The following is a 142,092-nucleotide window of genomic DNA, read 5'->3' as shown; positions in this document are numbered from 1 at the left end:
ATCAGGGAAGCTAGCTCAGTAAATACTTTTAAAAGAAAGCTCAAAACATCAAATGGCTTTACTTTAGCCTTTAACTAGTTACTCTTGACGCTCTCTTGCACTTGCTCGCACCTGAACTACCGCGCTTTTAAAATGCACATTGCTAACAGTCTATGGTTGAAATCTGTAGGCAACTAGACAACAGCGGAGGTACCTTCCTGTCACTCAAAGCAGCCCCTTTAAGCCCTATTACAATTCAAACAGGTAAGTTATATAAAAATTCACCCCTCATCCAGTTAATCATGAATCGTAAAATTAGCTATAAGAGACCAAAACTGTTTTCTGTACCAAGCTGTTAACACTTTTATTTCTGCTTTAAAGTTAGGAGTTTTAACATCGGGGTCTATAGGCAATGAACTTTAAGTGGCTACTCGAAGAACTCATGGTTTTGACACCTCCACATTGGCTTCATCTTTCAGCCCCAGAGGTTTCTTCTTGATCCAAACAAAATCTGCAATGAATCATGTGCTATAGTAAAGATTAAAAGTTAATTCTTCACTTTGGAAACAAGCATTTGACAAAGAAAGTCTATTAAATCTGCTGAGCAAGATCTTCTGATACATTCAAAAGCTCCAAAAGCAGCTGCTGAGAGTTATTAAGATTATTTTGCCAACTGCAGTTTTGAATGTCAAGAAATCACAGTCAATCTCTACTTTTAAGACAACCTGGATAAGAAGTCAGTATTAAACCAGGAAAAAGGGAATTCTAGATATGCAAGCCAAGTATGAAGACAGTGTGGCATGACTGAAAGCTCCAGAACAGCTTATTGTAATGTGTCTGTTTATCAGCAAGTTTCAAATCATTTCCATAGTGAGTTTCTTCTCCCAGAAATGCCTGGCCTCCACCAGAACAGTAGCTCAGTTCCCTCCAAGACCTCTCAGGGACTGTTACTGCATCTCTCTTTGACATTAATAATAGATTTAGATGTCTACTGTTGCTGTCTAGTCTCTATATTCAAAGATTTTGGTGCTAAGGCTGTAATTTTGTTTACTTGTGGATTGGGCTTCAATAGGGTCCAACACTAAAACTTCAAATCTTGCGCTGACATTTGTCTCATACCCATGAATTAAGATCTCATCTTTGGATTCGGAAACATGTTTTTACATGATCCAAACGGACCTTCTATACTGATACTGTCACCTTTCTAAATTTTAGGACTTGTAGGTGGTGTTGAAATAATAATGTGTATCTCTCTACACTGCATACATTTTAGCTCCAACCACAGCTGACTGTCATACAGTTGAACTTAGGTTGAAGTGAACTCCAGGTGCGGGTCTGCCTTGCTTTGGGGGTTACAGCAGGCTGTTTTCTTTGCCTCGTAATATTTCTATGCAAGCGCCTTCATCTCTTCCATTCACATTTTTTACATCATCTTAAGCAATTAATTCGAAAACTTTAAATCAGAGCAAAGGATCCAAAAAATATTTTTAAAGAATATACTGCACTCTCTTTGAGATGAATAAGCTCAGTCATGACCTGTACACCCCACGATGTGAAAAGGGTATTCATAACATGAATTAAATCACAATAATAAGCGAAATTAATAATCCATATATAACTGCTAACCTCTTTAATAAATGGCTCAGTGATGTACAAGCAATTTAAAATGGTTTAATGGTGCATATCAAAGTTTGTGCTGTATCTTATGGTCAAGTCCATTGCCAAGTCTTTTACTGATATACGAATACACTGGCGATTTTATATAAAGTTGTTATAGTGTATTTATGTTCTTTGGTACAGAGCCATTTTTAAACTTGCTACAGTACACTACGTCCAGTCACACGCCCCTCCCTCGTCTTGTCTTTCTCTGTCTTAAAGCTGGAATAGCATCTCATATTTAAGAAGAGAGATATTGCTGCCCACCTTGTTGGTTTTCTTTTGATTCACTACTGAGAGACTAAAATCAGTGAAGCATCACTCACTAAATCATACTGATGACTTACAACAAGTTAGCAGAGGTGTGGGGAAAAAAAACAATTTACAGAGGGAGGAAGATGATGCAGATAGTTGCTCCCCTCTGAAATATAAAGTTCGGGGAGGCTGTCGAGATCATCACAGAGAGGGAAAAGACAAGATTGAATACCCAGTGCAGCAGAAAGATTGGACACTTTCTATCCACCAACCTGGAGACTCGAAACACAGACTCCCTGAGGAGGAGCAACGGGATAAGAGGATGGTGGAGCCGTGCTTGGGTATCAAGCGGTGAGACTTGGACTTGCGGGTGGGTTGTACTTAAGCACAACAGATTGTGTTAAGTGTCAAATGTTGAAAAACAGATGAACCAGGAAACTCAGTAAGCCTGGCTCCTGGGTCAAGAGAACCATGCCAAGGAGGAGAGAGAATGCTTCCCCAAGAAATCTGTGAGGGGAAAACTATTTTAGATCAATGCGTGTGTTACTGAACTTCAGGCTGTCGCAAGATGTTTCTAATTTTGCAAGTACTGATTCCAACATTTAACACAATTCAAGAATCTGTGCAAGCATTACCGGGAAAGTGGCATGTTTCGACAGTCTCTCTGACATTCTCACTTGAACCGTCACATTTAAAATTGAGTATTACTATAAGCCAAACCCTCATCCAAAACCAAGCTTTCACGAACTCATTTGGTTTCACCCCTGCAATGTCAAGCATGATCAGGATTAATTAAGCCAGCAAAAAGTCTCACGTTGTCAGGTCTACCCATAACATTTGCATTGAGCCTCCTGTTAGCCTATGTCAAGCAGACATGTTCTTTTGCACAACTAAATTTGTAATTGCATGCAAATAAGAATGACCCGGGTTCAAGATGAGAGGCAACAAATCCTGCTCATCATCACAAGGCTCAACATGAGAACGAAATGAAGCATAACAATGCACTTCACAGAGAGCACTCTAATGAAATGCTTCGTGTTCGTGGAAACTCGTTGAAACTACTAGAAAGACTTCTGCGTGTCGGGACACTCCAAACTGTCATTAAAGTTAGATGATTCATGTTTGGAGTCAATCCTGCAATCCTTCCTCTCGTCGCCCATTTCTCATCCTGACTTCCAAAAACTCTCTTCTTCCAATCCTTCAATCCTGAGTCAGGTCTGATCTGTTGCTCTCCTCTATTCCCTTACCTCCCTCAGCCATCTGTCACATTGGGGTCTTTGCTGCCAAGCATCTCCTTTGAAAAGATTTTAAAGCTTATACTGTTTCACTCTCCACCCTTTCCCGGTTAAACTATTTCTCAGTCAGTTCCTCCACTTTTGTCGATCACGATAATAAATCAACCCACACACTAATTCTCAGTCAGAGTCATTCTAACACCATTTGACAGCAGTTTTTTTTTTATGTTGTATTCTTTTACATTTGTGGCAGCATTGGCAACATCCCCCCCCCCCCTCCATAAATTTGCATGCTGTTAACTATGTAGTTTCAGTTCAGTTAGGGTCCCCCAACATATCCGTGTAAATTTACCTGTAATCCAAGTGGAGAATCCAGTGAGTCCAAATCCACAGAGGCTCCTCTGCTCCTCCAAAGGCAGCATTAGCAGTGGCCATCATCGTCCTGCCTCCCGCTTGCTCAAAATCCTCAGTCTTCCTTTCCCGGAAATCGACTTCATGAGAAAACAACCTGCATATTGTAAAGTTTGAATTTCAATTCATGTCAATTAAAAAAAATATGCAAATTGATTGCAGTTATTTTATGGTCATTTATCAGTCTCATTCATGATTAAGTTCACAAAACCAAAACACAAAAAGTCAGCGAGTGGTAAAATAAAATGGCACAAGACAAACGTTTCTGAAGCAATAAATCTTCACATTTAAATCTCTTCAACATAGTTACGTCTACAGCGCTGTGTTTCTACTACATGTTGTGTGTCTCTGCAGTTGTGTTTTTGGCCATGAAAATAGTCCAGTTTTAAGGCTAGTACAGAAAATAAATACATTCACCAAAGAATAACTATCAAAACATATCAAATTCTGCCCCCCCCCCCCTCCCCGTAACCTTCTTGAATACAACAGAATACGAAAAACAACTTTATCTTCGTTTTTGTAAAATTGCCCATGTTTGAAAAATGTTTAAAAACAAATCTTCTGAAGGTTGTGTATCTCCAGACTCTTTTAACCCGTTCCCAAGTTGAGACTGGACACCAACTTGGTTTAGTTGTTACCTTTGAATAAGTAAATCTATTTAGGCTAGTTCATCATTTTGTTCCCCTTGCAAATTATTGAAAGGCTGCACGCAGTATCTGTACGCTAGTTAGCGTATGATGGTTCTGTGTCAGTAATTCATGGTGTAAAGAAATCCGCCGAAAGAGGAATATATGAAAGGGAACGATGTGTTACAAATTTTCCCCGCCCATTTGAAAACCCTTTCTTCACTACTTCACTGCTCCTGTCCTCCGCTTTTAGGGCAGAGTACACTGTGTGTTTTTTCTACATGATGTATATCTCTCCTACGTCCAAAAGGAGACGATGCAGAAGGATGAATGTGTTGTTTGATAAGTCATTTATTTTAGTCAACATTATATTACAAGTTTGAAAAGACAAACCATTTTACATGCAGAGGCTGGAATTTGTGACCTTCTGATTCAGTCGCTTGAATACTTCCTGCATTCACACTGGGATTCCAGTTTTACTGCTCGTAGCCATTACAATAGAACTGGAACTATTAACTCATGGCTTATTCAGCTGTGAATATGAGTGCTTTGGGGCTTGTTATCTGAATTATGTATCGATTTCTGCTGCACTTTCACACCTCAGCTCTGTGTTTTCTGTCACATCTTGTGAGGACTGAAAAATGACTATCATATGTAAAGTGGAAACACATTCACATGGAAATGAACAATTCTAATGTTAATTCATAATATAGACATCAGCAGTTTTGAAATAATATTTTTGTGCCATGACTAGGTTTTAATCATTCTTCTACACACGATAGCTCAGAGTTATAGTCAAAAAGAGAAGGGAAAAAAAAAAAAGTGTTTTGAAGGAAGGAGGAAGCGGCCATTTAGGAGCAAAACACAATAATGCCCTGTCTGTGATATATCCATATCAGAATATGCAGCCGCAAGTTTAGTTTTTATTTTGCATGTCGTGTGCATTCAGATAGCTTTTTATGTTCGGCTGGCAGCCCACAGTGCCCTGGATTCTGGGACAAATACGCCATGTTTTTGTCTGTGATTATTACAGCCCTGTGAAAACAGACACTAAAAAGCACACTGCTCGGGGGCGAATAGTTTGGAGAAATCCTCCTTGACTTTTGCCAAAATGCTTTAAGGTAGGCCTTTAAAAGCTTTGAAATGTTATTATCCCAGAGATACAAACTTGTGCTTGATTAAATATTCTGTTTACATTCCCCTGTGTTATCATGAATGAACCCCTACTCCTTATCACCTCATGCCAGTCCCCTCCATAAATATTTACCCCAGAAAGTTGTGCCTGCAGAAGAATACCAATTCTGTGTCAGCAGACCTTCATGCTGAGGGGAAGGAGTGTGTGGCATGCCACTGACTATTGGATTAACAGCAAGTAAATTAATACAGCATCTGTTCTTCCTCTCATTCACTTGGCTTAATATGTTTATATTCACTCTGTATATGTGTTCCAACTGTATTACCATCTGTGCCTCTACATACCATCGTTTGAGCTTTTGGGCTGAGGCCATTGTGAGATAGACACGGTCACCAACATCAGAAATATTTTACAATATCCAGATTAAATCCATTATGGACTGCGCCTGTTGTTCTCATATCTGAAGTATAAAATGAGTTGTTGGGGTGGGGTTTCATCAAAAGAAATAGACATGCCAAAACCACAAACTGCCAGATTGACTCTGAGTATCTGAAAATAAACAGCCATTCCAACAACTTGAAACTTCTTTTCCAGAAAAAGATTAGATTTAAATATCAGGAATAATTCAAGTCAAAACAGCAGAATATGATAAGATTGAATAGCTATTCTCACAGACGAGAAGTAAAACTGATCTTGTTATTAGTCGTTTGACCCTTTAAAGAGATTAAAATCATTAAAGATCCACTAAAAAGCTTCCTCGGTGTTGTTATTTTTTTTGTCCTTTTATAGTGGGTTATGTTATTTAGCGTTGTTGGAAACACTTTGAAGGAGCTTCACCACTCATGTACACGTTGCTGGATGGTGGTGCAAGGATACTGAATATTAGTGTATATTAATATGAGTATTTCAGACTTCACAACAGCTCAGTACAATGGAGTTCACAACACAGCTGATAATACTGCTAAACTGTGCTGACAGCTTTTGTAGTTAAATTTCTGGCTTAGTGTGTTGTTTGACACAGGTTGTGCTTGTTTGCTTGAGACTTGTTTGCTAAAGACTCCTAAAGACATTGTAAATATTTTTTCTTTTTCTCAAGACAATTCTTAAAACATCTATTTAGTAGTTTGCATTGGAAATATTTTACATTAAGCATTTATCGCATTTGATTACTTACTTACAACTAAATGTATGATTATTATATTTCTCTCCATTTGGGGGATTACAAAAAACTTCTTGTGGAAAGATGTAAATATTAGCTATTCCAAACTCTGAGCTGCATTAGCTCAAACTCGTTTTTGCCAAGTTTCATTTCACAACAGCAAGTTTACTTATCTGATGCTCCTGTGTAAGTTCTTGAGCCAGCTGTCAACAGGAGCAGAGAGATGACTCACAAGTGCTTTGTGGGTGTGTGCTTCATTAAACCACAAGGAGTTGCTCTTCACATAGCTTAAAATACCTTGTGGTTCTTTCGTGGGCACATTCTTATAGAGGACTCTTGAGCTTCCACTAAAAATGCAAACCGGAGTTATCTTCAAAGCAGGAATTTATTTGATGTGAGCAAATTATCTGTCTTTCACAGAATCTACAGCTGATTTAAGTGCTGAAATAAATTCTACATCGCAGCATAACTAATTTTGAATTTGATTGCAAATGCAATGCAGCCAGAATTCATGCATGTTTGTTTTTCACAGCCATAATAAAAAGATATAAATATATATGTTGGTATATTTTTCCACTTATCTAACTGGCAATTAGCCCCTTAGAAATACAAGCTTCTGAAATGATGGTCATGTCTATATAAAATAATAATGACCTTAAATCACTAATGTTCCTGATTGCATAATGTAATCTCAAAGTCAAGCACAAAATCAAGACTGACACAGATTATATGGAAAACATGTTGAATGCACATCCTGCTCCATCCTCTACTCCCACAGAACTAGTGCTCAGGTTAATTAGGATGAGAAGGAGGTTCTCCACCTCTCCCCCAGCATCTCTAAAACCTCTCTCAAACCAAGTGTAAGTACTGCTCTCACACAATGGAGAGGTTGAGAGAAAACCTTAATCAGAAACAGTGTGACAGTCCCAGAGTTTTTATCAGCCCTGCCCCTCCTCTCTGTGATTTAGTTACTGTGCCAGTGGTGTCAGGCCGAGCGCCATCTATCAGCCTCTGTCGATTCGCAGAGCTGGGAGCTCCAAACTGCAGCGATTGCCTCCAACCATTCCTTGTTTTCCCTCAGACACTTCTATTTAGATTTTGTCAAGATACACACATCACATTATATGCATTGTTTCAGAGTGATGGGCATGGAAGTTCTCTTCTTATATATATATATATATATCGTCAGAGTCTTTTTGTTAATACTCCCAACTCGCTTTCTAAACAGATAAGAAAATGGATGTGAAACATGAACACAGGGATTTGGATGTTTAAATGACTGTGAGTCAAATAACAAAGGCAGGACTTTTTTTTCTTTTTTTTTTTTACAAGGCTTGATTTCAGAAACCAATATGGATCTGTGTAAAATAATATCAATATGTGTATAACACCACCTGTGGCTCCAAAATGTCTTCTTGCTGACTGACAGCACTATGTGTACCCGTTTACCTGTTGTACTAATTAAGCTGTTAAAACAAGACAAGTGAAGTATTTTCTTTATCTCAGTGATACAGAGAAAATATAAAGAGATAAAAATGCAGATAAAACATCTGAACTAAAACTCTGCAGCTGGTATTCAAATACCCTAAATTGCAGTAATATGCACATTTAACCAGAACAGATCATTATGGTAGCTGCACACCTGTTCTGCACCTGCGCAGATCAAAACCTGTCAACACTACTTACCAGAACAATGGAAATATAGAGTCATCATTCCTACAGGATCACGACATGAGCAAAATACTATGTAATATGGTGGCAAATAAAACTCCCAAGCCCGGACGGTAAACATCTTCAGCTGACACACTGCTACAGTTTACCTGTGCACTCAGTTAAGATAACTTTGGGAAGCCAAAAATATTGTAATTCAGTTAATATAAACCTTTTTGAGATACAATCATCACAGTAAGAACAGCAAACAGCTTTTTCAGACCGCCATCCAGCAAACAAATGACTACGGTATTGAGGTAACTCACCAATTAAATATCATGGTCCAGCAAAGATCTTTAAAAGTCAAGACAAAAAGGGTCCATTAAATCCAGAAAATGTCTAGTAAATCCAATCCAGTGAATGATTTAGTCCACAACACATTATTATATAAATTGAGACGACCCGCTGTTACATCATTTGAAATTCCGCAGCTGGCGTTCATAATTTTCCACTTATGTTAGATCATTAACTGGAGTTAGCAGTACATAACAGCTTTCTTCCGGATTCGACAGTGTCTGCACTTTGCAAGTTTGATTGACACCTCATGAAGCTTCCACGTCCGGTCACCATCCTACAATAGCCAATTGGAGTCCGTATTAAACAGAGGTGGATGTCCCTTCTTTGTTGTTTACAGGGCTAGCCAGTCGGAAGTGCAATTGCTGATGATTGACGCTTTGTATAGCCAATGAGGTTCTGAAAATTAGGTTATGGGGCTTTGGTGGACGGGTTTATGCGTGAAGAGAACTGCCGAGGCAGTATGGGTTTGGTTCGATAGTTTTTGAGAGTTTAATCGTGAAAACAATGCCTGATGGACATTTATAAACGTCATGGTGTTTATCTGTGTTATTGTAAATAGTGTGATGTGTTCTCTTTTATATAAATGCTTGTTTGTTTGTTGTTGGTTTATTTTAAACTGCTGGACATACCCTCAGAAAATCATGTGTGAAATATTGATTTTCAGTGGCATTGTTATAAAATGTTTGTCTGGAATAGGTCATACACTGTAGTCCCCTAATAAAATGAATCAGGCAAAAATAAAAAATCTTCTATTTCAGTGTGTTCAAACTTCTGTAACTCAGTGCCAGTAGCACTTGCAGTAATTCTTACAGTTGGGTATCAAATGTTAGTGTTACCTTTTCAGAAAGGTTGGCTATAATGACACTGGTCAGGGTAAGAATATCAGGGTCAGAGCTAATCAGAGACAGGGGCAAGTGTCCCTAATGCTACTCCCTAGACAGACTTACTCTTTGCACTACCTCACCTGAATGTGTCCTTTACTCCTGTCAAGGACTAGAGGTTAAAATAATTGTGAACTTCTGGCCCAGCAGCAGGTGAAGTTTTTCCACTCTGAAGTATATAAGTATTGGAGTGATGACAACTGACAATAGTTGTTTACTAGACTGATAACATCCAAAGCAGGTGTTCTATGAACAGTGGTACTGAGCCAAAACAATAAAGATGAATGGCATAAAACCCAAACAATAATTTGAAAGATATTAAAACACTCCATAGATCTGACACAGAACTCTATTCTGTGTGGCTGGTGAGTCATTTGATCCATTGCTACTATAAAACTTCAAACGTGAACAATTGATGAAAGCAGCTTTAAAATAATTGTGTCTCACTACTTAAAAAGTAGCTTGACAGTCCAATGAATTTAAGAGGACAACCTCAACAAGAAAGTAGATGTGTGGTGTGTTAAAGAGTCAAAGTTTAATCAGGATTCTGCCATTTTTCTGATATTGCCTCGGGCTGTAGTTATAGACATTTTAATATTTTAAAGCTTATAGTATGGTGTTTAGTTTATTTATAATTGTCACTTCTTTTTTTTAATCAGTTTTGCAACAACAATTACTAATAGTGTTTTTTGCAATGCTGTGACAGACTTTCCTCTCGTGTATATTTGTGGCACAACTTTTCACACAAAATCAGTCAACTGTTGCTGAATAAGCCAGTTTAGACTGTAAAACAAGGGGGATCAGAGAGGGTTGCCAGTTTAAAACGGTTCTCAGGTCTTCTGGTCTTTGAAGAAGAGCAAGTCTATTCAGCAACACTGAGGTACAGCACCATTTCCCTTTATCGTCTCCGTACCTCCCAACATTCAATTTAACAATTTCTGTGCTAATCCTCAGTGTGGATGTAATCCCTGAAAAAGTCACAGCAATATAACTGAGCCCGTCCAATTGCATAATCCAAGAATTACATTCAGAGTTTTTAACTGAAAACAGATGCTTCAAGCATCCACCATGTGACCATTGTTCTGTCTTGCTTAAGACTTGCATCATTCACTGAAAGAAGAAAGGTTATGTAATCCAGCTCATCATAAAACAACTCTTCATCACTGATTTCCAGAAAAAAGATACTAACAGTAGTGAACTCAGCAGAAGGAAACTCAAAAAGAGTATTCATACATTTCCATCTGAAAACTAAAACCAATGCTGCAGGTGCGTGGGTAATTGAATAGTGTGTATCAAGGAACATAGGTCAGCAAAGGAAGTATGCAGATGGGGCTAAAAAAAAAAAAAAAAAAAAAAAAAAAATAGCATCCCGAGCCATCTGGAGTCTTTTGAGAAAACATACTGTGGCAGAGAAGGAGGAAGAGGAGGAGGAGGGGACTCTTCACCAGGTGATTGATTTTCAGAGCATACAACATATAGACTCTTTGGTGAGAGGAGGAGAGAAGACATTTGGTTCTGCAAAAATCCATTAATGCTGTATTTTATTCAATATTGAATAAAGAAAACCCTTTGGCCCAATTCCAATAAACACTCTGCCAGTTAGCTTAGCACAAACACTGCAACGAGGGGGAATGAGCAAAACTCTTTTCAAATGTAACAAAATCTAGAGATTATACAGTAACTGGGACACAGCAAAGGCACTGCAAATGTTACAGCCAAAGCCAGATGACAAAGAAATCGAAAGGTTTAAGTTACAGTAAAGAAATTGAACTGCAAAAGCATAAAGCGTAGTCTGTCACGCCTGAACTGAACTCTGTGCAAAAGGTTATTCAAACAATAACACTCACAAAACAAGTCTGTCTACTCCCTCTGCTGAACTAGCGCAAGCCTGCTGTGAGAAAAACACAAGGTCCAGGCTTCTTAAAGTTTCCCACTTTCTGGTTATCTGGGTATAATGTGCTGGGAGTCTGTAACCCTGCTGTACACAGAGAGGTTAAAGGGCACGAGGAGGGAATTCATTATCCTTGAGCGGCTGCGGGCTTTGGCAAGAGAGAGACCTTCAGATAGGACACACGTGCTTCTTCCTCACCTCTGCCAGCATGCAGTATCTCCTCAACTAGCTCATGATGAATAGGCCCGATCAGTGGGCGAGCTGATTGGTGAAGCAAGCAGCATCAAGGCAACTGCAAAGATGAAGAGGAGGTAAGGAGTGTCTCTTTTGGAACAGACTGAATCTATTAAGTTAGTATTAAATTCTGACAGGGCTGTGGAGGAAGCACTACAATATATATCAAAGTTACCAAGGACAATGCACTGTTTGTGAGATTATGAAAACAGAGGCTGATTTTCTCATGCTATTTTGCTTTAGTTTTAGCATTAAACATTACAATGTCTTTTACAAAGTCAGTGTCATTCATACTTTGTAAATATAAATGGATCATCAGTCTCACAGTTGCTTTCATAGTTTGCTTTGTCTACCCCGTTATCTATATTTTATGCTTCTGATTCTTTTAGCCTTTCTCTGTCTACTGCAGTCTGCTTCACAATACACAGTATGATGATGAGGAACACTGCTCCAGTTGTTCAATGCGATTCTGAATGCAATGGCATTCAACACAGGGCAAAAAGCATTATAAAAGAGCAAGTCCCAATGTAGTTTGAACACAAGTAGGAAATCTAAAATTACAAAAGGCCAGATAATTGTTTCAGCATAATCAAAATGTTTTGTTTTGTCTCTTAAAGGTGCAAAACTGTATAACATTAATGTGACTGGGGTGTCTAACAGTTGAAGCACTTATTCAGCTACGATGTCCACGATTCAATTCTCCGCCATGGACCCTTTGTTGCATGTCATAAACTTCTGTCTCTGCTCTTGTTTTCTTGTTTCACATGTATTTCTCTAGATGGGCAACTGTCAAAATAAGGCGAAAGACATAAAGGGAAATGTGCTTATTTGCTTTCTTGCTGCGTGTTAGGACTGGATGGGAATATCAGTACTGCTGTCATGTCTGTCTATTACATGTGAAGTTGGAGTCAAGAGACAGTTAATTCATCTTAGCTTTGGGCAAAGGCCAGGAATGGGGGAAACAGCTAGCCCGGCTCTGTCTGAAGGTAAAGTAAAACTCACCCACCAGAAATCCATGTCGTGTTTAGTTTGTACAAAAAAAAAATAATTTCCAGGGGGTTCTATGTTTCGCTTTCAGCATATCGTAGAACTCGCAAACCTGATTAAATCTATAAGATGGGCTGCAAGGCTTTACCTGTGGGTTTTAGAGGTGATCTTAAGGGGATTTCGTAACCATCAGAAAAACCACTCTGGCTGTTTCCCCTTCTTTTCAGTCTTCAGGTTCAGCTAAGGTCTGATTCCTCCAGCTTCATATTTGCCAGACAGGCATGGTATCGATCTTCTCATCTAACTCTCAGGAAGAAAGCAAATGAGCACTGCTCTTCAAACTAATAATTCAAATCTCAACAAAAAGAGCGAGAAGGGCACTCAGAGAATGCATATCTTAGCCAAGGCCGATAGTCCACTCTTCTATGATATGCAAATGTGCCACGACCTCCGCTCTATAGTGTACACCTGGAAATATCTCTAAAACTATGAGAATAATGTCAAAATCCACTGTCTGACATCTCTTGTTGTACCAGTTCTGGTACATGAAACCATCATCCCCCAATGCTCCATACTGACAGCTTGCTGTATTACGCTTGAGTAGGTACATGCGTCTACCAGAGAATTACTGGTACCCGTGAACATGGATCGTGTTATGGAGTTGTTGTATATCTAGACTAGCCTATATTTTGTCACTGTTGAAGTTTACTACCATCTACTGGATTTTTCAGTTAAATAAAATTTTACCTAAATAGCGCCAAATCATAACACAAGTCATCTCAGGGCACTTTATTTTGTAATGTCAACACCTTACAAATTTAAAGAGAGAAACCCAACAATTCCAACATGAGCAGCATTTGGTGACAGGGCAGAGAATAAACCATCTCCCACTACCGGTTACCGTGGGCTTCTGTTTTGGGCGATACTTCCTTCGTACTGTCGCCCAGCCAGCCTGGCTTCTCGGCTGCTCAGGACCTACTGACAGACAATAAACAGGGACAATGTTGGGTCGGCTCACAGCGCCTTATGGGGCCTGATTAGCTACCGCAGCGAATGGTTTATTTTCCATGTTGCGGAGCCGCGCTTCCAATTCAATAAGGCTCGCCAAAAAATGCTGTGAAAAGACTATATTCATTACAAATACCATTATCACTAAAGGAGAAAAACTAAACAGGAAAGAGCAGGTGAAGAAGAGAGAAGTCATTGCTAACTGCTGAAATAGCACATCAGATATAGAATAATGCTTCACCATCCCACCAAGTTTCATGAAAATCAGGCTGTTAGTTTTTCTGTAATCCTGTTGACAAACAAGCTAACAAACAAACCTTCCTTGGCAAGAGTACAGATTTTTCAAATTCCTGTTTAATTTTAGTAAAACCGAGTCTATAGACAGCTGAACACTTAATGTGATTTGGCTTTTGTTCAGTGTACGACGTAAGCAATTTAGACCAACTAAACATTTCAGTCTTTTAAAAACACTTTTCTTACTTGATCATTGATTATACTGAAATGACAATTAAATCTCCCTGAAAATGAGATTTCAGGGAGAACTATTTGATAGTCCTGCTGTGTCGTGTTTAACATGCAGTGACACGCTACAAATATTAGTTATGAGTACATTAGAGGGATTGGAGGAGAGGTATTACACTTTTCAATTTTGACTCATTTCTAATTTACAGTCTTATAATCCATTGTTGCATTCTTCATATGATTACATCCCTCATAACATAGCAATTTTCCAAAAGCTTTTCTCCAAGCAATAACAAAAGCAAGAGACCAAATAAAATGCCACAATAACAAAGGATGTGGGAACAAAATACCTGGCAGCACAGAGGAGGTTCAACAAAAAAAAGAGAGATGGAAAAAGAAGTTGGCTGTCTGTCACCTGGCAAAAAGAGAATACGATTTAATAACTCTGAACAAAGCTGTTCCCTCTAGCAAGTCAAAGCTTTAATTACAAAACACAATATGAGACCAAGGCCACCCAATATTACCTCGGTAACCTTGATACAAATCATACAAAGCAAATGAAGTGTTTAAAAAGGAAAAGGAGCAATAGTTTTTGCAGAGCAACTCGCAGACAGAGGAACCAGAAGAGAGTGAGTGGAGGCGAGTGAAGCCAGGAGGAGAGGGATGGTGATCTGCTCCAGAGGCAGGCGTATGAAAATTGATGGAGTCTGGGGAAGCAATTGATAGTTAGAGGACAGGAAGCAGGCTGTAAGGCAATTATCACTATCTCTGCCATTTGATTTAGGACCGTCGGAGGGTGTAATACTATGAATTAATCACATCCAAGGTGGATATATCAAGAGCCCATTTCTGCTTTAAATTTCAATGATTCTTTTCCATCACTGGAAAATGTATATGGAGATGTTCTAATTAGCACAGAATATGAATTTCCACTCACTCACGATATGAACGTTATGTATGTGTGTATGTAGGCAGGAGAAAGACAGAAGGATATAGTCGATGAGACATTCGCCTCATGTGAAAGCACAGTGTAAGCCATCTTAATCATCATAAGCAAAGCTCCTGACAAATATCAACAAAAGACACAATGCTCTGTAAACCCACACAAACTTTAAATTTTTTGAAATAAACCAGAGAAATATAGACATATGTAAACAAAAGCCAGTGTTGACACCTGAGCCACCTCATTCACACATTCAAAGCATGCATGCATCTGCATACAGTATATACCACATGTGCCTCCCACAGAACTGCAGTGCGAGGAAGATGCTGCTCCAACTATTGTTCCCAGATGATCATTTGCATGGAAACCATTAGATTTAATCATGCAATATTATTCTTTGAGTCTATTAAGCAAATGTTTGCGGCAATAATTACATTTTAATTGTTTTCATTGAAGATTTAATTCAGCAATGGAAATAACGTGCGGTATGTTGTTTAGTAATCCAGGCTGGAGATGGCTTTTAATTAATATTGTGATTTGTTGTAACAGCAGTGCATCACTATCAATAAAAAAAAGGAATTTTAAAAAACGGTCTTGATTAACCTGCAAGTTCATGTTAAAGTGTTGTGATACATCAGTATTATATGGATATTTGAGGAAAATATACAGATCATTTGCGCCCCCTAATGGAAAGCTTTATTCTTCGGTTTTCTTCTTCTATCCAGAAGAACTCCAAAGGATGATTTATTTATTTTTTACCCTAGCTAGCTAGATACCATTTACAAGATGAAAATAACTGTGTGCTAATCTATAATTTACTAATGTACCCATACTGTACAGTTAAATTAAACCATCTTCTTTTCATTTTGCCATATTTAACGCAATAAGATCAGAAACAAACTATTCATTAAGAGGCAAAAAAAAAGAAGCACGTCCACAATGTCATAATGGTTTTCATCATCCTATTTTGATTAATAGGTTATTTATCAGCTGTCTAATTTGAAGTTCAATAATCAAACAGACTGGTTTTTTTATGTTCAATAATCAATATCAGAAGACTTCACAATGATACCTTTATGTTGTCCACTTCAGGTGTTTTTATAAGCAGCCCTTTATGATGATGCAAAACCCCTCAGAAAACATGACATATACAAAATGTTCTTTCATACAATACATTTTTATCTCAAAATACCTCCAGAGTCACCTTTACCCGAAGATGAGACAATCCTTTCAGTATGCTGCGATTAAACTGTGACTGTCTTACCAAACAACAAGGCTGCCCTCTAGTGGTGTTGGAGCAACGACTAATAATACAACCTCGGGGCACTGAGTGTATTAGAAACGACTAGATTTCAGAGCAGGCATGTCTTTATTGCCAATTATTTACATCTACCATCTCATAAATGTACTCCAGGTCCATTACTTTTACCATTATCAGAACTGGGTGTGTGAATAAAATTAACTATCTGCTGTACATTTCAGTGACCATATAACATTATTGATGAGGTTATGGGTTAAAAACAATCTGTGTTCAGGAGTCCTGCATCTTGACTTCTTTAGTGTGTCAGGAAATTAAAATAAGGTTTGATGAAAAAGATCTGCAATGACACTGTAGCTTTCACACGATTTTAAAGTCATTTGTAATTTCAGTCTTCTTTCTGATGTTGTGTAGACCTAAATGCACAAATATGACATACAATCAGCATTAAGCTCGAATGATTTCAAGCATAAGCCTACTAATGTTGTGATCTGTGCCTGCAAAGAAAAGACCTTAATCATTTTTACTTTACATACAAAACTTAATTTCTCAAACTGAAATACCACTGAAATATCTTTTAAAGTAACCCTTTGAACTGTGTGAATGCAAGTGGTTTGAAGTTCTCTGTTTCATTTCAGGTTTTGCAATTAAAAAGCACTTGTTTTTCTTCTCAGCTTTTCAAATGTAGAGATGTTGAAACTCCAGTCACAGATGTTATGTTTCAGCAGTATATAAATTAAATTAAATTGAATTGAATCGAATCAAATTGATCGTTAGACAGAAAATAACTAAACAACTCGTTCAGGCCAGTTATGTTTGGTAGCTGTGTGCATGTACGTGTGTTTACTTGTATTACTAATGTTGTGTGGGCATAAATTTGTTTACAGAGTAACATTATGGGGACTCACCTCCCTTTTGGGGACCAAAAGCAAGCCGTCATAAGTTTAGGCTAAGGTAAGGAAAGTGGATTTGGGGTTCGTGGAACCAGCACTCGGTGTGGTTTCGGGAGGCAGACACCTTCTCTACATTATTTAAACTATTATTTGATAGATTTGTTTCCTTGCTGTGTTATTTTGTGGTTAAAGTGTTCTGGGCCCATGCTATAGTGATTTCCTCTCAAAATAAAAAATAAAAATCTGTGTTATGTATGTCTTCTGAGGTGATGGAAACACAACTCTGCATGTGTGTGTGTGTGTGTGTGTGTGTGTGTGTGTGTGTGTGTGTGTGTGTGTGTGGTCTAAAATTGAAATTAGTTTAAGCAACTTTTTTTCTTTTTTTTAGTCAACTTCATTTCCTTGAACAAAAACTGACAACATGAATTTAAAAAAAAAATTCTTCACATAAATTATGTGAACTCTGAACTGAAATATTTAAAATCAACTTGGAATGACATAAACATTTCTAAGAGAAGATTTCAAATACATTATTTTATACAGATGGTTTGCAAAGTAAAGTCTCTGAATGCTATCGATCAATCAATTTAAACTCCAACATTAGATTCCAGGTTTGAACTATCATGGTATTTCTTTCACTTCCATATAATCCCTTACCTGTAAAAAATAAATAGGAGAATTTGTGAAGTTACGGTAACACTTTATTTTCTTAAATACCACAGAATATTAGTACAGTCAGATACACATATTTTTTTTAGAGGCAAATGACATTCTGGTCCCTCTCACCCTCCGTTTATGAAAGGGATAAAGGGAAACCTTGGGTGGTATCAGAGGCTACATTTACACACACATGCGCGCGCACGCACACGCACACGCACACACACACACACTCACACACACACTCACACACACATTCACATGGAGTGCTGGCCATATTCCAGTTAAGATCTTAGTCAGGTTTACACTGCATGCAATTATGCCCATAATCTGTGACCCAGTGTCCATGTTGCAACAAACAATCTATTTAGCAAAAAATACTGGTCACTTTCCAACTGCTCCCTCCTATTTAAAATCATGCTGGCTTCTCTCATAACAAGGGAGAAAGGAATCATCATCATCTCAGCCGTGATGATTTTGGTCCTTTTAATGGTCAGAACAACAAACTTTGGTTACAGGTGGGGCAGATGAAATACTTACAGATATCATTTACCAGCTGGAAATCATTAGCCTATAATGAACCTTTTCAGTAAAGCATAAGACTACATTCGTCTTGTGCGCGAGAGCTTCAGTTTTGTTGCCCACCAATCTATACCTGCACAACAAGGGAGGTTTCTCTGAAATGGAGGTTTACCCAGGTTATTTTGAATTATGACATTCCCACGGACCAACACAAATCCAGAATAACCACACATTAACAGCCTCCATGCATGTAAACATAGCCAGTTTTAACAGCTACAGTATATACAGTGTTGATTCAGGCAGTGCATGATGGGAACAGGTAGGAAATGCCAAAAGTCAAAAGTTAGAAGGTTCTTATTTCAGGGCGTTATGGTTAAATCTCACTAGGAACGTGTTTGTAGTCAGGCCAAGAGAACATTTTAATTTCTGACATACTGTCTCTGGATTCATCATTCAATAGTACCATCACTGAAGCAACAACAGATTCATTGGCACATTAAACACCGTCATGAACAGAGAGTACAGTCATCAACAAAGATCACTTCTGACGTTTGAGATTTTGTGAGATATAAAATCTAAGCAACATTATCAGTGAAGCCATTTCTGTGTGATATTTGTTTTTATCAGAAAAGTTATCAACCAAAGAGAGAAAATAAAAGGTCTCTTCAGAGTAACAGTGCAGCAGTATGAAATGATGTATTCATACCCATTGAAGTCTGATAGGCAGGAGGACACCGAACACAAAACGGGCTTTGAAAGGATGCAGAAAAATAGAAGTGGAATCCCACCAGAAAAAAAGATTTGCATTCATTTCTGAATGACATTATGTGGAGAATAATGGGATGCAAACAACTCGAGAGAGAAATACAGCTTATTTACAGGGTAAGAAAGAAGTGCAAAGCTAAGCTTTCATAGACATTCACACACTTAATATCCACAGTATATACCAAAAGACATGCGTAGAGGCACATACATATTCATCATACAAAAACAAAATGTACTAAAAGCAGAACACCAGCCAGACACGGCTTTTGTGACTCAAATCTGATCAACCAACTATGAAAACAATGCACGCAAAGCATTGACATCATGGGATGTGAAAAGGCAAAAGCTGAAGTTCCAGCCCTTTGAATAAAAAAGATTAACATTGTCACAGCAACAAAGAGACATCAGTAATCTTCCGTCCATCTCTTAACCAACGCAGAGTGCCAGCCTCATTTTCAACAGAATGTTATCACCCAAAGAAAAATATCTCCTGTTTTATTAGGAGGAGGTACAATATTTGGTTTTCAAATTGGGTTCTTGACAGAGTTCAAACATTTGTGTGGCACACTGTTAGTGCCTTGATAAATAATTTAAAAAGAAAAACTCCTGCTTTGAAATTTACAGAAAGGGGCAAAATCTGAAGGAAAAATGATCAAATGCCAGAAAGGTACATCAAGAGGAAGACCAATTTAACACTGAATTAGAATTAGCATCACACTCTGTTGTACAAAGTGTCAGTGGGCCTGTAAATCATACACCTGTAAAAATAAATGCTTGCATGTTTTAAAATGCTTCAATTTGAATAAGACGGTCAGATTATTCAGTTTCTAATTAAAAAGGCATCAAAAGAAACCAGCCTCTTAATTGTACGGTGAAGTAAAACATTCTTTTTAACTATGACTAAAAACAACCTCCACACCAATAAAAGAGAGGACCAAAGATGCAAGGACTTTTTCCAGTGTTTGAGTACTACTTGCATTGCTACAGACAAATTACAAGATTCCCTTTTCCCTGTTGTAAGTCACAAAAACACACCCTCAATCACTTTTTAGTTCACTGTAGTTTGGCAGATCACATCGAGAAGAAATAATCATAAGTCACTGTCACAAACTGTTAACTTTCATCGACAAAAACATTTGGATTATTTTAAAACGTTCACCACAGATAAATAAGACTTCTTTTTTTTTTTTTTTTTTTTTTTTAATCATCTCAATTGTTACTCCTCCTTCTCGTAGAGAGTGGCACGTACACGCTTGCGCATATAAAAAGCAGTAAGAGCACTGCAGCAGGCCGTGAAGATGAAGAGTGCAACGGCATCGTGTGCGAGATCTCCGTGAAGACGCTCGTAGAAGGGGCGGCGCTCTGTGAAGTCTGTTCGCAGCGCTTCGATCTGCATCAAGGTGCACACCACCACGAACACATGGAAGATCTGGTGGCCCTGCCCAATGAAGTCACACTTCCCAGGAAACAAACTCTCTGGGTGGGGGCAGCAAAAGAAATAGGCGCTGATTAGGAAAAAGAGCACATGGTAGGCGTGGTACTCCACAATAGGGTCGGAGCAGCCCCCCTGGTAACAGCGGTAAATGCGATGAACCACAGGGCTTATGTCTAAACAATAAGCCAAGGCCGAGGGCACCACTTGGAAGAGCTTGAGGACAAACTTGGGCAGCTCAGGACTGGCATATTTGCCGTAGCAGCAGCCGAAGCAAGTAAGCCAAGCCAAGAAAGCTGCAGCAGGTAGAAAGAACCCCTGCACTTTAGTGTGCAACTCTTTCTCTATGGCGTAGTAGTAGTGTGCCAGAGCACTCCCATACTGGTAGACAGCTACCCCCACATAGTCGAGGAAGTAGAAGGTGTAGTAGGAGACCTCTGACTTGGCAGAGAGGAGGTGAGCGAGAGCACTGAAAGAGAGGTAGGTGAAGGCTGACAGGAGCACAATGAAGAGGGGCTGAGCATGAGGGTCTCGCAAAAAATCCACTGTCTCTGAGATCTCCTGCCACTTCACCAAGATGATGAGGGCCGCCAGCAGATGGGTCCACACATTGAGGGTCTCGTTGTGCCTTTGAAAGAGGGTGAGGAAGTAGTAACGCCAGCTTTGGTCCGGCTGCCTGTAGCCGGTGAGGATGTGACGCTCGCGGAACACCCAGGGCACATCAGCCACCTTCACGGTGCAAGGCAGCGTTGGGAAGGCCGACTCCAGCAGCTGAGGGATCTGTCGCAGCTGCTGCGCATTGATGAACAGGCGACCGATCTGCTCCATCACCACCGTTGCCATGGCAAACTGGAGACTACAGAGGAGGGTGGAGAGAATGAACCAACGGTCAGTGAGTCAATATCTGTCTGGTTTTAAAGCACATTTGTTTCCAGGTCTGTCTGCATGTATAGAATGTACTGTCTACTATGTGCACTGCTACTGAGGTTTTTTTTTTAATTATAATGTTAAATGGCTGGATTTCACTCAAACTCTCTGTGATAGAGCAAATGGAGCTGCTGTGAAGCAGGAAAAATTGTCTGAAAGTAAAGTATCATCATCATCATCATCAAAGCAAAGAAGTAGTTAAGAAGTCTTTTGGTCAATGAAGAGAGAAATTAGAAAAATAAATTAAAATCTACAGTATGCATCATTCAAATCAATTAAAGAGCAAAACTTTGAAGGGTCTCAGTTTACATATTTCTAAGTTTTCTGTTTTACATGACTGTAAACTGACTATCTTTTGTTTTGTACAGTTGGTTGAACTAAACATTGAAGATGTCACATATGGGTACTCGGATATTGGTTGTTTTTCAATGTATTTCTCATACTAACGCATAAAGTAATCCCCGGATTGACTGATCAGATCATACAATTCATTTTTAGTTGCAATTCTAAATTGGGGTAAATGAATACATCTGGTTAACTGACAAGTAAGTATTAAAATAAACATGAAATGTTTACCTAAGCAGCAGTAATCTTTTCTTTTCTTTTTTTGGCCACTGGGGGCAGTGAAACAACATAGGCTTTTTATTATGTTATTAAAAAGAAGAAATATGACATTTTAATGGCTCAATGCTCCACTTTGTTGACCAGCTATTCACTAAGTGTGTGTTTCCACTGTTTGGTGCAGGGCTGCTGGTGTTCAGTGGGTTTATTTGAGAGTTTTGTCTGCCTGCTGAGGCTTCATCTTCAATTGATGAGAATGTGATTTTAGGCCTGAAAAACAAAGCAATCACCCACAGACTGGCAAAGTAAAAAACTCCGTGGACATAACTGCAATGTTGATCTTTCATGACTTTTTAAACAGGCTCTTGAATCAATTGTTAGTAACAAAAATAAGGATTAGTGTAGTTTTCATTAGGAGAGCTGAATAATCCCGATGTTTCCTGAGGTTTTTGTTTGTTTTGCTGACCATCCGATTGGTGCCTCTGTCTGTGTTCTCAAGCCTTTAAACTTTTCTACACCATTATGCATCACTTTGTTTGCACACCATAGGACCGCAGGTCCAATAAAGCTCTGACCTTCACTGCCCTTATATTCATAAATCTTGCCAGTGAGGCCTTCTCCGTATCGATGATTGGAAACAGGGAATTACTTCCTGAAAAGTGCAGAACTTGACAACGTCTGTTTAAGACATGCAGGAAAATGATTTTTTTTTTATACAAAAGACAGTGGCAGCTGTCAAAAATGTGATGCTGTAAAAATAGACGATACAGAAACCTGACAGGAGCATCTGTGTTTGACTAATCCAGCAACCACAGCCACAAGTACAGCCAGACATGTTAAAGGGTTAGGTCAATATAAATAGTAGAAGACAAATGATAAAAAGCCTGAGTTCCGCCTTCAAAGAAATTTCTACTCAAAAAGAGGCCAAAACAATCACATCAGTAATAAGTAGGAAGTAGGCTATGCACCTATTTGATAAAGTGGTAATCTACTTGCTTGGTTCTTCCAAGAACACAACCATAGGTAAATATAGCTGTGGAATGTAATTAAGTGCATTTACACAAGTACTGTATTTATGCACAAATGTGAGGTATTTGTACTTTACTTGAATATACATCTTAAACAAGGCTATAATTCTACACCACTAAATCTAAGAGACAAATATTCTACTTTTTACTCCAGTACATTTGTCTTTAAGCTTGAATTACTTTTAGGATCACAGTTTTATATCCTTTCCGTACATCAAAAAAACACATATCTTCAAATGTGGGGATTTTGAATTTGACTTTTTCTGAAAAACAGAGGGGTTACGTGTTCTTTTATACGCTAAGAAAAATTGTTTAAAAACCCTCTTGGATTCACTGGAAAATGCATTGTGTTTCTGAGCTTTTGACCTTTTTTTTTTACAGATGCATGGTTCTTATAGAACAGAAACGATACAAACATATGATAATCTAATGGAATATGATGCATTATTGTAGATTAAACTAACCAACAATACATAACGTGGTTAAAATAAGCAGAACCTTAAATATACAGATTTGCAGATTGCACATCCAAATTAATGCAACAGTAATATTAACCCCAAAAAATGATATAACAGTAAAATATAAACAGGGAGCATTTACTGCATAGCGGGTGTACTTTTAATTGTCATACTTCAATCAGGCTACATTTGACTGATAATACACTTTACCTAGATAACGATTTAATGAAGGACTTTTACTCGTTCGTGAGTATGTTCATGGTTCTTGGTATTAGTAACTTTTTTTTCTTATGTAAAGGACTTGAAGAAATCTTTCGCCGCTATAACTAAAATTTAAGGAAAAATATGACTAGCAGTTCTTTGTGTCAATATACATTTGATGTGTCAATATACATTTTGTTTTCTAGTTGCAACACCAAGAATTGAAATGAAATTTGGTAAACTATGCTTTGATTTATTTTTTTCTACATAGAGGGTTGACCAGGGTTAAATCAGCCTTTGATTTGATGTGTTCACTCCAGATCTCTCCGAGTTTCTTCACTTGCTGAGTGAGAGAATGAGAGAACTGAGGCGGCAGCCTCGGAGAGATCAGGCTGTGTGGGATGAACATGGGCCGAGGATAAGGAGGAAAGGCGTGGAGTGATGAATGGGAGATTACGTAACATAGCCCCATCCGATGTCCACACCCTCGGCTTCCAACACGGGCAGCAAACCTTGAAATATTGATGGTTGAGGAAAAATGGTCGCCTGAGTGAAAAGTAGCTTAAACTCAGGCCTATATGGGCCTGTTGCAATAAATTCCCAGCAGCAGATCTGCGCCTGATCGGCACGTCTGCTTACATTTGACATCCAGTGTCCGAGATAAATTTGCATGCACGTTTTCACCAAACCTCGGCTTGCTTCAATACCTTACGGACATCACAAACCTCTGCTGTGTAGAATGAAGATAGGATTTGCCGCTGCACGCTGATAAAAGCTGGCAAGGTTTTGCGTTCGAGGCGCATCTCACGGAATGCCAGCGTTTATCGACCAAATACCATAAATATTCTAGATAATTAATGGCCAAGCACTAATAAAAGAGGACTTACCTGTCGATGGTATAATCAATCAAAAGCCTTAGATATAGCAGTCGATGAATGAATTAGAGCCGTGCAGGACGTGGATAACATTGTTTAAACGGAGAGAGGATGACCGTGATGGGAGCAGCCCTAGCGGCTCTCACAGCGCAGCTGCTGGGAGGGGACGAGCCAGTTTGACGGTCGGCTCTTCTGGCCAATCAGCAGACACGGTGCTGCTTTTTCCTGCGGTCGCGCACACAGTTTTGACCAATAACAGCTGCCGCTCAGTCCATCAGCCCACCCACTCTCCATAGAAATTCTTCCAACAGCCATATCAGATAAGGTTTTATAGGTGCCCAACCTGACTTATAGCTGACCTCATAACTAGTTTACTGGCTATAGCCTGGTTTAACATATCATAGAAGTCATGTAAAGTTAATAGTCAAATTCAACTGATATGTTTTACTATTCATTAATCCTTATTTACCTGGGTGTAACTCTTAACATTTTTACATATCAGTATTCCTGCTCTCATTTGCACATAATATCTTCTGGAAGTACCTTACAGTTTGTCTATTAGGCTGCTATGGGGGGGGGGGGATGCAGGATTTGGGTTCAATAAATGTGAAATAGAATTTTTTTACATGCTATTTCTTTCAATATGCATCATTTTATCCCATAATCACGAGAACAAGCAGGCCTATCACCACCCTGTGGATTGTGAATTGCACAGTGGCCACACAATTTTGAAGTTACACTCAAATAAGGTTTAGATTGCATCTTGTCCTTGATATTAGGACAACGCCAATATGTCTACATGTCTACATTCATACATTGGACACGTGTGGATCTAGTTTGGTAATCAAAACAAGCAAATTTCCCTGTTTGGTTGCTGCGGTCAAATCGCTTCTATGGCCTGTATCCTTCCCTTTGGCGTTCTTAACAACGTTTCCTTTGTTAGTCTCAGTGTTACTGAAAGATCTGCATTGTGTCTTCATTCAATCCATCCTACTCAGTGTATATTCCTTACAGAGATGGATTCAGGGAGTGCCTACGATAACAATGAGTATGTGTTGGCCCCCTGGTTATTTAACCATCCTTGGATGGCCTGTGTCTTAACCTAAAAAACTTACTTTGTGAGAACATGAGCTGAAAATCGATGCCACGTGTATCAGCAGTATCAGTATATAGCAGCCAGGAAACGTCATTCCACAATAACGGGTGAGAAAAGGTTCTTGAAGTCGTGCCAACTTTAGTCTGCTGTGTGGTCTGACACACGAGGAACACTGCACGACGGGACATCGTTCTGGGCGGATGACTCCAGCCGTTTCTTACAAACACATGACAAAGATGGGATTGTGCAGCACTGTGTGTGTGAAAACAGTCTCCACTCTTGTGAACACAGTTCTAAATTGCTGTGAACACAAACTTTTAAATTGCTAAAAAAAAACTTAAAAACCACCCAGAACATTTGTGAAAGGGATAATGATATGTAATTACATGTAGGATGGGTCCGTTTCAGGTCATAATTTTCAAAAGAGCAACATTTCTATTGTTGTTGTTTGTTGGAATTGAGCATAAGAAGATTTTTTTGGGGGGGGGGTTTAATTTCTTATTGATGTAAAATGAGAAAAATGGTTTATCCACGAGTCCCGCTATGTGTGAGATCTATGTATAAATCATTTCTAGGTTTACAGTGTGCTTAATTGTTCATTTATACATTTTTTTTAAAACTTTTATCTCTGGAGTTAAACCGCTTCAAATCATCCAAATGACAGATGCCTTACTGACACTATGAATTATTTCACTGAATAAGATATAATTTGCTTGAATACACAGACAATGGCACTTTAATGCTTCTTTGAATGCATCAGTAAGAGAAAAACAACTCCTGATATTCAATTCAAGACATTTAAAAAAAAAAAAACGTATCAAATTCTACAACTGTAAAATGTAAATGTTGGAGAACTGGAGTCATCAAACAAGTCAAGCAGCCTTTAAAAAAAATCTCTGTGACCATACACAACTTTTATGAACTCGGCAATAAACAGATACCACCTGGCACCGAGTGACATTTTCAGTTTGAGTGACCGGGTGCTGAGTGCAAACCTGTGCAAGATGCAAGGAAGTCTAAACAAACCCAGAAATGCTGACAAGAATTCTGACTATTTACTCACAACAGCAGGTCACGTAGCATGCAGGGATCACTTCAAATCTGTCTGAGGCGGTCCGAGGTCCATGTGCAAACACTGCTTTAGGAAAAGAATATTTTCAAAATGACATCAAATACAAACACCACAAAGACTCAAGTAGTTTCTGTACTCAACACATGCAACAAGTTGACAGAAATTTGACACTTTCCCAACTCATGTTGGATACAAGAATGAGACAATGTCTTTGTTTGTGAATGATAGCAACCAAATAATTATCCATATTTTTACATAACTTAAAGATACAAAAAAATTCAGTAGTTCAAAAGGGAAAACAGATGAACACCTGCAAAAGCAAGCATAATATTGTATTTCCCCCCTGATTCTCCAGTGACTCATGATATTGAAAGAAAACTATTTTAGCATTACTATTTTATTATAGTTTTGTTAGCTTCTGCTACACCAGTTTCTCAGCCTGAAAGTACAGAAAATACATCTTCATACAAAATGGCTGGACTATAAAATCAAGTGGGCCAAAAGAATTTCACTTTTCCTCCTCGTGAAAAACTTTTGCCATGTGGAGACTGCCTAGTTAATATGAAGTACTGTTAACTTCACTTTACAATAGGAAATATGTCAAACGACTTCTCTGATTCAAAAAGCAGACTGAGCTGTGTGTGACCAACACGACATCATTGCACTCAAGCAACAACCTGTCAGGTGCAAAGCAATCTTAAATTTTTTTAATTGTTTGTCAAGTTTCGTGGCTAAAGGTGACTTTGTGTAATGTAAACACGTGCAATTGTAAAACTACACATAAGTGTTTCTGTGTGTTGGGTGTGGTCACACAAACAAGGTCAAATGAAGCCAAGCCAAGCAGAAAACAAATCATTTTGGATTTCAAAATGGATGTTACAAAAATTTAATTTTTGTAACCATTAATTTGTTACAAAAAATCCATTCAAAATGGATTTTACAAAAAATCAAAAGGATTTTTATTGGACTTAAGAAACATAAACAGTTAATAAAAAAAATTTAAAAAGTAAATAATTCTATAACACGTCTTTTTCCTGTCTTCTTTTATCTGTGGGCCTGTCAGATGTATTTTGGGACCACCTTTGGAAATCAATGCTTTAGAACTGCCACCAGGTGTCAGCGGTGTGTAACTATAAACCTGCAACAGTGTGTGTCACGTGATGATATTTTAACATGCTTATTTCCAACATTTCATATCAAATTACTGAAAGGTAAATACAATAAACAATCCAGGACAAAAACATATTAAATGGAGGATACAAATTTTAATGGTGAAACCATGACACTGTATCCTACAGTAAATTGAAACTTACATTATCAACAGGTTACAACTATATATGATGTATGTCAACAAAGAAACATGGAGACCAACTTAATACAAGCGAATGCTCCAAAAAAAGATAGAGTGTACTCAGCTGCCAAAAAGGAATCTACATGAATAGAAAAAACAGTCTCTATAACACCAAATCTAACCAGTGTAACCAACTTTGATTAAACAGCACAGTCAAGACTAACACCATGAAGAAGAATTTAGTCATAAAAATATATCTTGTCTTTGGAAATGTAAAGATTGTTTTCCAGATCAGAAACAAATTAATTCTCCATTTCTTTCATTGCCTCCTTGTTCTTCCTCACTTCTTCAAGCTTCTTGTCCTGTTGGTGTTTAAAAATAAGAAAATAAATCACAACACTAGTTTTAAAAACAGCAATAAGCCAACATGAGATGACGGTACAGAAGTAGGAGCTTACCTTCTCCTTGAACTTCTCATTGAGAGCGGCCATCCGGGCGGTGCGGTTCTCCTTGTTCGCCTCCATCTTCTTCTCGAGCTTCTCTTGTGCTGACTTGCTAAAGTTGCAGCTTTCCTCAAAGGCCTTCTGGAGGACCTCCTTCTCATGCTCCCGTTTCTCAGCAAGGTGTTTCAGCACTTCAGCCTCGTGGCTCTGACGAAAAGATAAACACGCAGTAAGTTAACAGAACATGAATCCTTAACTCATGTGCTACACGTGTTAGAAAATGGTGCTGTTTGTCCAGATACCCTGCGTCTTTCTTCTGCAGCTTCCAGTCTCTTCTTAATCCCGTCCAGTGAAGTTTCCTTTTTCTTTGCGGGGGACAATGGGAATTCCACCTTCGCATCTGGAGTTGAGGGCCTCAGGATGACCTCAAACGCCTGACCTGATGCACGCTTGTTCAGCTCCTTTACTTGGATGTCTATAAAACAAGACATTTGTTAGTGCCGACTGGGAAAATGACGCTAAAGTTATGGCAGATCTGTGATGATGCGAGTTAAAAGGACAACTTTGTAATGTTTGAATTAAATTCCAATATTAGCCGTAGTTTTCTATTCATGTGATGAGAATTACTTGGTATATAAACTGTATTCAGTTTATGTGGTTAACTAAACCAGTTAAACTGGTTAATTGATTAATTATATCAGCACTCGACTGCCAGTCTAAGATAGTGCCTCCAATCAGATTCGTTGTCTGCCTGAGGATCATTAAAGTAGGTTAAGCCTCCTATCTTTTCAGGGTTCACTGCCTTGTGAGAGAGGTCAGACAAAGACCACTAATCCCTGCTGGCAGAATTTAGCATTTTACAAAGAAGAAATGAAAACAACATGTGACAAAACAAGGACAGTTTTTAACTGCTGCTTTTGCAACTTGCAACACAAACCACATCAAAGGACTCCAGCTACTGATATATGTCTAAACAACATGTTTGAGTCTCGCATATAGTTTCAGAGGTCTGGAGGACAACTTTGTGTTGTACTATTCTTCTGGTGGGAAGATTTCCTGGTTGAGCAATTATACACTATTGGGTCAGTTTTTTTTTTTTTTTTTACTATGTATACCTATGCTCAATTAAGTTTTTTATTGAACGTTTCCGGTATTGTTGCATCCCAAAAGCCTGGTTGTTCTCGTACATTCATTATTTGCACCTACCTTCAAAGTTAGCCATTTTAGCAGAGGTTTTGACTTTAATACCACTGTAGAAGAAAAAAGGAAATTAATATCAAGCAAAGCTGGTGTACACATTGGAAAAGTATGAATTTTACTTAAAGGTTGCAGTACTTTTGAAGTCCATCCGTAAGAAATGGAACTGATGTTAACAGCTCACGTTTTGACAGATAATCGCTCAAGCATGCGAGCGTGTCTTTAAAATAACAGTGAGCTTTTTCTAACCTCAGAGTCAAACCACAGTTTGTTTAAGTCTTCATTAAACACCATTCAGACTTCGACTAAATGTTAGTTTTCGTGTTGATTGTTTGTTTAATACTTGTCACGGCATTCATTTGAATCACACAGGAGGTATTGTGCTGTAGGACATGGTACAGTTGTAAAGTTACATAATCTGGTAAATTACCAGTCACAACATGACACGCCAGGCAAAACAAGTTCTGCACCTCTCTGATGCCCCTGCAAAATATGATCACACAAGGGAACGGTCACTGTGAATAGATGCGAGTCAGTTTGAGGGGTAAAAGGTGAAAACCTGCAGGTTGCACGTACATTTCTGCAACATGCTCTTAGAAAAATGGTGGGGGAGGGGCACTACAAGAGCCTCCTCAAACACACACAAAACAATGAAACCAAAGGTGTAAAAAACGTCATTTGGAAAAACTAATGGAAAACATTACATTCATAAACAAGGACAAGAAAAATGAAGCACCTGACGAAACCGCTAAAGTTTAGAAACTAAACAAAACGTGGATTAATGTAACGTAACAAGGACTCAAAACAAAACAGAAATAAGACAAACTTGATGTAAATTAACTCGCTGTCTTATCATATGTGGATAGATATTAAAAGACAACTTTAAAAAAAAAACAAATTTAAAAACTATTTTCAAAAATTAATTTTGGAAAATGTCAGTGAAGTAAACACGTTTGCTTGAACAGCGGCCATAACAATAAACTCCGTCAATAACTTCGACTGACTTTATTGATGCTGAACTGAATCCTTAAAAATCCTGCAAAAGGTGTGCAAATCAGGCTTTAACTGTGCCAACACTTCGTCTGGACGGTCTGAAAGCGAGGACACACATTTGCATTGAGGGCATTGTTCTCACCGTCAAATGCTTCAGCTTGAAGAGCAGCAGACCTCAGCCACCTTCTTCTTCTTCTTCTCCTCTATTCAAACCGCCAACATCTGCACCTTCGCGCAAAAACCCACTAACCCTGTAAACGTCACCGGGAAGGTTTGCAGTCATTGGGCCAAATCCACCAATCACAGCAAGTGTTGAAGCCGCACGCGCGAGGAAGAGTAGGCCAAAAAAAAAAAAAAAACAGTCACAAAGCTGGCAGCTTAGACATATACACTGGCAGCATGGCACATCTTTACGGAAATAAATCATCCACATTAGCCAAATATGTGATGTTAAACACACAACCCAGTAAATGCTGCATTGAAAAGGACCAGCTCTTAAGTATTACCTCAAGTGGTCCAGCAAAGTAGGTTTCCCTATGAAATTCACAATTCACTCGTGTGTTTGTTGTTATTGTAGTCATTTCCGGGTTTGAGGGTCTCAGAAGTAGTCACATCCTCAACTTAAGTAAAAGTACAAGGTCCCACTAGAACAGTGTAAAGATACTCAGTTACAAATCCTACATGTACAATCTTTCTTAAGTAAAAGCGTATTAGAAAGAAGATGTAGTTAAAAGTATTAGTATGGTTTGGTCCCTGTGACTGACATATGATTGATATCTGATTATTAATAGTGAAGCAGTATGTTTGCAGCATGTTACTGTTGTAGCTGCTAGGTGGAGCTTGTTTGAACTACTTCATATACAGTTTAATATCAAAGGACAGCAGATAAATCTGAGGGGTAATGAGATCATTACTGAAAGGAAAGAAGAAAATACAAACTTCTGATTAAAAAAAAAACTAAAGCTGTCAAATTAATAAGGTGGAATAGATGATGATGATGATGATGGACATTACTTGTGTTTGGGATCAGTTTGACAACAGAAATGTCAACTCCTGCATTAAATCCTGAAATATTAAGGTGATACGTAAAATGTTAAATATAATTGAAATGTAATAACTGATATACAGGGCCAGATAATGTACAGTATGATGTTTTTATAAGGCACTCTGTGTCACTGTTTATGTCATCACTTAGACAAAATAACAAAAACTCATGATAAATTAAATCAAAGTATTGTTGTTCTTCTTAGAAAGGACTTTGGTCCTTTTGAGCCTTTCCTTTTTAAGAATCACACCTTTTTTTTTCCACTGTCTGAATATGGTTTCTGAAAAGAAATGGACACTTTCATTACAGCCCAAAAGAATAGTAAAGTTCCAGGATCATTAAACTGGCAACGGACTCGTTCATGAAATACACCTGCAGCCAGGTGTTTCCAGACAACCCCTAAACCTGCAAACTCATTTCTCTTCTAATCTGTGGTGATTTTATAGGACAACAAATTATAGATTTAGGCCAGGTGTAAACCATTCTCTGAATTTATTGTTGCACACGTTTGCATTTCACCTTTCACACATCCAACAACAGTATTTAAAAAGCTAAATCAACCTTTTTGTTTTTAATTTTTTTTATTCCTTCATGTTTCTTTTATTGCAGCTCTTGCTCAAAGGGAAAACTACAAGAAAGGCTTTGGAGTGAGTGATGAACGAGTAGTGATGGATGAGAGGGAAGTTATAATCCTGGCAGCTGCATACAAACAATAAAAAAGAAAAGCAGACATCAGCTGCCAACTGCAGCCAGCCAAGTGAGCCCGCCGGTGCCCGAACAAAGAGGTGATTGTAGAAGATTCACAGGGGTGAGCAGCCGTGCCCAATGACTAACAGAGATTGGTCCGACAGTCTTTAAAAAAAGTACCTGATCACCTGAATTTCACAAATACAAACTGACTCCTGAGGATAACTAGTTTCCAGAGGGCAGCCAATTGCTTCATGTTAAAAAGGAGACTACAGTACATTTGCCTAGAAATTGATTCATCTCAATATTGATGGACTAAATATCCAGTATATTACAGTTACCTTTAGTTAAGAATGTCTTTTAAACAAAACCCCACAGGTGTTAAATAAAAACAGAATTACACAAAAATACCATAAAACTGACAACTCTGATGCGTTATTTTGTCAGCTTGTGGTCACAAATAAAAGCGTATCAAATTGTATAGGCTAATAGTAAGCAGTCTTTTTTAGCAGCTTTTGTGTTACTTTAAAAAAAAATATTTTTTTTTACAATAATTAGGGCCCGAGCACCGACGGTGCGAAAGCCCTATTGTTCTTCAAGGAATTATTATTCCGTGTTATTATGATTCTCCGTAAACAACTGCATTTTTGGAGGCTTTATCATATTCAAAAACTCATGAAAGTTGGTACACGCGTCTCTCCCGGGAAAAAAGGTTTTATTTTAGTGGAGTCGCAAGTGGGCGTGGCCAAATGGCTCGCTAGCGCCCCCTAAACAGATGGCATGTCGGCTCCATTTACCTACATGCACGAAATTCGGTGGACAGGTGTATCACACTGAGATGTACAAAAAAGTTCCAATGCGCCATTACGTCAACTCAACAGAAAGTCCGCCATTTTGAATTTAGTCACCATTTTTGGCGATTCACACGTACTTTAACGAACACCTCCTACATATTTTGTCAGACCGACTTGAAATTTAGTCTGGGCACTCTTAACATGTTTGGAATTAAAAGTTATCAAAAGAATTTGATTTGGTCGATCGGTGTGCAGCGTGGCGGTCAAAACGTGACCCAAAAGTTATACTATAGTCATGTCGTCTTAAATGTCACCCAAAATTGATTTTTGCGTCACTTTTTGCTGTAGTATGACTTTTTTTTAAAATAATTTGGACAACATGCTATAGTATGATTTTTTTTTTAAATTTTTTTAAAGTTATGACAAAAGGGGGTAGGGGGGCTGTAAACGTTGCCTCACGTTAAGCTGTAGAGCTCAAATTGTGTGTCATGGCTATGTGCCTTAACCATGCAACTTAATTACATACATGTATTATTTTTCCTTTCAGTTTTTGGTGAATTGAGAGATTTCACATTAGTTAATATTACTAAGCTTACCAATTCTCAATGCACCTACTTGCAAGAGAATTCATTGAGTATTCACTGATTCCTTGTTCTAGGTTAGATATCACAGGGACTATTAATAACCCAGTCACTGTTGACTCCCCACTGTGCTGGTGAACTACCAACAGCAGATACTTTGAAGAGGCTTGTGTAAGCACCTGACAGGCTCTCTCTTGCTATTCGTGTAGTTTTAAACAACAGGCACTGAATCTCCTGGGATCCTGAGAGAAAGGACAGATGGTAGATTTCAAAGCATTTACTGTCTTCCTGTCCATTCTGCTTCGCAAAATGTTTTTGGATCGATGGAAATGAACAGTGCCAAAATACAGCCCATTAACCACACATAGATGTGCTATCATTCCTCAACTGCATCATAATGTTATAAGTGGAAATTGTTTAGGTGAAAGCAATTTTCAATTTTCTTCACACTAAACATTTCCAAGCGGGCTGAGCATACTGCATTTAAGATGACATTATTTCATACCAGGACGAGGTGTAAAGCATGAAGGGGGGGGGGGGATGAAGGAAAGATTTAATAAATTCAAAATCTTTTGTCTGATTCACACTCCGGAGCAGTAGGTGGCAGTAAAATACCAACAACATGGATGACAACCTCCGCAAAAGAAGAAGAACTGCGAAGAGTTTTATTTTGAAAATCTAACACGATTTCTGACACTATATCCTGTTAGTAGGAGTTCACGGGATTGAGGAACAGCAGGCTCTGAGGAACAAGGAAGGCGTCGGTACTCAACCATACATTTCAGCATTTTCATTTTAACATGGGGGCTTGCCTGGCCTTGTGCTCTTTAGCCAGCTGTGTAAGTATCTCATATCAATATTATCGTCGACATTTACGGAAAGCTTTTCTTTGCCCTCGCCCTGTCGTTAGGCTGAACTATCGGCTGGACGTTAAGTGTCAGATAAACGTTAATTACATGACAGCTAACGTGAATGCCTTTTATGATAACTAACCAGTTAAAGTACGTTAACATCCTATTCTAGCTGCACTGTACACAAACACCGCTGTGGCGACATGTCCGGGAAGTCGGCGGCATGAATAAATAGTGAGGAAGTGTCAACAGAGCGGAGCAGGCCGTTTGGGTGACGTCATAACGCGTTGGCTGCGCAGGATAGTTATTGACAGTAAATGAAAGGTGTTAAACTGTGTTAAACTGTGTTAAACTGTGTTAAACTGTGTTAAACTGTGGCACCGGCTTGGAGAATTTAAACAGGGCAGCCAAGTCATTATTGAACAAAAAGCTTTTCCTCTGTGGAGACTAACCTTTTACAAAAGCCACGCCACAGTTATGCTCTAAATTTGATTGACAAATATAGATATAGATGTATATACTGTGCATTTTATATTTAATATTTTTTTTACTGTTATTTTATTGCTTTTTATTATTTGATTTGATTTGATATTTTATTATTATTTTATTGCTTTCCTGTATGCTGCTGTAGCGAGAAAAAAAAGTCCCCTTGGGGATTAATGAAGTAACTACCTAACCTATAACGACAGGACTGGGGGTAGTAGATTGAATTGTGAAATTGGTATGTCAGTCCGAGACGTGGGTCATCTCCCATAGATGTATTACTGGAAATTCCTTATCATGTTTAATAATTTACCAACCCAGTGTTTTCAGTGTTGTTTACTGATTATTTAAGTTTGTGTCATGTCCAAAGCTTTAACTCTGTCTTTTTTTGTTGTTGTTGTTGTTCGTTGCCCTCCTCTCCATCACTCGCAGGCCTCCTGCCTGTGTGGCTCGGCACCATGTCTTTTGTGCGGCTGCTGTCCCTCCTCCAATAACTCCACCATCACACGGTTGGTTTTCTCCTTTTTTTTGCTGCTGGGGACCATGGTGTCCGTCATCATGATCCTTCCTGGGATGGAAACACAGCTGCGCAAAGTGAGATCAGTGTTCTTAATGCCATCACATTATAATATGCACGGATGATATGCATTTTGAGGATTATTTCAGATTTGTAGAACTACAGTATTACTGTGCTATACTATTTTTTCTTGTATGCTATAAGGGCATATTTTGACTAATATCTGATTGGAAGCTGGAGGTGTTTGTGATGACGTATCTAATCATATGTTACATGTAATATTTGTACAAAAATGTCTGTTATTTTCCTCCACGTATTGTCACATATTTTCTATAGTAGATACTTTCTGTACAGGTTAAATTGCAAGCTTTTACCTGGCTTTCTTTTGTTTCATAGATCCCAGGATTTTGCCAGGGAGGAACGTCTATACCTGGTATTGAAAACCAGGTCAACTGTGATGTTATCGTGGGCTACAAGTCTGTGTTTCGCATGTGCTTTGCCATGACCTGCTTCTTCTTTCTGTTCTCTGCCATCATGATTCGTGTCCATAGCAGCAAAGACCCACGTGCAGCTATTCAAAATGGGTAAGAGCATAATTTGGCTTATATTGGTTCAGGGGTGGAGGAAGATTTGAAAACTACTTCTGTCCTTCGTCTGGACTGATGGCGCGCTTGTGAATGTTCATATTTTAGGTTCTGGTTCTTTAAATTTCTGATCCTGATTGGGATTACAGTGGGAGCTTTTTTCATCCCGGATGGAGCATTTGATTCTGGTAACAACATCTCTTTGTCAAATTACAATATATATACTGTATATCCCCTTTAAACGGCTTCAGAAAACTATATCCTGTTTGTGTTTCACAGTGTGGTTTTACTTTGGACTGGTGGGATCCTTCATCTTCATTCTAATCCAACTCATCCTTCTCATCGACTTTGCCCACTCCTGGAACAAGGCCTGGGTAGAAAATGCTGAAAATAGGGACAACAAGTGCTGGTTTGCAGGTACATTTACTTAAAAACAGTGATAAGCTACACATCTGAAGATGGTTTGACTTGGTAGACTAGCCTGTCACAAGTATCGACACTTTGATACCAGGTCAGTGCCTAAAAATGAAAATTCAACAGTACTTGTCAAGAAAGTACTGAATGTTGTTGTTATTGTCCAGTATCTCCAGTAGATGGCGTAGCTACTGGAGATACTGAAAACTGATCAAAGCACCTAATAGACAGGAATTCAGATCTGTACACAGAATTCACATTGAGTCTCAGTTGTTAACTTTATATTAACAAACATGTCGTTACAATTTTCACATCCTAAAATGTTACAGTTATTGTTTATTGTGCATTCACACACAACATTCACAAAGGCTAACTTTAGCTTGCATAGACCACTGTAATACCTGAGCTGAGTGCTGCTCATAATGTTATCTGTGTGTGTGTGTGTGTGTGTGTGTGTGCGCGTGCGTGTTTATAAAATACTTTTATTATATTGTCACTCAAGCGTCTGCATTTTCATGTAAATTCCAGGCCTGCTGTCCTTCACTGCTCTCCATTATGCACTGGCTATCACCGCTGTGGTGCTCTTCTATGTTTACTACACACAACCGGATGACTGCACAGAGCACAAAGTCTTCATCAGCCTCAACCTTATCTTCTGCGTCATCATCTCCATTGTGTCCATCTTACCAAAGATACAGGTACAATGTGGGGATGAGTTTCTAGGTAGCAGCAACGATAAGAGATCAAGCATGTCGCCTCCAATTGTCCTTGTGATAAGTCAATATTGACAGTGATGCAATGCAGGTGATGTCACTAATATGTATTTTTCTTGGTGCTGTAATATTACTTGAGCACACAGTGTTGTTTTGACTTTTTAGTGTTGAGCGTGATCCCTGAGAACACACTTGAACCGTATTCAGAGGAAAACAGAATTTTCATATTTATTTTTCACAGTGTGGACAAAGTCTTGTTTTAGCTTCAATTTTAAACTGCAGTATCTGCTGTTTCTGATTAGTATCATATCGTTTTTTCACACTTAATAAAGCTTTTACAATACCCAACCCGACACAGTTTAAAAATACAACCTTTGTTTCAACGCTGCTTACCATTAGTTTACATTTTGCCATTGTTACATTACAGCCAGTTAAATTCCTGTATATTTATTCTGCTGATTGCAGGAAGCTCAGCCACACTCCGGTCTGCTCCAGGCTTCGATCATCTCCCTCTACACCATGTATGTCACCTGGTCTGCAATGACTAACAATCCAAGTGAGTCTCCTGATGTCTTTATTTATACATTTTTCTTATATTATATTCATTTTTTGTGTTCATTGCTCTTATTTTTTTCTAAAATAATTCTTTTTGATCTATCTTTTTTGTATGTATACGTGTCTGTACATTTTTCTCATGTTGTGTGCACCTTCTTTGTGTCTCTATGCTGCTGTGACGACTAGATTTCCCCACTGTGGGATTAATGAAGTCTAAATCTAAATTCCACACCCTTCTTTAACTTTTGGTTGCATGCTCGGTTGTGATTATTCTCACAGTTTCCATTATATACTTACTGTTTATCTGCTGCAGTGTTTTGATCAGGTGAGTTTTGCCTGGCGCGTTATAGAAACAAAGAGCTGGTTTTTTTGCTAATAGTTAGCACACCTTCTGTGCCTCATTTTATGTGAACTGTCTTTCCCAAGTAAATAGCAAAAATGGGCAAAAGTGCTGTGTTACCTGTAGTTTAATCAAAACATTTAGGGATCTTAGATCCATGTACAACATGACACTAAAAATGAATTACTTGCATAGGGTTGGGTTTCACTTCCTTGGAAAGATGCACATCATGCCAAGTTTTTTTGTTTTTGTATCACTGCAGGCTCTTTTTACATTTTCCTAGAAGTTATAGACAACAGCTGCTTATTTTCTAATGCAGAGCAGGCCAACAAAAACATTGGTTATTAGGCATCAGCAACATGCAGTAGTATAAAAATGTTCTGATTGTTTTAAAATTTCAGTTTTGAAATTTAAGACGACCGTTTAAAAAGCAAAAACATTTTCACATTTAGTTAATTGTAAAAAAAAAAAAAAAAAAAAAAGATGAATGTATTTATTTTCATTGATTTTGATTTCTAATGTGTTGGTTATGGCGTCTTCAGTGCCATAATTGACCCAAAAATTAAAGCATTTTATTGCCATTGCAGCCGAGACGAAATTGAAAGGCTTTTATATTCACGTTCTTGTCGGGTGCAAACTGGCTCACTGTAGAATAATGTATCTTTTAATAACCCTTTATAACGAGTGTAACATTTCTTAACAGTGTATCTTGTTTGTTTATATTCGATGTCCTAGATCGTAAGTGTAACCCCAGCCTGTTGACTCTCGTGTCAAATGTCAGCACCTCTGAATTATCCGGTGACAGTAACGCGGGGCAGGTGCAGTGGTGGGACGCTCAGGGCGTCGTTGGTTTGGTCATCTTCCTCTTCTGCACTCTGTATGCCAGGTAAGTCTTGCAGTACCAAAGCCACCAACATTGTGCTCTCAGTTCTGTTTAGTATTGTTTTTACTTTTCTTCAACTCACTCTGTCCGTCTCTCCCCTAGTATCCGCTCATCCAGCAACGCCCAGGTAAACAGGCTGATGCAGACAGAGGAGGGTGGAGGGTCGGGGGGAGAGGGTACGGTGGGTGAGGACGGCAAACGCCGAGCCGTCGACAATGAGGAGGAGGGAGTCACCTACAGCTACTCCTTTTTCCACTTCCACCTCTGTCTGGCGTCCCTGTACATCATGATGACTCTCACCAACTGGTACCAGTAAGTATCTTTCGCCAGCAGACTGACAGATGTGCAAGAAGGGGTCAGAATGTTATACAACTCGACATGTGACGAGGTTGTCACAATCATGAAGTTTGAGATCACGATTAATTGTTATACAAAGATATATGACAAGAACTTGTCTTTTTCTGTTCATTTTACTTGGACCGCTTCCGTTTTGCTGCAAATCCGACAATTGCCTCCGTATTGGGCTCAACTATTTTATTTGGCTTAAAACCAAAATACGAAAGTACGACATTTGCCCCCCATGAATTACCCACCATTCATCTGCACGTAAGCAAGGCACAATTAAACTTGAGCTCCTCAGTGACCAACTAATAAAATGGTGGTTGAATTGCACAACTTCTTGTTGTGATGATCAGAGATATTTCCCTCTGAAAAAGCCAAATAAACAAAAAGCAAAGAATTACACACGTCTGTTTGATGCTGATGTCAAAAGGTCCGAGATCTGCAGTTTTCGGTCACTGTTGCTCAGTCGCTGTAGGGCCGCAGTACAGCCACCAGAGGGATCACTACTTCACCTTAAAGTTCTTCATCCTCGGAGCACAGACTGTCGGTTCATAAAATCACCCCAGTTTAGAAGAAACTCACCCTCAGTCCTTTTTCCTGAATATTCTTTGACCTTAGATGAAGTATAGATTTCATTGCAGGTTTAGTTGGTGTTAACTACATTGCACTTTTCCCTGCGTGTTCTCCCTCAGACCAGACACCAACACCCAGGCCATGCGGAGCACGATGCCAGCCGTGTGGGTGAAGATGAGCTCCAGCTGGCTCGGCCTCGGCCTCTACCTCTGGACCCTCGTCGCCCCTTTCATGTTCCCTGACAGGGATTTCAACTGAACACGCCACGTCTTTTGGTTGTACTTTTGTTTTCTTGCCTAGTGTACAATGAAGTTTGAAGGATGCTACAAAAGGAATTACAAAGGATGCTTAAGAGAAAGTTAATTTCTTTTTAGTCATGTTTTCAATAATTGCCTCTGTTACTTTTGTGTTTGTGCTGTTTTATTCCTTTCAGCTGGTTTATTGAGTGTAATAATCATTACAGATGTATGAAAGATCAAGCTGTTTTTTTTTTTTTTTGGTGAGTGTAGTTGATGAAGAAGTTATTTTATTTGCCAATGACTCAGTGATAGGCCACCCCGTACCTTCTGTGGTGTGATTGTATAACTCCATTATCTTTGTGCTGAGTCATAGTTACTGGAGTATCATAAAGACTAAGCAACATGGCACTTTCTCAATACCTCAGATGTTTCAGTTTCAGATTCCCTTTTAAAGGCCTTTCAGATGACATCACTCGGATTGGCCCGGTCTGGAATACCCCTGATTAGCTGGACTCCTTTACTGAAGGAGCCCCAGACTGATGCGAGTGTGAGTGCTAGATAGGACTAGTATGGCACGCCCTATAGATCATAACCGGGCTTCCCTGTTGCTGCTCGGCTGTTTTCATGTCCACGTCATTGCACCATGAGCCAGAGAATCCTCACAGACAGCTAGACTAATCTCAGCACTTCCTTGTCTACTCCAACCCAAGGTAATTTATCTCTGGTGCTAAGCTTTTCTATGTCTGACTGTGTTTGGCCTTGGACAGCCACGGGCAACAATCTGTAGCAGTCTGCTTGCAGCAGGGTGACATGTATTGATCCATAGCAGTCAGCTTCATGCAATTTGCAGTGGTACGGTTCAGTAGGTGAGAGGATGAACTCTACACCACCTGTGTTCTTACAAATGCCATTATTCCCAGAGGGTTGCAGAGTGAGGTATTGAGTTAAAAGGGATTTTTAAATTCTGTAATGTACAAAACAAAATGATGCATTTCAGAAATGATGACTTGCTGTTAAATGGTATTGACTTTCATAGTGATTTGATGGTTGTAATGGTGGTACAGTACTTATGCATTATATGGTGGTTACCTCAATTTCAATATAACTGGAATGAGTGTTTTTTTTGGTACAATCCTGAGAAGATTTTCTGTTAACTCTTTTCTCAAATTTCAATGGGCACACATGAATCGGACATCCTGTTTCTGTGGCTGCTTCTGAATATTGTGAAGGATGTTTTTCAAAGTATTGTGATAAATTTAAATCTTTTTTCTTTTTTTAAACATTGTTTGTACAATTAATCCCACTAAGGAGATTATTTGCTGGTCTTAGATCATCATGTCATATTTCATAACACTAACAAGTGCCTTTTTGTAGTCTTGCATTTCAAAACAAATGTATCACTAATGCTGATGTGGTTATTACACCTCGCCTTATATTGTGGTGAGTCAGTCATTGCATGCCGTAAGGCACTGGTCTATGCTATGAATTAATATTGTAATTAATAAATAAACTCAGTTTTTAATAAAGTTGGAAACTCTCTCTCACTCTTTGTTTTGGTGGAGCCTCAATGGAAGCGCTGCAGTTGTGTCCTCTAAAATGAACGAATCACAACTATTAACTTTGAGTGAAAAAAAAAAAGAAACATTTTAGGGGTGGTACATCTGATGATTTTTTTTTTTTACCGTTGATTTACTGAGGTACAATAATAATTCATATGGAAACACTTAGGGAATCCTGTGAATGTTGTTTGTACAAAAGATATCCTTATCTCTAATGGGTGACCAGGGTGAAGGTGGTCTGATAGCACTTTCTTTTCTGTACATCACTTCATAGATTGAAGTAGTGAGGCACCGGAGTTGGGGGCTGAGGCGGAGCTCGTAGAAACAGGACAGGATGTTCTGTACTCTGGGTGAAGCATCACGTATAGAGGAAACTCAAACACAAGCAAATTGTATGGTTGACATTGTTTTTTTCTGTCCAGCAGTTGTGTGACTGGTGACACACGTGAGCCATTGATGTCTTGACCCTTTCTTGATTGATTAGTTACCTTCCTGAAGTAGGTCCAAAGCTAAACTAAAAGTGCCCGACTTTATATAAAAGATTGTGTAGCGCTGACCGTGTTTTCCTTCCAGTAAAGCACTAAACGTGAGTGAGCCGTCCTCTCTGCTGGTTCAGAGACGGAGCAGTGAGTGCGGTCGCGCGCAGCCTCTGCTGTGTTATTTCCTACTTGCCCGGCTGGTAGGCAGGATATGTTGGTTTTGGCTGCTACTGTCACTCATTCCATTTGGCGCTGTGTGGAAATGCTCAGGACACACTACCTCCTGTGGACTTCCACCCTTTAACAACACCACCGTTATCAGCGTTATCCATTACAATCCTGAGGTGATGACTTCTGTCACAGTCTAGTTGTGGGACTGAAATTTAAGGTCTTACAAATTAAATAGAGTAAAGAAACACTGTTGGGCAGACAAACATAAAAAAAAAAATTAAAAAAAATATTAGAGTGAAGGAAAAAAAACTGATCTATAAACTCTGTAATTAGGAACGCACATCAAATTTACAATATAAGCAAAACAACAAAACACCTCGCATCACATAACTGCTGCATCAAGGACAGCTGATCCAGCATGAGTTTGTGTGCTGCAGACAAAAGTACACTCCTATGTGGTTCTTCTTCACCGTCGGAAAATAATATTAAAATGATACTGTTTAAATATCCTGTTTGAACTCACACTTAACACTTAAGCACTAATGCAAACTGAGTAAAAACTAGATCCATGGACACAACATGAATAAATGCTCTGTTTTCCTGCACTTGACTTGTAGTGTAATGCTGATGTGCATGAATGTTTTGCAGAGTAGCAGTCCTCTTGCTTTTTGCAGTGGTGTGTGGCACACTAGCCTGACACATAACTTCACTTCATGGAACAGACACACAGAAGAGGATGCCTGCTGAGTCTTGTGCAACAGGACATTTTGTAGTAAACTCAAACCGATAGATGTGATGTCATTTCTCTTACAGGAGCAGATATGCAGCATCTCAAAAACTGCCCTGACTCCTATAAACTTTATATTTCTTTATGTTTCAAGTATTTATAGTTGAAAAAAAGCCTACCAGGTGGAGTTTCATGAAACCAAAGCACTTTTTACTCTCTACTTTTCTCCAACTGCTCCCATCCGAAATTTAACAGCTTCTGAACACAGTCAACAGCATCTGAGAACAAAATGATCTAAGCATTATACATTGCACTTTTATTTCCCCTGTTATCATCAGATGTACAAATGTGAACTAGTTTTTTTTTCTTTCCCCAGGATAGATTGAAGACATTCTCCATCTTTGGCCATTGGCCCCAGTGTCATAAATCACACCTTAATTTCCATCATGTTATCATCATGCAATTTGTTGCTGTAATAAGAGATCAGAGGCTGTAATGTGGTGATTATGAGCCACTTAGTGCAGCTCTGCAGCCATGCTTGGTGAGCCATCCTGGGATTTTTAATTGCAGATTGACTGAGACAATGGTTATCACTTGCAGTGTTAGCCCTGACCTTAATCTCCATTTCCACTTTCCCACATTAGTTTGGAAATGTCAGCGTTTAGCTGCATTTTGCATTCACTTGTCAAGAATAAGGTCATCCTCTGCAGTAAAACACAGATCATCACAATATTCCAGCTCTGCTTCAGAGTTCATTATTACAACAAATGAGCTGTGAATAGTACAACGCTGCTGATGCTGACCACCTCTTTTGACACAGTGACTGGAAATGCCTGTCTGAGGTGGAATTGGGTTTTAAGGGTGGAATCCAGGCCCATTAAATTATGTGTTGCATGCAGGGGAGCTAATTGAGGCCCTGCTGGCATACTGCATGTGCACTGGAAACATTTACCCAACATTAAACCCCAATTAGGCTTTTCAAGATGGGAAACTTGTTGCTGGATGATGGGAAGTGAAAATTCTGAAGCCTGACAGATTCACGGTGTAGTTTCTCTCCAGTAATGGGATAGATCTTCTTGTTTCTAATAAACGGATGAACTTCTTCTGAACTTCTACATTGTCAGAGTACCCAGGCTGCGGTGCAATGCCTTCACTCTGTCCTAAACTACCAGTCTGAAAGTCTGATTGTGTTTGTGTGTGTGTGTTGAGCTCTCCTGTGCGCATGCTCCCCCCCAGCTCAGAGGAGCAGCTAATGCAGTTATATAACAGTCAGTGCAGCCGGCGTCTGCTGTGAGCCAAATGCCAGGCCAGTCTGGTTACATAAGCCTGTCAGAGTCATATTGTAGCAGTACGGAGCGCTCACACCACAGCATGTCCCTGCACTTCTCTCACCATCTCCTGCTCTGTCTCTCACTTCCTCCCACTGTCTTTCTTTGCTCTTTATTCCTCTCCTCTTTTTCAACACCTCTCCTCACCACCCTCCCCTCCCACTTTTGCTTTCCCTTCGTTTCCTTCCTTTTCCTCTCTGCTGCAGCGCTGCTCTCAACACAGAGAACAAAGAGTTAGCGTACTGTATGCAGATGCACAGACAGCTCTGAAAATATGAAACACAAAAGAGTTCCCTGTGCTCAAATGCAGAAGACATGATATGTGACTTATTCTACGTCAGTTTCTCCTCTACTACGCATCACATGACAAGTGTACCTCAGTTATTGGATCTTATGATATCTGGGAGCAGCTTTATTCGTTCATGGGCTACTTGTACACCAGGACAGTGATGCTGGGTTTAAAGAGAAGGTGTACTGCCAGCCACCACCACCTGTGCGCACTGATGGTCAGCTGGCCTTTAGAGCTCCATTTGATCTACAAGGGACACCAAAGCGTGTTACAGTCAGATCTGTGTCTGTCAGTGACCTTTACTGTAGCCGATCCTCTTCACTCTCCCACTCGGGGTTCCTCAGGTGTGAGGAGGTCAGACAGACAGGGTCACGAGATCAGCAGGAAATGCACTCAGAGCAGAAGTGTGCCAAATGACTGCAAAAGCGCCACTGGCCCTTTAAGAGTTCACACTGTCATACAGGATAAGTTAATTGATTTGTGGCCTCATATAATGACATTCATAACATCTTTATTCAGTCTATGGGGTGATGACAGCACTACTTCAGGTAGACTATTAATTTGTGTGGTGTAGGAGGGACGTGTGTGTGTGTGTGTGTGTGTATGTGTGAGGTGGAAATGAAATAGGCTGTTGCTGAATCAATAAGAAATCGGAAGACGCACAGATCGGGAGCGCACGCCTGACACAATCAGTCACCAAAACTCATATTGTCATTGCAGGAGGCTGTCTGGCTAATTAGAATGAATAGCATTAACCAGGGGGCTGCCCCTTTCGACCAATGGCATTCTCCGCCACCTCATGATTATTGACGCGGCGGGCCCGGCGCGCCAGCCCACTGGTGGAGGCTGACAGGAGGGCGACGCCCACTGGACCTGCCGTGCGGGGTGGTGCGGAGCCGCGGAGTGTGGTTTGCGTAGGGCGAGATGTTGTTTTGTTGTGGCGATCAGCTGAATGTGGCATCGCTGTCCGGTCTGACACAGCAGTGGGAAGCACAACGAACCCCTCCGGCTCTCCCGCCACAGAAACGCGGGCATAGCGCAGCTGTATCCAGCGCATCGCAATCCAGGAAATGCGGACTTCTGGCCCTTTCGCTACGGGATAAATGGCTGCAGCGCCCGCACTGTAGCAAGCTGGTAAATATTAACCGAAATCTTATTGCCTGTTTGTTACTTAGTTTCGCTTGTGTTGCGGTGGTTGTCAGAGGGAGGAGTGATAGCCTACGGTGGGAAGTTGAGAGTAGATCCCACCCGTATTTCCACAGCCTTGAAGTTGAGTTGCCTGGATTTAGGCTACGTGTTGTAATGCTGAATGATTAAAGACGTGTTGCATGCAGTGGACCTCGGCAGCAGTCAGGTCAGGGGGATTTTGGGCACGCCAAACTACAGTGCGCGCAGCACTTTGAGCTGAAGTAGCGGCGGGGGCGCTGTACATCCAGCTGACAGCATACAGTACATGATTCGTCACGTACCTTCCTTACTTCACCCCGTTTATCCTTATTAACAAACCAGGTCAGGCGAGCAACAGCGGTGACTGACACACGCACGAATAAGAGATTCACGATCAAGACCGTGAAGTTATTTGTAATGGGCTGCACCAACACTTGCCAGATTTCTACAGGATGACATCATGCTTTTGTACTCTCTTGATTCGCTGTGATATGATAGATGAGTTGACCAAAAACAGGTTTATTTTCGCAGCTGTTCCCTGTGTTTCAAATTAAGTCCTTCTATTATTTAGTTTTATTGTTCCCACATAGGGTTCACCTTTACACTGCAAGGTACACTGCATACTGAAACAGTGAGCGACTGTGCCACTGTTGTCTCACTTGTTTACTATGCAAAATAGTCTTTTACATATGAACCCAGGAAGTAACAGTCATCTTGAGTATTCAACAGTCATGTTTTATCTATCTATCTATCTATCTATCTATCTATCTATCTATCTATCTATCTATCTATCTATCTATCTATCTATCTATCTATCTATCTATCTATCTATCTATCTATAATTAGAAGTTTTACATGAGGCAGTCTTTTGCATCTCTTCTCAGGAAGTCAGGTTTGGATAGCACTTGAAATGACTGACTCAGTCTGTTGATGAAGACCACAGGTTATGCATGCTGGAAGCTCTTAAACCAGGTGCTGCACATTTTTATAGAAGAGGAAATTCCTCATCAATGGAACCAGAGGAATGTGGATGTTAACAAAAAAAAACAATAGCACTACTAAAGCTGCAGTGTCCTTCTTGGTCCTTACAACACAAAAACCCAGTAAGGTGTCGGTCCATGGCGGTGAAGTTGGATATATGGAGAGGGGCCAATATGCAATTATTTCTTATTGAATCAGCACAAAGTGGCAGTGCTCCACTCCTGCCTGGATCAAGACCACTTGTGGTGCTGGCTGAAGAAAAGGCGCTAGCTCAGCAGGCACCGAAGGAGAGCACTGCTCCATTTCCTTCCAGTTCTAAGATTGTTTGACATCGTGAAGCTTTTATTTGAAAAATACCTGTGCCTAGAGATTACTGACACTTTTTTTTTTTAAAACCTGGAAGGGGATAACAGCTGCGAGTCAAGCTCACTCTTATGTTTTTATATTGCTGTAACTTGGCTGAAATGTCAGAGGGTGGCTTGTTAAGAATAATTACTGTGTTTTAAAGCTGGAAGTGAATGTGCTCTTATCCGTATAACTGCTTTTATACCTACCATTCAACATTTTACTGGTGCCAATTCATTACAAAAAGCTCTGGTATTCAGTATCGTAACTGCAGATTTGTGCAATGAGTTTGCTCTGGTACAATAAAAGGGCAACATAACTCTGTCAGCAGTAACACTGATCACTGAAGACCTCAGTCAGTTAGTTAGACAGGTTTGTGTGTGGCTATATCTCTCCCTGGCACAAATAAAGCTGGAGATGGAAACAGGCCATGTTTTTTTTTTGCCAATTAACACAGAAGCACTCAACACCTCATATACTGCATCTCTGCTTTCACACGCACACACAGACCCACACTCACCTGGCATACGCTCTCTGCTTCTCCAGCTCTCACCCACTGAGTCAGCCTTGCAGGTGGCGACATGTTGATTTAAATGCATGAAATGCCATCGGCACCAAGGGGGTCATGCGGAGCTCCTGCTCAGATCTTCAGACACAACTCCTACAGATAACAAGGTTTGATAACCACGGCAATGCTGGAGCAAAGGATCAGGGGATCAGCTGTTTTTTTTCTACTGCAAGACTGACAGTTTAGTCTGAACCCTTGATACGAAATGTTTAGGTGTTACGTGGACGTGGGATACCGAACTATACAAGCGGATTAGTTCGCAGTCTGTTCGGCTTCATGCTCCACTGTTAGCTTTACAGATTACGCAAAGTATTAAATTGCATGTATGAGCATGTTTAAGTTTTGTTTTCTTTGGGAGAGGGTTAGTTCTAGTTAGTTAGCTCTTATCATGCAAAACAAAAATTAATTAACACACCGACACACCCAGGCTGTAAAATCTTTGTGGCTGGTGGACACAACCTTTTCACGTCCCTGCTGCTGGGCATTAATCCTGTTCTCTGAAGCACCAGAGAAGAATAGAGCCACTGTAGTGCTGGGAGACCGGAGTGAACCAGGAACAAGACCTTGGATACACGCTCGTGCAAGCACACAGTGCAAAATGGAGGCCAGGACTGCCAGTCTGGCAACATCACAAATGCTCCACTAGCCTAATAATTTTATTGCAGGCATTCAGTTGTATTATAATGTAGCACATTCTGAACAGACCTTTTATCTTATTATTATCGTTATACAATCTTGTGGCTTCATCTCAGTGGCTCTGCTTTTGTATCTTTTGGGTCACTGCGTGTGTATGTGTATGTGTTTTGTAGATACAGTTGTCTATCAGTATCTGGCCTCCACTCGGCCTCTTGCCCAGGCCAGTGTGTTGGCTGCCCCTTCAAATGCAGATAGAGTTTCCTTCTGCTTGCCAGGGAGCAGAGTCTCTTCTGTAGATGTGTGTTAGTGTGGCTCCCGTGCATGTTCGCCCAGGTTATGTAATGTGGCCGATGATGTGCACGTACAGCCAGGCAGGCAGCGCAGGTTCCGCTGGAACAGAGGGGTAACTCATTCAAACAGTCCCCTCATAAGAATTAATCATTACCTACTTTGGCGCAGTTATATAGCCAAGTGGAATGTTAAAGGGTTTGCTGTTTGTAATGGCAATGCTCCCTCAAAAATAGGCCGCAACTTTATTACATCACAACAACTCCCAACTTTCTGTCGGGTCATATGCTATGCCATCCTCACTAGATTTATATTTTCTATTGTTCTCTTCTGTATATATTGTAATCTATCTGTTTTCTGCTTTTATCAACAATGAGGGCATTTTTGTGCACTTTTCCACAGTGGCCTGCATTGTGCAATAGTTATTGTTGTAGTGTGATTGTAAGCTTCTGTGCTGCACACCACAGGTATGTCTGGGAAGGGGTTGACCCGGATGTCACTGGTAGGGTGGGGAGAGGCTGATAACTGAAAGAAAAAAACACACACACACACACACACACACACACACACACACACACACACACACACACACACACACACACACACACACACACACACACACACACACACACACGCAGTGCAGTTATAGCTTTTCAATTAGCGAATATCCACATTTAGAGTTAAATGTCACTTCTTTTCAGGCATAGTCCTGTAAGGTCTTGTGTTGCGATGCGAGCCTCGTGTGTGTATAGATCAATGATGCAGGCGAGGTATTACATTTCACGACCAGATATCTCTTCCAAATCTTTCGCTTTCTCTGACTGAGTCCCAAGACACCCCGCTGACCACACCCCTCAACCCACAATGCATCTGCACAGATCACAATCTCCAAACGTCTGTTCACCACACTTATCTGTGTTCATTAAATAACACCTGCAAAGATAACTGGTGCCAGTCTTGTGACAGTACAGAGTCTACAGATATGCATATATACTGTGTGTGTGAAGGAGGAGAGGAAGAGACAGTACAGGAACTTTCCTAATGATATATCTCCTCTCCTCTCCTCTCCTCTCCTCTCCTCTCCTCTCCTCTCCTCTCCTCTCCTCTCCTCTCCTCTCCTCTCCTCCTTTGCCTCACTGTGTAAGTCATCCCTGCAGTAACAGCTAATGGGGATTCGAGGGGATTTCTGCTTTGCGGGTGGGTAAGAGGGCTTTGGTGGTGGTGGTGGTGGTGGTGGTGGTGGAGGGGGGGGGGGGGACCCTTCCAACCCTTCCGTGAATCTGCCGAGCAAATCAAGGCAGCAGGCAATGCTCCAGCACAATCCTCCCCAGCCATGTCACTGTCACTGAAGCAGAGAGGTTGAACTAACCCCCCGACTCTTTCCTTTAGCTGTCTTTAAAAGCCCTGTGAAATCTGTAGAGCCGCCTTCAGTAGGATCCAGATTTGTTTTGTCTGTCTCATGGTGCTGTCAGCTTGCTATGTACCATGTTCAGCCTTGAGGAACACTCTCTTACCTGGCGTGCCTTCATGCTATGAAGTGTGTTGGCTTGTGGGGAGCTCCGGGGTATCCTCCTCTTTATGTTTTGGGTCCATACGCTGCAGTGTTATCCTATAAATATAAATAATTGAATCGCAAAATGGTTTATACATGTTCTGAGTGTTGCACACATGCATGTGTATTTGTTATTTACCACAGAGTCTTTGTGGGCAAGCTGTTCCTTGGCATTGTCAGGTAAGGTCATATAAAGAACACCTCATTTTAGATGCTGTTAATTATGCGGGAGTGTGGTCGACTGCCATCAGTTGGGAAGGTCATTTGCTCCTCACCCCAAGAAAGGGCACAAAACTACAGATTTTGGTCTGTGTGTGTTTTGTGTTAGCAGGAGAGAACTGTTCATTTTTTTTGTGGATTTGCGATGCGTACTAATGCTGCGCTCTCATACTGTTTTGAGGTTAAAACTACCTTTAAAAGAGTTCGAGTTTTTGCAGTTGTCTTCCGTTTGATGTCAGTTCACCCTGCAAATGAGGCTGTATTTACACAAGATGTGTTTTTGTACACTCTCTGCATGTTTATATATATTCTGTAACTGTTTATCTGTAGCCTACAATGTTTTTGCTGATGCCTCCATATTGCAGCCTCTAAGCGAGGGCGTCTGTTTCACCTAATTGAAGGTCAATATTTGCATGAGCATTCCTACAGATAACTTTCCTGGCTTGATCTAGACAGAAAACTGGCTGCCACTGTACTTCCATAAAATCAGAGTGCCTGTCATCTTGGTCTAGCGCCACCAGACCTGTCTCTCTACACTGTATTTGTACTGTGCCTAAGCAAGAAAACAGTCTTTCATTGCAATTATTGCAACAGTTAGTAAAAAAAAAAAAAAAAGATTCCTCCAGGTTGTTTGATTTTGTGAAATCAGTCTGAATTATCTGGGGAGGGCCTAAACTTTGCAAAGCTCACCAGTTGTCTTGCTAAATATTTCTGGGGAATGAGTCTGAGAAACATTTTGCACATGGCTAATTAAATTCAGCAAACATGTGGAAATGTCCCTGTTTGATAGTACATTTTCAAATTGTATTACCAAGACAAGGACTTGGAAAGCAGCAAATATGACTGGAAGAGAGAAAAGACAAAAAGCAGAGTGAAATACTCGGGCTAATTCCAGTAGTCCACATCTTTTAGTCAGTCTAGTCGGAGTGACTGACCTGCGTCTAGAGCTGAAACAACTAGTCGAATAATCAAAAAGTAAATGGTAACTACTCTGGTTGTTGATTAATCATCTCATTTATCAAGCAAACTGTTTCGCAAACTACGCTTCCCCGTTTTAGAATTGTGTGTTTATTTTTTCTACTATAGGTATAAACTGATGTCCATCCATCTGTGTACAATGTGACACACCAGTATAACTTTGACAACATGCTCGTGTTTATAAGTCATCATTGTAAATATCCAGTCTGCAATTTGTGTAATTTGGTACTTAATTTCGGTTTCGGTCAGATAAGAACAGACACCAGTGGTGTATTGTAAAATATAAAACTTGAAAGTAGTCAGTAAAAGTGTAAAGTACATTATGTTTTGTTAAAGGAATTATATGTTTTCTTACAATTTTGTTTCATTTTTGTAGCCTTGATCGTTGATTCTATCAAATACATCAACATTAAATATCAAAGTCAGGTGAAGCTCTGAAGTAAGCCCACATGGGCAACAAACCCATGTTTTTCCAAATTTATTTGAAGAGGAAAACAAAGGCAAAAATAGTAAACATTCCCCACACTGTTCTTTGGAAACATTTATCACAGTTTCACAGAAGAATTATTCGTGACATTACAGGTGTTCTCCCTTTTGGTTGTGCCTCCAAATAAAGTGGCAGCTTGTCAGGCACATCGATCGGCTTGTTAACAACCTGATTGTCGGTTGTAAACTCGGCTCTTGTTTGTCACCTTATTTTTAGGAACAGAATGCTGCAGAGTTGCTGTTGGTTTGGTCCTTGAAACTAAGGTGACAAAGTGACAAAAAAAACAAAAAAACTGTCTGACTCCTACTGTATTACTGGTTTTAATATTAGTTTATCATTATGTTTTCCTGTGTCTGGATTTAAGATGGAACCTGTGTTTATTTTGGTGCCTGTCCAAATAGTCAAATAATCTTCCAGCCTCACACGCAAACAAAAGACACAGCTGTAGGTGAATCATCTCCACAATGCACTGCATTGAGTGTGTGTACTGTGAGTGTGCTGCTCAGCATGAATCCGTCTGTTAGAGAAGGTATGGATGACATTCTGTCACACTGTAGCTTCAACATCTCTTTCTTTTTACAATGCAGCGCTTATCTCCATGATCACATGGTATTTTTGAACAACATCGTCTGTGCCACGCTTTCTCGAGAAACTTGTGCACCCCATGAAGGGATCCCACCTTCCCACCCTCCCGCTTCTCGCCAGAGCAAAACCCCAGAGCTGCTGACACAGACTAATTGAGAAAGTAAACAGATGAGGAAAAAAACAACCTTGTGCCGCTCATGATAGGGCTACATGTTTATCTTCTGCTGCTGGATGTTAGAGCCAAGGTTTTCATCACCTTTCGGGGAGCCAAGATGGATGAGATGGGGAGGGTTGTGGTTGAAGTTGAGGAAAAAAGCAGAGTGAAGGTAAATAGTTGAGGCCAACACGTGAAACGCTGCATCCATCTTCCTATCCATCCATCTAACCGTTCCGTACCGTCCTGTCCTGTGCTGGGTTAAATGATCTGGAGCATGCCGTAGCACATATTCAGTTAGAGGCACATAATATAAAAATGTAATTACCTGTGTATTGTAAATCATGTTATAATTTAGGATTTGCAGCCCGAACAAAAAGGACTGTAACAGACATGGGAGCATTTGTTTTGGGTAAAAAAGATGGCGAATGCTGCAGGAAGCTCTTCCTCAGTCTGAGGTGTTACAGTAGTTTTTTATTATGTAATCCGAGCGTCCTCAACAACCTCAAACAGTCAGCAGTCCCAGTGTTTGCACCCAGGTGGACCCCCACCTCCTCCCTTTTCTCCCTCCAGATTTGCACTGTCAGCACAATGCTCGGGAGCAACCCCAGCTTTGTCACTGCAGACTTTGATTTTTTTTTTTTTTTATCAACACTCTGCAACTCTAATAGCTTAATGGCACTGCTCTCGTCCTCTGAGGACCCGCGTCTTGATCTACGGTGTCAGCTGATTGACAGGTTTCTGAGCCAGTGAATATAGGCTATTGGAGGGGGGCGAAGGAGGAAGTGTGGCAGGAGGGACACGTTGTGCTCCTGTTGCATCCCTGGCTCAGGGCTGGATGCCATTTTTCACTCTGACACCTGCACCCATAGGGAGACCAGGGGCTGCATGGCTGGTAGCATGTGACCAGCTGAAGAGACAGAGGGCTCAGCTCCCCTGACGTCTTTTCTCCTTGTTCTCCAGGACCCTCTGTCTTTCGTTCTCTGTCTCATGAGCCCCCAAGTAGTAGCATGTGCTATCTGAGAGGCAGATTAGAATTCTTTGTGCGTACAGTTTTTGGAGTGGCGGGGCTGGATTCCCACTCACTGCCCCTGAGTAGGGTGTCCATTACAGTGGGAGTGCCTAAATTACACAGAAGAGGGAGATCAGGAGAAACCCCAGCGAGAGTTTTGGAGAGAGGGAGGACAGGGGGTTGGAGGGTGTAGAGCAGAGAAATCAATTTGTCTTTGAGCAAAAGAGAGTGACACACACACACACACACACACACACACACACACACACACACACACACACACACACACACACACACACACACACAGACACAATCTTCTGTGTGAGGGGATGATTTCCAATTGGCTTTATAACAAGCAGTGTACTAAGATTGTAGCTCTTGAGTTAACATCCTGAGCTAGATTCAATGTTAGATATTTTTTTTGTCAGGGTGAAAGTATAATGTTTCTTTGTCAGCCTGGTACACACACACACACACACACACACACACACACACACACACACACACACACACACACACACACACACACACACACACACACACACACACACACACACACACACACACACACACACACACACACACACACACACACACACACACACACACACACACACACACACACACACACACACACACACACACACACACACACACACACACACACACACACACACACACACACACACACAGATGTATGATCTGTCATGGTCTTGTGAGAGCGAGCTGTCCCCGTTGCTTGGCCAGCAACAGTCTTTCTTTCATTGGTCATAGTGTGTTTTTCATTCCATATGGAGAGAAGTTAGACTGAAAATGGTCACAAATGTGTATTAGATGATCTACACATGAAAAATAGGATTTAACATTTTGTCTGTTTTGGTCCACTCACACATACAGCACCAAGCAATTGTTATGACTATGCAAATGTATGCACAAATGATTGTACACATTTGAAAATTATTTGTCACTTGTAAATCATGTGAAAAGCATTTGTGTCAATTTTGAGTCTAATTTGTCATGTTATCAGCGTTACAGATAGACAAGTCATAGCTTAGTTTTCATTGTATTGACTGGGTTGAAATGTTGTTTTTCTTAAATTTTTTGTTTGAACATTTTCTTTAGTTGCTCAAGAAGTGCAACCACAGAACTCCGTTTGCTTTGTAGAGAGTATGTGTTTCATCCCATCAATCCATGTAATTCACTGTTTATTGCTTTTCTCTGTAGCTACAGTGTTATCAGATTATCCTCAGTTCAGTTTTTCACGGTGAATAGCATCTTACATTGTATTATGCCTCTTATTTGCCAAGTCTTTACAACTTTTGTCTGTGTGTCATCAAACAAGCCTGTACAAAGATGTTATCCTGAAAAAGCCGAGGAAGTCCTGTAGCCTCTATGCGCTATGTAATGGCAGTAAATTTTAGCCACGTTAGGGAGTGGCTCAGTGGACGGCAGTGTGATCCTCTCAGTTGGCTGCTCAGTCACTTTAGTCCAGATTTAAGTATATCTATTTGATGAAAGACCAAGTGCCGCCATATGCGATTGATATTTTTGCTTTGGAGTAAAATATGTTAACATCCATTGGGTGGATAGCAAAGGAATTCTTCACATATATTCATGTCCCCTTTGGATAGGTTGTCATAACATTGGTGATCCCCAAATAACTTGAAGTTTGCTAACATGGTTGTAGTAGACTGTTACTGTTAAAATACTTCTTCAGTTACTCATTAAATTTGTTTTTCACAAAATAAATGTATCCACAAGGTTCATTAACTTTGTCTGTTTGAAAAATAACACCTTCTATAGTAGCAGCTCAACACTGGTGATGGTCCAGTATTTTTCCAATATTATATAAGCAGAGCTAATCAAATTCAACAAACCCTTGTTTTACACTAATTTAACCCTCAAACAGAAGAGAAGTTTATGCTGGTTAATCATTTACTTTGTAGAGCTTTGAAATGACGTTTCTTTCAACCAAACACCTATTAAGACTTACCTGACCATGATGAGTAAAATTAAAACTGTGGGCTGGCAACATCAGGTCTGCCCAGGCTTAACTAATGTGACTTTGTTTGTGTATGTGTCACTTTGTGTTTTGGGCATGTGAATATATGCATCTGCATTGTACAGCATAGAGTATGTGTGTCTGACCAGAAAATCCGGGAAGTGTTATCATTAAATCTGAATCAGTCCTGTTCCTTTTCTCCATTTTCTAAAATCACAAACTGCAGCTGTGGAGCTCATTCTTTCCCTCCTTCACTTTGTTGCATTTGTTCAGATACTGTTTAACTTTGACGGTATGCACAGTTTGAGTTTTTTGTAGTCAGCCTGCTTCAGTTAATGAAAGTTATCCTACTTGCGGGTCGGCAGATTCGATTTTCTTGGTTTGTAGATTAGATTTTCCCTCTCAGCTTAGCTGCTAACTGGAGGGCACATCTTGCAATTTGTTTAGATTTTGTGGGTTCAGGCTTATGACTTCCTCATCAGCTTTTTACATGGTCTCTAAACAAGTTTTTATCCTTCTAGAAAATTCAGTTTGCAGTCCATTTGTTGTAGAGTTTGCTGAAGTACTTGGGCTGCTGTAGCTGTTTCATTTCTTCACCTCTTCACTGAGGACACTTGTATTGGAAGTGACATGCTTGATGACCAAATGTGTTTAGTGTGACGGGTCCAGATACCATCAATGACATGGTCTTAAACAGGAAAATTGGATTGCACAGTGTTTTACTGTTTTTTGTAGTTATTTCCCCAATCTTAGCTTGATGCAAAGCACCACCCAGCTTTTAGTGATGTCAAAAACAATAACCTTCTACCATTTCATCAACCCTCGTTGTGGGTGCAGCTGCTCTCCGAACGTAACTTCCTAAAATATTTGTGGAGAACTTGGGAACTTTGTTTTGAAATAGATTTTCTCCCTGTCAAAACTGACTGAACTAGTCTGAATCTGCTGAACAAAAAAATACAGCTGACAAGCAAAGCTCCCTTATTGGTCAGCTTTTGTGGAAATGAATATTCCTTGAATGTATAATCATATAATGCATACACTGTGTATAATTGTATTAGGAAAATTGAATAATTTGATACCTAAAGAAAGAAAGTCAGTTGCTTTGTTCTAAATGATCTACCTTGGGACTAACACTCACTATTTTGCAAGTGTGTTCATACTGTAAAGTATGGAAACATGCACCTCAAATTGTTGTTACATGTGCAAACAGTGTGGTTTCAGTTCCCATCAGTTTACTCTTATAGGAAAGCAAAAAAAGTGGCATTATGTCTAAAGACTTGACTCCTGGCTGTGTTAGAATTTACAACACCCAGGTATAGCTTCTACAGGCTATATGAGAAATAAATTGACGTACCTTTTCATTTTCTACATATCAAAAACAGCTCCAAGTCAAATCTGTGGCAAATTCATGTTTTATGAATTTGGAGAATTTGTATTGTGTGTGTGTCGCAGAGATCCATAAAAGAGGAGCACTTTCTAGGCACAGCTAAATCAGCTGGAGCAGGGTGATTTGAAGCCCGATGACCACAGAGGCAGTGAATTTATAGCATGAAAACTTTTGAAATCCTATCAACAGAAATTAAACGGTGTCAAAAAAAACCTGCCATGGGATGCATAACAGGGTGTTCCTGTTCTGAGCATCTCAAGGATACAAATGCTCTCCCACAGAGAAATGAAAACAATTCAGTTTGTTGTCACATGAAAACCCAGGTTGATCTTACATATAGGCGACTTTTCAGGTTTAGTTTTCTTTTCCTTAAAGAAGTAGTTTGACAGTTTGGAGAAATTCTCTTATTTGCATTCTGGTGGAGAGTTAGAGAAGACGATTAATACCACTTAAATATATGTCCAATACAGTAGGCAGCCCGCTAGCTTGGTTTAGCACAAATGCTAGAAACATTAGGAAACAGGTAGCGTGTGACACTGAGCGCCACCTCTCAGGTGTCATCTAGTTACTTCCCTGGGTGCTGCGCGCAGGCTTTCCTATCATCCATTGATCACCAGGAACATTCAGACCATCTTGCTTCATTTCTCACTGCAGTCATAATAGTCTATGCTGCATCACAGCTTCACCTCTGCACCGCCCTACTGCCACCAGTGTCAAGGTCTTGTCCATGGTACCTTGGGGAGGGATCTCTGATTGGTTGCTATTTATAGGGTTCTATCCCTTATACATCCATCTAATCTATGAGCTCAAAAAAGCTTCTGCAACTGGTCAACTCCTGTCGTTTCTTTAAAAGAGTCGACATTTCAATTGAAGTATCTTTTTTTTTCTTATACTGAGAGGTAAACAAACCAAGCTGTGTCCGGCCATTGGTGTCTTCCAAATTCTCCATGGAAACTCACATTAACCATGCTCCTCTGTTACTTATCATGTTGCTGTGTTCAATTTCTATGCTGCATAATCTACTGTGACTACCTGCATTGAAACAGTTAGATGTGAGAGGCTGAGCTGATTTGCAATTTTGCTTTTCTGAACTGTGTCAAGTGGCTCATTTAGTTTGAAAACAATAGTATATAGAAGTGAAAAGACCAGACTTATCTGAGAAATATTTTCCTCACACAAGGAAAATGAAACGATAGTTGACGGGCAGCTTGTTTGAGATTGTGGTGAGTACAGGTAATTTCTGTTTAGCATAGTATTAAATTAATGAGCATGTGGTCACAGATGTGCATTTTTCACAGCCAGTTCAAACAGGTCTCATTGAATGAGAACTGATAACTGGAGCTTTCTCCTCTATAATGGCTAATTTGCTTCATCATGCAACTGCTTGATACTCAATCTGCGGTCGTGAGGTCATGTACCTCAGGTAACAGTTAGACTGAAATATTAGCTAGTAACCTCGCTGGACAGAAAGCTCTTACAGTAAACACTCCTGATGAGGAAACATTCGCAGCGGTAACATAATGATCCACTGTGTTTATATCAATACAGAGAGGCCAGTGAAGCCTGGCTTAGGGCATGTTCAGAGACGGCGCTTCAACCTGTATTGGATGACAAATCAGCTGTACGTAACCAGGCAAGACCTAACAGGAAATCAATGTATCCAGCCACCTATCCTACATCAATACAATGTCTTACTTTGTTCTCCATAAGCCTGTTCATCTTGCTGTCTTGCTCTCCTTTCCTTCTCTGTTTTCTCGCTCTGTCTTTGCAGTGTGCTTCTTTGAAAACACTCTGCACACAGCATCTCTATTTTAAGGGCATCTTTGTTTCTCTGCTTTGTATTCAAATGATCAGGCTTACAGGCAGGAGGATGCAGCTCTGAAGACGAGTGGGATGGTGGGAGAGCAGGGAGGAGAGGTGGCGAGTTCGGCTTTTGGAGTCAGATTTCTCCTAAACCAGATCTTTACGTGGCGATGACAGCTGGAGGAATGCACTGCTAATTCCCCTAACGCAGGTCACGTGACCTTTGGGCTCGATTACCTTTCAGAGCAATTTGAACAGTTTGGGTGGTCAGGGCAGAGAAAAATGTTCATCCGTAACAAGTGTGTCGTTTACACTATGATTGTGAAGCAGTGTGTATTTGCAGTAATATGGGTTATAATACCATACCCTGAAACCAGACAGTTTGGTTGTGTGTGGCCTTCCCTTGTGGCCAGACCAGACTGCACCTCCCAGGAACGATGAGTGCAGCCAGTGGTACATTTCTGTGTGTCTGGTAATGCAAAGTGGGCCAGTTGGTTTGCGGTACATTGGTCCATGTTTGACTCAGATCATGGTCACATGGAGGTTCTCCATAGTTTTACTCTTGGGATAAAATGTTTTTCTTACAGCAAATAATCTCCACTTGCCGCAGAGGTAAATTTACGTTTATTTGAGTTTGCTTGAAAACATCTACTCTCATCTTGACGTCGTAATCCTTAGACCAGAGGTCTTCAACAGGGGGTCCGCGACCCTTAGGGGGTCCGCGTAGGTACTGCAGGGGGTCCTGAAATTTTTGGTTGATTAGATCATTTTTCCTATTTTTTTTCCCCACCAATTTAAATGTCTTTAAATACACATTAACATGAATCCAACATATTGTAGCGAATGGATAAATAGAGGCAGAAGATGTTATCTTTCAGTCAGAAATGCACACATTCAGCGGCACACAGGAGCTCTCAAGCTTGGGCACCGGTTCACTCACAGCGCGAGACTAGCCTGGACCTTCCTCCAAGCCTCCTGCACTCCTCCAGTTTAATATAAAACACAATTTTATACAATATATATAGTAGGGGGTCCCTGCTCCATCTCTTTATCAGTTTGCAGGTCCTTGGCCTGAAAATGCCTTAAACCTTGTATTTACAGTACAGTGAAATCTTTATTGTTGTTGTTGTTGTTGTTGTTGTTGTTTCTGCTGTTGACAGCTGTTACTGTAAAGATAAGATGAGCACAGTGAAAACAGCATGATGATTTAACATGTTTGGTCTCATTAAATCTCCAGAAGATCCATCTTCAATCCAGCCAGTGTTATCTGTATCTTATTATTGTTGTCACTGAGTATTTTAGAAAAACACCAAAAACCCAGTGTACGCATGGATTGAGAAACCTTCATGTTGCATACACAAGTATTTGCGTATTCTGCTGATTCATTATTTCACAACTCCACGCAAACACACATATTTACTAAAGCCATGTTTGAGTTTTTGTCTTGATTGCCGTGTGTGATTGATGAGTGGTCTTATTCAGCCCTGCAGCGGCAGACTCCAGATATAGAGGCCGAGCACCACACTTACATTTGGCAGCATTTTCAAAAGATGTTCTCAGACGTCAGATACAGTAGGGTGACTACCATTAGTTGGAGCCGTGCACCGAAGACATGAAATGGCCACATACAAGAGGCTCCTCTCTCTACGTCTCTGCCTTTCTCCTACGCATTTCCATACGCTGTTTTTCTGTTCGTTCTTGTTATTCTCTGTCTCACACTCTCCCAAACACATGCACTCACACACACCTCCACTCTCAGAGAAACAAACACACAAACAGACGGGTTATTGCACATGGCGTTTGTATACAAGTGCATCGGGTTTGAAGGACGACTGACGAAGTGTTGATGCGTCAGGAGAGTCTCTGTTGACGGGCCACTAATGCAGCGTGGCACCAAGCAGAATGGGCAGCAGAGGCTCACAGCGGAGGAGGGAGCGTAAACTGTAAACCGACACTTAGGCTGAATGGACTTGTTTGTCACTGTGGGTAGCAATTACTTGGCCTGGCCCGGCTTTGAGTAAACTCCCTGATCAGAAGGATGCCCATCAGCCAAGGCGGGAGAGGAAGGCAGGACCGGACGCCGTGTTGATACGTCCTGCGTCCTGGTCCTCGTGTTTGAACACACTCAGGTTGAGCTTCCACCTGTTGACTCTTCCCTCGTGTCTCTGTTTGTGCAAGCAGCGGTGAAAGCAGCTCCAGCTTAAAGGCTTGAATTAACATTGTGACAGGTTAGCGAGATGTGCAGATCAGGCATGGTGCCCGGTCATGCGCAGAGTTAGCAGTGCTACGTTGTACCTGCTGCAGCTTCTTCACACAGGATGCAGCACTGCAGCTGCAAAAAGAGGAATTAGCTCAGGCTTTCCCATCACAGGGGATTAATCCACTTGAGTGACTTCAAAGAAAAATAGACAACTTTAGCGAAAACAAAAATAACTGAAATGATTGCTGTCATATAATTAAAAAACTTTGTGGGACTCCATGAATACACAAAGTTGGCATTAACCAGCATGTAGCGGCAGATCTCAAATTTAATATAGAGAAATTACAGAAACAAGCATGTTTTCATTGCTAGATAATCTCAAAACTTTCTAAATATTTTACGCTTTCATTTGAGAATTGTCATCATATAGTTTTATTACCACAGCTGCGTACTTCTCCCATCTCCGTTCAATTAACTGAAGACCTTTATCTCATCATAGGTTTGCCTCAAGCGTTTCGTTTCTGTTCGCACATTGATTGAGAGAGCAAACATAAAGCAGCCGACTGTGAACGGTGGGTACAGTAAGCTGCGTGGGAGAATGTGCTCCGTGATCTCGATGTCCACGCATCAGTGAAACTTGTGGGCACAGGGAGGACAGCTTTTGAAAATGTCAGTTCCTCTTTCTATATTTAACCCCCTCCCCTCCCTCCCGTCCTCCTTCCCCTCCAGCTTTTACACTATTATTTCATTTGCACACTGTGCACCCATGCTGTGTTTTGACGTATGGTGTCGAGATGTCCAAAGATAGGTGAAGTTTCTTTGACAGACACTCCTGTTACAGTAACTCCTTTTAAGGCCCCCGAGTCGCTTTTTCATCGCTGCTGTCCCTAATGTAATTGTTGCTTGTCAGAAGACCAGTTTTCCTTTGAGGTACAAATCAAAACCTTCTTTTAGAGACTTAAACAGTATAACTGTTATAGCTGGGTTTACCCTAGCGTCATAAATTGCTAATGATAGATTACCTCTGTGTATAATATCACTTACCAATGAAGGCTTTTACTCAGGGCCAAGCTACTTTCCATAATCATTACCCGCAGCAACCCTGGAGACATGATTTCCTGGTAGCCTTCCTCATATTATAAAGTTTACTTTGCTGCATGACAGTGATGCTTATTAATGCTCCAGCACCATGGAAAAGATAATGAGTGTGTTCTGTGGCTAAAATTGAGAACTCGATAGGGAAAGAGTGCAAAGAGGGAGTCGTGCAATTTTCTGTGTCTCAGAAATTGTGAGGAATAGACAAAAAGAGAAGCAGAGAAGCCCCTTAAGATTAAAACAGACTGATGTGCTGAGTGAAACAGAGGGTGGCCAGTCTGTCAGTGTTTTACAGGATCAGATATCTCATCAGTTGAGGGTACATATCGATTGGCATCAACAAAAGACTAGAAGCTCAACTCCATTAGCTGGCTGGTTGGTTGCATGTTACACGAGCTCTGGCCTATTTTGTTTGATCAGGTTTATAAGTTTGTTTTGAGGCACTTCTAGGACAAAATATGAACAACAATTGTGCATAAAGTTAGCACCACTTGTTTCACATTATTATCCTGTCTTATTCTTTGATTAGATAGTTATTATATTTATTATTAAACCATCCCTTTTCTTCAGCAGCTTGATGCTACATTATCTGCTGCTTACATACATACATAAAAACCTCCAACTAAATTGCACGTGGTCAAGTTGCATATTGGTGGTAATGTAAGCGGCAGATTTTGTAAAGGTAAAAGAATGCATATAATAAATAAAAGCTATGTCTGGCTGTCTCATTGATTTATATATTTTTAGCTGTATTCCCAGTACAACAATATTGAAAGAGTGCAATACTTAACTGGACAACTCTTCTAAGGTGCCAGTTTACTTCAACAGAAGTGCTTGTTGGATGGTCCAACGGTTTCTGCAGCATCCGCTGCCCACACCTTAACCCAAGTCAGAATGGGGAGCTGCGTAACTTCTGTAACTTTGACACCGGCTTCACACCGTCATCACACAGCTGTGCGACAGCAAGAAAACAGCCCAGATTTGAAGTTCTCTCTTTTCTGGAACGTTATGTGCGTACGAGTACCATTGTACCAATGCCCTCCAGGAGAGGCTGTCTGAATATGAGTGCCACAATTCCCATATTTAAACAATGTTTTACTGTCACCCCTCTCTACGACAACAAGTTTTTCACCAGATCTAAAGTGCAGTCATTTGGAACAACTACAAGCTAAAGATAGGTCATACAAACTTTAGAGCATCCCTCAACCTTTAGCCTTCTATACTTCTCCTTTGATAAGGTATGTGCTGATTTAAAACAAATTGAGTTAATTTTATGTTGCATTATATTGCTTACTGAATGTCTGTTCGTGTTTAGCGATGGACATTATCTGATGCATTTTAAACTTTGGTTTACTTTACCCGTTTACCGTATTTAATGGGGTTTTTTTTTTCAGAAAAACATTTACAGTGAGCAAAGAAAGGTCCTAAAAAATATGACTACATATGACCCTAACTGAAATTGTTCTCTGATCTGGTCATACTGTTTACTTGTGCCCTCCAGTCATAGACTGCTGACAGATGTTTCACTTCTCATGGTCTTTTTTCAGAGAAAAGTGCTGAGGTTAAACTTTATGTTACACAAGGTGTATTTAAGATTTATGCAAGTTCATGAGGTGGACGGTGAGAATGAAGTGACACAATTGTTACATTTAATTGAGTAATGACCGGATTTAGTGTTTCGACATCCCGTTTCCAGAAGGCCATCACAGCCACACAACTCATTTGGATGTCTCCTTTGCCCTCAGTTTTTTTTTCTTTCCAAATACATGCAAACAGGTAGAGCAATACAGAGCCACAGTGGCTTTTATACACAAGGTAGGCTCCCTCTTTAAATGGATTTTGTTTCTATCATAATACCACAGTCATATGCAAAGAGGGGGTCAGTTTACTGGAAGACCACATGTCTGAAATAATCTACCCTCAGAACAGAGAGAACCCTCTCTGAATAGTCCCATATTTGCCCATTTTACTGCCTGTGTCTGCAGTTTACAGGGTGAAAGTCCAAAAATATGTCATCTGTATGGTACTCTGTAAATGCGCAAACCACTCATTTAGTCTAAATTACAGTCTGTGGCTGCTCCAAAAGAGACCAAAGTTTCTTATAAAGCATGATGTTTGCGTTTTAGGTGTTGCTTGTCTTGGTATTATATTATATATGAAGGTGTGTGCAATACATTGGCTCATGTGACATACCACAGGGGAGGCCTTGTTTCCATTTACTGTAAATGAAAACAATTTTGCATACTGTAAGTCTGACAGGTTTTGGGCCAGTGGGTAGCATATGGTTATTGTTTATTATATACGGTGGCACTGAGATGCAAAACACAACAACAGAAGAAAATGCAACAACCCCCCCAAAAAACCTGTGGTCCTGAGGTGCAAAACACAAAAATAAAAATAAAACACAACCACAAAAATGAGCAGCCCTGAAGTGCAAAGCGCAAATACAAAACGAAAAAACACAACAACAATAAGGAGCAGTCCTGAAGTACAACTTGCAGCCCAAAATATGATCTGCCTATCTGCTGCCCAGTCTCTGGCCTTGATAATCGTTACGTCTGTGTAGAGCAACTTTCCCGTCAATCATCGCCACAGTGGCAGTTTTGTTCCCGGGCCTCTGCCCTCCCTCCGCACCTTCCCCTCAGAACCCCACAGTCTGAGGAACAGAGGACAAAGGGATGACGGATGGGTGAAGGTCCCTCACAGGGAAGTACAGTATAGAAGGTGCGTGCTGTAAAGGGTGACAATGAGCACATTCAGGCAGACACAATACAACGCCTAGGCCAGCGAAGGCAGCAGCCTGTGATAGTAGCTCAGCATCAGGCCAGCACAGTCGCGTACAGCAGTCGGCCATCAGCAGCAGTGAGCCAGGGGTAATCACCAAGTCCTGAACAACACTCCTATTGACTGGGACCAAATAAAACAAGAGAGGAAATGCAAAGCAGAGGATGTAAAATAGAGGACATGTGGACAATTCATGGGAAAGAAGTGAAGAGAACAAAGATATTTGAAAAAGATGGCAAACAAGCAGGCATGTGGAAGACAAAGCTGAGAAGAAAAACAAAACAGAAATATAGGGAACAATTAGAGTAGCAGAGAATCATCTTTTCCTTTTGACTCATCCCTTCATCTGTCTTTGAATCCCACCAGGCCACCACGTGTTGCTGGACTGTATGGATCCATGTTCTCTCTGCCTGCCTTCTGATCAGTAGCCCAGCCATCCGCTCATTCTCTGTGCCGGCTCGTCGCTGTGTGAGTGTGTTTATTTTAGAAAGTGTGACTCATACTTCCTGCACTCTGCCAGTGAGGCAAAGCTCTATGGAACAGCAGGACCTCCGTTCATTCTCAATTCTCTCTTTCTCTTTCTGTTTCTCTCCCTCTCTCTCTCTCTGGAATTGCACTGCTGATAGGCCTAACCAGAGTTCTGCGTAATGCGGGGGCTTGCTTGAATGGATGCCACTCTGGAATTCATTTACAGATGCAGCACAATGGCACTCTGGCTGTAGCTGGAGGATTTAAGGATTTACGTAAAGGAGTCATGTTTCTGTAGGCAAAGGCTTCGTCACTTAGGAGGAAGGCTGTGGTGTTTTTTTTTTCTATCTCTTACCACTACAATGAGATGATTTATGCTGATAAGGAGGTGATAATTGCAAGGAATCGCCTGCAGGGTTCTGTGTTGCGAGGGAAAACCCCATGTAAGACCTGTTTGTAATCCTGTCTGTCGGCAGTGTGTCACAGCCGCTGAATGTGTTCGAGTTAAAGAAACAGCAGCAGACAATCCTGGCCTGAATGTGTGGGTGTATAGTTTCGGTTTAACTGTCCTAGTGTGTTGTACACTTAGGTTAAACTGGAACCAAGAAACATGGCAATCGATGATGCGGTTTTAGAGATGATGTGATTTTTTTTTTTTAGATACCACAGGAGTACAGTCGCTTTTGGTGTCTTCTTGCTACGTGATTTTTCTTTTCCTCCCCTCACATTTGTACAGTGGAAACATTAATTTACTGTCTTCCTCTGTCCCTCTTTCTTCATCACTCCTTTTTTTCGCCTCACCCCCAGCCTTTCTCTCGCTTTTGCTCTCCCTCTCTCAGCAACACACCCACTCAAACAGTCATATCCGCTCTCACTCTCTGGCTCTCCCTGCTTGTCTCACAGTGCCTGTGAAGAGTCTCTGAGGGGGAAGACCAGACTGCTCTGTCAGGTAATCTAAACTCTGTCTGTTTGTCTCTCTCTCTCTCTCTCTCTCTCTCTCTCTCTCTCTCTCTCTCTGCACCCCACTCACACTCTGTCTTCCTCTCTCTCCTCAGCCTTTTCCTCCTTATCATTATTTTACTTGTCAGCTACGGCAAATTAATTATTCAGTTATTGCAACAGTTACAGTTGTTGTTGTTGAATTATGTGTGTATGTTTAACTTATATTATTTTTTGAAACTTGGGCACATTATAAGCGAGTACATTAGCAACTACAGGAGTTATTTTTAAGTTAAAGGATTTAAGTTTGTCTCGTGAATTTTAAAGACTTTTTTTTGCACTGATGTAAGGATAACATACCTGAGACGTTGAGCGTGTCAAAAGGTGTCACTGAAATAAATGAATGTCACAGATTTGATTAATGTTCTAAAGAAGTCTCCTTTGCACCACAAGAGTCTGTGTGTACTGTATGACACTTATTGCATGTCTTTCCTAGAAGAGGGATCCCTCCTCTGTTGATTTTGCTCGAGGTTTTTGAGTTTATGGAAAATTTATGGAATTTGTTCTGTGTTGGACAAGAGGGTGAAACGTTAGAGCCCCTCTCCAACCAGAGGTAAAGACATCTGAGGCAAACTTTGGGCTATAATTTAAATTAACTAAGGGACAAAAAAAAAAAAAAAAAAGATGATTTCCATCCTAGCCACAAATAAAATGATGGAAAACCCCACAACCTGCAATTTAGTCCAAGTTGTGGTCAGTTTGTTTTTACAGTTGATTATGTCACCAAAGGAGCTGCCGGGAATATTATTAAAACTCTGAGTGCAATCCTCCTCTCTTGCCGAGGTGTGCATTACAAAGCTCTGCTCTACTGTGTTTGATTTAAAGACCGGCATTGACCTACAGTTCACCGGCTTGTGTTTAATCAAAACGAACACTGCAACAGTTGTGAACTGCCAGTCTTATCAAAGGCCTATGAAATCCCTCTCTACACCCTCTGGCCTGCAGAGGTACAGCGATCCCAGTGCATCCCTCACAGAGCTTTGAGAGTGAGTGAGGACTCTGGTATGTGGTGTTTTGTCAGATGGCATCCTCCTTAGCGCGGCTCCTCCTGACAGCAGTGATATTCCTGGGTGAGTGTGAGTCTTAGCCTGTGAGGTTTTCTGCTCTATCTGCCATCAGGTTTTTTTTTTTTTTTCAGTCATTTACAATCAAACCAAACTTCTTTCTGTGGTTCTGTGATTGGTTAGTGTTACTCTATAGGATTTGTGGTCTGAGTTTGATTGACAGCTCTGTTTTTGGTGGCGGTGGGAGAGGAAGCACTGAGATTTAACTTTCTGTTTACGTTACACTTTGGGAATGTGGCAGAGACTCCTGTATGGTATCAAAGGTTGCATTGCTACACTGAGATTGTTATTTTTGTTGTTGTTGTTGTTAAAGCTGTCATCGTCTGCTGTGACATCGACCTGTCGTCACTCAGAGGGGACTGGAAGTCAAGGGTCATGCCAGCTTGTAAATGCATGCAGAGGCCAAGCAGTTCCCCTTCTCACTTCCTGCTGCCAGTGTGCGTCTGTAGTCAGAGAGGATGCTGGGAGATAAATTTAGACCTCCAGCTCCCTCTCCATCTGCCGTTGCTCAGAGTAGGTTGGTTTCCATGGGAACCTGCACCAGGCTACTGCCAGTAAGAGAGAAAGGGGGAGAAAGAGAGGGGTGTGTGCATGTGTTTGTGTGTTTTGGGGGGCTATGACAGCAGATTTTTTAAAAAGCACTTAAGAGGGTTTATCTGTTCTCAGGGCACAAGGTAATTTAATGTTTGGCCCATATTTGTATCCGTCATTACCAGCTGCATGAATACGTCTGAGTATTGATGAGGAAATGAACACAGACTCCGCCGGCAGTGCTCTCTTGTGAAGTTTTAACTGTAAAACTGCTGCGAAGATCTGGCGCTACTTATTGAGCTGGAGTTGTGCTAAATGTTTATTTTAATGGGATTTACAGTTTTGGAAGTATAACTGTTGGACTTAATAGACACAGCAAAGATGACGGAAGGAGAAAGTGTGTGACAATTTGTGACAGCTTGTTGGTGTCGCTGTGTGTCTCTGTGTGTGTGTGTGTGTGTGTGTGTGTGTGTGTGTGTGTGTGTGTGTGTGTGTGTGTGTGTGTGTGTGTGTGTGTGTGTGTGTGTGTGTGTGTGTGTGTGTGTGTGTGTGTGTGTGTGTGTGTGTGTGTGTGTGTGTGTGTGTGGAGGAGATGGAGTTTGTGCTCCTCCGTGTGTCAGGGCTCCCTCGGGTACCTGCATCAGTGCCTGTTTCTTCTGAAAAGCCCCTTTGCATGTACACACTCTCTGCACACATTCCTCACTCATTCTGTCGTGGTGTCTCTGTGGGCCAGTTGTTAATCACATTTTAGGCACAGACACCAGAAACTGGTTCGCACAACAAATCACCAGATAGACTGTTCAGTGGAAACAGTGGTTCAGAACTAAAAGGGGAAATATTGGGGTGGGGGGGGGTGTCAATGCCCCAATGTTCAAAGTTTGTTGGGCTGCAAACTCCTACTAATATTAGCTTTGCGGTTTTCATCATCAAGAAATAAATATAACAACATTAAAAGTTGTACTAGTGGCTTCCTGCTCACACAAGAGCCTAAAAATAGAGTGATAGACCCTGCCCCTCCCTTTCTCAGTAAGATTAGACACATTTACAGAATGACGTTTTATTGTTATATAGTTCCACACGTTATTTTAGACAGAGTGCATAAGTGTGTTGTACGTAATAGACATCTTTAATATGAAGTCATCTTTGAGGAATGAGGATGATGAGAGAGGAAAACCCCTCGTCAAACAGGAGGATCCGCTGAGTGAAACCAATGCAGGTCACCTCAGGGCGCTGCAGCTGATTGGCTGGTCAGATCTGTCAGAGTAGATTTGTGGCTGCTGTGCGTTTGTAGGTGTTGCTCAGGGGAGAGTAGTACTGTACACTGCATGTGTGCTGTAGGCTGTACAGTGTGTGTGTGTGTGTGTGTGTGTGTGTGTGTGTGTGTGTGTGTGTGTGTGTGTGTGTGTGTGTGTGTGTGTGTGTGTGTGTGTGTATTTTTTGCTTAATGTCTGGTATTCCTTTTGCTCATCTTCCTGGCAAGGCCCTGAATGTGTGTTTCCCCATTCAGTCTCAACTGCCATGAATAATGTAAGCGGTGCTCTTCCCAACCTTAAAACCTTCTAATTGCTTTGTTTAAGGGCTGCATCAACAGCTAAGCTTGAGATCATTAAACTTACACTCCGATAACCAACTACATGAACAAAGATATTTATTACAGGAAGGGTTGAGAAGGGCAATTTGTGTTGCTCTTTGTGCTTTCCCTCCTGCTCCGTCCTCATATTTCTATGCACAGCATCATGCCTTTACAGATTTAGACCCACTCACTTATTTTCCACTTGGTTGCTCCTCTTGCTACATTTGATCTTTTTCTCCCTTTCCTCCACTCCTTTTCTTCAACCTTTAATCTTTTATCTATTGTTTTTGTTATGTCAATTTTCTTTCTTTAAGTGTGTGGATAACAACACCCCTCAGTCAGGATCTGATATCTCCTTTGTAAGCTTCATTCCCTCCCGATCGAACTTGTCTACATATTGCTCAGGAGAGTTGTCTCTCTCTGACTCAGTATCTTCACATGGAAAATGCTATAGGTGCCACCATAAGTCCTCCTGCACAGCTGAGAAGGTGGAAGACAGGAAAAAGAAAATGTAGAGGTGATTTTTAATGGCGTTATTTTGGTTTGTGATGCTGCGTAATGGCTTAGTGTTGATGGTGAGAGTCTGCTATAATCAAAACGTTGGAGCGCTTACAGAAACACACACCGGACAGATGATTGGCCCTTAGCAGATGTGGGCAAATGTGGAGATGGAGCCGAAAATCTGTCGAGTCGTTTCCGAAAGGAAGAGTGATTCTCTTTCTTTTATTTCTGCTGTAAACTCGCTCTAATGAAGGCTGACTGTGCTGTGTTTTTTTTTTAGACATATGGAGAGAGTAAAAATGTTGCTCATTATAAAAAAAACTGTCACTACTGCATTGCCACCACTGGCACCTTAAGCTGCAGTCTTCTGCTGGGTCTGTTTATTCAGCAACTGGATCAGTGATTCAGTCTTTTCTCTCTTCCACACCTCTTCTCACTTCTCTCCTTACTCCCACTTAATGCATAGCTCTAATATTATAGAAAAAAACATACATTTCCTGCCTTTTGACTCCTTTCAGTCAGTGTGTGCATTTCCTCTGTCTCAAAGCCAGGCATTAGAGTGGGTACACGCTGCTCAGCCAGTGCAGAGATCTGCAGCTGTGAAGTGAACACACATGGCGTCCTCCTTTAATGAGCTCTGATCCCAGACAGAGTTAGGGAGTCAAAAGTAGTATCGATGTCTTGAACAGTGAATGACACTGTGGAGGAGCCTGTGCTTTGACTGTCAGACGTTGGGCATGTCTGCTCAGTTAAAATGTTATGATTGGCCACATCCATTCCCACAATGTGTTGTGATTGGCTGTGGTACAAGAATCCCGAGTCTTGAGCTGGAGTGCAGGATTTGTAGTAAGTGGGAAATATTACGGGACATACATCTTGATAAAAGATGAGATTTCATCGTAGACTCATCTCTAAGCCTTTGTGAGCCACTCTACTTGGCTCCTCATAAACACAGCTTTCTAGTTGTGTGAAAGTGGGAAATATTACAATAGATCCATCTTTATAAAAGTTTTCACAGGACCCTGTCACAACAGGCACAGTATCAAGCAACCACTCTTTTCTTGGCCCCTTATAAACACTGCACCCTGGTGGCAGCATGGTGTGGGGGCGTAGGCTGAAACCCAGCTGCTGTCAAGTCGTCTTATCCACTAGAAAACAGCCCCCTCCATTTACCCCCTTGCGCTTTAGTGCCAGATCAGATAAGCATAGGCTGTATTTTCAACATTTGTTTTGACTCCTTGCCTTGACACTGTAGTCTCCTCTGTTGGTGCCTGTGCTGTGTGTTGCTTGGCTTGCCCTGAACTGCTCTGATTCCTGCAAAGTAGGCCAGTAATCGGTCAGATATCATTCCAGTATGCCTGTTTTGAGTAGATGTCTCAATTTGAAGGGAGTTTTAAATTAAGTGGTTTTAATCGATACGCCGTTATGCACATACCAGATAAGTGCTCCACAGTGTGGGCTCAGACTATCATGCCTTTTGAAAATTCCACAATAATAGAACATGTTGATTTATCATTTCAAAACAAATTTACTGTAGGTGTTCCTTCGTCTTAAAACCAGAATAGATGAGAGCAATAACTGATGAATTACCTTGAAAATCTTCTCTTTACAACACGGACTCTACTCTATACTACACCGACAAATGTAGGCCTATTTGTCATGATATAATAAGTAGAAGCACTTTTAATGAAGTTAGATAATAAGACACTAATGATAAAAAGTCATCTACGCAAGGTCCATTGTGTTTTCTGTTTCTAAGTTTGCTCTAATGAGCTCTGGCTTTGGTTGAAGTCAGCAGAGCAGGACTTTTATTATGACTCTGTTTTTCTGCTTTTATTTTGAAAAACGTCTAATCTAGGGGATGTTTATACGGCACTTTTTTATGTAGTAAATGTACTGATATGTTTTCAGTTTTGTGACTCTGTGCTTTCTTGTCTTTTTCTGTGTTTTAGACCCATCCAGAAGCTGAACGGCTAACACTCTTGGCAACCAACAAAGGAGATGCAGAGACGACCTTGGGAGGGCTGTTAGAATGGCTGAGGCTAAGCAGAGCTTCTTTGTACAGAGAGATGATCCATGTTTACCTGCATCCATGCAGCTTCAGGGCACCTTTTAATGATGCCTCATTTGGTCCTCTTTTGGCCCACACTGAAAAAGGTCATCCATTTTGATTTACAACTCAGTCTGTCGATGTTCCCCTGCCTCTGACCTCTCTGCTGCCATGCGGTTAGACCAATGAGGCTCCAAGAGCCCTCCATTACTTGTCTGTGAGGCCTCCTCCCCACTCTATGGAGGCTGAGCCCAGCCATCCGGCTGATGGGGAGCGCTCTGGAAGGCAAGAGCAGCAGAACGTGACAGCTGAATCTTCATTAGGATCTTGTCCACCTCAGCAGCCCCAGCAGCCTCCTAATCCTCGTCCTGTCCACAGAGCCTTGGGTCGCCTACAAAATCGTCAACCCAAACGCAACGATCTTCTGCTTCGGTTACAGCAGCAGCAAGCAGTAGCATGGCAGCATTCAGACACTGCAGGTCCGTCTGGAGGCAGCTTCTTCTCTACAGCTTCCTCATCAACCACATCCCTCCCCTCTACTTCCTCCACCCGGGCTGAGCATGGTCATGGGGTCCCATCTCACTCCAGCCAAGAGGGCCCAGAAGGGGTCAGCTCACCCAGAAAAGGGGAGAAGAAACCACAAAAACCAGGGAAATATGTTTGCACTTTCTGTGGCCGTCCATGTGCCAAGCCGAGTGTTCTTCAAAAACACATACGCTCCCATACAGGAGAAAGACCCTACCCTTGTGCCCCCTGTGGCTTTTCTTTCAAGACCAAGAGCAACCTGTACAAGCACCGCAAGTCCCACGCCCATCGGATTAAAGCAGGTCTGGCGTCCAGTCGTGATGAGCCCAGTTTGAGTGGACCAGAGGGCAGTGGCATTGGAGAAGACCCTGAGGAACACACAGAGGGTGAAAGCACTGAGTCTGAAGAGGAGACGGGACAACATAGAAAATCCTCTTCCAAAAAGATGCTCGGACAGCTGAGGAAAGGAAGTAAGGAGCGCCTTGGAGGCTTAGAGGAGAGCCAGAAGCCTGAGGACTCCCAGGCTGTCAAGCAGAGACTGGCACTGAGGCTTAGTGAAAGAAAACGTGGCCCCATGTCTTCTCCAGATGACCCCCCTTCCTCCCTGTCCACCTCATCTTCCTCCTTAGGCCCTGGTAGTAAGGGCAGCACAGAGTCTGGCTACTTCTCCGGATCAGGCAGTACTGATCTATCCCAAGTTAGCCCACCCAGTTCCAGTGCCAAAACCTACGCAGAAATTATTCTAGGGAAATATGGAAGACTGGGAGGGCAGCAGCGCAGTCCACACCAGCAGCATACTCATTCTTCACATTCCTCATCCTCAGCAACAGAGGAGAAGAGCATTCCCTTTGCTGTACCCAAAACCCAAGTAATAGAACACATTACCAAGCTCATCACTATCAATGAAGCAGTAGTAGACACCAGTGAAATTGACAGTGTTAAGCCCCGTCGCTCCTCCCTGTCCAGGAAGAGCAGCATGGAGTCACCCAAATTTACTGCCCCTAAAGATCCCTACGCATTCGATCCCAAAGGAGAAACCGCAGGCCCCAGTGGTTTGAGGCAACTCCAGAGTCCTGGGGCAGATCCATCAGGTACAGAGGAGCTGTCATCAGTGCCTCTTCTTAGAAGCCACTCAATGCCATCATCTACCAGCCAGGGAGAGTCCTTCCCCTCTGGCACCATGTCTCCCAGAAGTTACCGCCTCTGCCAGTCATTTGATGAGCAGCAAGCAGTGGTAGCAGAGTTAAGGGTTGGCCATGCTCAGCGAATGCTTAAACGCCAGCCTGCCATAGAGGTTCCCATGGGAACTGAGTTAATGTTGGAGGAAGCCAGTCCCACCTCCTCTTCCTCAGCCAGAGGCTCTGAACCAGCCAGGCAGCCACAGCAGCAACAACAGCAAAAGAGTCCCAGTGTGCTTGAATGTGGACCATGTGGGACCCGCTTCCAACACAGTGAAGGCTACGAGGCCCACAGAGGCATCTGCCCAGGACAGGAACAAGAGAGCAGGGATGTGAGTAAAACATGCAGGGAGGATCGCCCCCTGATGATGCACTATAAGTTTAGAGCACTGGCCATGGCTGTGAGGAAGAGGAGGAAAGAGGAGAGTCTGGAGGAGGATCCTCCCAGCCCTGGATCTGTAGCCATGTCAGGCAGCTCTGCAGGCCTCATTTCTGTGCCAAGCAGATCAGAGCACAGCCAGGCCCTCTCAGGTTTGTTTATGTATCCATGTAGTAGTAGATCAAATTATAGTATGTAAGCAATATGTTTATTTTCTTTAAGAACATTTGATTTTCTTTTAATGTCTGAGATCCCTGAGTAACTAAGGAAAACATATACATAACAAGTCAATATCTACATCATTACTTTAAAACAACCAGAACAGAAATGAAAAAGTACTGTGAAATATTGCCATACTGTAGATGAGGGAATAAAACCCATAAACAGTAATCATTAAAAATCCCAATACCAATATAATATAATGAAAGCTAACTTGTTTTTTCTGCTATTTGTCTTAAGGTGTTTCTATACAGACTGAGCCAAACCAACAGCAGGACAGGAAGGGTGTGTCAGTCATCCAACACACTAGCTCTTTTGAGAAGCAAGAGAGTATATCTATGGAAAGTAAGGAACCAGACCTCAGAGAGAGTCAGCAAACACAACAACCTGAGCCAAAACCATCACCCTCTACATCTCGCCTCATTCGCCAGCCAAACATCCAAGTGCCAGAGATTCTTGTTACTGTGGAGCCTGATGCTGACATGCCATCTGTGTCACCCCCAGTTACAGCATCCTCATCCAAGGTACATGATTATTTAAAGGACTGTTTGGCTATATTAGTTAAAAAATTTTTTTTTTTTTTTAAATCCACTTCTTTCACACTAAATTTTGAGCATGTGAGCTCTCAGCTTCTGTTTGTCTTACACAGGATACTAAATTGATAAACTATTTATCTGTCCCAGGAGGTCCAGAGAGTAGAGGAGTTTCACTGGCCTCAGCGTAGCCAGACTCTGGCCCAGCTCCCTCCAGAGAAGCTGCCACCAAAGAAGAAAAGACTCCGCCTGGCAGAAGCTGCACAGTCGTCGGGGGAGTCTAGCTTTGAGTCTCTGTCTTTGCCTCGCAGCCCCAGTCAAGAAAGCAACATCTCAAGCCTTTCTGCTTCTTTTGAGGACTCGGCAAGACCAGAGCTGGCCGTCTGGGCCTCCAGTAGCCAAAGCTCCCAGATGTTGATGGTGCCATCCGCTTCTCCCCAATATCACCAAAGCCACAAAGAGATGAGGCGCTCAGCTTCAGAGCAGGCCCCAGCTAGCCCACAACAAACAGAACAGAACTCAGAGAACAGAAGCAAGTCCTTTGACTATGGATCCCTGTCCCCTCAGCAGTCTGGATCCTCCTGGAAAGAAAGGAGAAAGTGTCTTCTTGTAAAGCATGCCACCTTAGGAGAAACTGAGCAGGAGATGGGGGGCAATATAAGTCAGTTGTCTAGAGCAGAGAGTCCAAAGCCTGGTCCTTCCCACTTCAACCGTCCTCCTCCCTACTCCACTGAAGTAAGCTCCCGGTTCAGCCTGGAAGCTACAGGAAAGGCCTTACAACTGTTACAGCCACAAATCTTCCGAACCTCTCAGGATGTACTCCCTTTGCAGCCCAGATGCCAGCAAGCATTCCCCCCAGGAACTCTATCCCAGTTACTCCCCGTTACCACTGCCATATCAGAAGTACTGTCCACCCAGATCATCCACAGAGCTTTCTTGCATTCACACACTGGATCTCCACCTGTACAGATTCACCCAGCACAGATCCACATGGCAGAACGGTTGGCCATTCCCCTCCATCAGCTTCCTCCTCTAGTTCCTCTCCAGTTCTCTTCCAGGTCTAGAGCTAGTCAGTCTCTGTACTTGCCTGTTTCTCCAAGACTTACCACACATGTTCCTTCCACTCCCACTATAGACAGTAGACCATTCATCTCTTCCATGTCCTCTACCCTTACCAACCAGTCCCTTGAAACAATCTCATACCACCCTCCAAGTCCGGTCATCACCACATGCCTTGCACAGCTTACACCAGTAGTGTCCCTTGTGGTTCCTGTGCGCCTTCAGACTCATATACCTACCTTTACCAGTGCCATGTATACCACACTTTCCCAGATTCTGGCTTCCACCCGCTCACAGGAACCAACTTCCTGCACAGCTATGGTCATCATGGGCCAGGTGGAGCGGGACAAGCTACAAAGGACCTACTTGAAGGTCCCCTCCCCAGACATCAAGAGTCTTCTTCCTCTTTCTCTGCCAACAGAGCTGGCCTCAGGATCTGGGGAGGGATATGGTCCGCTGGGGGCTGGAGGAAGTAAACGCATGCTTTCTCCTGCAGCCAGTCTGGAGCTAAGCATAGAAGCCCAGCATCACCAGAAAAGGGTAAAAGAGGAAGAGGAGGGGGAGCAACATAAGGAGGGACAGGAGGAGGAGGAGGAGGAGGAGGAAGTGGAATCGAAGGCAAGACAGAAGGAGGATGATAAAACAACTGGAAAAAAACTGGAGGAAGAAGAAGAGAAGAAACAATCGGATGGGGTAGAAGTGAAAACTGTGAAAGTTGAGGGGCAGCAGAACCAAGTACCAAGGAAAAATACGAGGGAAGAAAAGGAGGAGGAGAAGGAATCAAGTCAAAAAAAGGGAGAGGTGCCAATTGTGGAGGATGCGGTTGAAAGCACACCCTCGTACCCCAGCCTCCACACCTCCACCTCAGTCAACTGGTGCTACCTGAAGTACGTCAAACCCAACCCATCTGCCCAGAGGGACCCTCACACATCGGTTTATTCTACCTGGAGCATCAGTGGGCACAACCCCAACTTGCCTGGCCTCAGCACTAAGGTGGCCTTGTCTCTACTGTGCTCTAAACAGAAGCACAGCTCTGAGACATACACCATGGCCACGGCCCCGATGTCCCCCAAAGGAAAACTGTCCCCTGCGAGTAGCAGGACCCCACGTGTGTCAGAGGTAAACATAAACACAATATACACTTGTTGCATTTAGAATTGAACATAAACGACTCTGTTAAACGACTTTTAATATATGCCTTTAAGTGTCACGTCCGTTTAGGTTAGGAAAAGTTGTTTTATACAGCCTTTTGTGGCTTCAAAGTGAGCTGTTTAAAGTCCAATAAATTGTCTTAGGTGATGTCAAACACAATCCCGTAAAGCTCTGTTGCCCTCATCTCTGCTTCAGGTAATTTGGCTGCATTCGCCTCTACTAGCACAAGACACGCGCCGTCAATGGCCCAGTTGCATTGTGGTGGGCAGTGTTACAGGAAGGCAATGCAAAATCAATGCAGTGCTATTTTGCCAATAAAACACTTCATATTTTATCTTAAGTTTTGTTGAATTTTTCTATGCGTGTCTTGAGTGTAGGTACATGCCACTCCACCCAGCACCCTCACTGAAGTAAAGGAGCAGAAGCATCATGAGAAGGAGGAAAATAAAGAGATCAGAGTAAAGGATGGTCCCTCCACCTCCAAGCAGAGTGAGCCTTCGCGTGTTCGCATCTTTGAAGGAGGGTAAGAACCGACAGGGAGACTGTTAAGATGCACACCTTTTAATTCGATATTTGCGGATAATGGCAATGTCTCATTATACAAGTTCTTCTGTCACAAACCAGTGCCTGATGACAGCAAAACAGCAACTATGGAGAGCTGACAACAGTGCACAGAGAATTACAGTAACAGATGGGAGGCCGTGGGGCCGCAGGGACTTCATTTGTACCTGTAGCCAAGCTTTTTCCTCTCACTGCTGGCATGAATGTCTGCGTTTTAGAAGTGTTAATTTGGAGCGGTGGCGCCTGTGTGTGAGCCTGTGTGAGTGTGCATGTGTGTGAAGGGGAAAAGGTTGTCTCCAACTTCACTTTGTGAGGCTCTCATTAATATATTTTTAGGGTTACTAAAAGTTACTGAAAAAACACAGAAGCACAGTATTAAACAATCTGCAAGCAATCAGAATCACAGCCATGACTGTGAGCATGTGTTTGCCTGAGTGTTATTTTCCAGTGCAGCCTGACTTCTTTCCCATGTTTACTCTATTCAGATCTAAAAGTTTCCCCAGCATTCGAAAATGTGGAAATATCAGAGTAGTGGAGAGGAGTAAAATGTTTCAGAACATACTTGTATTTCTTTTGATCGACATGGAAAGTATTTGACAAAGGAATTAAGGAGGTAATAATATTGGAGATTTTGGGGATGGTTTTTGCATCCATGTGTGTCAACACTTGCAAATTAAGGCCTTTGTTTTGTGCACACAGATTGAGTGTGAAGCAGTTGTCTGCTTAACAGTAGATAAGGCCCTAATTACCAGTCTTTATCATTTGCAGCCACACACATTCAGGAAGTGCATTTTTCATCCATAAACAGCCCAGAGCTTTCTTCATGCATCCGCTTGTCTGTCTCCATTGTACCACCCTTCTCCCTCTGCTCATGCTGCCTTTTTCACTCTGGAAGCTCTTCCAGTTTTACTTACCTATGTATTATTTTCTTTTAATTCCTTCCTAACCTACTCTGTGTCCTCTCTTTCTCTCTGTGTGTATTTCTACCCCTTGATGTCCCTCTGCGTGTTCTTCTGCATGCATGCAAATAAGCACAGCTACTCAGTCTTGAGCATAACAAAAAACAGAAATGTTTTGCACCATGACTCTGTTAGGACTCATTATTCCTATCTCCGTTTTGTCAAGAAAACATTTTTATTCTGGGGAACACTCTTTTATGAATATGCATCTTGTATCTTTGTTTATGTTCCAGTGGCTTACCATATTTATATCCTGATCCAGTTTTAGAGATCCTTTAAAGAAAGAGGAGTGCAGGGGTCTCTAGAGTTTAATAGTGCCACACACCTAAAGAAAACACTTTCTTCTCACTAACACGTTTCAGCAATTCAGCCACAATAGCTGTGGCATCCTGGTGGCAGCAAATATCTGTGGAACATCAGCTTTAATCCGTCTTAGTGAGCACAAGTTGAACTGTCTATTCTGTGAAAAAATGCAGATTGAGTTCCATGGTAGAAGTGGTTAATACTGCAGATTTGTAATAACACTCTAATAAGCACACTTGTGAACAGGGCTGGGCCCTTCCTGAGTCACATAAAATATTTGAGTTACACCCATACATACAGTGTGTCAAAAACATTATTCAAATTCCTTTACGGCCAAATGGTGATTGATTGAATATTATCACCTTTTACTGATATTCAGTGCTACTGCGCTGAAATTCAGTGTATGTATCAATCAGTCACACTCTGGTTGGTAGTGCTGTTCTCTCCACAAATCTAAAACTGTGGTCGCAAAGCTACAAAACAAAATTGTCGGTTGAATCTACGGAGAGACATGCTGCTGATTTAATGCTCGATAAGTGAAGTGCAACTTCTGCCTCGTTCTTTTTTTTCTGAGATGTGGGTGGATATTTTTAGCAGTAGCGAGAAATACATGGCAGTTAAACAGTAGCCAGCTCCTGAATGAATTCAGCATAATGTCACTGTCGAGACTATTATACAGTTGTGTAACAATTTGTTTTGATTTGCGATTGCTGGCTCTGTTATACAATAGGAAGCATTCGCAGCCTGGTTTCTCATAGATGTGGTGCATATCCTGTAATTAAACACAGTCAGCAAACACTGGATATTAACAATTCAGAATGGATTGTATGTGTCTTCATGAGTCAGGAGTTTTTTACAGAAGAAAATTAATTTAGATATAAAACGTCTATCGCCCTCTGTGTCCACAAATAGCCTTTCGGTAAACATCGAGATTGGGTATAAACAATGTTTTTATAGACTAAATGTGTTGTTTGATTTTTATATATAGTGTCTATTTTAGTTTGTTGGCCACAGCCAGGCTTCCCTTCCTCACTTTAGATGTTGCTGTTGTTGGCAGAGCCACACGATCGCAGCAGAATAGCTGGTATTCTTTGTGCTCCCAGGGTGTAGTGGAGGAAAGAGCCAAGGGACTTAGTGCTGCTGGGGTTTTGGTGGGGCTTCCCCAACCCGTCTCCATAAAGGAAGCCTTGTTTCTCTGTTTGTTGAGTGTGTCCTTTGTGTGTACGTATTTCTGCTGCACCCACAATCTAGCCTCCTCATTCATCATTATTAATACAGCTGCTCTAATCAATTTTTTAGAGGAACATTGAGTTCAATGAATGTAATGTGAAATATGCGCCAATGAAGCCACAGACAAGGGTCAACTTTGCAGTAATGCAGTGTCCTTAGCTCTACAGAGGCTCTTAGAATTGTTGTTTTGTTTTGTTTTTCTTTTTATTATCTGCTAACTTCATTTTCATCAACCTTGTTTTCAGGGGATAAATAGATATTAGATGGTGAACATAATTTTGCATTTAGGAGCTAAATAAACAAAATATTTTGAAGGAATTGACAGAGACCAGAATAAGGCTGAAAGAGTGAATATTGGATTTACATTCACCAGTGGGCCAGAAATACAATTATAACTGAATCTATGATAACTTTAAAAAAAAATATCATGTAATGTTGTTTTTTCAGCTTGTTTCGTTGTGGCCCAACATTTAATTAGTGCAGCTTTAAAATTGCAATTCCATATAATCAGTTCATTATAAATGTTGCTAAACTTTTACCTGTTAATGAAGAAGGCAGATATTTGGGCATTCAAAATTCTTGCTTTCAGCTAAATCGGTGGTATACACGAAAGTAATCTTAATAGGGGTTGTGGCAACCTAATATGTTATTTTGTACTTTTTTTCTCCTCTTTTACTTTTAGGTACAAGTCTAATGAGGAATATGTTTATGTGAGAGGTCGCGGCAGGGGAAAGTACATATGTGGAGAGTGCGGCATCCGCTGCAAGAAGCCTAGCATGCTGAAAAAGCACATCAGAACGCACACTGATGTTCGTCCATACATCTGTAAACACTGCAACTTTGCCTTCAAAACCAAAGGTAAATGGACAAGTTACTGTTCTATTTTCTTTGCACTGTGTAACTCAGGGGAAACTTTCACAGGCTTGTCTTATTCCTTCCTAGGAAACCTTACAAAACACATGAAGTCAAAGGCTCATGGGAAAAAATGCCAGGCAATGGGAGTATCTGAGTCATCACTGGACGAGCCAGAGAGCGAGGAAACAGGTACTTCAGGGGATGGGGCTGCATCTCACTGTACTGTATTTGCTTCCACTGTGGAAATATTGGTACACAGCTGAATGAACTTCTGCCTGTGAAGAATAGTAGCTGCTCAGCACTGACAGCTTATGCAACACCATGTTCTATTCTCCTCCCTCTGGCCTTGCATAAGAAATATGAAAATCTATAAGATAAATAAATGAAGACTGTAGAGCATGAACCTGTCTCTTGATGTAGTTGCAGCAGTCTGTCCACCACACCTCAGTGTCAAGGGTGCGTTGCTGACGTATAACAACATGCAGTTGAATGCGTAACGTCTGACTTTCCTGTAAAAGCCTCAAAAGAGCCTCAAAGCCAGCCGACTCACAATCTCCTCCCTCACCTAACTCTGCAACCCGTCCCTCGCTGCCCCTCTCCTGCTGACAGACTACATTCATAACGGCCAAGGACGCACAATTTAAACGGTCTTTCCATTCACAAGCCTGTTGAGACGGTTTGTGAATAGAGGCATGGTGCTATTCAATTAAATTCCAGCCTTTTCACCCGCAGTCTATTTATAACGTGGGTTTGATGGGTGGTGGGTGAGGTTTGTCAGAAAGATACAGCGTGCTGTCTTAACTCTTGGTGCTTGTTCCTGACAATTGTTCTGTTCATGTATTTCTGTGACTTCCAGTGTGAGGATTTTTATCATGAGGAGTTTTAAAATGTACTACATGGATGTGAAGGGATTTAATTTAAATGTTTTTCTGTGTCTGCACCAATAGCAGAAAGTGATGAGCGCGTGTGCGGCTCAGAGGAACAGGAGGATCACCAGTTTTCTGATGTGGAGGAGTCTGAGGACGACAACGATGATGATGAGGATGACGAGGATGATGAGGAAGAGGAGTCCGCATCACATGACGACCCGCCATCCTCCTGTTCATCAGACACCCACCCGTCAACAGGGGGGCGTTCCAGCTGCAGTAGGCACTCTCAGCAGGGCACTACTGAGCCTGAGCCCCGGGGCATCAGTCCCAGTCAGGAGCCCTCCCCACGGGGGGTGTGGCCCGGCAGACGAGCAGCCTCGCCAGGCAGAAGGAGAGCGCTGTTCTCACGGCGCGGCTGGAAGGCATCTCCAAGAGCCTTCTCCCCCAGCAGTGAGAGCTGCTCCCCGAGCCGCAGCCTCTCCCCCTGCCTGGAGCTGTCCCCACCTATCCACAGCCTCTCCCCCAGGACCGAGCTGTCCTCGCCCAGTCGACACGTCTCGCCCTCCCCTGAAAGAGGACCATCTCCTATCAGACCCCTTTCTCCTCTTTGTCTTATCTCACCCAGCTGCTACCCGTCATCACAGGTTCGAACCCCTCCCTCGCCACTTGGGGTGCAGTACAGAACCCTTGGATACTTACCATGGGAGAGCCCCGGTACAAAGGGTGGCCATGTCAAAGCGGTGAGTCTTTGTTTTACAAGTATGTCATGAATTATGATAGTCTTGTCATAGATCTGTGCTTTGAAATTTATAAGGAGAAGCATAAAGCAAACAAGTTCATGAATTGTAATAATATTGTCGTTCCCCCTCTGCAGGAGAAAAGTGGAACAGCAGGAGAAGGGCCAACATTGTCAGAGACCAACTTGTTTCCACCTGCTTTTCGTATTTCTACTTGTGAGGGTTATCCTGGCCACCAAACAGCAGACAATATCTTCAGCCATCTTCCCATGCACTCCCAACATGCCAAGGTCCCTTATTTGATGATCCCAATTGGAGGGATCCAAATGGTACAGGCCAGACCAAGGTCCCACCCTACCACCCCCTCGTCCCCAACTTCTCCCCCCCTGGAGGGGCCAACGCTGGCCAGGTTTGAATCATACTGGGGCGGGACCCCCAGGACTCAAGGGCTTAGGACTCCTGGAGACCACTGGTCAGAGCACCAGGGAGCAGGAACCAGCCAGTCAGGGTGGCACAGTCTTAGCACAGCACTAACATTTTCCAAGCCAGAGTTGGAGACCACAGACTCAAAGCAATATGGCAGCTCACATAGCTCCGTCCACACCCACAGGTCTGCTACTGAGACCACTCAACACTGCGCCAGAGACAGTCGTTCAAGAGCACCCCTTAGTCTAGCAGCCGCCGGAGCCTCGTGTGTCATTGGACAACAGCCAGAGACGGAGGAGCTACCGTCTGGTAGTGATCTGGTGGAGGGACGAGCTAAAGGAGACTCGACCAGGACAAACCAGAGCACTTAACAGTGTCTACACCTTGATGCATCGTGCATCCCAATTTGCTTTATTGTTGCTACACTAGTCTTGTTTTTTTTTTTTTTTGTATTGCTTTGTTTTTATACAGTTTTCAATACTATTGTTAACTTAAATGTTTGTTCTTTGGCAATATTCAGGTTTGTTATAAAAATGCACTTTTTTCTTTTTGAAAATAATGTTTCTGTAAATGCCTATGTATAAATTATATATATACATATATAAATATATCCTTCCTGTATCTATAGTGATACTGGTAATCTTAATGTCTGTTTAAGTATGTGTAAAGGAATATGAATAAATTTGTAAATGACCAAATAATTAAATTTTTGTTTGTCCAGTATTACTCAAATTGTAGTTACTTGTGCCTTTTCTGTCCAGATTTGTGTTTATGAGATGTGCAGTACAGATAGACAAAGAGACGGCTGTGAAATTTTATATCTGCATTTTTTTTTTTTGTTCTTCAGGAGGGTAAATATTTGGTATTTTGATTATTTCTGTTTAAAAGGCCATTGCTTTAATGCCAGGGTAAACGAGAGTCGTAAATACTGAAGGAGCCGCAGAAATGTGTCAAAGGAAATGCACTGAAGTTCTATTTTTATTACAAAAGATTTTAGATTAGAATATATGTCTGTACAGGGAAGAGCGCTCCTTATTTATTGTTATTTGATGATGATCATTGTTTTAAGGTTTTTATTTGGTTTTTGGTTTTTTTTTCTACTTTTTGTTATTGAGAAAAGACTTTTTTTTGTTACATCTGTGTGTCTTTTTCATGATGTTCTTGTAATTTGAACTGGTGGCAAAGATGAGACGTTTAGTTTGGCTGGTACCAGAAGATCAAGTGCCCTGCAGATTTCACACAGCAAAATTTCTAGTAATTGAAGAAATAAAAAAAAATGCACCAGATTCCCTCGAGGTCTTCTTCCTTTCTTCCAAGAGTTTGAACCCCAGTCCTCTTGAAACACAGTGTGGGAGGTTTAGGGCAAATGTATGTCTTTTTGACAGGATTAGTATTTAGTTTCAGTTAAGTTGGAAAATAGAAAAAGAAAAACATCATAACTATATAATAAACTTATACAATGATGCTAAACTAATTGTACCTTTTTATAGTCAGCTCTGTATTACACCTTGTGGTTGCTTGTGGTAGTTGTGTGTAGTTGTTTGGTACACTGTGGCCCTCTTGTGATGATTAGTAGCAACGGCCCTTTTGAATGGATATCTTGCCTTGAGGAAAGTTTTTTTTTTCCCTTCACAAAACAAGTCGTTTTGTGTGAAATATTTCAACGTTGTTTTATCTTGTGTTAGATGTGTTTTTGCTTTTTTCTGATTTTTCTAAGGAATATTGCAATATGATGAGACAAGTAAAATAGTTTTAGAAGGGAGCTGCAGCTACAGGTGGACAACTAAAACAACTTTTCTCAGTAGGGTACTGGGCCATCACAAGCTGACCAAGAGATATCCCATCATTTCGTGTTTGATGATGGTGGTTGAGAGCGATGTTGAACATGTTCGTCCTGGGTGTTCAAGTAGGCTGTGATCTGGTCATTGCCATAGTATGTGATTTATATCATTTTCATTGGTACCAAATTAACCTCTGACCTCTAATGTCTGTATGAGGATTAAATAGCACATTTAAACCAAGACTAATAACAGTCAAACCGGAAAAAGCTCAGTGTTTTCCTTGTTGGAGAAAAAGGCAGCAGTGTGACTTCAGTACGACCACTAGATGTCGTTACAAAGCCACCAATCTCAGGTGTCGAGCAAAATATTTGTCTCACCATTGCAGCTGATAAACTGCTTTATAAATGAGCTGTGATCTTAAACCTGACTATACGAGCACTGGAAACCTTTGCTTTCTGGCTTCATTTAGTTTTGATTGGGATCAACAGGTCAACACACACCTTTAAAAAGAAATTTACCTTATCAACTCTGAGCCAATATGAATTTAAATGACATGATAAACTCCGGGAACTTTGGTTGGCTATCTGGGTCAGCTGTGGGTTGATTCTGTAACTAATTTCTGGAAACGTCCACTTGTTCACATGCATTGTCATACCTCATAAATTACTCTGTCACATGCAACTACTGATATAATATTTAGATAAACAGCATCACTCCCATCCACTCCCTGCAGTGTTTTTGACTCACTCTCACTGGCCCTTTGAACAACAATGTTTAACAGCACAGCAAAACAGAGATTATATGATGCTCACTCAAGCGTAGCAAGCAAGTTTGTTGAAAAGAAGCCCAAATCAACCGTTCCACAAAACGCGTTACAAAACAGGCAACATGCAGGCACTTGTATTTTTAGACACACATATATATATTATATATTATATATTATATTATATATACATATTATATATATATATTATATATTATATTTTAAAAAAATGAAGTGAATGTTTCTCTTCTCTCCACCCACAAGCCTGTATATGCTGACCACAGTTATACAGAGCCATGCAAGGTTAGTCGCGGATTATATTGTCAAAGGAGTCAACTGAGGAGGTGGCAATGCTAATTAAAAATAAACAGCATTCAGGACAGAAGTCTGCAAAGACACTGATGTGTCTGCTTCCCTCTGGCTTGCTTCCTTGTATTTGTCATTTGTCAGTGATGGGGCAACCTCACGTGATGCGATGATTCCCCTTTTGGGAGGACGAGCACACATCTGTGTTCCAGAGGGAACTGAATTTATAACCTCTGGTGCAAAAATGTTAACAATGCACATAATTGTGAAGTATGGCAGTTACAGCACATGTTACACAATACACACCCCTTTATGTAAGATGATCCCCTCCTAACAGGTAGTCTCCAAGTTACATATTAAACACTACAATATCTTGATTAACTCACCAATGGATAAAGTTTCTTTTCAGATCTTGGATGAAAAGAAGCAGACTATGGTAATGTGTGCATTTTCTAAAATTAAGGTTTAACTATCATATTATTACACAATGTTGTATTGTATCATAAAATCTTTTTAATGAGTTTCTATGTCCTGTGTGTTGTTCTTCAACTTTTCCTCTTTTGTTTCTAAAACTTTTCATCTTTTTTTTTTTAAAACATATTTATATTTAACTTTTGTGGTCTTTGGACCTGCACACCATAATGAACAGTGGGGCTCGTTCTAAATGTCCAGGTGTCAGGTTTATTGGAAAGTTATATCTCCCTTTATAGTAAACAAACCAGCTGATTCTGTAAAGTGGTTACACATTCACCTGTCAATTTATATTCTTCCTCAAACACTGTCTGCTTAAAATGTTTTCATTGGAAAACAAATGTAGTAAGCACATTGTGGCAACACATGACAGTTTGACATACTCCAAATTTTCCTATTTATTAATCCATTTCCCTTTCAGAAAACAAGTCACCAGTTATCATTTGGGAAATGACAGCAGTGAAGATATTATCCACATTGCTCATCTGAACTGTATTTACATGTGTTAAGGCTGCCATTTGGTTATCTGCATGTCTTTGGCATGGCTGATCTGCCTTGGCACCATGTGGGTGTGACATGAACAGGAGCCCTACTGCCTGGGCAGGGATTAGTCGCGTTATCTCTGTTCTGTTCCTGCACCAGCCATCATGGATGAAGGCTTCAATTTAGTCAAATGTCACAATATTACATGTTACACTCCTTTTCTGCACACTCTGTGGTTACACTGCAACTCACACAGTCCCAAGATTATAAAACCACACTTTAGACGGTGGGCAAATATCGCATCATCACCCTTTAAGTTGTTGCCTCAAATTTGTTTACCAACAGCTGCTTGTTCACACATTCAGCAGTTATAAAGGAGGTAGTACCATGAATTTGCGGAGACTACCACCACATTGTAAAATGAATTAATAGGGCTCTCCAAATCTGACTGAAGCTGCACATTCACAGATAAATCTCACTACAAGCGACACCTTTCACATTGTCAATTGCCACAATTGTATTTAAAAGAGCTGCTTGTGTTAGGTGTTAAGTCCATACAGTATATTGCAGTGGAGTCATGAATTGCTGCAAACCAAACGTGTTAAATTATATAAAAAATATCACTCTGGAGAGTACAGCAACATTTGTAATATTACACTTCTTGCAGGTTTGTCTATTGTTGCTCAAAACAATGTGTTTTCAGGAAATGTTTCAGAAAAGGATTCATTAAAAGGTCAGAATCATCTCTGAAATAGCACCAGTCTTTGTATCAGGAGCTGTACAAATTGGTTTAATCTTGGAATTTGGAGACAAATCTGGAGACAGAAGGCCTCTTGTCCTGTGATTTTTCTTTTTGGAAGTGGAGATATAGCAGTGATCAACAATCATTTCATTTATTATTTGTTCCAGTGGAGAAACCAGCCCTGGAAATCCAAGGGAACCTCATTTAAAATGTCTCCTTTACATACCAGCATATCACTGCATCTCCCCTTTAATCTCTTCTCTTCCCACATCTTTCCAACAGTCACTGGGATCCATTGTCTTGGCCCTTTCCCTTATTTTTTAGATCATATCAGGATGCATGTCTCTGCTAAAGTGTAGCCTATTAAGTAAACACTCTAATTGGTGCCCAAAAGTTTTCCTATGGAGAGTCAAACATGAATCTGGATGAAGGGCCAGGGGCAAAAAAAAATAGATGTTTATGTTATGTGAAATTGCATTTCATTAAAATATAATATATTTTACACAAAATTTAAATAAAAAAAATCTATCATAAAAAAAGCAGAATAATTAAAGCACTACTCTTTCACCAGCACAGCACATTGCTATACATTTCTGTAACAAAATTTACGGTTTGTACTCATTATTGTTAGGATTTTAAGGATAATTAGAAGAGCTTGTCAAATGCCATTGTACTCTAAAACAAAGAAGTTGTAGGCCAAACTTGGCCCGCTCTGCTTTAACTCCTCGGACCTCATGTCTTCCTCCATCTCTCTTACACCCCTCAAGCCTTATGTATAGCAAGACAATTATTCATTCAAAAGCAAACTGCAGACATAAATATTATTCTCCATGTGACATCTTTGAATGACATTCATGTCTGTCAACAAGGCGGAAAGTATTTGTAGTGTCAAAGGTTCGGACACCCTGGGGTCGGGGACTGTGGCTCCATGACAGGAAGATGTGGGCGGAGCTTTTACCATGACATCACGGGAGAGAGGAGCGGTATAAAAAAAAGGTAGCCGAGTTCAAGCAGCTCCAGAAAACACCACAGTGGCAGCACATTAAAAACGCCACCGTACTGCTACCGAATGTAATCTCTGCAGAGCTCCATTCACCGGCGATCAACAATGTCTACTCATCGCAGCATTTTTCTCCTCGTCACTTTTTGGGCTTCAATGCAGGAGGGTAAGTCTATTTCTTAAAATACATCCTAAAAAAATATTCTTGCTCTAGTGTTATGTGCAGGACATGGAATGGAAGTTCATCAACAACTAAAATCATAATTAATATGCAAAAAGAGAATTACTAGAAACACTTTTGTTTTTGTGAGACAGCAGTGTGGACTGTGACTCCCATATGTACACCGGCATTAATCTCAGTCACGCTGAGCACGTAGAAGGAATAGTCATCACTGCATGCTGGTGTACATACATGTTTTAGCAAGTTGAAGCATGTAAAATATAATGGGATGCACACAAATGCTTATTTCACCTTTCAAGAGGATTTTTTTTTTTTCCTGTTGCCAAATGATATGTTGACATACAGTTTGTGATGGAAAAGTAGTAGCTGTGGAGAAGTGTTTTTCTAATGTTTTGCAGGGTTTAAAAAAATTATAAAACCAAAAAGAAAAAGAAAAGGGGTTTGTTCGTGAGCCTTTAGGATTCAACCTTTTTTTTTACTGTTTCCTTTATCATTTTATTGCCTAAGAATATAATTCAGGAAATGAGTTTGCTGACTTTTAAAGAGCAAGACGTTTTTTTTAGAAAAGAGGTGGAATTTGTTAACAATATCCAAATACAAATAAAATAGATTAAAAAATTCCATGCATGAAGCACTAACGATGTAACACATCCACCTGTATTGTATTGTTATTTTGAAACACCACGGAGTAGTAAATGATAAAGGAAGGCAGGGCAGCTGACAGGTGGTTTAACTTGGATGGCGTTGATGCTGTGTTTGGTTCACTGTCACAGAGTGGCTCTTTGTCTATCTGACTAGGTTTGGGTCTTCCTGTGATGAAACAGCTGGAAGTGGAGGACAATGATGTCCCAATACACCATGTGAGGACCAAGCGCTGCGCCTGCAGTAATCTGCTGGACTCTGAGTGCCACTACTTCTGCCACCTGGATATCGTCTGGGTCAATACACCCAGGTGAGCATGAAGGACACACTACATAGACACATAGTGATTAAAATTCAGCACATCTTGGGCAGAAAGATTTGAATTGTAGCACAAAAGTCAGTGGCCTTCACTGAGCCCAGAAGCCGCTATCATAATTACTGTATAATTACATGGGCAGTGACAAAGTATCAAAGAGCAAAGTCTGCAGAGTGTTTATGTGATGAGTGTGACAGTGAGTCTGTCCTTCTGTCTACAGTAAGACAACAGTTTATGGTCTTGGCGGTGCTTTGTCTCGACGCAGAAGGTCAACTGGCCGCTGCACCTGCGCTAACCACGACGATCAAACCTGCACTCACTTCTGCCATCCCAGGTGAGTCGGAGCCCGAGCATCTCATAAAAGCCCAAAGCCACACTGTAAAGCATCAGTTAAAGGCTCTTATTAACTAAGAATGTTTGTTTGGAAAAGCAGGAATTACTGCCCTTTAAGTAGGACAGGGAGTGTTGGAGTATGAGGGAGTAACTCTTACTATTATTAGTCTAAATGTGTTATTATTGTGTCCTGTACTTGTCCAAGGGTGTGTCAAAACAATACAGCTGAGGCTTGAGGGAGTAGAAAAATGTCAGTGGACAAATTTCAGTTTTTTTTTTTTATTTGTTTTTGGCTCTGAGGACTAAGGAGTGACGTGGTATATAATGTCACCACCTAAAACTAGTGGAGACAGTGAGTGACAAGTCAAAGACAGGAGACACCATGTGAGGTAGACAAGGCTTTGAGCAGTGACATTTTAAAACCGTCACAGAAATGATAACTTCTAAACCAGTAACTGTTTTATAGTCAAATATTTTGTGAGCCTGTAAAGATAAGACTTTTTTAAGGTTACTAAGAGTGTTAGTAATAGAAATAGCGCTGAATGAATGAATGCAAGTGGGATGTTCTTTAACTGCAACAGTATAGATAAAACATTTAATGTGACAGTAACTATATTTGAAAAGGTAACTTTATCGCCTTCTGCGCAGCCCTGAAATCAAATCTGTGAAGAGACATCAACTCCACATACTTGGCCTCCTGTGATGAGCTATAAAACACATGATAAATAAAAAAAAACATGATAAACACAACTTACAACTTCACTTACATTTTGATTATATTTAGCTAATGACTGACTTCTTCTCCCACAGAGCTGTGGCCAGCAGGACAAAGACAGTTTGGGATGCACAGGACTCAGACAGAGACAAGTCTTCTCGGAAAACCACTCGTTAAACAATGAGTCTGCTGAGGCTCACTGAAAGAGAAAGAGAGCAGCGAGCACCTGAACAAATGACACTCCTTTGATAGAGAGTGGCTAACTGAAGGGCTGCTGGCACATGTGTCCAACGCAGGAAGGCCAAAGTGCCACAAAGACCTCTGTTTTGATCTGCAAATACGATGTGGAAAATGTGATGGAGGTCTGCTGACACATCATGGAAACAGATAAGAGAGGATTGATAGTAGCTACTATCAGGTTAAGTTTGACTATAGCTGTCAAGTCTGTAAGAGCTGCAGCGATTGTCTTTGTATCACTGACAGACAGGCCAGTCCAGTAGTGACTCGGAAGAATTTAACTGAGAGAAAGGGGTGTGCATGCTGTACTAACAAGTATAGGAATTTCTGACATTCATGTCATATTTTTGCTCATTTTGCAAATTTATAATCCATTTATTTCCTATACTGTAGACATTAACAGATATATTATTTTACAGTTCATAAAGTTACCTCTATCATGGGATATCTAAGGCATTTTGACGTTGGGGATATAATATAATTAAGATTGTAAGATGCTAAAAGTTATGTGTCTAATGTATCAATAACTATTGCGTGCAAAAGCAAATACTTTATATTATATTATATTGAATCAAGCCAGATATTTTTGAGTCTGTCAACTATTTTGAATGTAATGATAATTACAGTTAAAAAAAAACAAAAACATTTTAACTGAACTTGTTTTTGTCTCATATTTTGTAATTTATTGCCTTCTCTGTTTGCTTCAGGAATGTAAATAAAGTAACAACTAAAAGGAAGTCATCCAAATCTTATTGGGCAGCATGTGTGATGAAATTATGTGACGAGCAAACACATTTCTGAGTTCCAGAGGGGGCCTGACATGGATGAATGATTCAGGAATTCACAACTCACATCAATAATAAGTCTACCTGCTATTCAAAGGTAGTGCTGCCGTTGTTATCATATGGATCTATGGCAAGAATGCAACGTTTTGAAACTCGAGGGTGAGAGAGGTACAAAATGCCACATCAGCCCATGGTCCTCTCTGACTGCTTGCGCATTTGAAGCAGGCAAGGGTTGGAGCAGCAGAAAATAATTGCTAGAGTTGATTCATGTGTCAGGCGGTGCAGTGGTTAGCATTGTCGCCTCACAGCAAAAAGGTTCCTAGTTTGAATCCGGGTCTGGGCCTTTCTGCGTGGAGTTTGCAAGTTCTCCATGTGCCTGCGTGGGTTCTCTCCAGGTACTCCAGCTTCCTCCTACAGTCCAAAAACATGCACCACAGGTTAATTGATGATTCTACAAATTGCCCGTAGGGGTGAATAGTCTTTGTTTCCGTTTGTCTATAAGTGTTGGCCCTGTGATGGACTGGCGACCTGTCCAGAGTGAACCATGCCTTCGCCCAAAGTGAGCTGTGATAGGCTCCAGCCCCCCCCCCACCCCCCCCCCCCCATGACCCTGTTCAGGATAAAGCGGGTATAGATAATGGATGGATGGTTCATGTGTCAACTGATTGCTTAAGCTGTCTGATTAAATAAAACTGACAATAACACCCAAGTGATGATGTGCCTCTAATTTCTGAGGAAGGTTTTCCTGCTTGACTGCATTTCATTTCATTCCTGTCAATCTCCTCCTTCAACGTTTTCTGAAGAGACCCCCCTGCAGCCATCTCTCACACTATATCACAAAAAAATAGGCTTTCTTCATTGACAGAGAAGACACTTTCAGACACAGCTTTACAATACTTTAGACAGTTATCCAGCATGCTCAACATCACTTGTATGTTATGTGTTTCATTCTTGTCTCTACTAACTTATTTTATCTTCTTTAGCACTCAATCATCATCTGCACAACAACATGGTAAACATGCTTTTCCAAAATTGGTATATTTTACTCAACATACAAATGCTGATTAATGATTAACTGATACGGGGAAATTTTACTTTCTCTGCTCAGCATTGAGAAACCCCCTGCTGCCTCAGTGGCAGAACTCTGTCCATGGTGCTGAAACAGAAGCAACACTAGTGAACTATTTCACTTTTGTCAACACAGATGAAGTTAACTGGTTTCCAGCAAGGCTTTTGTTTCACCTTTTGTTGCCAGCTGAGTGAGTGAGTCTTTTTATAAAACTAAGCTAGGCCTATTCTAATGAACAAAACCAATTACATGGAGGTAAAAAAATAATTCTTAGTTTTTCTAATTGCTTTGGTATAGTACATTAAATTAATAAACATTCCAAAAAATAATATAGTGAAAATGCAGCGCAAGTTTCAAATTTTTTTAAAGATGAATTTCCTGTCTCTTTACTACTTTAATCTTATCATAAGATTTTGATATTACAGACCTGAGTCATAACTGAATATCTAATCAGAATAAATGTTTCAGTGAGTAACATGTCTGGCGTTGACGGTAAGTCTTCTACTGCAGGTACAGAATGCACTGCGGGTAAAAATTGTGTACTTTCTAAAGCAGAGGTCTCCAACCAGTAGATCGCAATCTACCCAGTAGATCAAAAGAGCTATCAGATGGAAAATAGGTTGGAGACCCCTGCTCTGGGTTCTGGTATAAGTGCTCTACAGCTATCACTAACGTGGTTCGATGAGTTCCAACTTGCAGCTCTCTAAACATCAGTTATGTAATTGATAGATTCGTATGCACTGTGGTTCGCTCCATGCATGTGTAACAGACACAGACTGAATTATTTTATGCCTGCATGTATATTTTTTTATTGAGGGGAGTCACCGTGGTCTAAATGACATCTGTTTCCCCAAATCAGATGTCAATTATGCCCAGCAGAGTATGCCCAAACAATTTCTCCAAAGTTTACGAATGCGTAATGTTATGTATTCATATTGTGAGTTTGATGCAGTTAAAACCTCTAAATGACTCATTTACCGTAGCAGCAATTACCCCTGCGGTATATTAGGCGTCAAATGGTAACATTACATAAGACATGTACAACCTGTACTGATTCAATACCCTGTGTAAACATTCTTTGAATGCTTCAGTGCACCGCATTCGGATTTACTCAAAAGGCATTTTTTGGGTCAACGCCAGCTGGCATTGATCATGATTGGTAACAGCATGTTCTTTCACTTAAAATAGCCTGCTGTATCATACATCTTTTCAGCTGAGGGAACTGAGTAAATGCTCTGCAATAAATCAAAGAAATGCTGCTCATGTTAAAGTAGTTGCTTTAAAATCAGAAATGTGCCTTCAAGGATCACTTTGTCTTCTTTGTATCCAGTGTAAGTTAGAGGTCCCCTGCCATTGTACTTATGAGTGTTTGGTATGATAAAGGAGTGTAACCTATTAAGCATCCATGTAGATCCATAAGCACCCATTCATCAGCATCTCAGCCAACGAGGACATGTCAGAGTAGAGACGGGGATCTGCTGTAAAACAACCCTGATGAGATCAAATACTCCACAGCTGTTGCCCGAGAATGTGTACCGTTGCAGTAGTCTCACTCACCTACAGTACAGACCCAAAACACATGTAGTGTACACTCAAAGTCACACATGCACACAGTTGTTGTTGGAGATGTATTATGGGGGTTGTTTTCCAGAAAGACTCTTTCCAGATCTTATGGTAAAAAACATAAACTAACCTTTAAAGCAAAAAAAAGAAAAGTGTTTGTTTTCCCCTCCACTTTGCATTGCAATGATTCTTTACCACCAGGGCACAAGATCATGTTACTCTATGTGGGCTGAAACAGCTGCCTGCTCTGTTAATGTCAACTCGGGACCACTAAATCCACACAGGAACAATTTCATACTGTGCAACACTGTCATTCCCCTTAAACCAAGTTAAAACAGCAAGGTACCAAACATAGGGCCGAGTGCAATGACTTCCTTTTAAGGAGTGATGATATAATCCTTGATGGTGATGGATCCGTCACTGAAATCAAACTGTATTCAAGTTGTCACTCCCTTGAGGAGGTGTCATAAAAATAGGTTAGTCATCAGTGTGGGGTGATAATTAAGTAATTCCAAGGAAACTTCTTCAGTGATCAATTTATGATCTGTTCATCAGGTGGTGGTGGTTTTACTCACAGATCGCAGCCAAACCTTCACAACATCAGCTGATCAAGATAAGAATATACTCAAAAGATATTTCAAAGTGAAAAATGATATCCAAATTTGAGCATTAATAAATGTGGCATTTCATAATCACCTTACTGTTGAGAGGCTTTATTAGTGCAGATACTCAATCAGGTACATTTATTTTACAAGGTACATGTGTGAGCTAAAGCAATCAAATATATCTACATTAAGGGTGTCCGCACTGTTCAGTTTTTGACGATGCATTAAGGTAACTATAGTCTCAGAAATAAACACAAGTAAATTTATGTATTTGTGACAACGTAAACAAAAACAAATTATTAAGAACTTCAAATATAGAATTTGTGGCTCAGCTTGTCTGAAATAAATTCAGTAGAACTGAATAAAAATGGTCAGTCCATTTCAGAAGAACATAATGCGTATAATAAAAGTAATAATATGAATTGGCCCAAAATTTCAAGCCTCCCCTCCTCTCATTCAAGTTATGGTTTGTCTTTTCATGTTAACCAAAGGAAGTGTTTTTTTTTTTTAAATTTAACTGATATGATACAATGGAGATTTTACGCTCAAGTGAAAACTGTGTTTCTGTGTTCTCTTTGAAACAAGTGAAGATGCTTTCACTACAGTTAGCCAGTAGATGGCCTCTGGCTACCATTAACGGAGACTATAGGATTATTTCACTTCAACCTTAAATTGTCTGATAATTGCCAGAAATTCAGGAGTTGCTTGATTGCTCTGTAATAGGTTTGTCATTTCTCTTACATACGCTAAGAATGCTTTTAGAGCCATTATCACAATTACAGTTACAGTATTTGAAAAGGAGAATATCTACAACTGTACAAGTTGCATTATATCTATGTGATGTGTGATCGATGTGTGGATCATGGGATTATATTCTCTGAATTGTTCCTAAAACAAAAACCTTTTCAGCAGCTTTTTCACAGCATTGCAATGCATTCATAGGCATACAAATTATGAAATGCAAAAAGTAAATATAAATGCCAAATATATACAGAGAAAGAACATTTCCATTATATGAAGAGGGGAAGTAAGACAAGTTTATTTATGTAGCACCATTCAGAAAAATGGCAATCCAAAAGTCCTTTACAGAAGCAAAGAAATACATTAAAAATAGGGTATTAAAAAATAGGAATTTCACAAAAAACAGTATAGAGGCTGATATTAACAATACATTTAAGATAACTAAAACCATGCCTTTGAAAGTTTGTTATACTGGCAAACAGTACAAGATGACAATTGCATTTTTTGTTTGGTAAAAATGTAGCATCAGCAAACAAAGTTATATGCTCTAATTTATGTAATGATGTCATAAGGGAAAGAAGCAGAAGGCTCACCTATCAGCTCTCCTGCTGTTGGTTGTGAATGAGTTTTGTAACCAACTATTCAGCAAAGAGTGTGTACCCGAGTGCCAATGTTAAGCATATCTAGAGCATATAAGCAAGTAGCAATTAGTTTTACAGTTTTTTACAGTCGCCATCATGTAATTTTTAAAAGTGGGAAGGGCCAACAGTTTCACTGGAAGGGACTCTAACATAGTCGCACAGCTGGACCACCAACCAAAAACAGAACAGAGACAGTTGGATTTAAACACAGAGGGAGTTGGACTTCATTCTGTAGTTAGGATGTCATTACTTCACAGTTTCTTTGCGCAGAAAAAAGAAAAACCTTTAAGACACCACTGGGTCACAGAGGCATTGACATTCATGAGGGCACAGCACAGCTTGGCCACCTTCTTCACAGTAACCCAGGACGCAACTTCTGAGCGGCAGCATCATTTTCCTCTCGTAGTGTGGGAAACTCATGAATCCACTGAGGATACCATCTACATCCATGATGGGGAACCCAGATGAAGGCTTTTGCGTCCTGCAAATATTCTGTTAAAAAGAGTGCACCAACTATGCATGGTAAGTCAAATATTTTTAGCTTCAGTATTGGCTTGCTACAGACGGTGCTTCTCTATCGAAACTAGAGAAAACTTCCTCATGTCCACCGCCAGCATCATCCTGAGGCAAATCATAAAGCAATTTGTCAATACTGTGATGCAATATTTCAACAAGACATACACAAAGCTAGTCACTGTCACCTGTGGGTACATGGTACCGCGGAGCTTTATCATGAGTCAGCCCACAATATAATGTAGCCATTTCAGGTTGGTCAAGAGCAGCAGTGATAGTAGCAAGTTGTTTAATAGTTTAAACATGTTACACTTTGTGTTGTATTGTCATCACTGCTGTCATTGTCATCACCACTAGAAAGAAAAATAATCGAATATACCCAAATGTGGTGTCCGGTCGCCCTTTCAGAGTCAATGGAGCTATCAGAGGTGTCAACCTGCCAAATTAAGTCACAACCTCCACAATGAACTGTGGAAGGCTGTCAAGCTGCAGCTATACAAATAGCAGTTCAGTCACCTGTCAGGACCATGTACACACACATTAACTAACACAACATCAGTATGTGTACCCACTTTATTCAGTATAGGTTCAGAGAGCAGTCCATAAGTAGAATCACAGGGCTAACACAGAGACTCTGGAAAAACCCATGCAACATACAAACTCCACTCAGAAAGGCCAGAGCTGACCAATAGGTTTGAACCATAGACTGTGTATATAAAATGTTTGAACCCAGAACCATTTTGCCATGAGGCAACAGGGCTAACCATTGCACCACTGTGCTGCCCACTAACACAAATATATATTTAATATGGCCTATTAAAGTAGTGTTTAGTCACATTTAACACCAGTTTCTTGGAATACAATATGCCTTCTCCATCAAATCCTGCCTCACAGCGCCTCAACACAGAAGGCTACTTGCTCACACAGGAAAGGATTACTGTACCTGGCTCTCTTTAGTGATGTAACAATAACACGATGGGAAAAACAATAAAAAATTTTAAAAAAAAATTAAAAAAATCATAGATTTATACAGTGATTTTTAAATCTCTTGGCTCTATTTATGAAGTTAACCCCGTTAAACAGTATCATAACTTTTTAATGTGATAAGGTGTCATAAGGCGGCTAAGATGACAGCAGGCTCTGTCAGTGTGTGGAAGCTGTCTTTATTTTATTTATTTATTTCGTGGTAGGAATAGGAAATCTACACACCACACTTACACTTATTATAGTAAGAAATTAAGCTGTATAATATAACGGTATGCTCCTCCACCCCTTTCCCAAACCGGATCAGTGCACTGCAATGCTTGGTGGGTATTGGAGTCTTCACGACACAAAGAGGAGCCGTTTCTGCAACGCTAATCAACGAGCTGCAGCCTCCGCCGAGAACTACCAGTACCAAGATACCCAAACGGGATGGTTTCCGGTAAGTGCATAAAAATGTTTGGACCGGGCACTGGAAGAGGGGGAAAGTGTGAGGTGAGGGAAATGACCGGGCTGCTATTTTTAAATCGTCTGTAACTCATTTTAAAGGAGGAGGAGGAGGAGGAGGAGGAGAAAGCGGAGGAGGAGAGTGAGCCGGGAGAGGGATGCGCGAGTGCTCATCCTGGAAGAACAAATCGACCACGGTGAGTTTGGAGGGAATGTATTCCCGCAGACAATAACCTGCAAGTTGCGCTCCAACTTGGCCGACACGAAACAAGCAACACATCGCGAGTAAAAAAATAAAAAAAATAAAAAAAAACCTACGTCCGCAATGCAATGCTGCGCGAGGACGTGTTGGTTTTCTGCAGATAGCGAGTGTCGCAGCGTCAATGTTTGCCTCCTCCGTCTGAAGCTCCATTTTCCACTGATGGTCTCTGCGCTGGCGTCCATGCACAACAAAGGATGCGTGTGATCAGCAGGATGTAGATGGTGTGTGTCCGTGGTTGCAGTCGGGTGATTTTTTTTTTTTTTTTTTTTTTTTTGAAGTGGGATGCACCTTCAGGTCCGTACGCCGGTTTCTACGCTGCACTGCGCGTTGTGTTAGGTACAAATATAATCCTCTGAAATGCTTCTTCCTGCGCGATGTCTTTTCGATAAGGATGCTGCATGTATCAAAATATAAATCTCAGCATGTATATCACTTATGAAGTGCTGGGCTTTGTGCATCGCTGTAGCCTACATTTAACGAGCAAAAACCTCTACTCAGAAATAATTAGCCTATTACCGTCAATTTGTGTTTCCTGTTTGTCTGTAAAAAAAAAAAAGAAGCAAAATGTGGTCAAAATGTCAATAACAACGACACGTCTATGCGTAACAAATCACACGTATTTGGCTTTGCATTTTATTGTTGTGTTTTGTCCAAAAAGGTTGCAAAATCCTTTCTTTGTCGGTGCTTTTATTTTGAAGTGCAGGACCGGAAGTGGCTGTTTCTGCTGTGGCTGACTTGACTCCGGTCTCCCATTCACTCATCAGCATCTTGAGCCCACTGGCGCGAGATCCGCCACTCGCGGAGAGAGAGAGAGCGAGGGAGATAGAGAGAGGCAGGTTGGTGTTGAAAGCCTTCACACACCAACACAGGGCTCCGTTTTCTCCTCCTCTCGGCAGTCACAGCTGCTTTCATTTGATGCTTTTGACACGACAGACCGAGTCCACCTCTCAGGTAATTTATCTTTTGCCTCAGGACAGGAACCGGTTAAATTATCAGTGCAATCTCGGTGATGCAATTAGAAAGCAGCCTCCATTTAGATCTAATTAGGACGTGGATTGTTAGGGCAAAAATGGAAGACATGATACACTTGGCTCCTCATCTTCACTGTGAGGAAGACTGGGCTTGCCTGGCTCTGATATTAAAGTATAAATGGAGAAATGGTAGTCAGGTAAAGCTTTTTTTTTTTTTTTTTTTTTTTTTTAATTCCTTGAAGCCTATTATGGACCTTAGAATATATTTTTTTCCCCCTTCAAGGACATTGTAAGATATTGCCACAAGGAAGATACAGTAAATTATTCAGATTACAAGTGTCAGTAGAAGCGCAGGCGCATTTTCTCAAAATGGAAAAGCATCAAAAGTGTGCTCACAATTCAAAACATTTTTGTCCGTACATCTCTGATTATTGTATTGATGTTGAATTGATGGATGCGAGACCTTTTTAATGCCCTGATCAGGTGCCTCCTCTCCTTCTTGAACCTGCCGCTCCTCTGCAGTAACATGCATTTCCTTTGGCTTCACCTGCCCTGTGGTGAAATAGCTCCAGAACTTCATTTGCTCGTCCGAGGAAGAGGGGGAAAAAAATGCTGCCTCACGGCTCGTGTTGTAGCTCTTTCCACTTCCCTCTTTAATGGGCCATTACGAGGCAACCACGATGTTTAAGCTGTCATCTGGCCCTTGATTGATTCGGTTAGACCACAGATGAGGTTGATCTGTGCATGAGATTCCTCCAAAGCTCTCTGCTTAATGTCCCCCCCCCCTCTCCCCCCCACACACACACACCTTCCCATCTTCCTTTAGTCAGCAGCTGCTGGCAGGGAGCAGAGGTGGACAGCCTGGATTGAAGCATGGGGCTGCAGAATTTGAAACAACGCACGTGTGGACCGTGCTGCTCTTTGTGTTTCATCAATTGACTTCTGTTGCATGGTGATAAGTTCGGCTCGGTCCACCCTGCAGTGCAGCCTACACGCAGGTGGAGGGACACTGTAGAAGAAAAGTTTAGCATTTCGGGCTCCTTGTAAAAGTGGGCCACCGGTCCCTGTGGTGAGTGGTTCTTTTCTGGGGCAGGCTCGGCGATGACGCTCACCCAGTCCGGATTGGGAACAGACACCCTCGTCCATCCGTTTCGGAGAGACGTGTGGAAACAGTGTGGCTCGGGCACGCACTGCAGAAAAGGTCCAAGCAGCTCTGTCACTTTTTACCATCTGCAGATCTATCGCTGATTCCTCTCTGGAGCGGGACTGTAAGTATGCTTCAGCTCCGTCCACCTGTCTCGGGTAGTAACAGGTATTTAGTCAGCTATTCACCTTTTTTCTGTTCATAAGACGGTACTTGTAAGGATGTAGACAAAGGTCTTAAGTGTGAATGTGATGATTTTTCTTCCACTGACTCGGCGTCTTTTTTGTGCCCAAACCCGAGCCCCGGAGTGAGAAGCAAATTGCTATTTAAAGATGGCATAACCTAGCCAGCTGCTGCTGTTTCCGCTCCCATCGTAATTGAATCGGCACTAGTGGAGTGCGCCAGTGAGGGTGTGTGCACTCCACAGAAGATTACACAGTTGGGACTTCTAGGCGGTCTGTAACGGCTACTTTCACATACCTGATTGGTGGCTCCTATTCCTGGTGAGTTTGTGGTACGGAAGCTGGGAAGAGGAGAAATGCATGTTTTCAGACTAGATGGTTCACCCTGATGGTACAGAGTTATAGTCACTTAGCACGAATAGTGGTCAAGGAGGTGTGGAGGTAAGATTGTCTCATTTATTTCCTCTTCTGCCAGAATGATTAAGCTCTAAAAGGGAGTCTGAGTCATGAATTGTTTGTGTGCATCATGTTTTCTTTGATCTGTTTGCCCAACACAGCGAAGGGACAGCCAGAGGCCTCGGAAAATGTGTCTTTCATGATGGTGAAGACGCTTGAGTGACAGAGGTCCTGCTCAGTTTGGATAGACTCATCACTTTCATATTGATCTGCTGTGTACAGTGGAGGGCAGGGAGAGGGTTAACAACTCAAAAGGGAACTAGGGCATCAACATCCCTTTTTTATGGGCACATTCTGTGACTGGCTGTGAGCGTGACAGAAACAGCAAGTGAGACAGAACAATATTAAATTGTGGAATGTATCTGCTCAAGCCAGTTCTTTCTTTTTTATTTTGAAGGGCCGTTTAAGTAGTTCACATGCAGGGATTCAGGCGAGGGTTATTCATTTTTCTCGCATGAGGCTGTGGCTGAATTGCGAGGAAAAGGTCTACCCCCTCACTGCCTTTAATCCACTCTCACTTTTCAGACTGTTTTCTCTTTCCGTGGAACATTCAGCACTCGGCTCGATTATTTTGAGTCATCCAGCCAGGGCTGTGGCACTGGACGGGAGTGTAAAAAATGTAATCTCCGACCACGAATGCATCTGCCTCGTCTCAGTGGTGTTAGGGTTCTCCTCCAGTCTGTTTGTATGGCTGCACTATGAAAACTATAGTGCTGTGAAGCCCATTTCCTGCGCTTTCAGGTCTGTTTCATTTCTACTTGTTGTTACTCGGGCTTCTTTTTTTTTGACAGAGAAGTTCACCTTTGACCATGCCAGTAAATTGGCCTGGAAGAGGACTAACACAGAAGAAAAACAAATTGAAAAACGTTTCTGAGTTTTACATATCTGATTTGTGGATGTTCACTTCATGGTAGGACAGTGATCGTTGATTATAGTGATGCTCTTATGAAAGGACCTCCTGAGCCATCAGCCTGGACACGGTCACAGAGTCCAAAAGGACTTTTCCTCTTATCTCGCCATTCGGTGAAGATAAAATCAGCCCACAAGGCAGCGAGGCCACAGTTTGTGTAGACCAGTAATTCACTCTAATGTAAGATGATATGGACCACCAGAGGGTTACTTGGCAATGAAATATTGACAGAAATGTTGAGAGAGAAACTGAAGGAATTTTGCAGGCCCATTTAGGGTTGGGGTTGTGGTTGCTTTTTTTTTTGCTGACAGTTACAACCAGTAAAAAAAAAAAAATTCTCACATTATATTGCTTTTTGGGTTCTCAGGCAAAGCAAATATTTGTGCTTGTTTTTTCTGCTGCCCCCAAAAATGTGGCTTCCATAGTATTGCAGCTATTTCATTGCAAAGAATGAATCATTTGTACTCCATAGTGTAATGATACTGGAATGTCTTTTTCTGCCACTAATGATTATTTTAATTTATTTTAATTGCACAGTTAAAAAATAAACATTTATGTTTTTTTTTTTAAATCTGCAAATATAAACTGGAAAGTTACATAAATGCAGCAGATTGTCACTTTGAGAAGCTGCAACCAGTGAAAGTTTGGATTTTTACTTTATAAGCAGCTTAACTGATTAATCAACCCACAAAAAAGTTGCCTTGATCAATTAATCAAATAATGGTTCCATCTCAGGCTATAACTCATGATTATTTTAAATATTGATGAATACAGTGTTAATTCCTTTAATAATTTATTATCTATAAAACATCAGAAAATGGTGAAATAATCCCTTACAACGCATGTTGGGTCACATGTCTTGTTTAAGTGTCCAAAACATAGTTTAGTATTGTAAGACAGTAAATAGTATGACAAAGAATAGCATCAAATGCTCACATTTGAGAGTCCATACATTTTTGCCTTTTTAAAAAAAAAAAAAAAAAAACAATGAAGAAAATTTGTTAACTATCAAAATAAGGCCAGTTCATTGTGTCTGCGTCCACACACGGTTCCACTCACGCTACAGCAGTCTGCATCACAGACACCAGCTGGAGTTTCTTTACCTCACTGTCCACCAACTGCAGTTTGCGGACACGGCACAGGAATTGTGAAGACTTTGGAACTTGCCACTGTGTTGCAGCTCCATTGATGGAAGGCATAAACAAATCAAAGCTCCTCCAAAGTCCAGCAGTGACTACTTCAAGTATAAATGGACCTCATCTGTTGCTCTCATGGCTGCATGTGATGCACATCACCGCTTCACAGTGGTGGACGAGGAGACCTACGGTTGTGACAGTGATAGTGGAGTATTTAAGGAGAGTGGTTTTGGCAGAAGTGTAATGCTGTCTGCGTGTCTTTTTTAATGATGTGTTATAAAAGTGTGGAACGGCAAATCTCCTCGCAAAGCCTCTCTTCAAAATATACACCCATTTTGTTTTCCTGGTGCATGTGCAGTGGGTGTGTTGAAATGGGCAGATTGGTCCACATGGACTAATCTTTTCAGAAAAACTTTTTTTTATCATCTTTGTGTCCGTCTCATCTCGCTGCCACTGTAGATCTCATCTACATGAACTGCCAAGTTGTAGATCTTTCCATTCTTAACAAACAGACATATTCAACATGTGCAGCAGTTGCAGAAAAGTAAATCTTTCTCAGTATGTCAGTTTCTTTTATGATAAACCTTTGTGACTCCATGGACTGGGAATTTTTGTTCCTAACAGCATCTGTCTTATGATGCCAAACTCCCTCTCTTCTCTGAGTTGAGTCAAATCACGCCGACTGCTCTGCTGTATTTTGACGCTACATTTCTGTCCAACTCCACAAACAGGAAGGTCCTCCAAGGCCTCCAATTTAACCGACATGCTGAGCTATCCGTAAACGTACATATTTGTAAGGACCATGCAGTTCGGGTTCTGCAACATGTTCTCGAACAAGTTATCTATCTTTAATCCCAAATAAAACTGATTCACCAGTAACACACTTCAAATCCCCAACATGCTGTTGTTTTATGTAGCATCGGTTGCATAAAAGGAGGAGGCACAAAAAACATGTGGAGAAGCAGGAGTCTTGCAGACTGTAGTCCTGCAAAGCTCAGTGAGGTGTGCTGCACCAGCTTTACTTTTAGAGACCTGGTATCAGCAGGATAATGGTGTCATTTCACAATTTATTGTGAAGAAAAGGGATCTTAGCCGTCTTCCATATTACATCTTTACATCTACTTTTCTAAAATTATTAAACCCCATTTATTTTGAATTTGTCTTGCTGTCTCAGTAACTAGAATACTCAACAGACAAATATTTTTTTTGCCAGAAGTGACCCACTTCAGTTACATGAAAGTATTAAGTCTGTAGCTATGAAGTGATGCACTCGGCCAGCAGAAGTGTGTAATTGCATAACGGAAGGGTTTTTATGACAGTGTTTTGACTTTTTACACGTGAATTGAGCAGCGTCCAGGTGGAACTAAAAGTCTGAGTGTGTGCCAGCAAAACCATTGTCCCACTACCATTAGCGTGACATAACCGACGCGAAGTCACACTTCAGTCCTCCATTTCTGAGGATCACTGCAGATCGCTGTTCTTTTTTAGTTGACTGGAGTAGTATTCGGCAGTAGCCCAGAGCTGTTCTTGCACACCGAGCTTCTGAGGGCCTTTGTTGTTTTTCCTGCTTCCCTTTTTGTCTTTGTCTACCGCTCGTTCGAATACACTTCTTTAAGTGTCATGTTGCACGTAGCACCAAATTTGTTTCATCCACGCAGACATATATCTTTCTTTTGTCTGCCCTTTATTGTCGTAGAAAAATATATGATCACGGCTCTAAAAATAAGAAGCAAACATGTTCGTGTTGGTTCCCGAGATGTAATATTGTCCGTCTGGCTCTAACTTATATTCACAGTGTTCCTGTGTTTTCAGGCCCAGACACTCTGGTTTAATATGTTGTCATGTCATGTCAGCAATACATACACGTTTCTGGGAATCTGTGGAGCCCCATTAATTTTTCACACCTTCTTGGCTCTGGTTTTTGTTTATGAATAACCGTGATGTCATCTTTTTGTTTTGTCTCTGTCAGAGGGGTTAAGATGGGTGGAGCTGCCGTCATCAGCATGCTGGAGACCTGAAGAAATACTGCTACAGTGCTGCTGAGGACTTCGACCACCCTCACCCCACCCATGACTTTCTATAGTGTACGTTTACACCTCTTTGATGCTGAAGTCATTCACAATGAGTATGCACATACAAAAATAAGCCATTCGGTTTTGGAGGATTAAACATAAAGCTGAAAGATTCCCATCATAGAAAAGCTATGAAAGCATAGTAGATGGTAAAATATTTAGTTGTTTGACACTTTTTTTTAAAGATTTAAAAGAAATCCAGACCTAATAATGAATATAGTGTATCTAAATTTTATTCCTTCAGCCAAATAGAATTGACTACATATGGTTTTTTTTAATTTTTTTTTTATTGATATTTAATTTAATTTGGTATTAAATAAAATAAATTTACGATTTGGTTTATCCTTCCCCAGATCAGTCTGTTTTCAATGCTTCAGGTATATTTATACTGGAGATTAATTAAGGCTGTTGGGTATGTAGTGCTAGCTCATAAATCCTAAACTAAATCGTTTGGAAATGCACATGTAACAAAGTTTTAAAGAAAAAAATAATATTTCTCCACCTACTTTAACTGAAAGTGTCTCGGCTCACATCTTAAACTTAACGTTAATGCTCAAACTTTTGTTTTTCAGAAACCGTTGACTGGTGTGCCTCAACCTCTGTAATGGAAAATCGTGGTGAGTACCACATTACTCATTGTTGTTTGTTAAGTGCAGTGTTAATGCTGTGGAGAGAGCTGTAGATCCACACATCTCACTGTACATCCACTGTGTTTATGGGGTGTGTCTAGCCTCTGCACATTTTGTGAGCCACTCAAGACTACCGCCATACATCCTCTCAACATCAAGGCCCAGCTGAGGACCTGTTTCCCCTCGCAAAGCTCTGTTTTTCAGGGGTTTTCCTTGGTTGACGTGGGTGTGATGTGTGAGCTGTGTTGCAGAAATGTTTCAGTTGATTATCTATTGTGTCACTATTGTGTCAGGATTAGTTTTTTTCTTTGAGAATGTGAGTTGCTTTGTATTCAAATTAGTTGCTTGTTTTGTTCTGCTGTTAAGTGCCTTCAAACGCTTGTGTGGCCTCACTGATCTTTATTTGTCCTGTAAACCTAGCAGATGGGCAAGAAAAGGAAGTGCCAACTTTGATTGTTTGTACTGGTGAGTTTTTGGTTGAGCATCACCTGTAGTTCCTCAGTTAAGCAGTTCCCTAAACTAACCGTCCCAAAAAGCAGTTAAAAACGTCTGAATGTGCTATAGTGACTGTCAGTCGGGACTTCCTGTGGCCACTACAATAAAAGCCATGTTGAATTCATGACAAGACTGAAAAACATCTAGCAGTGTGGTGCAAAAGTTTTAAATTTGCATTAAGGACTAATGTGTTAATTATTGGCGTCCTTACCGAGAGTTAGGTGAAAACATTTACCCCGCATCTGGCCATCAAATATGAAGCTATTGCCAGCAGCACATTAGCCTCGCGCAACAGTTAACATTGTTCCGTCCAGAGATGACAAAATGTGCCTACTTGCACCTTTAAAGCTCACTAACTAATATCAAATTTAAATGTATTTATTTGTTTAATCTCCAATCCATCTACTGAGCCAGCGTGCTGATTAAAAATAAGTTCGCTCTCTTGGCTTTACTCATTAGATTTTTTTCTGTTCAATTAATCTTTTTAACTTACTTTTTGTGCAATCAAAAAATAAACTTCTATTTACACTTACATAAGCAGTTCAGGCCCTTTCATATGTTAAAACATTTTTTTTTTAAAAAGAAAAAAAAAAGCTTTATATGATGTCCTTTATATTCCCGTCATGTTGGACACGGCTCGGTGCGTGTATGTACAGTATGTACCGTATGTGCGTACCTGACTCGGTCTGCTTGCCTGCTGAATTAGCCTGGCCCAGTCTGTTATCCAGGTCAGGCCAACAGGTTCTGGGCTCATGCGGATTGGCTCAGTTCTCTCTGGAAGCCGGCCCGGTGTGGAGACTGTATTTGGGGCACAGGGAGAGAAAAGGAACGCTGCCGAACACACTAGTTCTCCATCTTTAGAAACAGCCTGAGATGCAGCCAAACGCTCAGAAAACTCTGATCTATCCAGGCATAATGACACAGCTCAGTGCACTGGATTCCTCTGAGGCACAGACAGACAAAGTTTTCTGAAGACACTCAAACCTCAAAAGGAATCAAAGCACTAATTCAGGGGGTCTAGTCTGCACTCCTCCCTTTCTTCTAGTTTATAGAAAGTGATCTGTTTTTGTTTTTTTCTTTTTTGTGCTGCCTCTCTATATTCAACCTCCAAACAGCACAGCTCTCCTTGGCAAACATGTTTCAAAGTCATGCTAATGCCTCCAAGTCTGTTCAAAATGTGATAAGAGACTCTGAGATGTGTATAAAATGCTTTCTGGAGGCATAATGGGAGGCGAGTGGCATGATAAACACCCTCTGCCACCACAACATCAGTAACCTCATATTAGCGTACATACCAGATACAGAAACGGCAGCAAATATCTGATCAACACATCTGATTGACTTGTCGGCTCAATTGGCATTCCTCCTTCATGGCTGCTGTTCATGTTCAAATGCTGAGAGGGAGCTGCAGCTCTGGTACACTTGACCTTTACACCGCTCACACAAAAAGTCATGTCTGATCGTGTGTAACATTTGCCCTGATTGTGAGTATTGATTGAAACTTCTCCAGTTTCTTTTCCCTCCATCCATCACATCAGACTAAATTAATGTTACTATTTTAATATTGTGTATACAGTTACTACATATATCTTCTGTTCGCTTTCTGTCATCTCGGCTCTAGAAAGGCGCACATACTGACACGTGTGTCAGAAGGATCATTATTTTGTGAGCATGCAGTTTGGTCAGAGCTCCGTGATTTCTAGTCTAGTTTCTTCTGTGTTGGTTGAATCTTTTTATCGTACAGTTTGGCCTGAGTCATGCAAGTTTTCATTCTCTTGTGAGACCCGCAACACCACATACTTCAAATTGTGCATTAATAGATGCACACATTGCACCACATACCGCAGCACACATGTCGAATTGAAAACATAACTCGTCTTTCTCCCTGGAATGGTAGGCATCTTTCACTGAATGCTGACCTGTGCTGTGAGCCAAGGAGGGAGGGTCAGTGAGTGTGTGTGTGTGTGTGTGTGTGGGGGGGGGGGGGGTGTCCAGCTCCAGGAGGGAGGGAAGGTCTTAAGAAGATTGTAAGAGGGAGGGACGGGGGAAGGACTAAAGTAAAAGGCGTAGAAGGGTGAGAGAGACACAGAAGAAGAAGAAAAGATCTGAGAGACCGGGGGACTTTGTTGAGGAAGAACGAAAGCAGGTGCAGCTGCTGATCTGTCCAGGGAAGAGCGCACGTTTCTGGGTGCAGGACAGGTAGAGGCCCCTCGGGGGCTGGATCATGGGACAGAGTCTTCGTGTGGAGATCCCAGCACAAGAACCACAACAAGACGACAATGGCGGTCAGTTTCTGTGCTCACTTATACACTCTGTGTACTTTAAACAGTTGTGTTGTCCAAAACCCCGAACATGCATGGCATAAATTGTTTTCCTATTTCATAGTTTTTGAAGAAATGAAAGCTTGGAGGAGAGATGAGGGTTTTAGATTGTGTAATCAATGTTGCAGTCTCCTCTCTCTCTCTCTCTCTCTCTGCCCCTCCTTCACTTTCACCACTGCAAGGAATGTTAAATCACCAAGATCACGTGGAAGAACCAACTGTGTTTTTACACACTCATGCAGGTGTTGCGCACTTTCATTTTCTTATCTTAAAACTTATTCACTCAGCATAATTTTATCATAATTGTTGTCTAGTTGAGATGTTTTACATAACTGGATTACCTTGATTATTGCAGTTTTTTCTACTTCAGACAAAATTATTAACTATAAAGTTTTGAGTTTCACAAAGTAGCGAGTAAGTTGTAGAACTCAGTAAAACATAGCATGCTCTAATGGTGTTTATCAGACATACTGTTCCTACGGTATTGGGTTTTAAATGGTTTAAGTGGTCTGAATGGCTCAGCTCGCACACTCAGTGAAGGCAGAGGTTCTTTAAAACACCAATCTGCTTTAACCACATGCTCACCTGACCAGCCCTGCCATGACTCATTTGAATCATGAGGTTAGAAGAAAATCAGGCTTCTCAATGAGATGTTTGAGAGAGTAGTGGGTGGGGCTTCGGGATGGGGCTACGTCAGGGGAACACACACACACACACACACACACACACACACACACACACACACACACACACACACACACACACACACACACACACACACACACACACACACACACACACACACACAGTCACACACCCCCGTGTTTCCTGACTGGTATGCCTTATCTTGGCAGCGCTGATTACAGAGCATTTCCACTGGAGTTCTGTTTTTGGCCATGTTATGAATGGCAGCATGTTTTATATCATCATTCATTAGTTTCTCTGTTGTCACCGTACCTTGAAGCACTGTGTTTCCACCAGCTGTCTGGTGGACTGTGTTATTGAATATGAGGGGAAGAGGCTGCCTTTGTTCTCAGGGAGGAAATGGCACTCCACCCTGATTCTGTGACTGTTTCCAGCCCCCCCGCCACATAAGGTCTATAGTTTTTCTGCCTTTGGACCTCTTTTTTTTTTTCTACCCTTTACTCCCAATTCCCAAACCCACAGCCCTGCACAGCTGTAGTGCCACCACACACCAGACCTCTTCTCACTGCAGCTGAAACAATGAAATGTTGGAGAGTTTTTCTCTGTATCTGTGAAGAATAATTTTGAGTGAAATCACAGCTCTCTTGAACGTGATAATTGAGTTGGATGTTCTGTACTTTTTCTCTCCGTTTTTTTTTTTTTTTTTTTTTTTTAACTTTTTTCTGACAATGGAATGACACATTTGATCATCAGGGTTCATTGGCTAATGTACAAGTCTCTTAAGGATACGGTCAGTCATCTTTTTTAAACGGACGCCTGCTGCATGGGCTGAGTCCTCTGCGATCGTCATCTCTGCAGTGCTTTGGAGTGTGCAGGCCTGGCACAGCCAGCTCCTATCGTGCTTCACTGGCTTCAGCTGAGCCACTGTATCAGAGGCTTCTCTGACAGAGCAGTCTGCTCTGTGTGAGTGAGAACCTCAGTTGTTGGATCACAGAGACGCTGCCTTAAGCAATGCTTAATCTGGATGTTATGGCAGCTGGTCTGAATCCTCCGATTTCTACTTCGCCAAGATAAACTGGATTTCCATGGTGTGGACATGTCCCTTGAACCCGGACCCTCTGCTGTAGTTTCGAGCAGCTTTCTGCAACTTTCTCTTCTGCATTTTCTGCGTCTGCGGCTGGGATATACACAGGATAGTTGAGTTTTTGGGGTTGCTGAATGCTCCCTGCTTCCCCATGGCATGCTGTTTCAAGTCCCACCGCCATGGAAGCTGGACACTTGACACCCCTCTTCCAGGTAGATTAGTGTCTATTTTCTGAACGGCTTGTCAAAAATTTACTTTTGAAACTGGCAGCAGGGAATGAGTGTGAAGAATTTAGATTTGAACCGTTTTACAGTCCGTCAGGCGACTAAACTCTGTGTAAGCATTCAGTTCAAATTTTACCCTGCCAGCAGAGTGGAGCAGCGGTTAAAGAGTCTGTCCTTCAGCTGCAAAAATGGGTTTGAGTCCTGTGTCAGCAACCATCCACCATGCTAAAATGTCCCTTAGCAAGATACTGAAACCCTGCCAGCTCCAGAGGTGCTGGTCCGTTGCGAGCTAACCCTGACTTGCAGTGTGTTTTCCAAATGAAGATTGAGTTCCTATTCAGGAAAAAAAATTATATTGTTATTATTGTGTGGCCTGTGTTGTTTATGGGATGACAAACTAAAGTATTGTGTGTGAGCATACTTTTGTGGGAATCAGACTGCAAGACATTACTGTCGCCAAGACATCCTGTGTGCACATAAGACTGGATGTTGTAGATCAGGCTGTGTTCCTTCTCCCCTGGTAAATATTATGTCTGCTGAATACAGCAGCTGCAGCCTTTACAGAGAGCTAACATTTGAAACTCTCCTCGAGCTCAGCACTCTGTCAGCCTGTCAATCACGTAGCCAATAATCTTTAGCCATTACTGCAATATGCCATTTAATGGGTGTGCTTCAAGCCTCAGCGACATCTCATAATGATCAGCGTTCTTTAAAAAGGTTTCGCCTCCTGACTCTTTGCTGTATGTATGTATGTATGTGTTTATCATGACTGACAGTCTTTTTCTGCTACGTATGGCTGCCTCCGTGTGTGCCCCTCGTCTCCACAGTGGCAGCGAGGGCTGAAAGGCTGATAAGGCACTCTTCTCCATCCAGCTAAGGAATGTGAGCACTTGACAGTGAGAAATTGTGGCTGAATGCCAATGTCAGACCTCTCCTGTTAACTGTGGATATGTGGAGGAGTCCATGAGCTCTCAGCATCACCCTGCCAAAGCACACTCAGTCCCCGAGAACTAACAGCTTAAGATAATAACAGCCGTAATGAGCCTGGCCCTCACAAAGGCAGCAGATGAGCTCGGTTAGAATAGAAAGCTCGACTGTGAGAAGATTGAGCCTACGGATCTATAATCTTGTTTTCCATGTTCTTGTTTCTTGTTTTAAAATCTTGCTAATGCCTTAAAACTTTTGGATTCGTATTAAATCACTGACTTCTGTTCTAGATGATGAAGCTGAGCAGCATCACAGCACAATGGTGGGAGAGGGGGGCAGCACGGAGGACAGCACCCCGACCCCGAAGCGTAAAGGCAAGTTCTCTACCCTCGGCAAGATCTTCAAGCCGTGGAAGTGGCGGAAGAAGAAAAGCAGCGAGAAGTTCCAGGAAGCTTCCGAAGGTTTGTGTTGTAAACTCATTGTGTTGTGTAGCTCGAGTGAACCCCCCCCCCCTTTCCTTTTTTCACCAGCCGTATCAGTTACATTCAACTTTCATCAAAATTCCTCAGTGCTTGTGTTCCTGCCTCAAATGTTACAGGCCTGTTTGGCTCCTCTGATGTTTTCACAGAAGACAATTAGCTGCTAACAAAATATCCTGTGAAGTAATGACGTCTAAACTTGCATTACTTAAACTCAGGAACATGGGTTCAATGCATTACTGTTTTATCTTTGAGATCTTGGTGTGTAACATAAACTGTGTTTGTTGTTGTCAGAACTGGAGAGAAAGATGTCGACGAGGCGTACGCGACAAGAGCTGATCGAACAGGGAGTGCTGAAGGAGGTCCCGGACAACGGTAAGAGGGCTTCTGTGATTCATTTGATCTCTTTGCACACCGGTGTCTGTTTCTGACAGCAGCAGCCTTGAGGCTATCACACCCACACAGACAGTACAATTAAGTCATCAGTACAGTATGGCAGAAACAGTGTCCGCCCATCCAGCAGGTGTCTGAGACATATTTAAAAAAAGACGCAAATTTACTTTCACCTTGCTGTTTTTCAAAGTAATGCAATATCTGTTTAAAATTACATGCTTCTCTCCAGAGCTGAGCAAAAGTGGAACGAATTGTGCCCTGCAGCAAAATAGCTCTGAGAGGGCTGTGTGCAAGCGCTATGCCAGCCCCACTGTTGCAGAAGCCCATTTATTAAACCTACAGCTGCTCCTTCATCACACCAGCAAACACTGACTCTGTCTATGGGGCTTGGGTTAAAGGCACCTAACTTTCTTTTATTTTTACTGTGGAATAGGGCTGAAACTGTCATTTTGATCATTTTAAAGTCTTAAAATATCAGGACATAAAACAAAAAGAAGAAGAAAGGAGCCAATCATGACATTTGAGAAGCTAGAAACAGCAGCTGTTTGATAATCTAATGGAGAAATTGTTGAATTATTACGTTTTATTGGGTTTATTCTACAATTTCAGTATGTCACACTAGACTCTTTCTGTGTATGAAGTATTTAGTATTTTAATTTTTGTGATGCACGTGCTTGTTGGCTCAATAAAATTGGGTCTTCCCATTTTTAACACTGATTATTTTTGCCAACTTTTTCCAGATGGAAATGCACAAAACGTGAAGCAGTCCTACGTGAAGAATGGCCACACTCTGCCTGTCGGGGTCGGAGAAGGAGGAGGAGGAGGAGTCCTCAGCGGTGGCAGGAGCCCATGTAACCAGGGCAAACTTCCATCAGAGTCCGATTTTAGGATGAACCCTGCGTGGCTCACCCAGCCAGACGACCGAAGGGGTCGCTCTCCTTCGGACGGAGACCGCCGCGGAGTTCTGGGCTCCAGGGGCACAGGACTGCATGAAGACGGACGGAGAAGTGGAGGGACGGGGCCGCGTGCACACGGGGAGGGCGAGTGGAAGTCCAACATGGCCTGGCAGGGCCAGATTCACGGCCAAATGGAGGAGGGCAGACGTGGGGTCAGGCTTCACCCCGAGGATGGACAGAAGAGACCAGGGCTGCAGAAGGCCCCGTCGGAGGATGGCAGGAGGAGTCGGCCGGCAGAAGCAGAATGGAAGCCCACACTCCCTCGACATGCATCTGCTGAGGAGGGAAGGGCCCGCAGAGGTGCGTCATTTCCTGTGTTTCTTCCCTGCCATCTGAGTTTTTCCACCAATTTTCCTGTGGAGTTTTTGCCACAGCAGGACAGTCAAACACAATGCGCACATTTTACAATTTGACCTCCTTCATACATGTTTGAAGACAGTAGGTCATTCTTCAGTCCGTGTATTCTTTTTCTCCTCCCTCTTGCTGTCACTCTCCTGCTTATGTGCTGTCCTCCTAGATATAGACAGGATCCTGTCGGCTCCCAGGAGACCTGCTCCAGCTCCGCTTCTTATTTAGCAACATGAGGGAATAGCTCGTCCTCTCTTCTCCACTCCTAATTAATATGGCACAATCACTACCCATTATTGCCCTTTAACGCTAACACTGTCAGCTCAGTGATAATTGGTGAAGAGCTCCAGCTAATTGATTTCCCTGAAAATGAAAATAAATTGAGAAATAATGGTGTTTTGTGCTGTTTTTAGACCTCGTTTGTCCACTTATCACTCGTCTGACTCCTTGAACCCTTTTAATTTTACATTGTAAATTTTGTACGCGTGTAAAAAATATGTCAATAAGATGAAATCTGAATGAACCAGAACTGAAAAGTATAAAGATGATACAATGAGTCGCATTGAAAACAATTCAGAACTGCCATACAAAAAGAGAGAACTCTTTCTATTGACCGATTTGTAGGCTAGCAGATTTTTTTTTTTTTCTCCTACTTTCCTTCATGTGTCCCTGCTCGGCTCTCTTCTCCATCTCACCTTGTATTTTCCTTTTTTTTTTTCTTTCTTTCTTTCTTTCTCTCTCTGATACTGCTTTCTCTCCCACTCTCTTTCTATCTTTATCACATCATGCTTTTGTCCTTCTTTTCTCTCTCTCTCCTCTGTTCTTCATTCCCTCTTCCTGCTTTCCTCTGAATTATTTCCTCTTCTGCTGCATGATGTCACAGTGATAAAGGTTCATCTGTAAATAAATAACCCTGAACTTCAGAGCTGCAGCTTTGAGGAATGGCGTGGGAGCAGCAGCAGCAGCAGCAGCAGCAGCAGCCACAACGTGGGGGCTGCTTTGGGGTTGCGCTGGGGCGGGCAGAGGGAGGTGGGTTTGTGGTGGTAATTGCAGCCTCCTACTCTGTTTATCTTCACAGCTGATCCCTAGATAATGCAATGTTCAAACAAGTGCTATCACAGAGAGCGCTTTGAGTGGTGAAGCAGCAGAAAAAAGTCCACTGCTCAGTCTGTGAGCTGAAACATTTATAGATATGCAGAGAGGTGTTTTATGAGATGCTGCTAATTCAATAATGGAAAATCTGAAATTATTCTTTATAAGTTCCTGCCATGTATTGGCTGTCATGTACGGAGTTTGTAATCAGATCGCAGGTTTATTATGTAACATATCCCCTGTGCTACTTTGTTTTTTATAGAGTCAGACAGCCATTTCGTCCCTGACCCGGAGGCCCTGCGGGACACCCTGCGTGAACCTCTGCCTCCTAAACAGTCGATCATGCCTCCAAAATGGCTGATGAGTTCCACCCCTGAACCTGGCAGCGAGGGCCCACCTCGGACACCGTCCAACCACCCCACGTGCCAGTACCCTTCCCCCTCCGCTGTGACGTCCAAACCGGTTCGGTCTGTGTCTTCTGCGGGTGCCAACACTCAGCAGTCTTCAGTCCTGACCTCCACCTCTCAGGCCACCAAGCAGCCCCCTTTGCCTCCACCCAAGCCTGTGAACAGGCCCAACGCAGCCATGCTGGGTAAGAATAGAGCCTCCTTCTCCTCAGAGATGATGGAGGGAAGGGTATTCCTCTCTTTCAGCCTACATCAACAGTCACAAATGTGCATTATGAACACTGAATGTCTGCTCACTTAGCATGTAGTTTTCCCACTGGCGTCTACAATATGTACATTTATGAGTCAGTGCACAACTGATGGTAAAGAGACGTCTTGAACACAACTAGCCAGACACACACTGAGACACACACACACAAACATTCGTGTAATGATGTTATCTGAACAGCTTGAGCAGCTTTCCCCCAGCTAATTACTTATTACGCCTGGGCTGTTTTAGCTGCAACTTTTCCAGCATTTTACACTCTGAAGATAACAGGGACTCTTGTGCCTGTGGGCCACCGCTCCCACAGATGGAGTGTAGTGGTTGTTGTTGTTGTTTGCTGTGAATTTGTCCCACCTGGGATCTCGCCTTAAATCCCACTTGAGCAAGGCTGTCTACTTTGATTCATTTTTATCTTTTCTGCTCATCTGATGGTTTTGCTGCCTTTATAAACAGGTGCACTTCTTGTCGTGTGTTCAGCTGCATCTGTGTGATTAAATACTGCAGTTATGATACGCTGAGAGGCGTTTTCTTTTCCTTATGATTATCGATAGTGGCAGAAATTGAATTCAATGTCGCTCAATTGGACACTAGTAGCATTTTTAGGTTTACAAAATTTAGACTACCAAAAGTACAACCGTTAAACCAGAAATCTAATTTAAAGAACTAAAATCTCAAAGTACACTTGTTGAGTATCAGTTTGATTCCTTCAAATACGAAGCTGGAGCCTCGAGACAGTTTGCCTTTTTTTTGTTTTAATGCCCAAGTTTTCATACACATTAAACAAATGAGATACAACCTGTTAATAAAAGCTCTAGAGGGGCAGGTAGGTGGATTTTGTTACATTTGGACAGAGCCAGCTTTTTCTCTTTCCTTCCTGTGCTGTAGCGTCATATTTAAAGACAACAATCACAAGGATGGTAACAATCTTCTCATTTAAGTCTTGTCAAAAAAAACTAGCAGGTGCACAACTGTACATATATATATGTGGTGCTACTCCTTTGACAGGGTAAAACAATAGTAATCACCTTTCCTTTAATGAATGAACATTTAGGGCAAGAACACCCTGTACTCGATCTATATGACGACCTAATGAACAACTTATACAGTAGCACCATGTAGCTGCATTCATGAAACACTCCAGCTGAAGGCTTCCGTCTCCTCCCTGTTAGTCTCCGCCCTGCAGGGGGGAGAAAACGCTCAGCTTCCGCTCTACTGGTCCTGCTGGAAGCGAGAATGCGACTATGATGTCTACCTGTCCCTACCTGTCTACCTGTGCCGGCGGGCCGGAGGCCTGCGCTCAGGTAAAAGGATGCCATCTGGTATCTCTTTTGACCAAGGTGCCAGTGTCTGGAATGTCCCCTTCGGAGTCTGCGTCGTGTCGCATCCCTTCTAGCTGCCAAAATATTTTCTCCCCAATGCCTTTAACCTGTTGATGGGCCATGATTGCTTTCCGTTGGATGTGGTATATAAGAGCCGCATGCACATAGTGAGCTAATAATGAGTGTGCTTTGTGTGTAGAGAGACAACTTGACTGTTTTTAAAGCTGTACTCTGTGATTTGGCATGTGAATGAGTGAGAGCCTTTAGCGGGTTCCAGCTGTGGCCTGCAATGCATCAAATGAATTTTATAGCTGTAAACCACTCAGCCTCCGCTCAACTGGGATGGATGGGTGGACATGTATGGAGGGGCAAAAGGGTTCAAACAGGACTTGACTTAATTTAGAGAGGAAGATGTAATCCATTACAGCGTAGTCTACTGCATGTTTTAAGTCTGTCAGCACTACTATGCCTCTGTAGCACGGCTATGCTTTTACCACTGGTTCTGCTTTTAAGCTGTTCTACTGGGTTTAAGAACCACATAGAAAATAAACACCTGTGCATGCAAATAACTGGAAGATTTGCATTTGAGCTTTTTGTTTAGGAGCTTTTTATGCTATCCTCTGCTAATAAATAAGGTTTGGTGGCAGGGTTAGTATCTGGCTGTAAAGAGCATGTAGGCTGTGTGCTTCTCCTTTGTCTCTGTGACCTGGGGCATGCGCTCCACACTGGCCTTTTAGGGCAGTGTGCATTTATGGAACAGTCATGTGATCCGACTTACTGTATTTGTGCAGTAAAGCTAAGTCAGACTAATGATGTAATCCCAGTAATTGTTCATGTGTATTCTGCCATGTTGGGTACATTTATACATGTATGACTGATGGTTGTGCATTCATGTCACAGTGGCAAACTGGACTGAAAAATAAAGCACTTGCTAGCAACTCACTGTCATGCCTGAGTTGTAGCTAGTTCGCTCCATTGGATATGATTGGATGAACTGTTTTTCCATTTGCAGGTGACTTCACCCATGCCCCGGGCGGTGCCAGTCTTGTGCCAGCCAAGCCCTCTCCTCCAATGCCTCCTAAGAGGACCACCCCTGTCACCAAACGCAACACAGAGGACTCAAGCCATCCCATCAACCCCTCACCACTTTCTCTGGAGGACCACAGCAGCCTCCCTGTGGGCTTCCAGCTGCCTCCCCCTCCTCCCTCCCCGCCCCTGCCGACTCACATACCGCCTTCTCCACCTCGCCAACACATACACACCCACCACCTCCACCATCAGCACTCGTACCCGCACCCACTTCCCCAACCCATACCGATGCTGTTTGACCCACCGAGCCCGACCAACGAGTCTCCCCAGCGCCCAGCTCCCATACCGCTGCACATCATGATCCAGAGAGCCCTGTCCAGTCCCGGCCCCGCTCTGCCACATCCAGACGGGTCACAGCGGGCACACGCGCTGCTTTTCGAAACCCCTCTAGAGTACCAAGGAGATCGTGGTCGCCCCCTGCCAGTTAGCATCCAACCCCTAAAACTGTGAGTTTCTCTCTATATAATGAGATATTTTTCTGTAGAACAAGGCTGTATATAAGACAAAGTCACAAGTCAGTGTGAGCACATACAAGGTTACCTAACAAAGAGGGAGCAGCAGAAATATGTAGTCTTTGTGCTGTATTTCTCTCTGCATGACATCCAGCTTTGCATGCGACCTTGAGCAGCCTCCACAACCATTTTCAAAGCTTTGTACACTCTGTTCCATTTAGAGGTGGAGAAAAGTTGAGCCTGATCATTGTTAGCTCAGGTAGAGTCAGAAGGCTGAGGGTGGGATACGTTTCCTGGCCAGAGTAAAGGTTGGCTACACATATTTTTTATTCAGTAAAAAACTAGTTTCAATTGTATCAGTCTTGTTTAAGTGCAAAAGTGCGAATCATCGAAATCAGTTGAATAAAACAAAAGCTTTATCTGTATCCATAATGCTCATGTATACATTTATTTTGCCTTTCTGTTAGATCTGAAGATGACTACTCAGAGGAGGATGAGGAAGAAGAGGAAGATGACGAGGAAGATGAGGAGTATGATGGTGAGATCCCCCAGCCAGAGCTGGAGCCACGGAGTCGCCGGTGTTTGATCGGTGACGCCGGCATTTGTGTCATACCAGGGGGAAACAGCAGCGAGGAGGAGGATGAAGACGAGGAAGAGGATGAGGAAGAAGAACATGACATGCATGGGGAGGACAGTGACTCAGATGGTCCTGTGCTTCATAAAGATGAAGACTCGGATGAGGATGACGAGGATGAGCCCCCACAGAGTAAGTATGACTGGGTTTTTTTTTAATAAATGATTTTAAAGTGATTTATTGTGTTTTCATTTGTAAACATGTGCGGCATTTTGTCGCTCCTTCACAGCTGACTGCATCTCTCTGCTTGGCTTTTTTCCAGGTGCCCTGGCCAACAGGGTCAGGAGGAAGGACACCCTGGCTCTGAAGCTGAGCAGCCGTCCCTTTGCCCCTGACAGAGACAGGTTCACCCAGGAGAGGTGCAGCCGAGATGACCAGCCGCCAGGACAGACTGGCCTCACCTGGCAGAGCAGGGAGCAGTGGGAGGCCATTCGCACACAGATCGGCACTGCACTCACGAGGTAAAAACACAGTTTGCCATTATTCCTCTTCCTCTGTACCACTGAAACTGACAATAGTGAATGTGCATTTCCTGAAACAATTAGGAGCTCATTTCTTAGATCTTTGTCCTACTTATTGCCTGAATTACAAAGTGATGAAACTGTGTAAAAATAGTGCTACTTTTTTCTTTTTTTTCACTTCAGGCGACTCAGCCAGAGGCCCACTGCTGAGGAGCTTGAGCAAAGAAACATCCTTCAGCGTCAGTATTAACCCTTTATTTCCTTTTCATTTTTTTGACGTTTTTTTTATACTTCATTATTTCTAAATCAAAGACTGGTGATTGGTTTAGACTAATTAGTTTCTTGGTTTTAACAGAATCATTCTGCACTCCTTCTTGGTCTGATGCTTTTGTCTTTGAATTGGTCTTTTTTATTCTAGCTCTGTCTCTGCATTCATTACAAAGTAATTTTCACATGCATTTTTCCCATCAGAACGTCATTTGAAACACTGATTACAGTTTAGAGATCTAATTTTGGAAACTGCTTTTTACTGTGCCTCTCCTGCACATCAAACCGAGCTTTCATACCTTAGTCTAAAATAAGCTCTGTTTCTCTTTCCTTGTCCTTTTTTATTTCCTCAGCCAAAAATCAGGCTGATAGACAAGCTGAGGTTCGAGAGATCAAGCGACGGCTGACCAGAAAGGTGAAGCAAAACATCGACTACAAACATCCAAATGTCAAACCATGTATTTGCCAGATATTAAATTACTTTAAAACTCTCTGTTGTATTGTAGCTGAGTCAAAGACCCACAGTTGCAGAATTGCAGGCAAGAAAAATATTGCGATTCCACGAGTATGTGGAGGTCACTGATGCCCAAGACTATGACAGGAGGGCAGAAAAGCCGTGGACCAAGCTGACTCCAGCTGACAAGGTAAAATAGTTTAATTCAAATGGCTTTATTGGTATAACCATATTCAGATACAGTATTGCCAAAGCACTGTAAGAATACTGACTTTACTTGATATTCCAAACGTTGAAAAAGAGAAAACAAACAAACAAAAAAATGAATAATAATCTCCAGCAATGATTTGACAAACCTGAAGAAAGCACCCAACAAATTTCCCTGCAGGGTCGACTTAATATCAGCACCAACTGTGATGTTGGTCACGTTTACTTTTAAGCTGCCATTTAACCGAAGTGTTGTTTCGTCTAGGCGGCCATTCGGAAGGAGCTCAACGATTATAAGAGCACTGAAATGGAGGTTCATGAAGAAAGCAGAATTTACACGAGGTACACTTTCATCGGCTTAATCTTATAATCCTTCAAATTACTGTCCATTTTGTCACCATGGTAACAAAAGGGGAGTTGGTTGTCTTGCTAAGAAGTTGACACGCTTCATATCAGTAACGTGGCTGTTTACCTTAATTCCTTTACTGTCTGCAATAATTTCAAAAATGCAGACAAAATATGCAGTGACGTGTTTTGTTTTGTAGAAAGTAATCTGTCAGTGCTCCTTGACATTGTATTTTTTGTGAGTGCTTCACAATGAAAGCCATCCTGTGTTTCACCTAAACACCTTTTAAGGTAAAATAGCAGCAGTAGAGTAGTGGTTTGCATTAGCAGTGACTTACTACAGTTTTGATGCAGTTGGGAGAGGGATCAGTAAACAGTGAAGCTAATATTAGTCAGAAAGTTAAAAAAAAAAAAAAAACGTAACGATGCTTACATTCGGTCGTCGTTTCCTTTGAATTCTTAGTGTATGTGAAGGTAATTTGAATCATGTGCTAGAATGACTGACTGTGTCACTAATAAAGAAAACTACTACAGTATATAGAGATGTAATTGCAAAAATATAAATACACTGAATGCCTGGAGAAATGGGTCCCATAAATAGTATCAAAATGGGATTTGCTTTAATGAAAAGCTTAAGGATTATGAATGTTTGTTCGTGCCTCATGAGATGTCTTTGTTTTGTTCAGGTTTCATCGGCCTTAGCGTCTCTGCTCACGGATAATGAAGCACTTAAGATCTCTGTGGCAAGAAGCTGCTCCCTGTGGGGACAGAGTGCCGTCTTAATGTTTCCAGAATGTACTGTGCAGTTTATCAGGGAAAAGCCTGGAATTGACTCGAAACAAGAATGCTTCTCGCTTGCCCTCCATCCATCGCCGTCTCACTGCATTGCTTTCACTAAACCGAGGTGGTGGTGGGTGAGGACCAGATGTAGTATCTCTCCCAGACGACAGGGGGAACCACGTGCCAATCAGAAGTGGCAGAGGACCTACAAGGCTGACTCTGCTGTTGAGTGGTACCCTTCAGGGACTCGGATCTAGTTACAGCCTTTAATGCGGCCTCATTCTGTGTTGCCTTTTTAATTCTTATGTATATGGAAAAGCTAACTCATCTTGTTAACGTAATGACATACAATAATAATAATGATGACCTATAATAGTTCAGACAGTAATAACAGATAATAGGGACAAACGGCTGCGTCAAGAGCGAACTGGAGGATGAAGACTGGGATATTCTGTTTTAGGACTGGACTCTCTGGGATAATGTGTTTTATAAATGTGTACAGACTGCTATTGTGATACCTTCGAACGAACCTGGGAAAGAACTAATTACAAACTATTCTGTAATGCACAAGATATTTTATATTGTAATTTTGATCACATGAGTAGTGACAGCTTTTCTTTGAGCCTTTTTTTTATTATTATTTGGCTTGCCTGTATTTGTGGTTGTGATGTGAGGTGGCCATTTAAGCGTCGAACTAGTTATAGAAAAAGTTGCAAGTCAGGAGGCTGTTGGTGTTTTTTATGTGTGCCAACATACCCGATGCCTAAAGGACTATAGGAAACTGTTTTTCATATCACTGATTTCTGCAATCCACTGCATGAGCCAATACTGAATCCAGCGCCGTTGGATCTTCATTTATACTTTTTTATGAGTTTTTGTACTTCCCTTTAAAGATCGAACACACAATGCATTCTGTAGCCATTTCGAATAAGGTCTTACTGATAGTGTCTATACTAAGAGTTAAATGTATTTTGCTGTGAGTGCAGATCAGGGATTTATCAAAAAATCTGAAAATGTATAAACGGTCAACAGGGAGTCCATTTGGCAGAAACCTTTTGAAACTGCAGAAGCGTTTTCTCTTGTATTGTTGTCTGGCCAGTAGCTTACAGGGTTCTCTATGCTATGTACAGGTTGATATAGGTTTAACTGATGCTTCTGTATATCTTGTCTTCCTTTCATTTGAAAATAAATTTTAAATATAAAAGTATTATAGGTTGCTATTTTTTTAAGCACAGAATATTAGTTTATGATTAAATGCTACAAGAATGGGAATATGAAAGTGTACCTTTTCTGTAAAAACTAATTGAATGTGGAATTGTATGAGCTGACAGTTTTCTTTTTAATTGTAAATAGGCACATCTGGATCCAATTAAAAATCCTATAATTCCTTGAAACTTCTGTGAAATGACTCTGCACCTGGCTCTTTATTCTATTGATCTGTCTAATGAGTGGGCTGAGGTGGAGGTTTGTTGGGAGGATTTAAAAGTGGATTTCTAATTGAAGAATATGGGTTTGCAGCAACACCTGGTGGCAGATAGATTTTTTGTTATCAATAAGAGTTAAACCTGGAGATGGGTTTAAGATGCTTTAGAATCATGATGACGACTATAAGAAGATTAGAATACATTTGGTATTTTTAGTGTACATCGTAGAGGTTTAAAGCAGTGTATTTTGTAAACGGTAAAACTACATTTTTATCTGTGGCTGTATTTGATGAGGTGATGCTGTAAGGTGAGGATGTTGTGCTATTACAGCAGCAGAATAAAGGCCAAAATAAATGTATAATATATCCAAACATAGGCCTATCTACAGATTGTTAAACAATGCTAAAATGTAGATTAAATGAGGAAATTGAGAATCCCCTGATAGCTAAACAAAGAATGAGCAAAATTTGATTATACAAAAAAAAATACTCTTTATACTATCCTATTTATGTTTTTGAACAAATGCACTGATACCCCATATATGACTGACACAAACTCCTGAAATATAATACGTTAAGTTAAAGTTAAGTCTAAATACAACTATAGGTAGTAGAGATATATAGCACACTGTAGATAGAAATATCCATTCCTTGAGTTAGAAAATAATTAAATTTCTTCACTGTAATTAAAATTATGTATCAATATGTTTACTTTTGCATATCTTTTTTGGATAATAATCAAAATAATAACTCATTTCACACTGTTGTATTTCACATTGTGTCGTTAGGCCTTTTGTCGTTTTATTTCAGTAAGTTATTGAATGCAGTATTTTTCATTCATTTCCATATTACTTCTTTTAATGGTTTGTGTATTGTTCCACCACCGGGTACAAGTACTTTTACACAGAAAAAAACAAAAAAGATCGCGGGACATCTTCTTGATGTTACTGTCTCTTTAAGGACACGCGCGTTCCAAAGGGTCCGAAGAACGTAACGCGTCACGTGCACGTCTCGAGACCGGGAACAGTCTGCGCACGCTCACTTTGTAGGCAAACTCCAAAACTTCCAGACATCACAGGTCAGTAAATTATCAGCTCCTTACGCTGTCGATTCGGAAACACGAGCGACATTAAACACTCTGCTGCTGGTTCGTCCCGCATGTGATGAAATAAACGTCGTTACTGCGGTTCATTCATTCATTCATTCACCGCCGAATATCGGGCTAACCACCGCTAGCTTAGCCAGCTAGCGCTGGTTAGCAAACAGTTAGCCGGTCTCAGTCAGAAAAAAAAAAAAAAAAAGAAGCTTTAATGCCAGTTAATTAATTAACATCGATACAGCTGCACGAACATGTGTTTTACGTCTCGCTCTCTGAACTGTGTCGGTAGCTGATCGTGTCATTAGTTATTCACTGTCCAGAATCGAGCGGAAGCTCCGACATGTAACTGGATGTTAGCCAGGGCACATGGACGCTGACATCGGTGGATCACGCAACAAGTTGTTAGTATATATGATATATATCATATATCATATATAATATATATATATATATATGTTGTGACTGAGAGTTCAGCTCGACTCCAGTTGAAGTTGTTGAACTCCTCGTGTCTTTGTGTTGAGGACGTTTGGTTTCACACCAACATGTGAGCAGCTGTCTGAAACAACCTGACTCTGTTCCTGCCATTCAAATGAGCCTCTCGACAGCTCGCGGTTCATATTACGACTAAAATAAAGGCTTGTTATTGACCGACGGGTCCAATTGGATTATCTGTAACCAGCAGTCAAGATATCCCTCAAACCTGTTCATCAAAAACCATCAACTCTGTAAGAGTTCATGTTTAAATGACAGTTATGGTAAATGTTGTTATTATTATTATTATTATTATAATACAGTGTAGGCCACACTGTACCTGTAATATCCCCTCAAATGCCCTGAGTGTCACGTGACCAGTAGCTCCTCAGACTATTATCGGTCTGATTCATGACACGTCTTGTGATTTTTCTCCTGTTGTCAACTGTTTAACATGTAAAAATTAGATTGGAGTTTCGATGATAGACCTCATGCAGGGTTTTCCCAAACATCCTTTAGTGCACCGCTGAAGCCAAAGGAACATGACATCCCTGTGTGACCTTTTCACGAAGGTTGTTTTATTTACAACTCACTCGAGCTTTTCCATTTAAAAAAAACAAAACAAAAAATGTACACGGTAACGGTTATATTAAAGGTCTAAAATTAAGAGGAATTGCATATTTCTAATTGAAAAATTTGATATTTTCTTGGGGGAGGACCTCCAAACCAAACGCTAACGTGAAATATTTTAGATTTGTTCAATCACATTAAATCATGTCTCCTTGTTTGTTGTTGTGTTGGCTTTTGTTTAAACTGGTCCAGAGTTTGTGGTCCATTAAGTTGTAATTTACACACTTCTGTGGCATTTAACACTTATCCTGGTTTTTTTTTGTTTTTTTTATCTGTCTCATTCTCTAAATTCTTAGTCTCAAATGTCATACGTTAAACAGCGGTCATTCATTGCTAAAGCGGCCTAATTTGAGGTGACGATATTTACTCGTCTCCTCTTGTGTTTTGCACAAAGTCCGCAAGTGTTGCTGTCATGCCTGCTAAGAGGACCACCACCAAGAGGAAGTCTGAGGCAATTGTGGAGGAAAGTAATGACTCCAAGAAAGTAAAAGGTAAATCCCTGCATATTTTATTTCATGTTACAATCAAGTTCGTGCCTGTAAGACGAATAATAATTATAATAATAATAGATCAAACTGGTGTGAGAAGACGTTTTGTGTGCTTGTGTACCAGTTTCCCACAGGAGCCATTGCAAGGAGGCGGGTCAGGTTCTTGTGTTGGGCCAGGGAGATGTCGGACAGTTGGGTTTAGGCGAGGTTACCATTGAGAGGAAGAAGCCGGCTCTTCTGTCCCTACCAGAGAAAACTGTGCAGGTGATAGCTGGAGGCATGCACACAGTTTGCCTGAGTGACTCTGGCAATGTAAGTGAACGTCTGTCATATTTCTGTAATTGCAAGAATAATTCTCTGCTAACATTTGAACGAAGAAGTCCTAAGTTTCTTACATAAACTGTTGTTTTTTTGTTTAGGTCTACACGTTTGGCTGTAACGATGAAGGGGCCCTCGGTCGGGACACAACAGAGGAGGGATCCGAGATGGTTCCAGGGAAGGTGGCACTGGATGTGAAGGTGGTCCAGGTGTCAGCAGGGGACAGTCACACAGCTGCACTCACGGACGAAGGATTGGTTTACATCTGGGGCTCCTTCAGGGTTAGTTAGCTGCTGTTTTCAACCACCTTGTCCTGTACCTGGAAAGTGTGCATATTTGTATGTGTCCAAAATTTGTGAAGTAATCTTTTTTTTTTGTCTAATACCTTCCTCCATAATTAATCTTATTCATTTTTTTTTTAGTTTTTGTTCTATCTCAGCAATATTTGAAGTGTTTTTTTCCTTTCAGCCCCGTAAATGGTCTTTACTGGAACTTGAACAAATGACAGAATATGCTGCTGACTATTTGGTTGAAACACTTTTTAGCACATTGACACAGAATATGTTGACGCTTTCCAGGCCTTTCTCTATCTGTATTCATATTTCAGCACTGAGAAAGCATGTGCTGTGTTCAGAAAAATATTCAGACGCCTTTACTTTTCACACTTTAAATGACTAAAATCTCTTACGAAGGTATTCAGACCCACTTTCTTAGTAGCATACACATCTTCATCTGACTGGCTCACCTGTATTCGGATCTAAACCCTAAATCCTCTCATATAGGGAGTCCTCTATCCCCACCATCGTTTGCTATTTAAAAAAAATAATAATAATTATGTTTTCTGGATGCGTATCAGAGGAAATATGGCAATTCATGTGTTTCTAATTGCATCATCATTCCTGCTGAATTCACCTTGTTCGTGTTTGAAGCCTGCCTGTCTGCATCAGCCATATTTCACCGTCCTGTCCTTTCCGCTGCAGTCAAACCTCTCAAGTCGGCTCACTTTCAACACGCGAAACCTTTTTTTTTTTTTGCAGGATAACAACGGTGTTATTGGTCTTTTGGAGCCCATGAAAACGTCTCCTGCTCCAGCCAAAGTTCCCATGACAGAACCGGTTGTGAAAATTGCTTCAGGTGAGAAACCGTTCGTGTCGCTGTCATATTTTTTGCATTTGTTCACTATATGTGAAGTTTCAACAACGTTTGCGTTTAAATCCTCTCGGATGCTTCACTAGGCAACGATCACGTGGTACTGGTGACACTGGGGGGACATCTTTACACATCAGGCACAGCAGAGCAGGGGCAGCTGGGAAGAGTTCCTGAGCATTTTTCGAACAGAGGAGGCAGGAAAGGCCTCGGTAAGTAACGCGCGCCTTTCTCTCTTTGGTAGAGCAGAAGGCAAAAAGATTTTACATCTGCATTAATCTCTCATCATTTCCGATTATCGACGATTCTTTCTCGTATGCGGTCTGTAATGTGTTTCACTGCGGCTTTCCTCGCTGCGTGTCCTGTGATTTCAGAGCGGCTGCTGGTGCCACAGGTGGTGAAAGTCAAAGGGAAAGTTCACTTCATTGATGCCTTCTGCGGGGCCTACTTTACCTTTGCTGTGTCAAAAGACGGACACGTGTATGGATTCGGCCTCTCTAACTATCACCAGCTCGGTCAGTGTTCAGTTGTTATAGTGCTAATCGAATTTGCTTTATAACTCTAACTGTACTGCTGTGTGGTGTGGTTTTTTTTTTCTAGTGTTGAGCTGTATTCATCCTCACACCTTTTAAAAAAAAAAAAATTCATCTGTTCAGGCACAAAAAGCACCAAGATGTGTTTTGTCCCTGTAAAACTGACGTGCTTTAAGAACTCCACCACCTCCTGGGTGAACTTCTCTGGAGGACAACACCACACAATCTGCCTTGATGCCGAAGGTAAGCAGACCGCGTCTAATTGAGATTTAACCCCCTTTTAAACAACCCCGTTGAAGGCGGGGACGTTGTTCTGAATGTTCGGAAACGTCTGCACGCTGTAAACCAACGCGTTGTACCTAACAGGGTCTTCTTTGTCCCCATCCCCACATACCCCGCCATCCCCCCCTCACCTGTAGGGCAGGTATACAGCCTGGGCAGAGCAGAGTATGGCCGTCTCGGTCTGGGCCAAGGAGCTGAAGAGAAGAGTGAGCCCACACCCGTGATGGGGATGGAGCTGGCCAGAGAAGTGACGTGTGGGGCGTCTGTCAGCTACGCGGTCACCAGAGAAGGTGATCAACAAAGAAAATACAACGCAGGAGTCGGACTTCCACTTCCGAGTCTTGTTTCATAGAAGCAGTGTATTGCTTGTGTTGAAGGCAGTCAAGTGCAATTCATCCTCGTACCATAACAATCTAATCAGTTCTTCTTTTTTTTGTTACATTGCCTTCTTCCTATCTCGCTTAACTTTTCTCGTCAACCATCACTGCGGCTTAGCAAAGGAAATTGGTATTATTTTTTAACAATATACACGTATAACCTTGGACATGGACACGGTGTTCTTTATCAATGTCACACTCTTTGTATGCATCACCATCATCCACTCGGCACTTCCTCCCACCAGGTTTTATGACAATGAAATAGCAGCTTTCTTGTTCTGCGTGTGCACTTCACAGAGGATTATTACTATTTTCTCAATTGCAACAGGACTGGAGAACACAGGCACTGACCTACTTAGGTACCGCTGGATATACTGTAAATATCCCTTATTGCATTGCGATAGAGACCCCTTTATCTTGTGCGATTAAGGTTTAACAATTTAAAGTTAAAAAAAAAAAAGGTCACATCTTCGGCCGACAATCTAAATCGACGGGTCTAGAATTGCACCGAGACACTTTCAGCAACAACTCATTTGGAGCTTTTTGTGTCCAAAGACAGCCTGCAGCAAAATGGCAGTCAGTTATTTTGGATCAAATTGTCATCATGTGACTGCTACTGTGACCCACGTCTACAAACCAACCAGAATTCAACAGGAAATGACCTAAAATTCACGGACTTGTTTTCAAAATGTCTCTTTTGTGTAAAGTTTAGGGGGGGGGGGATCTCCACACACTCCTCCTCCTTTTTTTTTATGGTTCTTAGTGGCAACACTACGGTCATCCCACACAGCGTGACAAATAGTAAACATCCACAATTGTTGTTTTTGCACCTCTTTAAAAAAAAAAAAAAAAAAAAAAGTGTCTCCCTCTTCTTACGGTTGGCTGTGATTCGTCCTGCACACTTCAGGAGCGGTGTATGCCTGGGGCATGGGCACCAACCTGCAGCTCGGCACCGGAGAGGAAGACGATGAGTGGAGCCCGGTGAAGATGACCGGCAAGCAGCTGGAGAACCGTACAGTACTGATGGCCTCCAGCGGAGGGCAGCACACAGTCCTTTTGGTCAAAGACAAGCAGGAGAGCTGATGCCCTTCTCAGACAGAGAGATGAGGACAGAGCTTGATCCGTTTCGAGGTGAGGACTTGTTCAGGGTGCCTAAATCGGGGAGGGGGTGAATCTATATGACTTCCTGTGCTGAGCGAAGGGAGTGTGGGAGGAGCGGAGCGGAGCGGAGATGCGAGGTTTGGCCTCTTTTACGAGAACTCTCCTGTTCTTAGTGTGGGGGAAATGTTCATGGAAGCTTTTGGTAGATCATGACAAATGAGAGACTATTTTTTTAAAACTAGTTTTTGATGTTCCTTTGGATCCTTTTCATTAAAGTCACTTGTATGACTGTAAGATGGTATATGTGGTGTTTGTGAATGTGACTGTGCATGTACATAAAGGAAGGTTTGTTCCCCAAAACAATAGTCTTTTTAATGTTTTCTTTAAAGCAATAAGTAGGTTGACTGGTTCAGACAGGGGAAGTTATACTCAGTGAGTGTAACATGTGTGACTACTGTTCATTTTACCCGGCGTGACTATTTTAGTAACAAATTCAACTGTAATTTGCATTTTATTGCTTTTCTTGTTTAAAAATAAAGATTTTTTTTTTTTTTTTTTTAACATTTAAGCCTTTTCCTTTCATATGCAGCAATAATATTGCAACTATTTTGAGAAATGAGTGATAATAATTCATAGAAAATATTCCCAACAATTCATATGAACCTGTGCTGCTTTTTTTTTTGGCCCGTATGGTACTAAAATGAATATATATTGTGTCGAGACTGTTGTCCATATGAAACTTTTAGCTGTGGAATACTAAATGGCATTTTTGACCGTTTGTACAGAAACAAAACAATTGATTTAATCAACAAAATAGAAGTACAGTACAGAAGGCAATGTTCAGGTTTGTACGTTTGACTACAGTAACTGTTTATGTGCCCACAAGGGCATATCCACTCCCAAGAAATTATTCCCAATTAAGTCTGAAATATCATTCAGTCAGTATGGAAGACATTTTTCAATAAATGCAGTAAAACTGATTTCATTTTAAATTGAATAAAAAGGAAACTACTGGACTCCAGTCATTTTCATTGTAACCCGTGTTGAGCATATTTTGTAGTTAATGCTTTGAAGGAATAACTTTCAAGTTCCCTCTTAATGTTGACGTCTTCGCTATAAGAAGAGCGGAAACACGGCATTGTTGCCATTCAGTCAAATGTGATTTTGATGAGGGGGCCCTTCATCTTTGTAATAACATTACACTGGAGTTATCATCAGTCATTTTTAGCCATTTAAAAAAAAAAAAAAAATCAGCTTTCCCAGCGTAAGGGCTCAGCCATTGCACCCCAGTTGCTTTAACTCCTAATATGAATGCAAACAACGCATTCTGTACGCATAGAGTCTTGAATAAAAATCAGAAACACTTAAGGACGCAAATGACGGTACAAGTCCATACATCAAAGCTGCACGCTTTGATTTATTTTTTTTATGTTGGTGTGAAACGCACGGGGTCCTTGCTCTTCTCATTTTCCTTTCATCTGACCAAAAGGACTGAAGATGAAGTGTCGGGGCTGAGTGCTGTTAAAAAAAAAAAATCCCTCGTGGCAAAAAGCTTTGAAAAGCTCGAGTATCTTTCAAAAGCAGCTATTTGATCAGCGTGAACCCCTGTACTTTTTTTTAAAACTGGAGCTTTAACAAAAACAGTTTGTTCTGTGACAATGAAGAAGAAATGTCAGGAGTACATTCGGGGCCACAGTTTACTGCTGATGGTGATAGCCACGTGGCTGCAGGAGTCTCAAAAACAACAATGGCAGGACAGTTGATCTTAACTGTTTCTTATACTTTATATAAAACATCTGAAATTATTCTTGGTTTTTAAAGGAAATGCAGCCTTTTGAATCACCTGGTACACTCACCACAAATATAAAAGCAGTATTTTTCAGATATGTAGCGTTCCTCTCCACCCAAACACTTAGGCTATGTTTTTTTTTTTTCAGATGAAATGACCTTCAGATACTTGCAGATTTGTGTATTTTATAATTTATTCACGTTTTTTTGGTCACGCGCTGTTCTCACACTTTTAAGTCTCGAGTATTTTTTTTTTTTTTTGTATTTTGGACAGTTATAAACCTCCAGTCCACAGAAGATTTCTTAAACCTGTCAAAATATAGAGAAGCTGTTGCACTGATGCACCTCCACGACCTTCAACTATTTTAAACGCTTACATAAAATAAAAAAAATAAAAAACAGCCATTCACTGTGCAGACAGCGGTAGATGTGTTTGTGCTGTGACGTTAAGGAAGGCTGCCAACGGATGTCAAGGGTGGATGCTTTTATCAGACTTCTACGTGTTGATAATACTCTTAAAACCTTCTCGTACGCCCCCAGCACTAAGAGAGACGTTCATACAGGATCGTGCGGTGACATCCTGCGATTAGTTCCTTTCACTTATAGAAAGTAAAACGGGATTTTTTTTTTTTATTTATTTATTTTTTTTAAATAACGCATGTGGGCTCTAATCTTCTTCTCGTCAAACTAACCACAGAGGAGAGCGAGGAGTCTCGGGCGCCTGCCATGCGGCATATTCACTCTTAATAACGAAGGGAACCCAAATTTATCTCAAGAGTTGCACATACGGCTCTGGTAAGCTTTTGTTGCAACGGCCTCTGCGTGTGCGCGTCGCACCGCTGCGCGCGTGTGACGGGCTCGTCGCACGACGCGTTCATGAGCCGCCGCGTCGTGCTGTTCAAATCACAACCTAACACCTTACCCGTCATTTAGCGCCGCATTGATTGAGATCTGGCAGCTCCTGAGACACTCTGCGGCTTCTTTTTTTTTTTTAATGAACTTAATTAACTCAGTTCAAATTGTATCGAGCGCTGTTTCTCAAGGGTGTCTTAATCAAGGAACCCAAAGTTTCTTGATGGCTTTGGAGAGGCTTTTCATCAATGGTTCCATCTCAGTGGCAATCTGTTGAACGTGGTGCAACAGGCAGCTGTTATCCAAATCATTCCCTCCGGCTTCACACTTGCACAGTTTGGATGAAACGTTTTGAAATCCGTGTTTGGTGTTTTTAGGATGTAAAAAAAAACAAAAAAAAGTCTCAAAGACGTCACGACACTAACCGAACAATTCAAAAAGCAGCGGTGTCCGTGTGTGCGTGTGTGTTTATTCAGCCCGCAGTTCTCAGGCTGCTTCTCATGCTGATTAAACACTTTAAAGACTGTACGAGAGGCTCATCCGTCGCATCTAATGAATCCTGATCTCTGAGGATATATACAGTCACAAACCCTTCAAACATTGAATGTACACATTACCTGGCAGATCATTGACGTAACTACTGTCACCCTTTCTGTTTAGTGTTGTATTAAAACAAGAACAAGTGCCCCTGCTGTCACTAATGCATTATAACGTTCTAGATGTATGAAGTACTCTACTGTTTCCACAGCAGATGTTTGTTTTTTTTGTGCTTGAGCGTGCGCACCGGAAACCAAACAGGGTATCATTAGAGGAAGAATATCTCCCTTGCTGTTAAGCTGCCGGTGCTCCATGCCTGCGGGTCGTACTTGTAATTACTGGCGATTGCCTTGATAGATTGGACTCCTCGTCCGGTGGGTTGAGAGCTTCCGGTGAGGCCCGCAGCATGAGGACCACCAAACAGCTGAGCGAGGACTTGAAAAGAAGACGGCCGATCCGTTGACGTTGTAGATGTTTACAGATCTGTTATGTTGACCGGACAACGCCAAGCGATTAACCCTGCTAATGAAGCACCACGGTGTGTGTGACTCATCCCTTCGCTGGATCTCCATATCTCTGTCATATTGATTGTGTTCGAATTACTTTTAGAGGCCCGTTTTGATTATGATGTATAAATCGCCTCTTAAGGATGGCAGCTTAGCAAAAAAAAAAAAAAAAAAAGAAAGGAGCTGTGGCGTAAGCTGCTGTGAGATACAGCTGATGCACACAAACAAAAGATGGGAGTGAAGGAAGTGGGTTAGCCTGGACTCTTATTGACTCGATGAAAATGAATATGGGGCAGTGAAGAGGCAGAACAAGGAGCTGGTATTGTAAATTGTTTGATTTATCACAGGATGATAATGGAGAACTCAAAAAACGAGCGCCTGGTTCATTTGATCACGTCTGATTTAAGACCGTCGTGACTGTTGGTGAGGAGTCGTGAGCAACAAGTCTCATCCTTAAATGACAAGGACCAATCTTAATGTTTGCTCCATCAGACGTTTGACCTTCACTGAGGTACAGTCTGATGATCAATACATTTTCAGTTTGAATCCGTTGTCAAGATGCCATCAATGCATGCTGGCACTCGTGATCTCTGATAAACATAACAATGGGAGGAAACAACCTTATGCTCTCTCATTGATTATCTCATTATCTTGAGATAATAAAGCTTGTTCTCTCAAGATAACAGGATTAAAGAAATAATTGCAAGCATGGCCATTCCTGGTTTCCGTATATTAATCTGGTGGCAGCTGATGTATCCTCGGACTACTCACCTCAAGCAGGGATGAAGAGTGAGCTCCAGCCGTCCCTTTGGCTCACTTTTTTCAACTCCGCACCCCCGGTTAGTTGATTTTTTTTTTTTTTAATTTTTTCAAACTTGAGTCCCAATGAATGCTGATTTAAGTAACATCACTTGAGGCATGCACCCTTTAAATATGTATGTATATTAGTAGTTTCAAATGAGATGTTTAATAAAAGTATAAAGATGTAAAACAAGGTAGGCTACATGATTTAAAAAGATAGATTGTTTTGTGATGTTGTGGGGAGGACATTTTTTTTATATAAATCAGGAGAGATGCAACACCCTGGCAAAGTTTTTGCTTTCTTTTCTGAAATATAAAGTTCAGCTCGCTCACAAACTGCCAAACTTTTCCTGCTGTCCATTATGACTGCTGGCAGACGGCACCCAGTTTCAATCCCCGTCTCAGCTCTTCAGCAAAAAAATATATTTATATACAGATATTTGTGGCCCTGGGAAACGTCAAGATAAAACAGCTTCACAGCTTTTGGTGACTCTGGCGTTTTGTAAACATTTCATGCAAGGTCTCACGGTCTGACGATCCGTCATCTATCACACAAAGCATCCAGCCAAATCGTCAAATCCATTTTCCAGAATCTCAGCATAATCATCATCTTCCTTTTGGGCACATCTTCAGTTTTGGTTTACATGGCAGGTTGTGCACCGTCAGCCAAGATAAGGTCCGTGTTGCGTGAAAAGCCTGATTTACAATATGTAGGAGTCTTAACGCCAGCTGCATTGAGACAGTCTGCTGTGTCTTTTATGTTAAAAGATGAATGTGGCTGCGGTGTGGTGGAGCTGTTCTGAATGCTTTACCAACACTCCCTCTGTTCTCATTTGCCTCCTGTTAATTTCAGAGCAATGGGAACCATTAGTTGGGATCAAAAGATAAAAGCATTTCATCCTGCGTGTGCCACGCTGCAGCTTGGCTACAGTATGGGGGACTGTATTTTGTAGTAAATGATAAAGCTGTCAGAAAACAAACAAAAATCAATCTCCAAAACCCCAGAATAAAGCTGTTCCTGCAGGGAAAATGCCACAGCTGAGTTAACATACAGTGCTCTGGATCCGATTGCTCTGTCGAATAAATCACTTTGGTATTTAACATTTCATAAAGGTCAACGTCCAGTCCAGCCATGTCAGGAGCAAGTTCACGGTGTTTGACTAAATTATTCATTTTGTTACTTTGCCTTTTAAACAGAACAGTGAACATATAGGCAGAGCCATGTATATTTCATAGTGAACATACTGTAGTGTTTGCTCTGCTCTGCATCCTAGAGGAAATCTTCAGCAAGTGCTGCCCCCCCCCATCACCCTCCCCATCACAAATGTCACAGCGAGAGAGAGAGACTGATGCTATCTAATCAAGGTTTCTATTCTAGCAGAGAGTGATTTCAGTCGTTTGAAGTGAACGAGAAATTGAATAAAAGACCATTTGAACACATCATCCATCAGCCATAGCGAAAAAAAACAGTTACGAATTTGTCATGTTCAACACATCTTCCGTGGGCCTCCCTGGCATTTACACTAAACATGTCTCATCTAAGTGTTAACTGCATCTGTAATAATTGTCTTGTGGGTATGGCCCAGTCACGATATGTTTTCTTCTGCGTGTTGTCATTCTAGTGTGAACCGTGCAGCGCGGTGTACAACGGCCTCAATGAGAATCTCAAGGAGCGTAAAAAGACAATGCAGTGATCAGTTTGATTCTCTCACTCTCCGAGGAGAGTCATTGATGATTGAAGTGGTAGTCTGAATGATGCTTTTCTATATTTTATAGTTTTATTGTCCGCAAACTGTATGAAAAAAAACAATCTAACAAACCTGATGGGACTGTGGAGAACTATTGTCCAAAACGTATTAAAAACACAACACTATAATTGGTTAAATGCTCATTTATTATCCAAAAAAATCATTGTTTCTTTTGATTCAAACCACATACACTGTCCTGTTGTTGTAAAACACCAAATGTGCCACTAAAAAGTCCACAATAATTATACATCTCACTCCCATTTGACGAATGCCGAGTAACAAAGCAACAAAACAAAATAATGGTTTCACATCCTATCTGTCGAGCTGGGATGCGGAATTATTATTATGATTTAATTCATTCATTAAGTCATCAGAGACCGACGTTGTTGTTGCTCTTCTCATGGGATTTGTTGATAAAAACATACAGAATATCACCGGCCTCATCCTTTAATTGATACGTAAACTGGGCTAATACCAGAAATCCTAGAATCCTCCCTGACTTATTGCATATTGAGCTTTCACTCATTTACTCACATTTACACACACATACACACACACACTTTAGATGCGTCATATTCACCCCTGTGACCATGGCCCCCTGGGTGCTGCCTATATTGACCCAATTGGTAACCCATTCTTGAGTCTACCAACTAATTACATGTTAAACTCCCACAAAGCCTGCATGTGTTAACAGTATCCGCAATAATGATCACAGAAAACCGATATCGAATTAACATTGAAAATAATCTACAACAATATTTCAAAATAAACGCACGAGATGCAACGCACGGCCTTCTATATGACGGCGCCATTAATGTATTCAAAAGACAAAATCCAATATTATATTTAAACAATAAGGTACTTTAATATATCATTTCTAACCAGATCAAGCACATGTTTTCCTCTACAAAACAATTCACTGTTTGCAAAAAGAAGTAAATACAAAGCTCAATAAGGCATTCAGTACATATTTTCATTCAGCTGAACATACTGCCAGCCACATCGCAGGACGTTTACAAATGCTTTTCTTACACTGAAGTAAACAAAAACAAAAAAAGTCAGTGATGGTATAGACAGGTGACAGGAAAATTCTTTTTTTTCAAGATATGAAATGCTTTGCCTGATGTTCATAGTAATTGCTGTAAATAGTTATATAACATTGGATTTTACTGGTTGGTTACAAATGAAGCTTAATGGTACAACGGCTTGACGGCACATTGAAATCAAATTAATCACACTATCACTTAATATGCTGTCACAGAACAATATTATCTTTACATTTGATACGGTATGTACGGTACATGCTTATTTAAACCAGTCTGCGGTGGCAGAATCTGAGGCATTGGTTTGACTGTTCTCTAAAATTGTGCAACAGATGCCTCCTCTTCGACCAACTCTCCCCCCCTTCTAGGTGTCCAGCAATCATCAGTAGAAGATTGTACATTAGCGTTAACATGTATAGGAGGATTCTGACTAGTTGCTAATGCGTGCGATCGCATTCAAACCTCCCTCCGTGCCATTTTGAGGTCATTCAGTCACCTCCCTGAGTTGAAACAGCAGTGCCACTTTCCGCCTCAGCTCCTCCCCTTACTGTCAGCTGAATATTTTGTTTGAGCAAAGACAGAGCAGCCCAACTGCTGGAGGAGAGGAAACATGGAGTCAGGCTGAGCACAGATGAGCAGTCACCACTGCTTACTCACGAAGGCCATATTTTCATGTATTATGAGTCGTCTTTCACAAGTGTATTTCTCGATGTATTGGTTCAATAAAAGTAGACAAAATAACAGAAACATGGCACTGTGGTCATACAGAATAGTATCTTCTTGATAATGTTTTTTAATTATATGTGTGGCCTTTGTCTGGAATCATATCTCCTCTTCTCATCGCAAGGACAAGCATGAAACTCAACTCAACTCAACAGCAGTTTAAGAAAAAAAAAATGGAGCCTTCACCAGCTTAAAAGCCTGATATTTTTCTAAAAGGTTGCTGGAGACCAAAACAGAGCTAGCAAAGGAGAGAATAAATATCAATTACAATTGCAAGAAAATTGCAAGAAAAGCAGCTCTAAATGTTTGAATTTGATGGATTTGTATGGCCTTCGTCATATCAACTTCAAAAGGTGAAAATATATTGGTGTTGTGTGCCAGTAAAGTGGTGACCTCAGCTTTAACCTGAAGGTGTCAGATCAACAGTGTAGGATTTAAATGATCCCACGATTTTAGGGATTAGAAAGTAATTGTAGATGCTAAAATACACCTAAATAAAGTCCTCACGTGTTCTGGTGTCAGATTGTTTGCGTCGCACAGACATGAACAGACAGCAGTATCTTTCCCGCTGCTCCTCTGCCAGAAATGTGCGGCAGCAATCATCACTTCTCTCTGCCACAGTCAGAGTCAGTCTGGTCTTCATCAAGTAAAACAATCTGCTGGATTGTGGTCAGGTGACCGACTCGGCCAATCATGAATTGGCCACTGCTTGCCCATAAAAAGACACCTTGGCAGCACTGTGCTTAGAATCAATATTTGCCTGACAATAAAATCATTAGGGGACCATGTACACGTCGATTGTTCTCCAAATATGGATGTGAGAACGTATAAATATTTCTGTAGCTCCTATTTCTTGTTTAACTGAACCGTCGGAGGGCCGAAACCATGAAAAACATCACGTTCCCAATACTTGACTCCGCCATGCGTGTTTGTTCATATAGGTGCATTTTGTGTGTGTTTTTATGCTCCTATGTACATTTGTATAATTGTTTTATGCCCTGGCACACACAGGCATGTTTGAGATCATCCTGTTTCACAAACCCAGTGGGACACAGAGGTTTCAATGTGTGAAACCAAAAACACAATCGACCAGCAGGTTGTAGGTCAAAAGCCTACATCTGTGGACTCAGACTCCCGTGGTGGAGAACTGTGTGACCTCCGTCTGGAGGTCATCCTGGACTGTTCTGACCCCCGATTGATCCACGCCTAGTCAGACAGGCGGCCTCTCTCTTCCCGCGGGAGCGCAAACAGATGCGGGCTCTCGTGTGCTGTTGCGTGTCCTGGAGAAGCTGTTCTTCTCCAGGCGGGAGCGATAGGGCAGGCAGAAATCCCTGAAGCACCTCTTGAAGTTCTCATCCAGGAAGGCGTACAACACGGGGTTCAGGCTGCTGTTGGTGTAGCCCAGAGCGATGCACAGATGCCAGCTGGCACTCACCAGGAGGTTCTTCTTGTTAATATCCACCATGGTCGCGACGATGATGAAGATGTGAATGGGAGTCCAGCAGATGATGAAAGCCGCCACGACCACCAGGACCATGCGGGTGATCCGCCGCATGTTCTTGTCCTTCTCTTTGGAGCCAGAGAGCAGACGAACACTCTTCAACCGCAGGATCATCAGACCGTAGCAGATAGTAATAATGAGGACGGGCACCACGAAAGCAAAGATGAAGACGAAGATCTTCATCAATGTGTCCCAGTACCATTCCGGTGTAGGAAAGCTGAGTGTGCAGGCAGTCTTTCCTGGGGAGTTAAAACAATTAGAGGTTAATAGAGGGCCATGTGGAGAAGCTAATTTAAGTTAATAACCCAGCTCAAATGTATTCTCTTTTACTACGTGATTACTCCCTGAAATCATCACTTGCCTCTGAAAGTGCAAAAACCTCAGTGTGGAGAGGTGATGTTCTCACATGATCATGGTAAAAGCAAAAGTCCCTGACCTTTATCTGTCACCTTGGTAACAGCCATCACCATCACAGGCACCCCAACAGCAGAGGCGAGGATCCAGATACAGACGTTGATGAGCTTGGCTTTGGCGGGCGTGCGGAAGTCCAGGGCCTTCACTGGATGACATACAGCGATGTAGCGGTCCACACTCATCATGGTGAGTGTGAAGATGCTGGTGAACATGTTGTAGTAGTCAATGGCGATAATTACTTTACACAAGAGCTCCCCAAAGGGCCATGTTGTCATCAGATACTTGGCACTCTGGAAGGGGAGGGTGCTGGTGGCGAGAGCGTCGGCCAGAGCCAGGTTGAAGATGTAGATGTTGGTGGCCGTCTTCATCTTGGTGTACCTGGTTGATAGGAAGAGAAGTGCCGAGCACGTTTAAATAGATTCAAGCTCACAGTCAAAGAGATTGCTTGTTAGTTGGAGGAGATAGATTTTTTTTTTTTTTTTTTTTTTTTTTCAAGGTCTGCCTACTGCTGTGTCGCAAAGATGGTGCATGTGGTTGACTCACAAATCTATTTAAGTGTTTCAAGGTTCGGATCCAATTTACTGTTCGATTTAATCCATTCTTTCTCTCAAAATCACTGGGATCTGCTATTTTCCCTCAGAACATATTAAATTAAGCCAAATAAGAGATTTTTAGGTGCATAATAGTGTAATGGCAGTACACTAAATGAGCCTGCAAGTCTCCATTAACCAACATTTCAATGTAATGATTCGATTTCAGCTGAATAAAACATACTTTAAGAATCAGACTCAGTATTTTTTTCTTTGATCAGCGTGTTTTGTCTGAATGTCAACTGAGCAGTTGTCTGATGGATTCCCCCACATGACAGTAGCTGGATTACATTTAATTAGATTGTGTTTCCGAATGTTTTTGCTGTCCAACTTTACAAAGTATAAAGCTCTAAAAGGATAAAGGAAGACAGAGCGATGTCTTACCTTTTATATTATTCCCAAATGTAAAGAGATGTATTACATTACACACCAGCACTGACCTCTTTCTGAATGTAATTGCTTTGCAAGGGGATGAGTGTTGTTATTTGTATTTGTATATATATTTGTATATATGTCTCTGTAATATATTTGTAATATTTAATCTTCCACATATTTCTCAGGGAATTTAACAAGCAGTTTGTAAAATTATTGATTGAAGCTGGAGGCTCAACATCACATCATTGTTGCTCTTTTAAGTTGTTTAACAACAACTGACAAAAATCGTCAGAATCAAGCAGAGACAAATTTGTGAGACACAGTCGTTGCTTTGATGGTCCGACATACTTGTTTCCCCTTTCAGATTCATCATCCGAGTTCAACAACACAGTTCTTGACAGGAATAATTGGTGCAATGAAGTCATTTCAACGCTAAGGTGTATCTCAGTCCTCCTCCCCTCCCCTGGACCTCCTCTCCTCCCCTCTCTCTGGTGTGTAGGAGGAGAGAGTGTGTGTGTGTGTGTGTGTGGGTGGTGGTGGTGTTGGGAATGTGGCTCATAGACACATTGGAAATGTGGGCAGTTACAAGGGACCATCACACGTCAAGTCATACGGCAGTAAAAATGTATTTTCATGCAGATTCATATTCTTTAAGATTACTAGAATTGTCCCAACCAATTAAATATTCTAATACGTGAGTTTATAGAGCACTTTGATATAATTTTTTTTTTAAAAAAGACATTCATAATTTAACTGTCTGGCTTTTACAGGCATTTCACTCATCAGTCAACCGAATATCAAATAGCCTAATTTGGCTTCTATTCAATATATATATATATTTTTTTTTTTACTAATTGGTTTATGGCTCTCATATATTTCTTAGCGTACCTGACCACCCCGTACATGACAAGCACGTTTCCCAGCAGTCCCACCACACAGATGAGAGAGTAGAGAGCCGTGATGCAAACCGCAATGATGAGACTTGAGGTGTCCCTAGTTGTAAACCTGCTGGTCTCGTTGCTTCTTGAAGGCAAAAGCAGCAGATCTTCGGAGAGCGTAACATTGTAGGGAGTTGCGGAGAAAGAGTAGCGCTCGATAAAGTCGTCGGAAAGAAGAGTTGGGGACTCCATTTCAACAAGTCAGGTGAGATTTTAGTGCGCGGTGAAAGTCGGAGGTATCCAAAAGCAGGTGCACAGGAGCGCACGAAAACTGGACGGCGATTTAGTGATGAGGCGCTCAGAAGACGTTTAGAGCTTTTTTCTCTCTGTCTCCCTCCCTTTCTCTCTCTCTCTCTCTCTCTCTCTCTCTCTCTCTTTCGCTCGCTTCGTGTGTGTGTGTGTGTGTGTGTGTGTGTGTGTGTGTGTGTGTGTGTGTGTGTGTGTGTGCGCGCGTCTCTGCGTTGAAAAACGCACTGGTGCACAAAAGGAGACGTGAGGAGTCTGTTTTCCTGCTGAACTCTTGCCATGCCAGAAGGGATACCATTTTTCAAAGTGCTTTAATTAGATCTGGCATGTAATAA

General features: G+C 41.3%; 8 protein-coding genes across 19 annotated transcripts; 5 read left to right on the top strand and 3 right to left on the bottom strand.

The window, feature by feature from the left end:
- Nucleotides 1-19,834: 19,834 nt before the first annotated feature.
- paqr7b (progestin and adipoQ receptor family member VII, b) lies at nt 19,835-24,585 on the bottom strand. The gene is made up of 2 exons (XM_069693308.1): nt 24,459-24,585; nt 19,835-21,252 (listed from the first exon to the last, which is right to left on the bottom strand). Exon 2 carries the CDS (start codon nt 21,237-21,239, stop codon nt 20,181-20,183), a length of 1,059 nt encoding a protein of 352 aa, XP_069549409.1. The 5' UTR covers nt 21,240-21,252; nt 24,459-24,585; the 3' UTR covers nt 19,835-20,180.
- Nucleotides 24,586-27,859: 3,274 nt separating this feature from the next.
- stmn1b (stathmin 1b) lies at nt 27,860-30,766 on the bottom strand. Its single transcript, XM_069693307.1, has 5 exons — nt 30,681-30,766; nt 29,555-29,598; nt 28,651-28,823; nt 28,364-28,555; nt 27,860-28,267 (listed from the first exon to the last, which is right to left on the bottom strand). The coding sequence occupies exons 2-5, from the start codon at nt 29,568-29,570 to the stop codon at nt 28,208-28,210; spliced, it is 441 nt and encodes a 146-aa protein (XP_069549408.1). The 5' UTR covers nt 29,571-29,598; nt 30,681-30,766; the 3' UTR covers nt 27,860-28,207.
- Nucleotides 30,767-34,350: 3,584 nt separating this feature from the next.
- Nucleotides 34,351-40,662, top strand: serinc2l (serine incorporator 2, like). The gene is made up of 10 exons (XM_069693304.1): nt 34,351-34,484; nt 35,412-35,573; nt 35,893-36,080; nt 36,189-36,268; nt 36,360-36,497; nt 37,023-37,192; nt 37,673-37,763; nt 38,838-38,988; nt 39,088-39,297; nt 40,020-40,662. Exons 1-10 carry the CDS (start codon nt 34,446-34,448, stop codon nt 40,156-40,158), a joined length of 1,368 nt encoding a protein of 455 aa, XP_069549405.1. The 5' UTR covers nt 34,351-34,445; the 3' UTR covers nt 40,159-40,662.
- Nucleotides 40,663-45,580: 4,918 nt separating this feature from the next.
- On the top strand, nt 45,581-84,392 carry LOC138617927 (transcription factor HIVEP3). 3 transcript variants are annotated; one of them, XM_069693303.1, is made up of 10 exons: nt 45,581-45,826; nt 66,307-66,352; nt 72,024-74,355; nt 74,663-74,946; nt 75,106-77,133; nt 77,544-77,689; nt 80,902-81,077; nt 81,162-81,263; nt 82,025-82,683; nt 82,818-84,392. In XM_069693303.1, the coding sequence occupies exons 3-10, from the start codon at nt 72,360-72,362 to the stop codon at nt 83,475-83,477; spliced, it is 6,051 nt and encodes a 2,016-aa protein (XP_069549404.1). In that variant the 5' UTR covers nt 45,581-45,826; nt 66,307-66,352; nt 72,024-72,359; the 3' UTR covers nt 83,478-84,392. The 3 variants fall into 3 exon arrangements, with proteins under 3 accessions (XP_069549404.1, XP_069549402.1, XP_069549403.1); XM_069693301.1 differs by having other exon boundaries at nt 82,022-82,683; XM_069693302.1 differs by lacking the exon at nt 66,307-66,352 and having other exon boundaries at nt 82,022-82,683.
- Nucleotides 84,393-88,695: 4,303 nt separating this feature from the next.
- Nucleotides 88,696-92,197, top strand: LOC138617770 (endothelin-2). 2 transcript variants are annotated; one of them, XM_069693026.1, is made up of 4 exons: nt 88,696-88,818; nt 89,632-89,785; nt 90,012-90,125; nt 90,935-92,197. In XM_069693026.1, exons 1-4 carry the CDS (start codon nt 88,761-88,763, stop codon nt 91,014-91,016), a joined length of 408 nt encoding a protein of 135 aa, XP_069549127.1. In that variant the 5' UTR covers nt 88,696-88,760; the 3' UTR covers nt 91,017-92,197. The 2 variants fall into 2 exon arrangements, with proteins under 2 accessions (XP_069549127.1, XP_069549129.1); XM_069693028.1 differs by having other exon boundaries at nt 90,773-91,010.
- Nucleotides 92,198-98,444: 6,247 nt separating this feature from the next.
- Nucleotides 98,445-123,225, top strand: phactr4b (phosphatase and actin regulator 4b). Of its 8 annotated transcripts, XM_069693293.1 has the most exons (17): nt 98,962-99,019; nt 99,382-99,519; nt 105,452-105,566; nt 106,127-106,171; nt 112,170-112,340; nt 112,653-112,733; nt 113,492-114,007; nt 115,410-115,739; nt 116,989-117,120; nt 118,151-118,673; nt 119,147-119,445; nt 119,576-119,774; nt 119,958-120,013; nt 120,395-120,456; nt 120,548-120,685; nt 120,968-121,044; nt 121,734-123,225. In XM_069693293.1, the coding sequence occupies exons 4-17, from the start codon at nt 106,159-106,161 to the stop codon at nt 121,747-121,749; spliced, it is 2,613 nt and encodes an 870-aa protein (XP_069549394.1). In that variant the 5' UTR covers nt 98,962-99,019; nt 99,382-99,519; nt 105,452-105,566; nt 106,127-106,158; the 3' UTR covers nt 121,750-123,225. The 8 variants fall into 8 exon arrangements, with proteins under 8 accessions (XP_069549393.1, XP_069549399.1, XP_069549394.1 ...); XM_069693292.1 differs by lacking the exons at nt 98,962-99,019; nt 99,382-99,519 and adding an exon at nt 98,445-98,618; XM_069693295.1 differs by lacking the exons at nt 98,962-99,019; nt 99,382-99,519 and adding an exon at nt 99,533-99,634.
- A 1,049-nt stretch (nt 123,226-124,274) lies between these two features.
- On the top strand, nt 124,275-129,807 carry rcc1 (regulator of chromosome condensation 1). Of its 2 annotated transcripts, none has more exons than XM_069693288.1 (10): nt 124,275-124,328; nt 125,845-125,941; nt 126,063-126,250; nt 126,358-126,537; nt 127,294-127,390; nt 127,492-127,614; nt 127,777-127,917; nt 128,059-128,178; nt 128,355-128,507; nt 129,502-129,807. In XM_069693288.1, the coding sequence occupies exons 2-10, from the start codon at nt 125,863-125,865 to the stop codon at nt 129,675-129,677; spliced, it is 1,257 nt and encodes a 418-aa protein (XP_069549389.1). In that variant the 5' UTR covers nt 124,275-124,328; nt 125,845-125,862; the 3' UTR covers nt 129,678-129,807. The 2 variants fall into 2 exon arrangements, with proteins under 2 accessions (XP_069549389.1, XP_069549390.1); XM_069693289.1 differs by lacking the exon at nt 124,275-124,328 and adding an exon at nt 124,415-124,436.
- An 8,145-nt stretch (nt 129,808-137,952) lies between these two features.
- On the bottom strand, nt 137,953-141,870 carry oprd1b (opioid receptor, delta 1b). Its single transcript, XM_069693287.1, has 3 exons — nt 141,462-141,870; nt 139,631-139,986; nt 137,953-139,433 (listed from the first exon to the last, which is right to left on the bottom strand). Exons 1-3 carry the CDS (start codon nt 141,701-141,703, stop codon nt 138,904-138,906), a joined length of 1,128 nt encoding a protein of 375 aa, XP_069549388.1. The 5' UTR covers nt 141,704-141,870; the 3' UTR covers nt 137,953-138,903.
- Nucleotides 141,871-142,092: the final 222 nt, after the last annotated feature.

Source organism: Brachyistius frenatus, unplaced genomic scaffold, assembly GCF_029030835.1.
Source record: "Brachyistius frenatus isolate BFR_SWC_R1_liver_20210118 unplaced genomic scaffold, ASM2903083v1 Contig_14, whole genome shotgun sequence".
Lineage (NCBI taxonomy): Eukaryota > Metazoa > Chordata > Actinopteri > Embiotocidae > Brachyistius > Brachyistius frenatus.
This window is presented reverse-complemented; position numbering and strand designations above follow the sequence as displayed.

What these genes read in the sequence shown, in the direction of transcription:
- paqr7b (XM_069693308.1), bottom strand. Translation starts at nt 21,239, where the DNA reads ATGGCAACGGTGGTGATGGAGCAGATCGGTCGCCTGTTCATCAATGCG.
- stmn1b (XM_069693307.1), bottom strand. An exon ending in CTGCAGAAGAAAGACGCAGG is followed by an intron (nt 28,556 to 28,650) that starts GTATCTGGACAA and finishes TCTTTTCGTCAG; the next exon opens with AGCCACGAGGCTGAAGTGCT. An exon ending in ATGAGAAGTTCAAGGAGAAG is followed by an intron (nt 28,268 to 28,363) that starts GTAAGCTCCTAC and finishes AAACACCAACAG; the next exon opens with GACAAGAAGCTTGAAGAAGT.
- serinc2l (XM_069693304.1), top strand. Translation starts at nt 34,446, where the DNA reads ATGGGGGCTTGCCTGGCCTTGTGCTCTTTAGCCAGCTGT. An exon ending in TGGAAACACAGCTGCGCAAA is followed by an intron (nt 35,574 to 35,892) that starts GTGAGATCAGTG and finishes TTTGTTTCATAG; the next exon opens with ATCCCAGGATTTTGCCAGGG. An exon ending in GGATGGAGCATTTGATTCTG is followed by an intron (nt 36,269 to 36,359) that starts GTAACAACATCT and finishes TGTGTTTCACAG; the next exon opens with TGTGGTTTTACTTTGGACTG.
- LOC138617927 (XM_069693302.1), top strand. Translation starts at nt 72,360, where the DNA reads ATGGAGGCTGAGCCCAGCCATCCGGCTGATGGGGAGCGCTCTGGAAGG. An exon ending in TTACAGCATCCTCATCCAAG is followed by an intron (nt 74,947 to 75,105) that starts GTACATGATTAT and finishes TATCTGTCCCAG; the next exon opens with GAGGTCCAGAGAGTAGAGGA. An exon ending in GGACCCCACGTGTGTCAGAG is followed by an intron (nt 77,134 to 77,543) that starts GTAAACATAAAC and finishes TCTTGAGTGTAG; the next exon opens with GTACATGCCACTCCACCCAG.
- LOC138617770 (XM_069693026.1), top strand. Translation starts at nt 88,761, where the DNA reads ATGTCTACTCATCGCAGCATTTTTCTCCTCGTCACTTTTTGGGCTTCA. An exon ending in TTGGGCTTCAATGCAGGAGG is followed by an intron (nt 88,819 to 89,631) that starts GTAAGTCTATTT and finishes CTATCTGACTAG; the next exon opens with GTTTGGGTCTTCCTGTGATG. An exon ending in GTCTGGGTCAATACACCCAG is followed by an intron (nt 89,786 to 90,011) that starts GTGAGCATGAAG and finishes TTCTGTCTACAG; the next exon opens with TAAGACAACAGTTTATGGTC.
- phactr4b (XM_069693290.1), top strand. Translation starts at nt 108,903, where the DNA reads ATGGGACAGAGTCTTCGTGTGGAGATCCCAGCACAAGAACCACAACAA. An exon ending in ACAACAAGACGACAATGGCG is followed by an intron (nt 108,964 to 112,169) that starts GTCAGTTTCTGT and finishes CTTCTGTTCTAG; the next exon opens with ATGATGAAGCTGAGCAGCAT. An exon ending in GGCCGGAGGCCTGCGCTCAG is followed by an intron (nt 117,121 to 118,150) that starts GTAAAAGGATGC and finishes TTCCATTTGCAG; the next exon opens with GTGACTTCACCCATGCCCCG.
- rcc1 (XM_069693288.1), top strand. Translation starts at nt 125,863, where the DNA reads ATGCCTGCTAAGAGGACCACCACCAAGAGGAAGTCTGAGGCAATTGTG. An exon ending in TGACTCCAAGAAAGTAAAAG is followed by an intron (nt 125,942 to 126,062) that starts GTAAATCCCTGC and finishes CTTGTGTACCAG; the next exon opens with TTTCCCACAGGAGCCATTGC. An exon ending in ACATCTGGGGCTCCTTCAGG is followed by an intron (nt 126,538 to 127,293) that starts GTTAGTTAGCTG and finishes TTTTTTTTGCAG; the next exon opens with GATAACAACGGTGTTATTGG.
- oprd1b (XM_069693287.1), bottom strand. Translation starts at nt 141,703, where the DNA reads ATGGAGTCCCCAACTCTTCTTTCCGACGACTTTATCGAGCGCTACTCT. An exon ending in GTCATGTACGGGGTGGTCAG is followed by an intron (nt 139,987 to 141,461) that starts GTACGCTAAGAA and finishes CCTATCAACCAG; the next exon opens with GTACACCAAGATGAAGACGG. An exon ending in TACCAAGGTGACAGATAAAG is followed by an intron (nt 139,434 to 139,630) that starts GTCAGGGACTTT and finishes TTAACTCCCCAG; the next exon opens with GAAAGACTGCCTGCACACTC.